This window comes from Alligator mississippiensis, chromosome 11, assembly GCF_030867095.1.
Source record: "Alligator mississippiensis isolate rAllMis1 chromosome 11, rAllMis1, whole genome shotgun sequence".
In the NCBI taxonomy this organism is placed as follows: Eukaryota; Metazoa; Chordata; order Crocodylia; family Alligatoridae; genus Alligator; species Alligator mississippiensis.
The window spans coordinates 62,181,881-62,321,432 of NC_081834.1; the positions used below are offsets into that span (position 1 = coordinate 62,181,881).

General features: G+C 52.6%; 6 protein-coding genes, 2 non-coding genes and 2 pseudogenes across 8 annotated transcripts in view; 2 read left to right on the forward strand and 8 right to left on the reverse strand.

Annotated features, from left to right (window-relative positions):
* The first annotated feature begins 16,945 nt into the window (after positions 1–16,945).
* On the forward strand, positions 16,946–27,084 carry LOC132244187 (uncharacterized). Its single transcript, XM_059715229.1, has 14 exons — positions 16,946–17,365; positions 19,160–20,132; positions 20,679–21,391; positions 21,646–21,776; positions 22,091–22,219; positions 22,616–22,695; positions 22,849–22,951; positions 23,051–23,146; positions 23,337–23,444; positions 23,870–24,005; positions 24,427–24,521; positions 24,699–24,851; positions 25,614–25,761; positions 26,423–27,084. Exons 3-14 carry the CDS (start codon positions 20,680–20,682, stop codon positions 26,554–26,556), a joined length of 2,025 nt encoding a protein of 674 aa, XP_059571212.1. The 5' UTR covers positions 16,946–17,365; positions 19,160–20,132; position 20,679; the 3' UTR covers positions 26,557–27,084.
* Positions 27,085–41,700: 14,616 nt separating this feature from the next.
* LOC132243755 (olfactory receptor 2T27-like) lies at positions 41,701–49,001 on the reverse strand (annotated as a pseudogene).
* A 5,874-nt stretch (positions 49,002–54,875) lies between these two features.
* On the reverse strand, positions 54,876–58,742 carry LOC132243756 (olfactory receptor 2K2-like; annotated as a pseudogene).
* A 15,065-nt stretch (positions 58,743–73,807) lies between these two features.
* LOC132244188 (uncharacterized) lies at positions 73,808–78,289 on the reverse strand. The gene is made up of 9 exons (XM_059715230.1): positions 78,190–78,289; positions 77,934–78,036; positions 77,739–77,834; positions 77,441–77,548; positions 76,880–77,015; positions 76,364–76,458; positions 76,034–76,186; positions 75,131–75,278; positions 73,808–74,469 (listed from the first exon to the last, which is right to left on the reverse strand). The coding sequence occupies exons 1-9, from the start codon at positions 78,261–78,263 to the stop codon at positions 74,336–74,338; spliced, it is 1,047 nt and encodes a 348-aa protein (XP_059571213.1). The 5' UTR covers positions 78,264–78,289; the 3' UTR covers positions 73,808–74,335.
* A 286-nt stretch (positions 78,290–78,575) lies between these two features.
* On the reverse strand, positions 78,576–80,577 carry LOC132243757 (osteocalcin 2-like). Its single transcript, XM_059714141.1, has 3 exons — positions 79,494–80,577; positions 79,109–79,239; positions 78,576–78,794 (listed from the first exon to the last, which is right to left on the reverse strand). The coding sequence occupies exons 1-3, from the start codon at positions 80,209–80,211 to the stop codon at positions 78,576–78,578; spliced, it is 1,068 nt and encodes a 355-aa protein (XP_059570124.1). The 5' UTR covers positions 80,212–80,577.
* Positions 80,578–106,077: 25,500 nt separating this feature from the next.
* Positions 106,078–106,150, reverse strand: TRNAR-UCU (transfer RNA arginine (anticodon UCU)). Its single transcript has one exon. It is a non-coding gene; the product is annotated as a tRNA-Arg (tRNA).
* A 3,174-nt stretch (positions 106,151–109,324) lies between these two features.
* TRNAT-UGU (transfer RNA threonine (anticodon UGU)) lies at positions 109,325–109,398 on the reverse strand. The gene has a single exon. It is a non-coding gene; the product is annotated as a tRNA-Thr (tRNA).
* Positions 109,399–110,509: 1,111 nt separating this feature from the next.
* LOC132243758 (uncharacterized) lies at positions 110,510–111,842 on the forward strand. The gene is made up of 4 exons (XM_059714142.1): positions 110,510–110,638; positions 111,057–111,136; positions 111,284–111,386; positions 111,495–111,842. The coding sequence occupies exons 1-4, from the start codon at positions 110,510–110,512 to the stop codon at positions 111,840–111,842; spliced, it is 660 nt and encodes a 219-aa protein (XP_059570125.1).
* Positions 111,843–119,811: 7,969 nt separating this feature from the next.
* Positions 119,812–131,298, reverse strand: LOC132244189 (uncharacterized). The gene is made up of 15 exons (XM_059715231.1): positions 131,095–131,298; positions 129,690–129,806; positions 129,127–129,230; positions 128,674–128,709; positions 128,384–128,451; positions 128,182–128,209; positions 127,834–127,932; positions 127,565–127,617; positions 127,130–127,375; positions 125,586–125,813; positions 125,266–125,316; positions 124,823–125,031; positions 123,440–123,590; positions 122,801–122,968; positions 119,812–122,586 (listed from the first exon to the last, which is right to left on the reverse strand). The coding sequence occupies exons 1-12, from the start codon at positions 131,162–131,164 to the stop codon at positions 124,986–124,988; spliced, it is 1,146 nt and encodes a 381-aa protein (XP_059571214.1). The 5' UTR covers positions 131,165–131,298; the 3' UTR covers positions 119,812–122,586; positions 122,801–122,968; positions 123,440–123,590; positions 124,823–124,985.
* A 3,746-nt stretch (positions 131,299–135,044) lies between these two features.
* LOC102567146 (zinc finger protein 436) overlaps positions 135,045–139,552 on the reverse strand; it is a 12,949-nt gene continuing 8,441 nt past the window's right edge. Inside the window, exon 6 of the mRNA XM_059715244.1 lies at positions 135,045–139,552. This exon is cut by the window's right edge and continues 3,353 nt beyond it. The gene's annotated coding sequence lies outside the window, so the exon portion shown is untranslated.

Sequence of the window (139,552 nt, forward strand, 5' to 3'; positions counted from 1 at the left end):
TCCCGTCCGGCCGACCCCTTCCCTGGAGCACACCCGCTCGCCTGGGGTCCCGCTGCCACCATCCACGGCTCTGGACTCACTTCTGGCTCTGCGCACCTTGGAAAACGCAGGCCTGATCGTCCAATGGGTCCTAGACCCAATACAGGCACTTGGGGCACTTCCCCAAGTCAGGGGTTTATTAGGAAAGTCTCCCTTAGTCCACAGACCTAAGGGGCCTCCTTGGCATAATTTAGACCCACCCCTCAATAAGTCTCCCACACCGGTCACAAAGGAGAACTTTATTGATTACAGGGGGTAGGGTGAAAACAGGGTAAAAGGTAGAGCAGTATCATAGAAATCTTACAGGAATATCAAAGGAATCCCATTGAGCAAACCAGGGTGGCTGAGGTAGCCGTTTAAACGCATCTGAGTTACTGAAACTAAATATCTAATCGGATCTTTAGTAGCTTACTCACTCTCATCGTCCAGAGGTGGTTGTTGTATCCTCTGGAGGCAGGGCACTCTTGGATCATGCGGTGATGAGGAGAGAGCCAGGCTCAGATTCACCTGGATGACCGCATGGCTAATGGCTGACTGCCTTCTTCTTGGACCGAGCCCTTAAATAACCTCTCTGACCTAAGCAGCCCGGTCCAGTCAAAGCTGCCAATACTGGCCACAAGCTGACCAATCTCCCCCGCATCCCTGCCTACCTGGGCCCGCGCAGGGCCGGGTCTTTCCCCCCTGCCCAGGTGACCAGAGCATCCGCCTCCCAGGCGCCAGGCTTTTGTCATGCAGACCAGGTGGGAGATACCCACCCTGAGGAATGAAACACCAGCCTCCCAGGCTGGCTGAGACAGGTCTCTGGAGAGGGGCACCCACGGTGGCATTTCTGCCACAGCCTCCTCCATCCTAATCATATGAGGCTGAAGCTTGGGCCCCCACACGGGGTTGGGTCTGCTAGGTTGAAAGCGGTGGGGTCAGGCTTGGCTGTGGAGGGCTCCTCTTCCTCCGGGTGCGTGTTGCCAGGAAGGGATCTCCCAGTCGAGCTCAGTGGTGGGATTTTGGGCTTTCCCCAGGTTTGGGGATGCAGATATTGTGGTCACGGCCCGGGGGCTCCTGGAGACAGCTGAGCTCAGGCGGGGCAGAGAACAGGAAGGTTTGAAGCTCTTTTCCCTTGGCAATGGGAGTTGTCCGAGGGCTGTTCCCAGGACACGAGCAGTTTGCCCAGTCCCTGCTGAGTGGAAGTGGGATGAATCCTGGGCCCCCTCGCGTAGGCTTACATTTTGGAAAGCAGCGGTGTCGGCCTCCACAGGGTACTTGGGGGCTTTCCCAGCTACTGCCTGGCAGCAGCTTGCCCAGGGTCTCCTGCCTGAGGTTGCTGGAGAAGCTCATGCTGGGATTGGGGTTGGGGTTGGGGCTTTGGCTGGTGACAGAGAGCAGGAAAGCATGGAGCTGTCTTTCTGCTCAGGGTGCATTGGACTCCCTCTTGGTACCATATTTCGGAGAGAGATGGGTCTCCTCATCCATTCGACAAGGCCACTGTATGGACTCGCGCCCCCTTACCCCCAGGGTTGGATTCAGGCGCTGTCTTGGCATAAGGGATCAGGCATCCAGGCCCAGCAGTGGGGTTTGGGGCTGTCCAAGCCAGGTGCTGTCGCCAGACTGCACGGGGTCTCCTGCGGAGCAGGCTGAGCCATGGGTAGGGCCACCTGCCCCAGGCTCTGCAGCCTTAAGAGGCAGAGCTAGGACTCAGCCTCCTCCTCGTGGCCAAGGTAAAAGTGGTTGCTCCTTATTCCCATTCACTTCCTTGCTGCTCTGCTTTTGTCTCTGCGCTCTGACTCCACGGTGCTCATCCACGACTCCACGCTGCCCCTACCGCCCCTCGCGCTGCTCATCCCTGCGGGCACCAGTGATGCTGCCAGGGAGACCCTGAGAGGATCACAAGTGACTCCCGGGCTCTGGGTGCAAGGCTGAAGGGTGAGGAGCTCAGGTAGTCTTGTCCTTGATCCTTGAGCTCAAGGGGAAGGGCCTTACAGGGAGTGGACGCATCTTGCAGAGCAGTGCATGGCTTCGCAGGTGGTGTCATCAGCAGGGCTTTGGCTTCTTCAGCTATGGGATGTTGTTCCAGAAGACACATTGTTGGGGAGACTTGGGATCCACCGGACGCAGGAGGGAAGGTCACGTTGCAGATAAGCTGGCTAACCTAGCGAGGAGGGCTTTAAACCTGGTTTGCCAGGAGATGGTGACCAAAGCCCTGCGGTACTTAGGGAAATGGGTGACGTGGAGGAAGCAGAATCAGGACGGGGAGAAGAGTCAAGTTAGCGGGCTGTTGCATTTCATTGTAGCCGTACTTGTCTTTTGTTCCTTTTATTCAATTATCTGTATTGTTTCTCTTTAATGTCTATAGCCAGCAGTATTAGCAGTACTAGGAATTAGTGTTAGTATTCTTTCAAATTAGTATAGTTAGTTGGTAGTTAGCACTCATATTTATTATGATTATGAGGACATAGTTGCCCATCATGTTAACAATAACCCCCTTATTTCCTAAGCATCCTGGCCACAAAGGAGCAGTTCACAGACTGTGCCGGTCCGCAGCTTGCTGGGAGTTTTCTCATGTCTGCTCCTCCTGGCTGCCAAGTCTTGCAATCTGGATCTCTCTCTCCATTGCTGGAGTATTTTCCTGACGCAGGACAAGGTCTCCAGTCCCCCACACCCTCCTCCCTGGGCCGTCCTAGCGCCTGGGCACTGAATGAGCAGAGCTCTCCCTCGGGGAGCAGTGATGCCGCTCGTCCTTGCCTGCTCCTCGGGGAAGCAGGACACGGGGACTGTGGGTAGCGCTGAGCTGGACGAGCCCCTGCGGCTTGCCCACATCCTGCTGGGGACTTGTTTCGAGCCTGGGGGAGAGGCTGGGCCCCAGGTTGGTTTCTGTGAAATATCTGCTGTGTGTGCCTGTGTTGTTTCACCGCTCCACCCAGGAGCAGCACAGGCCATCTGCACACGCGGCCTCAGCCTCACCAAGGCAGTTTGTGCCTGAAAGTCTGCAAAGAAGAATTTTCCCACCTATTTATTTGGTGCAATAAAAGAGATCACATTCACCCCAAGAGCCGTGTCTGCCCTGTCCTCGCACCAGGACACGAGCTCACACCCGCCGCCAGAAGTCAGCGGCAGAAATTCCCGTACTCCTTTCTGCGCGTGCCCCGGGCAGCCGAAGTGCGGGGCAGCACCACTTGGGGCATCTTCCCCTGGCTGCTGTCCCGAGCAGACGCTCCTATCTCGAATTCAGTCGCCTGTGTTTCACTAAAGCACGTTTACCAGAAAGACATCCCATCCTGATTTGAAGATATCAAGAGATGGAGACTCCACCTTAGGTGGAGAGCACCTACTTATCCCAAATTACAGCCATTGCAAGGTCTAAGAATTACCTGCTAATTACAGACCAAATACACAGTGCAACTTTATTGATGCAGCATCAGTCACACACACATTAGATATATTCTATATATCTGGCTTGTCCAACATATGGCCCGCGGGCCGCCAAGCCATTTTCCCTGGCCCGAGGTCCCTCGCTGGGGACAGGCGGGTGGGGGAGGGGAGGGGAGCTGCTCACCCCTCGGGGCTGGGCTCATCGCCCCCGCGGGCGGCCTGGCACCACGGTGAGCGGGGCCGTGCGGACGAGGGGCTCCAGTGCAGTGGCCACCTCGCTCCGGCCCCGGTTGGGCAGCGCCAGCTAGTGGGGCTGCTCTGCTCGAGGGATGGGGATATGAAGCCATTTATTTCTCCCCTTCGGTCTCTGGGGCAGGGGCTGGCTGGATGCAGAGTGGGTCCCTCCCCGCCTGCCCCTGCCCACCAGCAGCTACCATGAACCTGGCAGTAGGGCCGCACAGGCAGGGTCTCTCTGGCCGGCCCAGGACAGAGGGTGTAAAGGGGTCTTTGTCTTGGGTTATAATAACTGACTGGCCTGTGGGGCTAGCTGACAGCGCTGCCCATGTGGGACCCAAACCCAGTAATGGCTGGGCTGCCCCAGCCATGACACACAGACACCGGGACTGGCCCCAGGAGACAAAAGTCCTAGTCCTGCCCTGACTCCCCATCGGCATTTGAGGTGCACTTGGCATATGATGGCAGCACCTGCACGTGTCAGGCTGTGCCGTACATATTATGACTATACCTGATGGGTGGGGGTCCATGTCGACACCACAGTATCATTACATCGTAATAAAATGGTGATTTTGAATTGGTGAGTTGTTTTTAACTTCACCTGTCTCTGCCAAACTCGTTTTTCTATGACTAAAATTAAGTTTGGCTCTATTAGCCACAGGGCCTACGCTACGCTCGAAAAATGGCGAATCAGAGGAAACGAAAATTGATGCAGAATGTCGAGTTTTCAGGGATAGTTGGACCACTGATTTTTGTGTTGTTGAACAAAACGGGAACATCCTGTGTCTGATTTGCCAAGAGAAAGTGGCTGTCGGCAAGGAGTACAATGTGGAGCGCCGTTATTCTACAAAACACACAAAGAAATGTGGCAGCGCGGTGGGCGCAGTAGACTTGCTCGGGTGAAGTCTCTAACACGGAGCATGACCAGGCAGCCGTCTGCTTTCAGAGCTGCGAGGCAGAAGTCGGAGGCAGCGACCACGATCCGTCTCCTGATATCCGAGGCAATATCTAAGAGAGGGAAACCACTGTCCGATGGAGAATTTGTGAAAGATGGCCTGGGCAGATTTACTGACAAACAGTCAATCCACACGTCCAAGCCTTCATTCACAAGCTGCAGTTGTTTCAGAAACAGTTGAATAAGAAGAATGTCACCCATCTCACAATACCGTTAACGGGATGTGCTGGGACTGTGACCCATGACACGTTTTCTGCACCGATCGGCCGTCCGCTGGACGAATTCAAACAAAGACGTGCGGATTTCAGGGAACGCAGCGACGAGCTGGACCTGTTTGCAGATGCATTTGGAGCGGATGCCACCGATGCTCCTGACACGATCCAAATGGCACTAATTGACATCCCAAATAACGGTGCCTTGAGGAGAGCTTTTGCCGAACAGGACCTACTGACATGTTATAGTCAATGTGTTACGTGGCACTCTTTCCCAGATCTAGAGTCACGCACTTCGGTTCATTGCCCTGTTTGGCAGCACGTATTGCTGGGAGCAGCTGTTCTCAAGACTGAAGAACATAAAAACAAAATCAAGATCACTTTGGGCAGACGGACATTTATCTGGAGTACTCTGCATCGCCACATCGAGTGTGCCGGCAGGGACTGATAACTGCTGCAGGCAAAAACAATGCCAGGTATCACACTAAAGAAACCAGTGTTCGTTGTAGTTCTCAGAAAGTTAAGAAGAGTAGACTTGTACACGTCATTGCTTTACACTGTTTTGTACACGTGCAGTGTGGATGGGAGCTGCTCGTTTTCTTGAGACTTGACAACGGTTGTATTGCCACCTGTCTCTTTTTTTGCCTGGATAGTTCGTGTTGTAACCGAATGTCCCAGTTACGAACGCACTGGAGAGCTGTGCTGTACGCTTGTTTAAGACTGACCAATATGCTCAAGAGCAGAGCCCGAGCGATCTGGGCTCCAGCGTGAATTTGGAGCAGGTAAAATCTGTGTACAAATACTGTCCAGGGCTTGGATCGGGTTTGCTTCTGTTTCTCTTTGCGCGGGGTTGGGGGCTCTGCGTGTTCAAGATGGGTTACTAACACGCTGTTACTGCAATAAAGGAAATCTTGTTGAAGATCACTCTCAGAAATGCCCATATTTTGTTGCTTCGATTCGTTTCCGCTCTGGCGGCTGTCCTTCCCACACGTGCTCTGTCGCCTGCGCTGTGCCTCTTCTGTTCCCTGAGCAGTGCGCAGCAGCGACAGTGTTCATTGCAGTCAAGGCTTTGGTATTAGTTCATCCTGCCTTTTATCGTGTTTTTGGTTTGGATTTTACACCACATTTCCAGACCCATTTCATTGTCGCTTCCTGCAACTTCACTGGTGTCAAAGCTCATGTGACATCACTTCCTCATGTGATACCGCTTCCTGTGAGGTCTTTGAATATGGCTCGCCGGCTCTCTGGGTGATAAAAAGTTCATGATCCGGCCCCACATTCAAAAACGTTGGACACCCCTGATATAGAGATATATAAATATATAATTAGTTGGCACTTGTCCTAGTATTTTGCCCAAAATACGTCACAGGGAAATGTAGCTTTTAGGAAAGAACTAAAACGCCATTTCTGACATAGCTGTAGTATCTCGCGTGTGTTAAGTGATGCTCCCAGCTGCCTTCCAGTGAGCCCCACGACATGTCTCTCTGACAACCCAACAGCATTGCTCAGTGAAAGCTGAGCGCGCGCTGGAGGCGTCCAGCTCGTGCGGCGGTCTGCAGGCATTTCTATGCGGGGCGGAGAGAAGGATTTATTCCGTCCCTGTTCCCGCACGTGCCCTTGTGTGCGTGTCGCTGTGGTCTCCGCTGACACTTGGGGAGGAGGAGGAAAAACTAACCAGACACCCCATAGACCTGCTCTAGGCCAAGGAATAGACCCACACGATCCTACAGGGAGCCCCAGGGGAAAAGACAGACTGGCAAAGACATGAAACCTCCCGCTCTATCAGATATATTACTAGAGCCTCTCTTCTTCCTCAGCACTGCACCAAACCATGCAAAAACCCGAGCAAAAATCACCTTATGCTTCTCTCTTAGAGCAGATGATCCCAGGATGTGGGAAGTGTGTCACCCTGCAGTACGATATTCACTTAAACATATTGTTAAAAGCCCCAGCACAGTGGATTGGGAACCGCTTCTCTAACATGTCAGAAAGCAGCAGCTTGTTTTTTCCTCGTTTTGTACCTAATTAGTATGAAAAACATCAGGGACTTGGAAGACGTGAGCGTCTAGGCTGAATCAAACCAGTAATCCATCTCGTCAAGTAACCAGTCTCCAGCAGCGACCGGTATCGGGTGTTTTCGAGGGAGCAGGGAGGGAGGGGAGGTAGAAAGTGATCCTGCTTTTAGCGCCACAAGTCCAGACCCCTGCGTGGTGCAGGGACGCAGCACACGCTCTGGACATGGACCTGACGAGACATGTACAGTAAGAGCCCCAGGAGGCTGCAAGAGCCACTTTGTCTCCAATTACACCTGAAATACAGGTTTAAAATTTCTTCACAAAACACCCAATTACATTTTACTCCTTCACCTGATTTCTAATACCACTGAAAACAAAAAGCCACTTACGCACACAACCCTCCCTTAGATAACATGAATCAAAAATATGTGGAAGTGTATTTGAAGTCTTGTGGGAATATTACCGCTCTCAAGATTCATTAAAAAAAACAACACAGCGATCAAGTTTAGAAATGCCTTAATAACCCACACTTGGCGTTGTATAGTACATAATGACATCTGGAAGGGCTCGTGATGAAGCTAGGAGGGTCTTCACATGCAAACAAGATGCACGTGGAAAGGAAATACATTACCGGTAAAAACTGACAATAAAACGGAGGAGGAACAGAAATGGCACGTGCTTTGTGGGAAGAAAAATTACTGAAATATATGAACAAACCTGCTTTTCCCTTAGCTTCCCGCAGGAGCCATGACTCGGTTTTACCTGCACTGCTGCCGTGCCCCGAGGTGTCACAGGGCTGCCCTCTGCCGACACGCGGTGTTCATCCACCCAGAGCTTAAAAGAAGAATTCAAATCCATATCACGCAAAACTAGTGTCACAGGCTTACTGAGACTACCGGAGTATGTAAGTGCAGGACGGGCTTTGCAAGAATTGAATCTCAAAGGAGCATCTCGGTTAGACACCTGTAGCAGGACTACAGCCCACTGGTTCAAACTCAGCTGTTTTGGTTTTTCATTCCAGTTTATACTTGACTAACACAGAGCTTGGACGCTGGAATGACATTTAAAACGAGGAGTCCAGCCATTGACCACGAACTTGGAAAAAACTCAGTTTAAGCAGAAGTCTGGGGACAGAAGGATTAACATTTTATCTTTTGTATATTAGGAGCTCATCTGACTCCCATTACCATTGCACCCACATACCTTACAGCCTACGGTGGATGTATCTTCACAACTTCCCCGTGAGGTAGAGAAGGAGCATTCCCACTCACGGTCAGCGCACTGAGGCACAGAGGGACAAAAGGATGTGCCCAAGGTCAGCAGGGCAGGCTGTGGCAGAGGGTGCAACGAAGCTCAGCTTTCCAAAGTCCTTAGGTAACCGGTGACTGTGTTACCTCTCGGTAGAGCTTGCGTCTCCTCTCCTTTGCATGAAATGCAGGAGAAACCACAAATGCATGAAATATGCACCAGAAAGATAAGATTGAGGGCCAATGTTTCTATGATGAGGAATAGGAATGACTGTATCATTTCTTTTAAAAATTAAGGGAAAAGCTTCCATATGTTTCTCTTTCATACACCTCACTGCAGGATCACCATGCAATACAGCACAGCTTTGCTTCCCAAAGGCCAAAAAAACCCAACAATCTTTCTGCCTGCAAAACAATACAATTTAAGTCTTTTCAAAGGTTTGGCTTCATTCAAATGATTTACATGTGTTGTTTCAGTACAAGACACAAGAGGCATGCAGAGGAAATGTATGAACTCAACACAAGTCGCACCTTCGGCTAATTTAAGTTATAAAATTAAAGTAAAAAAAAAGAAAACGTTTTCTATCAATGACTAGACAGAGATCAATAGGATAATGAAGATGCTTTAAAAGCCTACAGCAATCAACAGTAATTGAATATACTTTTGCTGTCATTTCATCATCTCTCATATTTTTAAGTAGTCACCAAACTTCATCTAACCTTCAGATGGGTTCTGGGTAAAAATTAACTTCCCTGGAAACCATGACAAGGTGGCCGACTGGTTAAGGCGATGGACTGCTAATCCACGTGTGGGTTCAAATCCTCGCCTTGTCATGCGTTACTTGTATAAGTCAGGGCTGAAGCACTAATGACCTGATTGTCCCTCTGCTCACCTCCCCGGGTGTATTGCCATTGACTTTGCCAGGGGACAGATTGTCAAAGGGTGAAAGCTAGGCAATTTTGTGCACTGTGAGACCCTGGGCATATGTGTGTTTTGGGGGCTCTGGGCTCCAGGCAAGTGGGGAAATGTTAGCAGCAGGCCAGTGCAGCCACACCTGCCATGCCCACACCAGGCCAGCCCACATAACAGTCATCCTACCTCAAAAAGTAGTCACTTCACAAGAGGTTGTGGTGGAGCAGCGCAGTGGGAACACCAAGTGGGCACTGTGCTCCCCACAAACCTTGTCATCCCATTCGCAGTCTGGCCTTTCCCCTGGCGCGGCTTAGAAAGCCCCAGGAGTTTGGGGGATCTTGGGGCAGGGGGCACTTGGCAGCAAGCTGAGCAGCTGCCTGGACAGGCACCAGGAAGGAACAACCCTCCCCAGAAATGGGATTTCTCTGCCTGCGCGTGGCAGGTCTCACCCCGCAGTGTTTTATCATGCACCCGCGTTCACCCCGCTGGCCCTTTTGCTCCAGCCTGACCCTCTGATCCCTGCGCGGCTTGGGAATGTCTTCCATTTTCTGCCGCCCGGGGGGATTCCCTACCCAAGACGGCTCCCGTGAAGAGCACGATACCGCGTGGATGAGCGCCTGTTGGTGATGGACAGGAGGGGTTTCGGAGCAGGGGGGACCAAAGGGGTCACCTCGGTGCAAGTCCTCCTGTCCTTCCCACCAAGGGGCGGAGGGGACACACGCACTCAGGGCCCTCATTATCCCCCACGGGTGGTAAAAGGCTGTAAATTATTGTAGCCATTTCCCTGACATGTCCGTCACCACCCTTCCCTCCGAAACGTCACACAGAGACATTTGGGGTGCAAGAGAGACGAGCGTACATTCGAGTACGCACAAGGAAGAGTTTTCCAGTCCAGGCTCACAGGTCATTTCCAGATATTTCGTACTTTCTTAAATCAAATGGCACTTTTTTTGAACCCGAGCATCCCTGGGGAGAAGTAAAACCAGGCCAGATGGCAAGATTCAAACATCAGCCTTTCCATACAGACCACCGTAGGCAGCACGAGTTACAATCACCTCCGAGGAAACGCTGGCATTTCTGCCCAACTTGTGCAGAGCTGGAAGGGTCTTGCGCAGACTTCCCCAACAAACTCGGAAACATTGTGGGATGAGGCTTGTTGGGCTGACAGTGTTTAAATCTTTGACCTCAGGAAGTGCTCCCCAAACTTTGCCTTCATATGAAGGAAGCTTACACCAGGAAACTACAGCTGTGGCCAGATTAACGGGCGCACTGTTGGACACAGGGTGAGAAGAGGTCTTGCCCGCTACGATTCAGCCGGTCTCTTGTCCTGGTAACGTCTGTCTGCTCCTGTCACCGAGCAAGTGAAGCTGAACGCTGGCAACTTGACCCAGGGCAGCTTACCTGTGAGTGACACGGGCTAAACTTGCACTTCCAGCAAGATAGGAGGGGACAGATGACACGGGTAAATTCAGCTCAAGAGTGGTACGTTCCTGACTTCGGACTTGCAGATCTGTCCACCCCCGAATATTCTGGTTGCTTTGTTTCTTTTCTTTCTTTTTTTTTAAACGAAAGGGGAAGGAGACCAGATGAGCAGACTGGCAGCCTTGGGGTTTGAAGTCTTTCAGTCACAGATGTCCAGCCCAGTAGCATGAGGAGCTTCCCCACATCCTTTCCCAGCAAACCTCACCCTTGACAGTTTTGCCAGGCAAGCTTTTCCATTCAGGACGGACACCTGTCCAGTGGGAAGTGCACCAAGACACTCCCCAGGGCGCCACGACAAGGCCCAGACAGCCATGCCTTTGGGGTCTCATTGACCTGCATGGGACCCCAGCCCTGAGCCAGAGGTGAACGTTTTTATAGTCACATACTGAAATCCCCGGAGCCAACCACCTCGCCTGGCATGAAACAACCTCCCATCCCACAGTATACTTTTAAGAAAGAAGAAAGAGTGGCTGGCTATCAACACACACTGCATCTCCAGGAGGAGATACCTACCCCTGCGCAGTGAGCCATGCATTTAGGTGCTCCTGTTGTACCAGACGATGAAGAGGGGATGAGTAAAAGGCAGCTGTTCGAACTCCAGCTGGGGAGCCTGGTCTCCTTTCCCGCCACCAAGGAAATCTTCTAGGAATACACTGCGAAAATAAGAGGGGGAAAACATAGTGGAGCAAGACTCCATCCTTGGCAAAGTCTTTAAAAAATTATCAAGGCTCACATATACGAGAGCCCGGCAGGACAAATTCTGCTGAGGGGAAACCAGCATGAGTTCGTGGCAGGCACATCGTGCCTGACCAATCTAGTCTCTTTTTATGACCAGGTTACGAAATGCCTGGACACAGGAGGAGGGGTGGATGTCGTATACTTAGACTTCAGGAAGGCCTCGAAACGGTATCCCACCCCATACTGGTGAACAAGTTAAGAGCCTGTGACGTGGATGACTACACAGACCGGTGGGTGGCGAATTGGCTGGAGGGTTGCACCCAGAGAGTCGTGGTGGATGGGTCGGCTTCAACATGGAAGGGTGTGGGCAGTGGGGTCCCGCAGGGCTTGGTCCTTGGACCGATACTCTTTAATGTCTTCATCAGCGACTTGGACGAGGGAGTGAAATGTACTCTGTCCAAGTTTGCAGGTGACACAAAGCTATGGGGAGAAGTGGACACGCCGGAGGGCAGGGAACAGCTGCAAGCAGATCTGGACAGGTTGGAGAAGTGGGCAGAAAACAACAGGATGCAGTTCAACAAGGAGAAATGCAAAGTGCTGCACCTAGGGAGGAAAAATGTCCAGCACACCTACAGCCTAGGGAATGACCTGCTGGGTGGCACGGAAGTGGAAAGGGATCTTGGAGTCCTAGTGGACTCCAAGATGAACGTGAGCCGGCAGTGTGACGAAGCCATCAGAAAAGCCAATGGCACTTTATCGTGCATCAGCAGATGCATGAATAATAGGTCCAAGGAGGTGATACTTCCCCTCTATCGGGCACTGGTCAGACCGCAGTTGGAGTACTGCGTGCAATTTTGGGCGCCACACTTCAAGAGGGACGTGGATAACCTGCAGAGGGTCCAGAGAAGCGCCACTTGCATGGTTAAGGGCTTGCAGGCCAAGCCCTATGAGGAGAGACTGGGGCACCTGGACCTTTACAGCCTCCGCAAGAGAAGGTTGAGAGGCGACCTTGTGGCTACGTATAAGTTCATCACGGGGGCACAGAAGGGAAATGGTGAGGTTTTATTCACCAAGGCGCCCCCGGGGGTTACAAGAAATAATGGCCACAAGCTAGCAGAGAGCAGATTTAGACTGGACATTAGGAAGAACTTCTTCACAGTTCGAGTGGCCAAGGTCTGGAACGGGCTCCCAAGGGAGGTGGTGCTCTCCCCTCCCCTGGGGGTCTTCAAGAGGAGGTTAGATGAGCATCTAGCTGGGGTCATCTAGACCCAGCGCTCTTTCCTGCCTATGCAGGGGGTCGGACTCGATGATCTATTGAGGTCCCTTCCGACCCTGACATCTATGAATCTATGAATCTATGAATCTGACCCCAGCCTGCTGTGTAGGGCTCTGGGTTTGGGAATTTGGCAGCAGGGGCAGGGTGGCACCATTTATTGTCAGTAACGTGTCCTAGGGAGCAGCCACGGCCTCACTCACTGCAGTCACCTCTACTGAGACGGTGCGACTCTATGGCTTTCCTGAGACAGACTTTTAAACTGGGACAAGAGCCCCATTTTTTGAAGTCATTTTATGTGCTGAGATAATCCTGGTTTTTCAAGCCAGGAGTGTCTCAGTGGAAGCAGCGCACTTAGCTTTAGCCAAGATCTCTCCATTCCCGACACAAAAGGCCTCTGGTTTCTTTTATTCCACATGTTCCCATCACGAGGTCTGGGGTCAGACGGCCTGCTCGTATTGAAGATGGCCAGGATTTCCCTGCAGCTTTTCAATTTGGATGTGAAGCGACACCCTTGAAAAGACAGATGTCACCTCCCACCCACAAGCAAACGCCTGCCCTAAATTCTCTGTCTGAGTGAAGCAAGGCACGAGACTCCACTGAAAGACACATTTCACACGGGACCTTTTGAAAGCCACTTGGCATTCATCCCAACCGTCAGGGAATGGCCTGGAAAGAATGGTGAAAACCTCACTGATCCTGGGAAAAGGGGTAACTGGAAAGGAGTAATATAGGGGAGGGTGTCTCCTGGCCTGAGGGAGAATCTGCAGTGAAGTGGGAAGTTATTCTGCAGCTGGCCTGGGAGAGAAATGCAAGGGGAGGGGAGTGAGGGCGGGAAGGAATGGAAGGGGCTTCAGTCAAGGGCATGCCCTGATTTGACCAGATTTCTTCCCTTCCTGTGACAATCCTTGGTCACAACCTTCCCTACACACTTTGGGCCCTGCCCCGTGATGCCACGCAGCCCCTCTGCTGTTCAGCACATCTCCCACGATGAGCGGAGCACGCTGGCCTGGGGGCAGGCGGCACTGCGGTGGTTGCGCTCCTGGCAAAGCCGGGGCCCCTTGCCCGTCTCACTGCAGTGCTGCCTGCTGTCCTCCTGCTGCAGGGTGCATTATCTAAGTCAAAATCTGCCTTCTTTAGATGTCCCCCATTTGCCTTTCCAGCTTTACTCAAGCCAGGGCCGTATGGCAAGAATATGGGTGTCTTAGTATTTTCAGTCTTCCCAAAATTGTCCCTGCTGAAAACCCTTTCCTTCAGCAGTGCAGACACCAGGCAGGGGCAGGGACTGGCTTTTCCTCTCTGCTGCTCACAGGACAGTGCTTCTCCCAGGCTGGCTACAGAGCAGGGGCCTGGGCCTGGGCCAGGCTGGAGCTGGCCACTTCCCTCCCCAATGCCTGCTCCTGCTGCCCCGTCCAGCCAGGCTCTCCCTTTCCATCTCGTTCACCCCAGGCTGGGACATCTCCGCCCTTGCCCATTCCCGGGGATGTCCACTTCCTAGGACCTAGGTCAGCTCCTGCCAGGGCTACTGGGAACAAGATCCTGAGTGCACGAGTGGATCTAGGATTTTGAAGAGAGCGATGCAGACAGTGTGGCACGTCATCACACGGTACACGACACGCATTTTCCTCCAGCTAAAGCAAAACAAGAAGCTTCTCTAATACGGTAGGGCAGAGGTTCCCCAATTTAGGATTCTCCGGCTCAGGAGCCGGCGCCGGGCTGCCCTGGAGAGCTGGATCCAGCCAGTGCAGAAAGGCCCAGATGCCCTGGGCTGGGCACCGGGGGCTGCAGTGCAGGCGTCTCCCGGCATAGCCCCAGCAGCACCTGCCTGAGCACAACCCTGGACTGTGAACACCAGGGGACTTCACAGGCCCAGGCCCACCGAGGAAACTAGAAGGCCGCACGTGATGTGTTCCTGTTAGGACAGAGGTTCCTAAACTTTTTCTTACTGCGCACCCGCTTCCAGATTGACCAGCTGCCTACGTACCCTATCAGCATACATTTTAGAATTTAACCCCTTCGATGTCAAGGATTATGAGAATACGCTGCTCTGTCCCCACCCTCCTGTGCGTACACCCTAGCCCCTTTCCAAGTACCCCTGAGGGGTATGCATGCACCCAGTTGACAACCCCTATGCTAGAATATAGATCAGGTTTAAAAAACACAACAAACCAGGTTAAATTGTCAACGGTCATTGCATCAAAAGCCCTGCTATCATTAAATTTAAATGTACATCATTTATTCAGATTCATGAAACAAAATCTAGCTTTCTTGAGGATTTTGACAGGGCCTCCAATACTTCACGGTCAGTCATTTCTACACCCAAGTTAAAATAAGATGTCCACACCTGAGTTGAAGTTTTTAGCTAATGCTAAACACAGTCTGCAGGGCTGTGAAACAGAAGAGAGTGGCTATCAGGCAGTGACATTGCAGAAGAAAGGATAGTTGGAAAAGTGGATCTGCAGGACCATTAAAAAGGAGAGAGGGTCATTGACACTTGTGGAGGGGAGGAAGATTAACAAGAATTAGGAAGATGATTACAGGCCATGAGATAGGTTGAGTCTCTCTGGGCAGATCTACATATTCATCAGTGCATGTTACATACTGGGCATTTAGGTTAGTACTTGTTTCTAAAATACTAACTAAAGGCACAGGAGCTAGCGTTACTGTGCAGTCGCACTGGAGCACGGTTATTTTGTGATGCTTCCTGCGCATGAGCCTAGTAATGCTGCACAGTAGGTTATTAGTACGGTTTTTAACCATCGTGCTACTGTGCAGTTTTAATAGGCCAATGCACAATAAGCACCTTGTATAGATGCCTCCAAGTAGAAATGATGCTGCCTCTCCCAGGCAGCTGGTTTGAAAGTTTGGGTGGAACAGGAACCAAAGCAGAGCAAGTGCGCCGCCTTGGATCTGCCCGTGCCCTGTATATCAGTGAGGGCAGCAGCTCTGGGATGCGCAGCCGTGCGGGGACCAGCGATGGGTGTGGAGGGGCCGCGTGTGCAGAGCCCCTGGGCTGCCAGCCCCCAGGTCTCTCCCCATGACTTGGAGTCTCTGGCTCAGGAGCTGGTGCCGGGCTGCCCGGGGCGCTGGTCCCAGCACTGCAGAAAGTGCCCCCAGGGCTGGGCATCGGGGGCTGCAGTGCAGGCGTCTCCCAGCACAGCCCCAGCAGCACCTGCCAGAGCACAACCCTGGGCTGTGAACACCAGGGGATGTCATAAGCCCAGGCCCATGGAGGAAACTATAAGGCCCTATTACTACTGGTGGCAGAGTGACATGTTACTAATTACTTGGGACAAATTATAATGAAACCAGGCACCAGAGTGGGGGTCAAAGGTTCAAAACCAGACTGCCAACACGGTTGTGTCTTGTTGTGTTTTCCTTGCGCTGTCCCTTGAAGGCTAAAGCCTCATGCTCAGCACTGCAGGGCTCAGTTGCTTGTGGCACTTTTGCAGCACTGGGACTCCCTGTTCTCTGCCATGAGGAGCCAGAGGCATTTCTTGTTTCCTCTCCCTCCACAGGACTGGACTGAGTTGAGGCAGAGCAGGTCTCAGATCTGCATACATATACGGATGCAAATGTTAAGATCCACCCTGGATATGATTTCAGAGAGTTATAATAAAAAATGACTCTTAGTTCAACACAGCAGGGTCCACAGTGCTGTTGCAGAACCCACAACACATCAAACACAGTTAAGGAAGCAGCCGCAGCAGCCGCTGAAGGAGGCTCAGCTCCGGTCTCCTGAGCAGAGGCAAGGCAAAAGCAACCTCATCTCCTTCAGTGGCAGCCAGAGCCCCCTCCCCCACAGAGAGAGGCCAGCACTGGAAGCAGGAAGCAAGCTGGACCCCAGGGCACCCAGCTGGGCATGGGCTGGGAGAGCTGCCAGCATTGGGGTTGGCATTTTGAGTGGCATGGACCTTTTGCCCTGGGCTTTGCCTTCTGGGGTTGCTGGAGCAGCCCGAGTGAGGCTTTGGGGGCAGGGCTGGTGCACAGCCCTGTGCCTGGTCCCCTGCATCTGTTCACACAAGGGAGCGCAGAGCAAGCCCAGTGAGCCCGGCAGGGGTGCAGCTGTGAGAAGAGCCCCAGTGCCATGTGCACAGCTCCACACAGCGCACACCGTGCCTGTTTCTCGTGTTGGCACCAGTGGAAAAAAGTGGCTGTGGCAAAGTGGGCGACTGCACTGGGCATTTCCTCCCCTTGCCCTTGATTTGGGGAGTGCCCGGGCTGCCCTGAGGGACACCCATCCCCAGGTGCATGGGCAGTGGCCTCTGAAGAGCTGGGAATGTGATGGTGGTCTCCTGGGTCTGACCCCAAATAGAAGAAGTCTGTTCCCGTCCCCTCTGCCTTCACATGAACAAGGGACTGTGCCCCTGTCATGGGTGGAGCCAGGATCTGGCCAGGATTTCTTCTCATTGGTACCACTAAGGGGAGCTTGGCAGCCATAAAGAGAAAGGGATCCCAGGGCCAGAGCTTCAGGACAGATTTGGGAGCCTGAACCAAATGCAAAGAGGATTCGGAGACCGAATGTAAAAGGAGACGGCGAGTTCAGAGCTTACCATCAAGTTGGACAAGTTTAGCAGATGCCTTGTTTCTTTATTTGCTTTCTAGGGTCAAGAGCTGTCAGGGGCAAGGTTCCTACTGCTGCTGGTGCATTGCATGAGATGGGAGCTGAGCAAGGGGCCAGGCTGCAGCCAATAAGAAAGATCGGGAAGAGGAGAGCGGTGGGTGCAGATGACCGGCAGGCCTGGACGGCATATCATTCAAACTGCTGTGCTGAACTGGTCAGGAGGGTGCAGCAATGGCCAGGCTTGCAGAGATGTGCCGTGCACTTGCTGGACCACAGAGGCCACCAGCGAGGCTGAGGCATGGCGAGGCAGGCTGTGGAGATGCTGCTGGAGAGGGAAACGTAGCAGTCTCATAACAATCCTTACCCAGGAGTGCTGACCATCCTAAAGAGGTGCTTTGTATTAGCTCCCGTGCCCATACCTTCTTCCCTCTCCAGGCCCAGGCTGACTTACCCCAGGGTCAAGCTCAGGTTTCCCATGCTAGGGCTCGGCTGTAGTCAGCTTGCTCAGGGGCTCCTGCCGGAGGCTGCTGGAGCAGCCTGAACTGGGGCAGGGGCAGGGGCAGGGGCTGGGTTTTGGCTAGGGGCTGAGAACAGGCAAATGTGGAGCTGTCTGTCTGCTCGGGATGAGTAGGACTCCCTGTTAGTGCTGTATTGCAGTGGGTCGCCTCCTCCACGCTGCTAAGAAGCTGGATGGAGCCTGAGGGCCCCACCTGGAGTTGGATCCGGGAGGTGTTTTGGCAGCAAGGCAATTTGCAGCAGGACCAGTGACGGGGTTTTGGGACTTCTAGGCCAGTCACTGGAGCCAGGCTGTGCGGGGTCTCCTGCAGGAGCAGCTGAGCGCGGGTTAGGGTCAGGTTTGGGACCAGGGTTAGGAGCAGGAAAGGGATAGAGGTGTCTTCCTGCTTGGAGTTGGTTGGTCTCCCGGAGATGTATTTAGGGCACGGTGGGAGAGGGCAGCCCACATGCACAAGCTGGACCCTAGAGCACCCCAGTGGGGCATGGACTGGGAGAGCTGCCAGCATTGGGGTTGGCATTTTGAGTGGCAGGGGCCTTTTGCTGCAGGGCTATTTTGGCAACTGGGGATGTATCGGCTGGTGTCTCCCATGCCACCTGTGGGTTTCCCAGGACAGGTCCTGTCAGGAGGTGTCTCAGGCACTGCTTCCTGGGGTTGCTGAAGCAGGCTGAGCAAGGCTTTGGGGGCAGGGTTGGTGCATGGCCCTGTGCCTGGTCCCCGGTGTCTGTGCAAAGAAGGGAGCACAGAGCAAGCCCAGGGAGCCCAGCAGGGGTATAGCTGTGAGAAGGGCCCCGGTGCCGTGCACACTGCTCCATGCAGTGCGCACGGCAAGCCTGTTTCTCGTGTTGGCACCGGTGAAAAACAAAGTAGTTATGGTAAAGTGGGAAACTGGGCATTTCCTCCCCCTGCCCTCAATTTGGGGGAGCACCTGGTCTGTCCTGAGCGACACCCATCCCCAGGCACGTGGACAGTGGCCCTGGGGGACATGGCGGTGCCGCGGGGGGCTGCGGCGCTGGGTGCGGGGTGGGGGGCGATGGAGCTGGTCCCCGGGCGTTGCCGCGGCAGCGTTCGTATCATCGCGGCGCCGCGGGATTCCAGGCAGTTGCCGGCGGAGGCTGGAGCGGTGCTGCCGGGCGCCCGGGGTCTGCACAGACGGGTAAGTCGGCTGCGGAGAGCGCTGCCCCTCTTGTGCCCCCGCCTGAGGCAACGCGGGTGTCGAGAGGAGGCCTCTTGCCCCAGGGGTTGTCAGAGTCCGACGTGAAAGAGCCGCGGGGCCGGCGCCCTCCTGCTCCTGGACGAGGTGTCCCAGGGGGACGCGGCCCGACGGGGTGGGATTTGCACCAGCCCCACCAGCGATGGGACCGGGAAGGGCAGTGGGACCCGATCCTGCAGGTTGTGTTCAGCCAAGAGCGGGCACCAGGTCTGCGCCTTTCCCTCGGGGGTGGTTTGTGCCTGTGTAAAGCCCGGAGGGAGGAAACGGAGCCGAGCCCGGCCGAGCTGCCCCAGCCCAGACACCTGGAGATGGGGTTTCTCCTCCTTTTTAATGAAGGGGAGAATTGAAGAACAACCCCATACCGATTAATTTATTCCTTGAAATCACAGTCCAGGGGGAAGAGTAAGTATTTCCTCCATGTTCATGTGATTTTTATGTCCCGTCTTGTTTCTGTTAGTAATCATCAGGCGCCGTTTGGAGAGCGACAGCAGAACCGGTTTCGTGGAGGATTTCGCTCTGCGATCTCTCAGCCCGGAGTGAGCAGGTCAGGATCGGTCCTTGGGCAACGCTGCCGGAGACGCCGGCAGGGGTCGAGCTGGGAGGGGAGCGAGGGGCTCTTGTGCTTTCAGGCCTGTGGCCCGCGTCCAGAGAAAGTGCGACGCATCAAGACGGAGCCGACAGGACCCTGCCCTTGGCGTGAGGGGCTGAGTAACGCTCCCTGCAGTCATGTGTGTAGGGTGCAGGAGCTGGGCATGCTCTGGATGCCACCCCCTGCTGAGGCCATGATGAGAAATGTTTCTCCTTGAACTCTGCATGTTTTATCTCCAATCCAGAACATCATTTCTCACACCGGTGTCGTACCTCTTCCCAAAGCTACCTGGGACAGGGCTCCCCTCCCCGCCAGGATGGCTGGAGCGCGGTGCACAGCCAGTGTGGACTGGACCCCGGTTACAATCCACTTAGAGCCACCAGTCTTGATGGCGCAGAGCAGGACACTTGGTCTTTCCTGGGCACCAACACGCATGGAGTAAAGCTGCAGGCACAAGCCAGTAGCGCCTGTGATGTGGAACAAGGCCAGCGCAGGGTGGCAGGACTTTCTGTTGGGTGGCAGGAAAGGGCCAGGAAGAGAAGATCAGGGAAGAAGAGGGGTCCTGGCATGGGCAAACAGAGAGGGGACTAGGCGGGGGGGAGGAGAGGTGTAGTTTTGTTTTGGGGGAAGAGGCTGTGCACAAGGATGGCTTCCAACAGGATGGCATAGTCCCTTTCAGGGGTAGGTGTCCCCCCATCGGCGGCAGCGACTGCAGCTTGAGGCGGCGAGGGACATCCATCGGAGGAGAGGCAGGAGACCTTAGTCCAGAGCCGGAGGGAGGAGTGCGGCGTCACCAGGGCCTGTGAGCACCCGCCCAGCAGCGCTCCATCCCCCAGGGCAGGTGAGGGGCCTGCAGCGCCGGGGGGGCTTCCCGTCTCTGTGCAGGAAATGTAGAAACGGGCAGAAAATCCACCCCCTGCAATGTGGGCACTCAGCCCCTGGTGCTCCCTCACACCACTTCCAGCGGGTTGGAGACATCCCCAGGTGCTGAAGCTCCCCACCCCTCCCAGCCCAGCCAGTGCTGCCCAGACTGAGCGTGCAGGGAGCCCCAAGCCGTGGCGCTGCTGGGCTCCTGCAGGTCCCAGGCAAATGGCCCCTGTCCTCCTCTCCTTGGCATTCCCAAATGCATGGGCACTCAGCCCATGGCCAGTCACGTGGGGTGAGAGGGGAGTAGAGGAGCAGGGAGCTGTGTGTCCAAACTAGCTGCAGGTCTTGGACCCTAAGACAAGGGCTCTCCCCACCTGCCAACCCTAGTGCCAGGGAGGCTGTGGATATGGCTGTAACCCAGGGTTTGCCTGCCTGTGTCTTGGATGAGCAGAGGAGGGGGTGGATACGTGTGAAGGGGATGCTTTGAACCCCAGTGATAATTGCCCCTGTTGGGTGCCAGGATGGACAGGCTGCGGCAGGTGCTCAGGAGGAGGTCGGCCAAGGTGCTCTCCATGGGAGAGGAGAGCAGCAGGGAGCCTGGGCAGGAGGAGCGGGGCCCCACCTGCCGTGATGAGGAGGGGCCCATCAGGGCAAGGAGCTGGCTGTGCCCCATCTGCTGCCGAAGTAAACTGGCAGCTCCCAGCGGCAGGGGAAAGGAGGGAAAGAAATCAGCCACCTCCAAGTCCAGATGGAGGTGGCCATGGGTGCGCCTGGGCAGGCGGGAGCCAGCGGCATCACAGCTCCCGGCACCTGAAGAGCCGTGCAGCTCCCCTCCTGGGTCATGGGGCAGCCTGGAGCCCGGCCCTGCAGCCCCGCAGCAGGAGGCAGCCCCGTGCCGAGCCGGGGACGAGGGCCCAGCTGCCCTGGGGCAGGAGCTGAGCCAGGCCCACAGCAGCCCCTGCCTGAGCCGCAGCTCCTCCTGGGATGACTGGCACACGTCCCAGGAGTCCGGGAGCACCAGCACCAGCTCCTCCTCCTCCTCCTCCTCGGACTCTGAAAAGTCCCAAGAGGCCCAAAGCACCAGCACGAGCATGAGCAGCAGCTCCTCCTCGGAGGACAGCGATAGCTCGGAGGAGTCCAACACCACCAGTTCGACCAGCAGCTCCTCCTCGGAGGACTCCAGTAGCTCCCTGGAGTCTGGGACCAGCCCGGCCCCCGGTGCCACCTGCACAGGTGAGGGGAGCCGCTGGGGCCAGAGGTCTCAGCACCTTTCACTAAGTGAGGCCACTTGGACCCTCCATGGGGCCGGGCAGGGGGATCCTGGCCAAGGTGAGGGGGCTGAGCCGCACACCTCCCTGGCACGTCCTGGGGCAGACAGGGGACCCTAGTGCTGGTGGTGGGAGCACGACACCATCTCTTCCCCCAACACCCACTTCCCTTCCCCTCAGGGGCACACGAGTGACCTCTCCCCTTTCCTCCGTGTGCAGTGATTCCCAGCCCAGCCGGCGAGGAGCTGGAGGAAGAGGAGGAGGAAGAGGAGGAGGAGGAGGAAGATGGAAGGTCCCCGGAAGAAGCTGCCCTCCTCCTTGTGAAGAAACACCTGCAGGACCCCGGGGAGGTATGAAACTGCCCCAGCGGAGCCGGCACCCAGTCAGTCTTCCATTCCCCCATGCGGCCCATGGCAGGAGGTCACCCCCTGGGACCCACAGCCCGCAAGGGAGCCCCGGGGCTCTGCTCGAGGTGGGTGTTTGTGAAGCCCCAGCTGGGTCCCTCCCTCCACGGACACTGCCCTGCTCTTTACAACACCTGCCCCGAGGAGATGCATCTCAGCTCCGTGGGGGCAGAGGAGGCCTGAGTCCCACAGGGGGCTTGCGGAGGAGCAGGAGGCTCCTGGCTAAGAGCCTGCTTTAGCCCTGGTCTCGCTCCTGGTAGATGCTGGACGGGAAGGACAGGCAGCGCTTCCTGCTGGCCATCATCAGCCTGACCATCGCCGCGGACCAGAGCAGAGAGGTGGCTGTGGAGCTGGAGGACCTGAAAGCGGCCGTGCTGGAGAGGATCGTGGTGAGTAGCACGGGATGGTGTGGGGAGAGGGAAGGAGAGGAAATGTTGTCTCGTGACACCAGGAAGGAGGGGAGAGGTGGAGCGGGATAAGAGAGAGAATGGCAGGCGCGCCTTTTCCTGGGCATGACATGGGGGTACTAGATGAGGGAGATAGTGGTCGATTCCTGACCTGGATGTTGAGCGTTGGGCAATCCTGCATCTGGAGGGCAGGGGAGGGTGGGATCAGGAGAGGTTTGAGTGCCATGCTTGCAAGGCCGTGGGAGGCAGAGGGCCAGCCCAGCTGGGTGGGTGGGAGGGGGCTGGTTGGGATCCTGCTGCCTGCGCCTGCAGCACTGGGTGGTCTCCCGTGGGGGATGTGGCTGATCCTTACCTCCCCGTCCCCTTTGGGGCTCACAGGACCTGATGGAGACCATCTCAGTGGAGGGCGACCGAAAACACATCCTGGCGTACAGCATAGACGCCATCCGCTGCCTCAGGTACAGGGACCTCTGCCTGACTCTCCTGACTTTGCTGTGGGCCAGGGGGATCCCCACTGCTCAGGCCCAGCTTTCCAGGCTGTTTCCTGCCCACCCCAGTGCCACCGCCGCCCCACATAGCTCAATCTGACGCAGGCTCCTCTCTCCTCACAGCGACCCGAAGCTCAGCCTGGAGCCAGCGCTGGAGTCGCGCCTCCTGCGGGCCGCCGTGGAGAAGAGCTTCCTGGCCATAGGGCGTGAAACCCATCGAAACCAGGTAGGTGCCCCTGCCACTGCCAGGTCCCACAAGCCACCCCCTGGCAGGAGCGGCCCCAGGCTCCGTGGCACTGACCCTCGGGTCTGCCTCCCCTTTCAGGTCGTGCAGCGACTGTACGAGGAGTACCTGGAGGGCCTGCTGTGCTGCGTCTTGTCCAGCGCCCCCAGCCTGGGCAAGCTCTACTCCATCTGGGAGGTGAGCACCGTGCAGAGGGGCTGGGCTCGGGCCGGGACAGCTCCTGCCCTGTGCACTGCAGCAAGCCTCTCTCAAAGCATAAGGAAGATGGTCAAGCCCGAGCTTGAAACCTGGGTCCTGAGGAGGAGGACCCCAAGGCTGCTGGGTTCGGCAGGGCATGTGCCCTCATCTTAACATCTTCCTCCCACAGCACTTTACATCGTGGACTGAGGCGCCGGATGCCCAGCACCGTGCACTGGGCATGAAGATCATGACCGGCGCCATTGCCTTTGCTGTGCAGCTCCTCCCACAATTTGAGGTCAGTGAGCCCCTTCCTTCCCCAGTGTCCTGGTCCCCTGCCTTTGCCAGGGCCCTCCTGGGAGAGTGGGGTCAAAGCTGGACAAGGAGCTTCACTCCAGGGCTTTGCTTCTGCCTCAGTGGTGCCCCTGACTCTTTACGGGTCTCTTTTCCATGGCCTGCTCTGGGCATGGTCAGCCCTGGACATGGGGCCTACTAGCCCTGGAGCATGAGGCACGGGGAGTGATCCTGGGGCCCCGAGCAAGTCCCTGGGCTGCAGGTTCCCATGGGAAGAGAGGGCTGTCATGCTCTGGCACTGTGGTCTCTGCCTTCCTGCCCTGCTGCTGGGTAATGCGGAGAGGTGGAGAGAGAGAACTGTGCCTCGGGATGTATTGGGGAAGGAAGGTGGGACATGCATGAACTGCCTGATCCTCTCCCCCTGCTTAGGGCTCCTCTGACATACTGGAGGTGGGGGACATGGCAGCCCGCCTGGGTCTGTCCATCAACGACCCGGAGGAGACCATCAGCTGCAAGGCCAGGGCGTGCATGTATTTGCTGGCTCAAATCCTCCTTCATCAGAGGGGTAAGGAGACCCAGCTGGAGTACAAGGCTCCGATGCCAGCAGTTTCCCTCCAAAAGCCTGGTCCCAGGTGCTGGGCCAGACGCTTTGTCTCCATCTGTCCATTCCCAACCTGGGAACAACTCAGGGTGTCGGCGTTAATGATTTGGGCCTCTTCACCTCAGCGCCGAGCTGTGGTACTGCAGCCTGTGCTAATGCACCCATCCGGGGTGACTCATGCGGGAACCAGGGAGCCCATCCCCAGGCCCCCAGCCCAGACTGGTCCCAGGACACGTGGTGTCCATTGACTCCTGCAGAACAATGACCTTCCTGCTGGGGCCCTGCCCTTCATGGTGCCAGAAGGGCAGCCAGAGCCCCACTGGGTGGACATTGAGCACCAAAGCTAGGATGGCAGCTCAGAGCCATGTGTCTCCACTTGTCCTAGGCCAAGACATGCGAGGGGCAGAGGAGCTGCGGTGCAAGCGCCAGAACGATCAGAGCCAGGTCCAGAAGTACAGGGACCTGGCGAGAGTGGGAGAGGTGAGGCTGGTGTGTGTGATGAAGGGGTTCGGAGAAAGGCTTGGTGTTTGTCTCCAGCTGGCAGGGGTCTTCCTGCGGTGGGTTACAGCCTTGCAAGTGTCCAGGGCAATGTGGTGCCAGCGCCAGAGATGGAGCCTGTGTGTGGGTTGTAGCCAGCCTTGTGTTCTCCTGTTTCAGGGGCTGAGAAAGATCTTGCTGGAGGAGCAAAGGAGAGCTTTCCTGCAGAGGGCCCTTCATGCAGTTCGCAATGGACCGATGCACATCAGCCAAGCTGGGCTGGTTTTCCTGTATGCAATCTTGGGGGAAGCCGGCCGCTTGATGGGGCACAAGGTCAGCAGCCACGTTGGGGAGTGCGGGGAGGGAGGAGAGTGAGCTCATGGCCCCTCGGCTCTGTTCCACGTAAAGTTGCTGTCGTCCCATCACGACCTGTTGTGTGGGGACAACATGGAGCAGAGAGAGGTCACTACACACCGGAGTCTGAGCTCTAGCTCACGGTGGGGTCCATTTGTACTTCGCAGACTAACTCAATTAGTGACCTGCCCCTGTCTGTAAGATGCAAATCTCCCTTGCCTTCTGAGCAAACTGGCCTTGAGGAGAACGGGAGGCCTGCCAAGTGCCTTGGAGAAAGGAATGAATTAATCTGCCTAGGCAGGATGGCACCAGCCTGTCCTTTGCACATGTCATGCCCCTGAGGGTCAAGGTCTCTTGCCAGGCCCAAAGATACACAGCGTGTTCCCTCAGGACAAGCTTCCCATTCCCAGTCTGCAGTCAGGAGTCTTTAGGAGGTGCACAGGTCCCCGCATGGCTCCATTTCTTCTCCTGCCCACGATCCTGTGCTTGCTCTAGGGAGAACGGAGGATTCAGGCACTTGGCGCTGCTGATCTGCCCCATTGCCCAGAGCCCAGAGCTGCCACCCTCTGTCTTTACCGCGATTCTCAGAAAAATGTTGCTCAAGGAACCTGCCCCCCATTTCCCTGAGCTGTTGCCAAGACCCCTTGGTTTCAGTCCAATCCCTGCCCCATGACCCCTCCCCACATCCCCTGTCCTTTCTGGGTGTAGGACAGGCTATGACCAGCTCTTGTACCTCTGCAGGAGAAAGAAATCCCCATCAGGGTCCTGAATAAGGTCTTCATTATCACCTACCTGAAGGAGCTGCCTAAAGATCTGCAAGGGCACAGCCTGCTGGTCACCTCCTCCAGCGCCATCGCCTCTCTCCAGCCGCCCACACTTGCTCCTGCAGGTACTGTCCTGTCCCCTCTGCCGCTGGGGAGCAGGGAGCAGTGGGAAGGGAGGGGGAGGCTCTTGGCACTAACACAAACCTGCTCCCTGCCGCGTGTGGGCAATTCTCCCCTCTGCCCTACAGAGTCCTGTCCTAGTATCCGTCCTCCGCAGGTCTTTCCTTTCTTTCCTCTCAATGGCAGGAGCCTTTCCTCGTGCCCTGCTGCCCCCGGGTAAACCTGCCCTCTGCCCCGGGTGGCATGGGTGGGCCTGCAGGGTGTTGCCATCTTTCATGAAGGAGCCCCGGGACCTCTCCCAAGTGGCTGAGCCACCCCAGGACAGGGGGGACCCTCTGCCTCCTGTTAAAGGCTGCTGTCACTCCCACAGTCGGAGACCTGCTTTCCCTTGCTTGTAGCTCTCTCAGCCATGGTCTTTTTGGGGCTGGGGTTGTCCATTCAGAGCATCTACCTCATCTTGAACGTGGCTGGGCAGTGATGCCTAAAGATGTTCAGCTTCTTCCAGGCAGGAGGCTAAGCACCATCTATTTTTTTTCCCCTCATTCAAATGTTCAGGCCTTTGTGTCCTGGGAAAGCTCCCAGTCCCCACTTCCTCACATCGCAGCCTTGTATCATGGTCCCAATGCATGGATTTAATCTTCTGCTGCTTTTTCTTACGCTGCGTAGCAACACCTGCAGACCACCTCAACCCTGACAGCACCTCCATGAGAGAAGATGACCTCCCCAACCTCACCGGGAGCCCGATGGCTACAGAGAAAAGCTGCAACAGCGCTGAAGCCACCACACACGTCACCGACTGACAAGTCATCATCCAGTCTGAGCCGTCCGCCACAGCCAAGTCAGCCTCTGCAAGAGGAGCAGCCTGAGAAACCCTCGTGGTGAAGAACTTGAATATCTTCCAGACCAGCTCTGCAAAGGGCTGGGGAAAGACCAGGCACCATGAGTTTGTAGTGCCCAGGTTGCCAAGTGGAGGATGCTCTTGTTGTGTGGATGGCATTTTGTGACCCCTGCCTCAGGGCTTTGGCCGGTCGCCATTTGGGGCCAGGAAGGAATTTTTTCCCCCTTCATTTATGGAACCAACTTCGGGGGGTTTTTCGCCTTCCTCTGAGGCATCGGGACATAATCAGACCATCCCGGCGTCTGTTGTGTTAGTAGCCTGTCCTTGAATCCATCGAGAGCCATTCAGGGAGTGAAGAGAGCAAAGGCATAAACCACGTGCACTGTTGAATATAGATTTAGTGTAATGTGTCATGTTGAACATAGATGTTATAGAAACTAAGAGGAGATGTAGGATAATAAAGTTAAGCTTTAGTTTTCTTTTCTTATAAGTGTTGGTGTTCATCTCAAATTCCTGTGTGAAATACAAGCTCATGACATGCAAGGTAAGAAAGAAGACAAGATGATCCATTGCTGTAGAGAACAGGGTCTACAACACACAGGAGAAACCTGGCATGTTTAGCTCAGAAAGTCAAGGTCGAGCTGCCTGAGAAACTGCTAATACTGTTCAATGGGAAACCACCTTTATTCCTCAACAAGTCAACGTTGGGTGGTCAGGGAGGCGTTTCAAGAAAGTGGCAACGGGAAAAGTTCTCTCTGCTCCAGGTTGCCGAGGTGCTTTGGGTAGATGTGATATCTCTTAGGAGATATAGTTGGAAAAAATGTTCTTTGTAAGCTTTTGGGCACAAACACCCACTGCCACAACCAATAACTGTTCTCTAGGTTGGTCTTTGTCAAGACCAGAGGGAGAAATAGAAGAGAGATGGGGATGGGGAGTATGTTTCAGGAGCAATGGCTTTGTGGTGCTGAAGGCACTCAATGGGAAGGGAAGGACCCAGCTGTGAATCCCAGCTGGAACGCAGATTTCTCCAGAGTCTTTTCATTGGAATAAGCAGGGCCCTTTGCTACACGGTATATTTTTCTGGTGAAAGTACAATGTGTACAAATGGGCCCTTGTAACAGGCTTCTCTGAATAGCAGGGGACAACCCCCTGCCTGCCCCACTCCCCCTGCGCGATCCCTGGAGCCCATTCCAGGCTAATATTTGTACCAAGTCACTGGAGTCAAGATCTCTCAGTCATGGGGGCTGTGGGGTTTCTGGGGTTTTGAGCTGTGTTTGTTTGGTGTGGGTTGGGAAGACCCAGCTCTGTATCCATGCTGCAGCACAGGGAGCTTCCCAGTCTTTTCCACTGGAATAAACAAGGCCCTGGGGAATAAACCCACTTAGCCCCCCCCGGCACTCAGGGCTAGATCTGGCTTGCAGGGATCCGCACAGTCTGGATCCAGACCCCCGCCTGCAGTTGTGGGAGCAGTGGCACCCGTGGTCGGAGCAGATCGGCGTCAGCTCAGGGAGCCTCAGGGATTCACGCAGCCGTCAGTCACCCCCCAGCGCTGCAGCACACGTCCATGGCGGCTCCGCACCCTGCAATTCAGTGGCGGTTCCTCATCTTGTCCCACCCCAAATCCCTGGCCCCTCCAGGAGCCCTGCAGACCACAGGACATGGCTCTGGGGACTGGATCCAGCTCACCGGCCGTATTTTTGACACCCTGCTAGGAGCTGTTCTCACCAAGCTTTGAGTCACTGCTTTGGTTCTTATTGACGCCTCTCTCCTCTTCCCCCTTGTCCCACATGCGACCCCCAGACCTGGTTATGGCTCCCAGTACTACTCACACTGACACTGTACAAAAGACAGCATCCCTGCCTAACTCTGTTGCTTTTCCCTCCTTCAGCGTCCCTGGGACATTTCCTCCCAGCGTTGCACTGGGAGCTCCTGGCTGGTTGTTTGCCCCCCTGAACTCAAGCACGTGTTCACAGTCACTGCTCTCGTGTGACATGTGAGGAGCAGGGGTTCAATGCCCACCCAGCCCCCTTCAAGACCCAGGACACCCAAAAGAAGGGAACGGAAAAGCTTGCACTTGGTATCCAGGCCCGTGCAAAATCTCTGCTATGCTGCTATGTTTTCCCAGCACATTTGCACTGGTCCAGACAGATGGTGAATGAGCACAGGGAACAGTCCTCTGTGTCTGAGGCAGCTCAGCAAATGCATGGCACACCGCGCACCAGCCTCCCGCACCGACCGGAGCCTGCAAACACTTTCTCATCTCCTCAGGCCCAGCAGCCTTGCCCTGGGCTCCCCGGCACGGGGGGTGTGATCAGTGTTGGTGGGGGAGGAGGAGGACGTCGTCGCTGAGGTGCTGCAATGTCCTGACACGGGAATTATATCCCTGGGTGCACATTCACCCCAGCCCCATGGAGGGGCTCTGCCTGCCCCAGGGATGTGCTAGTGCCCAGCCTGACACCTCGGGGCCACAAGTGATGTCCAACCAGCCCAGCTCAGCTGGGACTGATAGCGGCTCTCAGCCCGGCTAACAGAGGCTGGACTCGCTGGACATGACATGTGTGTCTTGGGGTCTCAATCCCGTGTCTCCCAGCACAGGGGCACTCCCTGGCGCTGCACTGAATGGCCGTGTGTCCCAGTGTGGCACCGGCATCTGAACCTCTCAGAAAAGGCTGTGCTGAGGGGATGTGGAAGGGGAGACTGGAGCCTGAGACTCTTTTCCTCCGAGGAGCAAACAAGAAGGGCCCTGACAAAAGCTTGGCACGTGATGCACATGGGGCTGCGGCTACGTGGGCCAGCCCTGCCCTAAGGAGGGCCCTGCCTGGATGCCAACAGCCCACGGCAAGCAGCTTGTCAGGGCGAGGGGTTATGGGGTGGGGGAGATCCCCCAGGGAAACTCCAACTACCAGCTGCAGAAGTGCTTGCCCTGCTGCTCCACGTGCCATGGGGCCAGCTGCGCTGCTGGGCTTGGCCTCACCCTGTGCTGCGTGGCACTGGCTGCACTGGTTCCTCAATTGAGTCCCTGCAAAGAGGATTTCTACGGAGGAGCTGAGCCCCAGGGGTTGGGTGTAGCAAACATAGCCAACATTTGGCTGAAACTGGGCATCCAACATCATTTTGCAACACTGTACGAGATCTGCAGTATGAGACTTACGGGGTGGTCAAACACTGGAACCAGCTACCTAGAGCAATCAAAAATTGATTGCTTATTCCCAGTTCCTTATTCCCAGTTCCCTATTTCTTACTCCCAGTGCCCAGTTCCTTTTTCAAAGCTCATCGAGACCTAATAAAAGCTTGTTATTAATGAATTAAACATCTGAAACAGAGAGAATGTCATTAGCTATGCACATTTACTAATTAATATTGATAAAAATATTCTGCATCAAGTACAGAGCCCTAAATGATGGGTAGGTTTAAATGGGATTATGGGGCAAAATCCATTTTGGGACACCTCAGACTTCCTGTTGACTCCACTGAGGGACTGCCCTTGACATCTGTGACCAGAGACTTGCCTGGCTCAAAGCGTGGTTTGGCCGTCCCAGGCTGCCAATTGACAGCAGGCTAGCCACTGTGCTAAGTATATGGACCTGAAAAAGGACCTGGATTTTGGGCTGGGATTATAGCTAGATATCCTGTTTTGGGCACCCTCATGGCACATCTCTGTGCCACTGGGGAACTCTTCTGGACATCTCTGACCAGAGACTTGCCCGGGCCAAATGTGGTTCGGCCATGGCAGGCTGCCAATTTACAGCCCCCTGCATTGAAATGGGATTATTTGGGTGCACAAATTTCTCCATGTGGGTAAACTGAGAAAAGCCACTGCCCCAGGGCGCTGGGAGCTCCTTCTGCAGGGATGCACGATATGAGTGCTGCTAGATTTGCAAACACCTACGTGAGTCCAGATAAACCCAGAGATTTTCACTAGGAGTCCACAGTGTGCAAAACATTTGACTGTTTGGAGTCTTCCTGAGTTCTTTGCAACTCAAGAATTGCTCCGTTGCTTTGTTCGAGTCCAACAGTGACTGAAAGCTGACAGCTGGCGTATCATGCCATTAATTGAATGTGTGGCCAGGCATCCCTGACTCTTGGAGCCCTGTCAGGTAATCTGGGCTCTCAGCGTTGGGGGAACACCGTGCTGCAGATCACCATGGTGTGGATCAGCACTAGATCACCTGACAGGGCTCTCAGCTGTGGGAGATGGCTACTGGACACACCGGGCTTCCTCTGCATCAGCACTTTGGCATGATGGGATCTGATGCTCGATCCCACAATTATACCTTCTACTCTGCATGTGGCATGGCTAGAAGCACAGTTGTGTGGCTTGTGCAACAGATGTCCTTGTGCCTTTACTGAACATCTGGCAGGGGTCTTTTGGTCAGTTGGCAGCAGCAGTGGACTCCACATCCTGGGTTAGGAACAGAGGCTCCTTGTACAAAACCCAATGAGGGGTAGGAGATATTGAATACAATCTACAACAGGCAGCACTGACCAGAGAGCTGTTGAGGGACAGCGAAGCATTGAGTCTGCCCTCCTGAGCGCTCTCATCAGCTCCCAGGTCATTGTGCTGGCCATTGTGGAGTCCACTCCATGTCTCTCAATATAGAGAGAGCCCCTCACTCTGGTTGGCTTTTACAGGCTAGAGCCCATTGCTGCAGGTTGGTGTCTATGTGCTTTGGAAGGAAGGGAGCAGAGGTCAGTCTTGTGAGTAAAAGAGGGCCAGACGTGGTGGCCAGACATGGTTCCAGCCCTTTGCCCCTTTTGTCCAATAGTTTCCTGGTCTTGCAGCACCTACCCTGGGCGTGGGAGACCATGGTTACATTCCCTTGTCTGCCTGTTCATTGAAATAAACCAAACTAAATATTTTGAAGTCCTGTTTTTTTCCCCCAAATAAAATAAACTCAAGAAACAAAAATCTTTTTTTCCCCCATTGCATTCCTCTTCATTTAGTAAGTTTGTTTTAATTGAATGATGGTATAATAAAACCCAGGAGAGGACTAGCAAGTTGCAAGCTGCTTTTGCCTTTGACTATTAACTTTTTTTTCAATGAAATGCTATAGGGATTCAAAGCCAGTTTTGAAATAATTTTTCAGTGAAATCATAAGCTTCACAGTTTATGCAAAGATCAGTGAAACAGAGAAGAGAATGAATCTCTTTAAACCTGGGTTCTTTGCCGAGGAAAAACAAGAGAAGTATCGTAATTGCAGAGATTGACATACGGTGACTTAAACGACGATAAACCAGCTTCCCATGTGCTTTTAATCTGATCAAACTAAAAGTTAAAAATGTTACTTTATGTTCATATTCTTTTCAAACAGAATGTAGAAATGTAGTTGGTTATGTCTTGCTATTCAATTTTAATTTACTGGTGTGTCTAGTAGCATCCTGCTTAATTTCTCATTTTTAATTATTATAATTTTTTCTTGAACTGCGGAATGTGATTGGCATCCAGGCAAAGCTTTTCACAAGTAAAGAAAGCTTTAGCAATGTGTGAGGACCATTTTCTCCTTAGCCTGAAGGATTAATTTATGAAGATCTATTGTCTGGTACATCTGGATCATGAATTTTGGTAGCTGAAGGAACGATCCTGCTCTCTTAGGTGGAAAAGGAGAATGAAGGTAAGTGGCATTTGCTATGAGCTTTGTTGGCATGAAAATACCAGATTGAGGGGTGTAGACTACTGAGCATTAATGAATGTGTAGACACACCCAGAAATGCTTCCAAAAGAGGGCTTTTCCCAGCTTTGACTGAAGTTGTTCAAAGACGTTGTGTAGCCAGTCTGGTGATAAAGCCTCTTCTGTCAGTATATGCTCTGTCCTCACAAACCAACACCAGCCACTCTCAAAATGTCTCTCTTTGATATGCTTGCAGGCTGCTAAGGTGGGTGGTCTCACAGTGGCTTCACTGCTTCATTTCTGGGTTTATCGCATGAGACTTGGTGGGATGACATTATCAAGGAGAGTGCCCCTGGTAGTGCCAAGGGTCAGGTGTAGATGCACCCATTATGGCACAATATAACTGGGCAGGTACAGCTACAGGGGCCAAGGCTTTATACTGAAAGCAAACTCTGGAGAGCCTGAGTTGGTGTTGGAAGCAATATATGTCCTTCTTTGTTCCCCCAAGGCTGAAATTCACCCTTCTGCTAAGAACCCAACAAGATATATAGTCCATTGACAGGGTTCTGCCCACCCAGAACTTACCTGGTTTTATAATAGGAGGAAACTGCTGCACGGACACAAGGCATGTTCAAATTAATGCAATGGTGCCCATGTACGAAGTTAGACCGCAGTTACTAAACGTGTAACCAAAGTGGTGCAACTTTCTGTGTTTATTGGTTTTGTATTTGTTCAGACATAACTTCTCAGAACAGGAGCAGCATGGTACCTAGTCTTTTTTTTGTGCTCTTGAAGAGGGAAACACATTAATGAAGCTGAACTTCATGAAAAGAGAAATGTCCATTAATATATTGGTTCAGTTTATTCTAGTTGGTTTCTGAGACTTTTGCTAAAAATGGCACAAATATTTGGTATTTGTATGTTGCAGCCACTTGTGATGTTGCAGCCAGGTATTTGTGATGTTGCAACCATGATGATCTAGGAATTACGTGAAAGGCAAGGGTTTTGGAAGGTGATATCTTTATTTACTGCAGAGTTATTCCAGATGATTGTTATGCATATCCTTGGGCTATTAAAACAGGAAACATAATTTCATAATTGCCAGGTGAAAAAAATGTTTTCCAAATGTACTAGCTATTATAAAAGGTCAATTTTTCACCTTTTACATTTCCTCCTTTTTGCAATTCAAGGTAGTGGTAATGATGGGGAAAAATGCAAATGCAAAACTTGAAATGAAAATAAAAAGTGTTTTGTAATCTCAAAATGAACTACTTTAAGTAATGTTGCACAAGTTTGGGGCATCGTTTGAACTTCATTATTGGTGCTTGTGCATGGATGACATTTGCAATCAAGAGAGCTCAAAGTAAAGGAAAATACAAGAAAATCTCAACTGGTTAGTGAACCAAGAAATGTATATTTCAAGTTGTGTTTTCTCAGAAAGGGCACATACGCTACCCTAAGGATGCTGCAGTAGAAACACCAGTAGACTAACTCCTTCTTTTTACACAATATAAAAAAGAGACATCACAGGTAATTATTTCCTACATATATAATTCCAGTGTTGGTTACATTACATATTCAGTGCATTGGTCTTTGTTAATTTTTCATATGCCTTCTCCAACTTCATGATGTATCTGTAAAAGCCTTGTATAGGGAGGTATTAGCTTTTTAGTGGATGACACTTTAGATCAGGGATGTCAAGCATACAGCTCTTAGGCTGGATCTAGCCTACAGCACCACTCTATCCAGCCTGCCCAGGTACTGTAGACTGTAAGGTGGATAGAAAACTGGCTGGAGCATCAGGCTGAGAGGATAGTAATAATGGCTTGATGTCTAGTTGGCAGCCAGGATTAAGTGGAGTATGCCAGCGGTCGATCCTGGGGCTGGTTTTGTTCAATATGTTCATCAATGACCTGGAAGGTGGCACAGAGTACACCCTCAGCAAGTTCATAGGTGACACCAAGCTGTGGGGAATAATAGATATGCTGGAGGGTAGGTCTAGAATTCACAATAACCGAGACAAATTGGAGGACTGAGCCAAAAGAAATCTCATCTGGTTCAACAGCACCAAGTGCCACGTCCTGCACGTAGGACGGAACAGTCCCATGCACTACTACAGGCTGGGGGCCTTCTGGCTGGGCAGCAGCTCTGCAGAAAATTGCCTGGGGGTTACAGTGGACAATAAGCTGAATGTGAACAAACAGTGTGCCCTTGTTGCCAAGAACGCTAACGGCATACTGGGCTGTATTGCTAGGAGTGTTGCCAGGAGGTCAAGGGAAGTGATTATTCCCTCTATTCAGCACTGGTGAGGCCATATCTGGAATAATGTGTTACGTTTTGGTCTCTCCTCTACAGAAAGAACGTGGTCAAATTAGAGAAAGTCCAGTGGAGGGCAGCAAAAATGGTTCGGGGGCTGGGGCATATGACTTCTGAGGAGAGGCTGAGGGAACTGGGCTTATTTAGTTTAGGGAAGAGAAGACTGAGAGGGGCTTTAATAGCAATCAGTAACTACCTGCTGGGTGCTTCTAACGAGGATGGAGCTAGCCTGTTCTCAGTGGTGGCAGATAACAGAACAAGGAGCAACAGTCTCAAGTTGCAGCAAGGGAAGTTTGCTCTGACTCTTATTCACTTGCACAGTTATGACTTGCCACTAGAGGTTTGGTGAGCAGGGGCAGGACTTGGAGCAGGACCCACTCACTAGTCCTGCTGGACACGGAGCGTACCCATCACTGCATCAGTTGCAGTGAGAGAAGCTTCCCTGGGGCTCTCTGGTCTCACTGAAACCAACTCAGCAGCTCTGCACTGAGGGCAAGGCTGTCAGGACTTAAGCCTGCCGGCCCTGCTCCCATTACAGAGCCACTGGACTGTTTCAGCCAGACCGGTGTGCTCCGGGCTTGCTGCCCTGGATCGTGCTTGCTCTGAGCTTCATGTAGCCTGATGCTTTTTTCTTTGGAGCTCAGGTAGTGCTTGTCTCCCGTGCCTCCGCTTTTGGGAGGCACCACTCTGCCCAACCTCCCCAAGGGGTGAGGCGCTGTGCCCAGCTCTGCTGTGCCCCAGCATCTCTGCTTGCCGTGAGTCAGGAGCAGCCACTGCATTCTGGGATACTGGTGGACTTAAACTTGGGCGGAATAGCTGTAGGAAGCGGCTACACAGGAATGGAACAGGAACAACATTAGGCGGATTGAAGATAATCCTGCCCTGGAGTTTCATAATTGTAAATGGAACAACGAGTGCTTTAAGCCACTATAAGGTATTAACATGCGGCCAGCTCAGGGGTTCAAAGATCTAGATGGGAGAGTCCTGAAATGTAAACATCAAGTCCTGGCTAACTGACCGCAAATATGGTTCGGGGGCTGGGGCATATGACTTCTGAGAAGAGGCTGAGGGAACTGGGCTTATTTAGTTTAGGGAAGAGAAGACTGAGAGGGGCTTTAATAGCAATCAGTAACTACCTGCTGGGTGCTTCTAACGAGGATGGAGCTAGCCTGCTCTCAGTGACGCATCACAGGCAGGGACTCAAGATCCTTGCTGCATTGCCCCTCTGCAGGTGAACCAAGGTCAGTGTATCTATGAAACCTATACCACCCATACACCATACACACAATGCTCAAAACACAACCTACAGCATGCAGTATCCGGAATACCAATAAGAAGTTATTTTCCCTGGCTGGCTGGTCACCCGTTGGAAACTCATATGACCCAGTAACTTAAACATTTTTTTTTTTCAGTAATAATGATTTTGTGACTCTCTTAGGTTAATTGATATTTCTTTTAAATCAGCAGCTCACTGTACTTATCTGCATTGTCTTAGCAATTGCCTCTGGTTTGTATTCCAATATTAGAAGTGCTGTTAAGATTTCTTTGACCCTGTGTTTTGGACTGTGTGCTTTTACCGCAGCCAGCTTCTCAAACCATCCTTGGTCCCCAGAATCTCCCTGGGGCTCTGCAGTCCTCGACCTCGGTGCCTGTTTTTGTTCAGGCAGAGTCAACTAGAAACGCTAGATCTCTATAGCTACCAAACTTTGTACGTACCAGGTAGGGATAGAAAGATAATTAGGATTTAGCCCCTCACATGCAAAGCTAGAGACAAAGGAAAGTCTTGAAAGAGTGGAACCATAATTTATTTGGGAGAACACAGCCCCCAAGTCATTGTGTGATATGGAGTTGTGAAGCACTTAAAATGAACAATCCCTCGTACAGGGTGTGTTGTAAAGTCATCACAAATGGAAGTATAAGATATGGTATTATACATGTATATTATTACTCCTGCTCCTACCTTTGTCTAAGGTAATTTGCATCCTTGAAGCCTCACAGGAAAGCCGAGACTCCTTACCAGGTGAGACCTGCCTGCCCAGAGGGTTATCCCATCTATTGACTCTTCTGTGAAATCCTATGAAATATGAACTTTCATTTTTACCCAGTAGAACTTTTACAATCTTTTCTCTGATTCGTGATGAAGGATATTTGTGCCCAAAAGCTTGCAATGAAAGGGGTTTTTTTTGCAAAAATCTTGTTAGTCTAATCAAAGACATAGCATCTGTCCATGAACCCTGATTGGTATTATTAAATACTACACAACTAGTTTAGGACATGCTATCTTAGACTAAATCTCTCTTTACCTGACATTTTTAATAGCCGTAAGAGTGGCCTGGGTTAAATCCTGGACCTGCGAAGGTGAAAGAGGAATTTGGAATTGACACCAGGAGAGATGGACTTTTACCCCTTCTTTGCAAACATTTCCTCCTCCTTTGAAGTTCATCATCATACGTAGCTGCCCTGACAGGAATAATCTGTTTTCATTAATAATTTCCACCTCCCAATTCTTAATTGTATCATTTCAGTCTTTATCACATGGAAAGAAGCACATTACAGCATATTTGTAGTTATGAAATGAAGTAAAATATATTTTATTAGTAGAACTATTAGTAGAAATAATAATAAGAAGTAGTAAAATATACATGACTTTATTGAAATGTAATACCTGAGGTATATTTTGAGAAACATTTATATGCCACTTATTCTGTCATTATCACATGGGGATCTTTAAGAAGAGAAATGGTGCTGTTTGTAATACACATAAATCGGGTTTTAAGAATCTTCACCGGTATAAAATAGGACTAGAAGGAAACAGTAATCGCTTACCTTGGTCTTCTTTATCTTTTTCTCTGATGACTCCAGTAAGAAACTTAATCTTTTCTACTATATTCCTGCAATGTTTTCTTTTTCCAGCCTATTGGTACATGTACATATACAAGAAATAAAGAGTTACGAGCTCAAAAGCAAGTACACAAGAAATCAACATACATCTCTTTTCTTGCATGGCATTCCTTTCGTATGGGGCAGCGTTCGTTTTCTAAGGAAGCAAATTACCTAAAAATTCCTCAGCTATGAACTCCATTTCAGTTTCAACATAAAAAGTATATACCAATTCTTGCCCAGAGCCTGAAAACATATCTTTATAAGTTGAAAAAATGCAACATGGGCAATAGATAAAAAGGATCTGAAATTAGTCTTAAAGAAAGACACTCTACATTGAGTCGAGAGACAGCAGAGCTCTTTCAATCCTGCATCTGCCGCTAGCTGAGTAAATCAGGTAGTGGAGAGAGGGGAGCACGTATGTCATATAAACACAGTCTTCGTAAAAGCCAAGTCAAGTTTGTGACCGTTATATGGCCAAGCTTGTGGCCATCAACAATAGCTTTGAAATCTAATGGGACCAAAATACACAAACTTTCCCACACTCTGGGGGTCTTCTCCCAAGTCTCGAATTAAGATCTCCTTTCAGCTCCAGTGGGTGCTCTGGCAGACTTTCCTCCATTCAGGTATTTGAAAACTTTGCAAAATTATGCTCAGGCAAGTTATTTGGCAATCTCTGTTTGGAGGTGGGAGAGAACAAAGCATTTCAGGAAGGACGATACATTTCAGTCTTTCGTAAAGTCAATTATAGGCAGAGGGTTTGTTTGTTTTTTAAAGTGGGAAAGGTCATATTTGAATGTTTTCATTCTAATACAAAATGCTAAATCTCTCACTGCTTGATTTTCTAGTGGGATGAGACCTCTGGGTTGTGACTCACTCGACATGATGTTTCTCCATCAAGAGCATCAGTTCTCCAAACATTCAATCACAAGACATCCCTCTCACCTGGAGAGTTTGAAACAGAGGAAGAGCAAAGGAGCATAGTCTGCTCAGATATGCATAAGAGTCTCCCACCCCTGGCCTCACAGTCAGGGACCGGGGCCTGGGAGCTCCCTGCTGCCGGGGCAGGGGGACAATGTCCCTGCTCGGCATCTGGTGGCAGCCCCTGCCCCAGCAGCAGGCAGCTCGCATGGACAGCGAGCAATGGCCCAGCTGCACCAGAAGATAGCGGTCTCCTGGCCCCGTGCTCCCTGCCAGCTCCTGGGCTAGTACCAAAAGGGAGCTTTGAGCTACCCCCGGCTGCTGCAGGAGCCCAGGGAAGGGCCACCGGAAGCAGAAGCAGTCTGCTATTAGGGGAAGCAAATCTTCTCCTTCATTGCTGCATGTGTAGATGTATTCCTGGGAGAGTTTACTTTAGCGTACCTCACTCTAGAGTAAAGTGCTCCTGGATTATTTGCATGTGCAACTGAGCCCAGTCACTCACTGTCTTTCAAAGTCTCTCCAGAAATCTTAGTTTTCATTTCTTAACTTCTAGGGCTCTATAACATTTTTTTTCCCAGGAAATCTCACCTGAGAAGCCAGATATTACAGACAGCTTGTAATGATTCTGAGTGGTATCTTCTCTATTCTTAGGACCACTTAAAAATGAATTATAAACTGGGTCATAATCAAGGAACTTTAATAGTGCTGGAGTGACTAGATGGGACAGTCCAGGAAATACGTGAGAGGCACGTATTTTTATGGGTAATAAATTTTGTTTCACCGACTCCATGTTTGGGATGGGCTTTGACAAGCTTCCAAATGTAGTGCATTCTTCTTCAGGTCAGAGGGAGTTTTCAGTTCCTAATACTAGAAATTTGTTCCAAGGTGGGTACATCTACATGAGATGCTTTACTGTGAAGCAGTGTATTTTGCTGTGCAGTTAACATATGCGTCTACACATGAGCATGGTTACTGCACAGTAACCCTTCCTAATACTAAGCTTGCTACCTGCAAATGCAAGTACCAAATTTAGTTGCAGTTACTAACTGTGCAGTAGCACTTGTCTAGACACCTGACTGGGCGCAAATCTGCTCCTGGTCAGTCATCCCCCAAGGGGTGGGAGATTGCTCCCTGCCCCATGGAGCTGGCTGCTGCCAGGGAGGGCTCTTCCACTGGAGCCCAGGCGGGGACTATGTCTCCCTCCGCAACCAGCAGGGAGCTCCAAGACCCCTGCTCCAAGGTCATGATTGTGGAGCAGAGGCTAAGAGATCCTTGTCTCCCAGCCCCTGTTTCACCATCACAATTCGGGAGGAGGGGGTCGGGTGATCTTTATCTCCCAGTGCCAGCTCCAAGGTTACAGGGCTTGCATTGGGACTGGTCCCAATGTCACAGAATTGGTGCTGGGAGAGAAGGTTCAGGGCCACGGCCTCGCTACCAGCTGCCCCATTGGTGGCCAGGACAGGGGGATGGGTCCTGCCCCACCCCTGCAGCCCTTTCCAAGCCACACACCTTAATCACCAGATCAGGGCACGGGCCTGGGGCATGCCCCTGACCAGGACAGCTCCCAGTGACTGTGGGGTGGGGACTGGAGAGCCTGTTCCTCGCCCACCTCTGCGATCTAGGAGCTGGGTGGGGAACAAGCTCTCCAGTCTGTCCCCACCCAGCTCTGTGATCATGATGCTGAGCAGGGAACAGGTTCTCCAGCCCCTGCTCTCTGAACTGTCCTGTTCAAACACTTAACTCCCAAGGTCTGAAGCGCAGGGGTTGCCCAAGGACACTATGGTCCCCAGTGCCCTACTTTGGTCAGTGTGGCCTAGCTTATTGCAGGGAGGATCCTATGTCTCCCCTTGGTATTCCAAGACTGTCTGGTATTTAGTCTGGGGGCACTGTTTAACCCAAGACACATTTCAATTCAACTACCTTCCTCTTCCTCGAACTATGTTTTAGCTAGTCTCATAGCCAGCTCCACTCTCAACAGGCTCATCCGTGAGCGTGCCTGAGGACCACAGACACCAAGGCCTCTTGTTTCTCGCTCACTCTCACAGCTCAGGGAGACACACAGGTTGACATATAACACATTTCCCTCTTCAACGTCACCACTCAGAAGCAGTTCATGGGGATTTCTTTTCAGGGGCAGATGGAGGAATGCTCTGTGTGAACCTAGCACATGGGTTTGTTGGTTTTTTAGGTAAAGTTGGGAATATGAAGGGATAGCCAAGCCTTCACAAAACTCTTCCATTGTTTCTTTGAGAACTAGCACCATAATCCCAGTCTGACAGGAAAACTGTCAAATGTAAAAATATTATATATATTAACCAATTCAGTTTTCAACATCCTATTTATTTTTAAGAAAAACATCCTTCATTTGATAGATGTCTTGCATTCATTTGTCCTGTTTATTGATCAGCTCCATTTCTTCCAGGCACAAAGATGGGAACGTTGAGCACCATTTTTTTTCATTTGCTCCTGTGCCGTCTCACCCTGGATGGAAAGCTAGCGAGCTCCTTGTTTCTCCCTGTTGCCCTTTTCTGTGATGTTGTTGAAAAACAACATGAAGTAAGAGAGGAATCAGACATAATGTACAGTGCCTTGCACTTAAAAATAGTGCTTGGGAAGATCTCCTTCTAAGCACTGAGGATCATAGGCTGAAAGAAACCTCACCAGGTCCTGTGGCCCATGTCCCTGCTCCAGCCACGTTCGTCCCCAACTAAACCACCACAGCCAAATGTTGGTCTTCCCTGCTTTTGGACGTTTCCAAGCATGGAGAATCCACAGCTTCTCTCGGTAGCCTCAGCCCTGTGCGACCACTCCCAGTGGCAGATAGTTCCCCTACTCTCCATCTTCCATTTCCCCTGCTCTGGCTTGCGGCCCTTGCTCCTAGTCCTGTCCCTTAGAGCCACAAAGAAAAGCCCATCTCCATTCCCTCTATAATCACTCTGCATGTATTTGAGAAACTATTATACACCCCTCCCCACCAAGTGTATTCTTATCCATCCTAAATAACCCTCGTTCTTTCATACCTTCCTCATAAACTTTTGTCCCAAGGTGCATTTTGGTTGCCCTTCCAGTTGTCATATTTCCTGCAGGAGGGATTGGGCCTTGTGCAGGGGCAGCATCAGGGAAATACAAAGTTTCAATCCCCCATGAAGTCTTCAGTGTTTGCAAAAATTTGGTTAAATTTCCTAAAGCAGAAAAACAGTCATGAAAAAGGAGATGGGTAGGATTTCCTCACACCTTTTTCTAAGTGTTTAAGTGATACAGTCCAAAATCCCATGACTCTCAGTAGGTCAGAGGCTGTTACGTGACTGACAAATGTTAGCTTCCTTCTAAAGGATCCAGAAAACCCTGCCGACTTAGCCCATGGGAAAGTACAGCTTCTGTCAATTTTGCTGGAAGACTCTGAATATCCCAATCACCTTTTTTAGGGCTCGTAAGACTTCCCTGTTGCTCAGGCTGTAGATGAGCGGATTGAGTACTGGGGTGACAATGGTGTAAAAGAGAGCCACAATCTTGTCTTGCTCTGGGAAGTGGTAGGAGCTGGGTCTCATGTACATGAAGATGGCTGCCCCATAAAACATGACCACCACAGTGAGATGGGAGGAGCAGGTGGCCAGAGCTTTCTGCTGTCTGGTTGACTTCATCCTCAGGACCCTGGAGAGGATACAAGCGTAAGAGGCTAGTATAATGGAAGAAGGGATGAGGACCAGGACAATGATACTCACGAACACCAGAGCCTCATATCGAGAGGTGTCAGAGCAGGACAACTGGAGCAGGGCTGGGACCTCACAGAAGAAGTGATCGATCTCTTTGGAGCCACAGTAGGGGAGAGCCAGTGTAAACACTGTATGAAATCAAGGCATTTACTGATGTTCCCATCCAGACCCCAGCTGATAAAAGAAAGCAGATGTTCCTGGTCATGAGGATGGGGTACTGCAAGGGGATGCAGATCGCTATGTACCTGTCATAATTAGTGTAAGTAGTTAATAGTAAATAACAGTTCTAGCTATGGTTTTTTTAATAAATTATAAAAAAATAAAATAAAATAAAGAGAAATAAATACCCAAAAACTAACTCGTTCAGCAAAAACCTGAAATATTCTGACTAGAAATAGCGACAGTGCCACTTGAGAGCTGTAGATGGGATATCCAAGGTCATTGTTCTTCTCTATGGGTCTGGCTTCCTAAGTAAACCTCATTGTCTATGGTTTAAGACCTCTACTCACAAAGGGAAGAGGCGAGAACGTCGAGATGGATTTAGGGAGTCAGTCTGGATGACAAGGTGAGAAATGATGACATCAAGGCATGCTTGGGAGTACAAAAAACTGACCAAAGAGGTTAGAGAAGCTGACTTGACATGGTTTGGCTATATGATGAGGTAGGACAGAAAGACCACTGTATGCATCATCTATAAATTAATCCTTTCTGTCAGTAGGCTGGGAGAACCCCCAAGGCTGAAGCCAAAAGAAAATATTGGAAAAGGGATGACAGATTTGAGTGTCTCACAAGATGATGCAGTGGATCACAAGTGGAGAGCAATGGTACAAGCATCTTGTTAGAATGACTACGAGCGAGTTGCTGACATTCCCTAAAAATGTAAAAGCTGCCATAGTTGCTCGGCCTGGCAGTGCCCAGTACCCCTGCCAGAAGGTGCTCAGTTTGTTGTAATCCAAAGGAATGGTCCCGAGCCCTGTTGAATGAGCCTTGTAGCAAGTGAACAGCACTTCTTGCTTCAAGCGTTCCAGAGAGGTGGTATTAATTACTTGGGAGTTACCCAGAAGAATCCATGATCAGAACCATCTTTGTGATGGTACACAATAAAATAATCCAGGAATATGCTGGTTTGGAATGTAGGGAGAAGCATAATCCATACTCAGTGGATTAATCGTAGGAATGCAACCTCCATGCGCTTTATGCGATTGGCCCATGTTGTGAATTCAGAAAAATCAAACCTGTAAAGTATCTAATTGCTGCAAGAAACTCTGAAATTAAATTTTCTGTGCTTTTGTCCCCAAAAGCTGTCTGCCAGCTCTCTGATCAGATGCTTGACAGTAATTAAAGGTTCATGATTCGGGTAGGGCATTCTCTGCTTTACAGGCAGGAGGTTGTACTGGCTGCAGCATGAACCACAGTCATGAAGAATGGAAACTTCCTTGACTGTGCTGTGATTTTTAAGGACTACGCATTGGGACCAAAACCTAGGTGCTAATAGCTCTAACTTTTAATGCTAAAAAACCCCATAAAAATTAAGTGATGGACACATTGGTTATTTTGCTTTCAACTTGTTATGCTATGTAAGGGTTGGGGGCCTGTGGGCACAGCCCTGGCAAGAAGATGTTCTTGTCAGCCATGAATAGCAAAGTCACTGCATCTCAGTGTAATTGTAGCCCTTCTCTTTTCAAGCCTTGCCTTCTTATGGAATAAAAACTAACTTCTTCATAGCAATGACCTCTTCATAGTTATGTACAGGACAAATCATACAAATCCATTTTTATACAAGTATAAACTTTTTTAAAGCAACACATGAGAATTTGTTTCCAGTTGTAATGTGTTTGAAAGTCATGTGTGCTCAACCCGTTAATGAAAACTCTTCATCTATATTTTTTAATTAAAATATTTTAGATTAAAATATTTCCAAAATCCAAGAAAAATCTATAAAGACATTTTCCCATTTTTATCCTTTTTGGTGTTCTCATTCTTTTTGTTGTTGTTCACAATATAGGAAAATAGATGAGGAATACTCTTTAATACAAATGGTAAATTGTGAAATTAACTTTTTAAAACTTTGTCTTGTTCAAGTATCTTGAAGCTTCATTTTAACTTGAAAGGATTTTACATTGGCATTTTAACACTCTTCCAGTTAGTCATAGGGAGGAAAATAGCATTACTTTCCTCCTTTTTCATACTTTTTACATTTTCCCCAATATTTCAGCATCTCTTTCCTCGTTTCTGTACATGGCCAACATTTTTAATTGGAAAGAAGGCTCAGAAACACTAAAAATGTGAAAGGGAGGGTAGGAGGAGGGAAGAACACCAACAACTCAATAGACTATAAATGGGAAAGCGTTTTATTTCATTTTTTGATTCTTGAAAGAAACTTAGATATAATTTTCTTGAAACACCAAATATCCTTTAGAAATTAAAGGAAACTTTTCATTATTTCAGTCCTTTGTGACATACTGATGAGCACATGGACACGTTTAATAAATGATAAGATTTTCCTGTAAGCCACTTCATGTTGAACAAGACCATTTTCTAAGCAGGAACCCTTTGGTTGACAAATGATGCTCAGTTCTAATTATCATCTGTTCTTCCATCTCAGTTCAAACGCTCAACTTCAATTTTTGTCCAAGCTACAGATATTATCTCTTAGTCAAGCTGAGCAATCAACTTGTACCTTATTGTAAGCATCATAAAGGAGACAGGAATCTCATACCACAGCCAAAATCCTCTTGATAAATCCTTAGGCTCTTGTGATAGTTGATGTAGATTGGAGTACACCTGTAAACATGAGCAGTAAGACTGACACAAGGGAGCTTGGACTGCAGGCAGGAAGTCCACCACAGCTATTTTTATGAATATTCTGTAAAACTGAAAATATTTTCAGTGGGTTAATTTCCATGCGCACTCTGGCTATGGACAGATGTAACATTTGAAGTGCAAATCACTTCCCAGGAGATTGCACTAAACGCCAAGCTATAAAATGGTCTGTCTTGGTCAACCTCCTCCCATTTTGTTGCAACTCGTCAATGGTGCAACCATACAGTTCAGAACGCAACACTCGGAGCCGACCGGGGTGCCTAACTGGACCTGTACTCTCTTCCACTTCCACTGAATCCAGGAATGCAAGTACAGTCCATGCAAGCCCCAGAATGCTTTCATGGAAGAGGACTGTACACATTGACTGGTTGACAGTGAAATTAAGTGTATGGCAAGAAGTGCTGCCCACTCTTGCTCAAGATCTTGGTAGTTAGGGCATTTCTGTAGCTGACTGGAGACCTTGGTTGCAGACCTCTCACATCCTAAGGGGGATTTGAAGCCATAGCTCCTACTTCCTATGACAGTGTCTTAATAGGCAGCTTGGAAAGGATCCTTCTCACTTCCTATTAAAGCTGGGCCACTGGACAGGCAAGAGTGAGATGGCCATGGGGCCAGAAGGAGAACAAGCAGAAACTTAATGGCCCAGCGAGTTGGAGGAAGGGACTCCTGGGTTCTAGCTCCTGCTCCCAATACTGGTTATGTATTTTAGTCGATAACTATTTTAACAGCTGCTGCTGGATTTGCAGCAGGGCTCAGGATCCCTGCAAGGGCAAAGCAGGAAAGTTTACAGAAAGTTGTTGCTTGCCAGAGCATATACACGTTTTTGATTGGCTCCGGAGGCAGGAGAGGGGAGGGAACTCAGCCCCAAGGATTCAGCCAGGCTCAGAGAAGGGAAGGTGCAGGGACCACAGAGCTTGGGGAGGAGGATCCTGCAGCCTGCCTGTGAAGTGAACCAGCACTTAGTGATGGGGAGAAGATAACCAACCTGGGATCCTTTTTCTCTCCATGAGGCAGAGGGACCTGTGTGAAGGAAAAAGGGTGATCCCACAGACAGCTGGAGCAGAGGAGAGCTGCTCTTCCCCATGCAAAGAGCAGGACTTTCTGAAGCAGCAGCACCAGCCATGGTTACTGTGTTGCCAGTGTGGAGAGCTGATATCTTGTTAACCCTGTGTGCTCCTCCTGAAAGTCACTGGAGTCCGAAGGTTTAAGCTGAGGAGTTGTACTGAGGGTGTCTTGAATTCAATTTGTATAGAGCGTTTTAGTTCATTGATACCTACCTTTGACAATTAGACTCTTGATATCCTGTCCTATTAACCTCATTCACTAGTTGGCTGTTTTATAAATAATAAACTGTGTAAACAGTTAAACTGCATGTACTCCAGTGTGTGGGGAAACCACAAGAAAGCACTCCACCGAGAGGTGGCCCCAGCCTTAGGGGTTGGGAGGATGGCCGAGGCTCTTCGACACCCCAGGACCCTGAATCCAGATGTGGCCACGGGTAGCACCACGGCTAGGGTTACACTATATAATGCAAAATGCATAAACAGTGCAGGAAGAAAGCAAGAGGACCCGAGTCTGCAACCTAGTAGCTAGGGCATTCAGATGGGAGGGGGAAATCAACTGGGAGGGGTTCCTGTGCTGCTGCCAGGAATAGAAACCCCTAATCCTGCCCGACTCATGTCTCCCACTGTGCGGACAAGTGCCCACATCACAAGGGGTGAGGAAGGGGAGCATGTCTTCCTTCTCCACCATTTCTCCGTCAGGTGCTCTGGTGCCATGACTAGTGCCTTCCCTGCATGAAACCCAGTGGCGACATGTAGGGGGTGCACATGCTACCCCCCACCCTGAGAGTGCAGGTGCACCCCCTGACAGGCCGCACTCCCCACTTAGGCAACAGGCGGGAGTACCGGTGTCCCTCCTGCAAGCACTGGCTGGGGAGTGGGAGTGCCGGATGAAGCACCGTGGCCACTTCCCTGTCAGCATGCCTGGCTGCAGGGGGACCTTCCCCCTTGGGTGGCGAGAGTCATGGGGGGGGCACATGTCCCCCCCTAACTAAGGTGGCACCAGTCACCCATGATGAAACCCAATAGAGCACCTCCTCACTCAGTGAGGTGGAGCAGCTTGGTTTGTGACCTGACAGAAGTGTAATAAGCTGTCCACAGGTCTGCCTGTTGCTAGAACGTGGGAAGGCAAACTTTAAAGGGTTGTGGAGTCTAAAAATATTGAGAACCACTGGTTAGGCTATGATTAAGGCTATACCATACCTCTTACCTGATGAGGGGAGTAGAAGGACGTTACAGTCCTATATGGACTCCTATATTCATGCTGGGTAGAATGAATAGGAGTAGGGCTACTTATACATTTAATCCCTTCCTAAAGCATGAGGGTGGATCTGTTGGGGGGAGAGCTAGGAGTGGGACAATGGGTATATCTGTATTCCCCAAAACACATTTCTGTTTCCCTTCTTTTTCTCCCCACTTGTGTACCTTGCCCTCCATTTCTTTGTTTGCAACAAAGAAGGGGGAAACATGAGAGAATTTTTTTTCTAAAAATAGAAAACGGGGGGGGGGGGAAGGGAAAACTATCTATCCAATAAAAATACAATTGGAAAACTGATTTTTATTTCCAATTTCTGAAAGTCAACACAAATGCACATTTAAATCTAGTTCTCTTGAAAGGCTAAATATCCCCTCAAAAATGAAACATTTTCTCCCCTGTTGTTGCAATTATATTTTATAATTTCCCCATGAAAAAAAAAAATTAGAGAAAACATCTGTTTTCTTCTCTGAAATACTTCCTAGGTCAACAAAAACATTTTTGGTTCTATTGTTGATCATGCTGAACTGGTATCTACCAGCCCAGTTGAGAAATTTACCTGGAAATGTAAAATATATTTCATACATATCATTGTACACCTGGAAAACTCTTACTGGAAAACCAGGAAGGGCTGGGCTAAATACTTGCCACCCTGCAATTATACATAGCCTCTGGCACCTTTTATTATAAGGAAGAGGGAGCTTCCGAAGACGGAGCCCCAAGAGAGAGGGAAGTGTATCTTCACCCCACGGCATTCGGGTGTATCATGAATGATGAGCGGGTTCTGTTTAGGCCCCTCGAGACTGTGTCCCTCGCCAGAGTCAACCCGGCAGGCGCAGGAAACCCAACCCTCACCCAGGAGCGTGCCCGTTGCTCGTTACGTGCTTGGGAGAGTGAGGAACGGTGCCAATCGACCGGTTCACCCCCTTTATGATGGTGTCTAGATTGAGGGGTTGCAAGCTTGTATCCGAGCTCCGCGAAGATCTGGAGATGGAGGAACACGCCGCAGATGAGAGGGTAGCCCCAAGGTATGACAAGGGGAGAATGTTAACTGCAACTTTTCGTCCTGTAACTGATCTAATGCAGAAAAATGCAAGTTTGAGAGCCCAGCTGCGTATGGCCGTTCAAGTGGTCAAAGAAGTGGCTGCGGAAGAAAATCTTGAGACGCCACTCCAAGATGGCGCCGAGCAAGAGGGAGACCACGTGGAAGAACTGGAAGAGAAGGGTGGAGCTTCGGAAGAGCACGCGAGAGTTCGGCCGGCGACCCCGCATCCCTTCCGGCGACCACGCCTTCTTGCCGACGGGAGGCAGCATCGAGCGGAGGAGTGCATCCGCCCCTCCTGCCTGAAACAATAACAGCATCGACTCCCGCAGAAGCAGTTCGTCCCAGAACAACCACCAGTCGAGTTGCCACTGCCTATGACGCTCGCACCAGAACTGAACGACAGGAGTTGTGCAGAGAATCAAGAATCCAACCTGAAGAAACTCTAGCTGTATGGTTGGGACGTCTGGTTGTGGAACTTGGGTCCGACCTGCTGAACCGGGAAGAAGCAAGCTTCTCGTCTTCTACTCCCCGAAGCTTGTCTGACCATGTCACTGACGTCGACACGGTGACGTTTAGCGTTCACTGGCCTATTCCGCTTCTACCGCTTGTTGCAGGACTGATTGGTCAAAAAGCCCACGCATGGCATGACGGACGGCCAGAACATACCGGCGCAGAGCAACTTATGCTAGCGATTATCGGAGTCTTGTATTGTGCCTGGAATCCCAGGACGTGTGCGCTGGGACTGACACCACTTCAGCAAATAAGACCATGGCCTCACCGTCATCTACAAAACCCTGGAGCCGTTCCAGTAACCGTTCACAGCATAGATAGTTGTCTTGAGGTTTATGGGTGAAAGAACATCGTTGTCCTTTGGATTCTGCTTAACCCAATGGTTAATCAACCTGTGGGTAATCTTCTTCGTCAGTTGTCACGACTGCGTATCCTGATGGAGCCAAGAATATCCAGCGATCGGGAACATCGATACCCGATCGAGGCTCAAGGCGCAAGACATCTTGAATCCAATCTCCCACCGTTGCCACAGAGAACACCAGAGGAGCGATTCATGTTTGGATTTCTCCTACATCGTTCTGGACTCAGTAAACGGCAACTTCGGATTTTAGGGGACACAGGCCAATGGCAACTGGCGTATGAGAGAGGTTTTCATTATTTAGAAGAACTGGATGACGTACACTCAACAAGACGAAAGCGTTGAGGATTCAAGAGAGGGTTGTCCAGAGTAGAGTTGTGTCCAAACACCTGTATTATATGTTTTAGGAGTGATAGTGAGTTTAATTGACCGCCTTGTCGTGGGGTTCCATGTGAATTTTGTAAATATTAGTGAAATGACTGTTTTAAGAGAATTCTTTTCACAGATCCGGAATTCAGAGCGCGTGGCGGAGAGAAGCCCCAAGAAGGACGACATCATCGAAGAAGTGAGGGCTTGACGCACGACTTCACCATGACACCCACTGAAGCCCTGATAGTTCAATTCTTTGTTATGAACCTGATTGTGTGTGTGTGTGTGTGTGTGTGTGTGTGTGTGTGTGTGTGTGTGTGTGTGTGTGTGTGTCGGCTATTGTTTGATTCGGTCCCTGGAGGACGAACTTCTTATGTTGTCTGATTTTGTGTTTACCCATTTAGTTCAACAACCCGTTGTAAGAGCTACTGGCGACCTGAATGACGAGCATGTGGTATAATTCAGCTGTGCCTTCAGCAAGGGGGGGGGGGGGGGGATGTCATGACCCAATGATTGTGCGCGCTTCGGCACTGCAGAATTATTTCCCGCCACATGGAGCTTTCTTTGCACGGTGCAGATCTCAGTTGCATAGAGAAGACCCCGGTGCAAAGGAGTTCCCACCACACACATGCAAATTCGTACCTCATTATTGGCTGTTTCTAAATTATTCCCAAGTGGCAGCTAGCGATTGGCTTGCTAGCTGTATAAGAGGCTTGAGCAGTTTCCGCCCAAGCCGGAGATCTCCGAGACTCTCAGGAGGATCCTGAGAACCCCAATTCCGAGAATTGCGGGAGAAATCTGAGAGAATTCCGGCAAGGAGTCCACGATTACCTCGTGGACTTCTACGTAAATCTCGGACTGACTGGTGGTCTGATCGGCTACCAAGAATCACTCCCCGAGTGACTGCCTTTTCAAAATGCAAAAGAGGGACACGTGAGGCCAGTGGCCAGGTAGGGGTGTCATGTGGTGCCACCCCACTACCTGCCCTGACCCCCACAGAGGGGAGCACATCTCCCCCATCCACCCCCGTGCTGTCACTGCTGCTGCCAGCCCAGGGGAACAGGTTGCCCACAGCCCCCGTGCCACCCACCTGAGTGCACACAAAGCAATAGGGGTGGGCAGGCGGGCAGCAAGAGCCCACCTGCCGACACAGCAGAGTCAGGGGCAGTGTCCCAGCCACCAGGGACAGGTCGCACCACAGCCACCACCCCAGAGGGCACCCTCTGCACCCATCTGACCCCAGCCCCATTTACTGCTGCTTCTGCAACCTCCTGGCTGCCACCGCCACTGGCGCTGGGCTTGGCACTCGCTCCCTCCAGCACCGTCTTCCAGCTGAACTGCGTCGAGGGAAATCTGGGACAAATGCTGTTCTGCGGTCAGTTAGCCAGGACTTGATGTTTACATTTCAGGACTCTCCCATCTAGATCTTTGAACCCCTGAGCTGGCCGCATGTTAATACCTTATAGTGGCTTAAAGCACTCGTTGTTCCATTTACAATTATGAAACTCCAGGGCAGGATTATCTTCAATCCGCCTAATGTTGTTCCTGTTCCATTGCTGTGTAGCCGCTTCCTACAGCTATTCTGCCCAAGTTTAAGTCCACCAGTATCCCAGAATGCAGTGGCTGCTCCTGACTCAAGGCAAGCAGAGATGCTGGGGCACAGCAGAGCTGGGCACAGCGCCTCACCCCTTGGGGAGGTTGGGCAGAGTGGTGCCTCCCAAAAGCGGAGGCACGGGAGACAAGCACTACCTGAGCTCCAAAGAAAAAAGCATCAGGCTACATGAAGCTCAGAGCAAGCACGATCCAGGGCAGCAAGCCCGGAGCACACCGGTCTGGCTGAAACAGTCCAGTGGCTCTGTAATGGGAGCAGGGCCGGCAGGCTTAAGTCCTGACAGCCTTGCCCTCAGTGCAGAGCTGCTGAGTTGGTTTCAGTGAGACCAGAGAGCCCCAGGGAAGCTTCTCTCACTGCAACTGATGCAGTGATGGGTACGCTCCGTGTCCAGCAGGACTAGTGAGTGGGTCCTGCTCCAAGTCCTGCCCCTGCTCACCAAACCTCTAGTGGCAAGTCATAACTGTGCAAGTGAATAAGAGTCAGAGCAAACTTCCCTTGCTGCAACTTGAGACTGTTGCTCCTTGTTCTGTTATCTGCCACCACTGAGAACAGGCTAGCTCCATCCTCGTTAGAAGCACCCAGCAGGTAGTTACTGATTGCTATTAAAGCCCCTCTCAGTCTTCTCTTCCCTAAACTAAATAAGCCCAGTTCCCTCAGCCTCTCCTCAGAAGTCATATGCCCCAGCCCCCGACCCATTTTTGCTGCCCTCCACTGGACTTTCTCTAATTTGTCCACATTCTTTCTGTAGAGGAGAGACCAAAACGTAACACATTATTCCAGATATGGCCTCACCAGTGCTGAATAGAGGGAATAATCACTTCCCTTGACCTCCTGGCAACACTCCTAGCAATACAGCCCAGTATGCCGTTAGCGTTGTTGGCAACAAGGGCACACTGTTTGTTCACATTCAGCTTATTGTCCACTGTAACCCCCAGGCAATTTTCTGCAGGGCTGCTGCCCAGCCAGAAGGCCCCCAGCCTGTAGTAGTGCATGGGACTGTTCCGTCCTACGTGCAGGACGTGGCACTTGGTGCTGTTGAACCAGATGAGATTTCTTTTGGCTCAGTCCTCCAATTTGTCTCGGTTATTGTGAATTCTAGACCTACCCTCCAGCATATCTATTATTCCCCACAGCTTGGTGTCACCTATGAACTTGCTGAGGGTGTACTCTGTGCCACCTTCCAGGTCATTGACGAACATATTGAACAAAACCAGCCCCAGGATCGACCGCTGGCATACTCCACTTAATCCTGGCTGCCAACTAGACATCAAGCCATTATTACTACCCTCTCAGCCTGATGCTCCAGCCAGTTTTCTATCCACCTTCCAGTCTATAGTACCTGGGCAGGCTGGATAGAGTGGTGCTGTAGGCTAGATCCAGCCTAAGAGCTGCATGCTTGACATCCCTGATCTAAAGTGTCATCCACTAAAAAGCTAATACCTCCCTATACAAGGCTTTTACAGATACATCATGAAGTTGGAGAAGGCATATGAAAAATTAACAAAGACCAATGCACTGAATATGTAATGTAACCAACACTGGAATTATATATGTAGGAAATAATTACCTGTGATGTCTCTTTTTTATATTGTGTAAAAAGAAGGAGTTAGTCTACTGGTGTTTCTACTGCAGCATCCTTAGGGCAGCGTATGTGCCCTTTCTGAGAAAACACAACTTGAAATACACATTTCTTGGTTCACTAACCAGTTGAGATTTTCTTGTATTTTCCTTTACTTTGAGCTCTCTTGCTTGCAAATGTCATCCATGCACAAGCACCAATAATGAAGTTCAAACGATGCCCCAAACTTGTGCAACATTACTTAAAGTAGTTCATTTTGAGATTACAAAACACTTTTTATTTTCATTTCAAGTTTTGCATTTGCATTTTTCCCCATCATTACCACTACCTTGAATTGCAAAAAGGAGGAAATGTAAAAGGTGAAAAATTGACCTTTTATAATAGCTAGTACACTTGGAAAACATTTTTTTCACCTGGCAATTATGAAATTATGTTTCCTGTTTTAATAGCCCAAGGATATGCATAACAATCATCTGGAATAACTCTGCAGTAAATAAAGATATCACCCTCCAAAACCCTTGCCTTTCACGTAATTCCTAGATCATCATGGTTGCAACATCACAAATACCTGGCTGCAACATCACAAGTGGCTGCAACATGCAAATACCAAATATTTGTGCCATTTTTAGCAAAAGTCTCAGAAACCAACTAGAATAAACTGAACCAATATATTAATGGACATTTCTCTTTTCATGAAGTTCAGCTTCATTAATGTGTTTCCCTCTTCAAGAGCACAAAAAAAAGACTAGGTACCATGCTGCTCCTGTTCTGAGAAGTTATGTCTGAACAAATACAAAACCAATAAACACAGAAAGTTGCACCACTTTGGTTACACGTTTAGTAACTGCGGTCTAACTTCGTACATGGGCACCATTGCATTAATTTGAACATGCCTTGTGTCCGTGCAGCAGTTTCCTCCTATTATAAAACCAGGTAAGTTCTGGGTGGGCAGAACCCTGTCAATGGACTATATATCTTGTTGGGTTCTTAGCAGAAGGGTGAATTTCAGCCTTGGGGGAACAAAGAAGGACATATATTGCTTCCAACACCAACTCAGGCTCTCCAGAGTTTGCTTTCAGTATAAAGCATTGGCCCCAGTAGCTGTACCTGCCCAGTTATATTGTGCCATAATGGGTGCATCTACACCTGACCCTTGGCACTACCAGGGGCGCTCTCCTGGATAATGTCATCCCACCAAGTCTCATGCGATAAACCCAGAAATGAAGCAGTGAAGCCACTGTGAGACCACCCACCTTAGCAGCCTGCAAGCATATCAAAGAGAGACATTTTGAGAGTGGCTGGTGTTGGTTTGTGAGGACAGAGCATATACTGACAGAAGAGGCTTTATCACCAGACTGGCTACACAACGTCTTTGAACAACTTCAGTCAAAGCTGGGAAAAGCCCTCTTTTGGAAGCATTTCTGGGTGTGTCTACACATTCATTAATGCTCAGTAGTTACTGCACATTTAATTTAGTACTTGCTTAATGAAGTACTAGCTAAACATGCAGAAACTAGAGGAACTGTGCAGGAGTGCCAGCGAATGCCTTTTTAGTGACACTACTGCACAGTAGTGCCTAATAAGACTGCACAGGAGCGTATTAGCACTGTCCATGCTGTGATGCACTACTGCGCAGTGTTAGTAGGCTGCTGTGCACTAAGTGTCTTGTGTAGATGCACCCCCTGTGTCCTAAAGAGGGATTTTGCTTATGATCATTTCGCATCCCCAGCCAACATGGCTACACTGGCAAAAATGTGACCTTACCTAAGTCTAAAAGAGATGACTGCAGTAGTGATTTTCATATGTCCTGAGAGTTTCTCTGAAAATGTTCTACCACTTGAATAACGATTCAAATCATTTAACCTGAGTGGATCAAGCCTGAGGATCAGTGTGGTTCACAGGCATAACCAGTCAGGACTCCTGGGTTTTGAAGGTAGACTTTTATCTTTCTGAAAGTTTTATTGTCAGTCTGGCCCAGATCTAGGTGATCTGATTTGCAGTCCCCGTGACTCTAGCCTGTAAGATACAATTTCTCTCTCATTTTGAAGAAGACAATCCAACAGTACTGACTCCCATCCCCACCCTGCCCTCATTCATGAGACCTTTGTACTTTCCAGGAACGGAGAAATAGCCAGACGTCCTGACTTTTTTCTCCACTGGCTATAAGTCACTAAACCCCACTCCCCTCCCAGACCAGGATCCAGAACCGAGGAGCTGGGAGCCACAGGACCATTCCTCCTCCACTGTAACTCAGTGGTCCGTCTTGCCCGTCATTTTGAGTACGGCTCCTTTGACCTCCTTGTTCCTCAGGCTGTAGATAAGAGGATTCAGGAGGGCAGACACAACATTGTACAAGAGGGAAAACGTTTTGTCCCGCTCGGGTGAGTAGCTGGAGGCTGGGCGCACGTACATGAACATGGCAGCACCGTAGAAGAGAGTCAGAACCGTGATGTGTGAGGTGCAGGTGGAGAAGGCTTTGATCTTCCCCTCAGCTGAGCTGATCCTCAGGATGGCTTCCAGGATGAATACATAGGAGATTAGGATCAAAGACAGTGGGGTGAGGAGCAGTATACCTGCCATCACAAAAATCACCAGCTCAGTGAGGTGTGTGTCTGCACAAGCCAGCTTCAAGATGGCTGGCACCTTGCAAAAGAAGTGATTGATTTCATTGAAGCTGCAATAGGGCAACCTCATGGTGAAGCCTGTGTGAATCGTTGCAGAGAGGAAGCCAGATACCCAGGAGCTGATGGCCATCTTGACACAAACTGACCTGTTCATGATGACCGTGTATCGCAGAGGGTGACAAATGGCCACATACCGGTCATAGGCCATTACAGCATAGAGTATACATTCAATTATCCCCAGACAAAGGAAGATGTACATCTGCGCAACACAGGCAGATAGGAAATACTTTTCTTTGTGGAGAAGAGGTGGACCAGCATCTGGGGTACAGTGGTGGTGGTGTAGCCGATGTCTACAAAGGAAAGGTTGGCCAGAAAGAAGTACATGGGTGTGTGAAGACGGGAGTCATTAATGACAAGTGTGATGAGGAGGCTGTTCCCAAAGAGGGTCGCCAGGTAGATAGTTAGGAAGAGCACAAACAGCAGCAGCTGCGTCTTGGGCTGGCTGGAGAACCCCAGCAGGATGAACTCCGACACCGAGGTGCTGTTCCCCCAGAGAGATTCCTCATCATGTCCGACCTAGGAACAAAAGGGAGCAATAAGAAAAGCAATTACTTAGAAGGATACAGTAGAAAAAGGCTAGATTCTGTTGTTCTTTGCACCCCTGATAGCAGACAGCTGCATGACTACGGATTTGGGCACTTATGCACAGTTTGAAATTCACCTCTGGGCTTGCAATTATGCAAATGTCCATTAAGCATACTGACTACTCACAAAGGGCTCTTTCATGGTTTAACTGCACAGCTGAAGCACTCACTCAGTGATCAGGAGTCTTTGGTGCTCAGCCTGCCCTTAAGCTGGGGATTGGAATCTGCATTTCCCACTGGTACTAGCCCATAGCCTGATGCGGCTCTAGCCACCAAGCTACCAGATAGTACAATGCAGACACGTGTCCAGCCTCTCCAATCCTGCTGGCCCACGAAGCAGCCAAGAGACCTAGGAAACCAGAAGAAAGCCAGCTAGCTAAAAAATGCAGTGGTCAGTGAGGTGGCTGCTTTCCTGGATGGGAAGAAAGCAGCCGGTGAAGAAATTTTCCCAGTGCTATTTATCAGCTCAAGGGTAGATGGAAAATACTCTAGACTGTGCTGAGAGGCACTGGGTAGGAAGTTTAAACTGGGGTCTCCTGCTTCTTGGGTTAATAGCCTAATAACTAGGTTTGGGGGTTAAAAAAGGAAGGAACTTCCTTCAGGACAGTACACATGGAGGGCAATTCCAACCCCCATTTCTGTAGGAAACAGAATTGCAAACTCTGCACAAGTTCCCAAAGCTGCAGTTACACAGCGGCATACATGCCATTTAGCCATGCAAAGCAAAGCAGGAATAAGCCCAAGCAGACTACAGCCTCTATCCAAGTAACTAACTCCAACTTAGCAATGGGTCCCAGCTTCCCAGCAGCCCATTTCAGTTCTGAGGTACTGAGGTATCAGGTGGATGAAGTGCCAGACATGCCATAGTTAAGGCAATTTTTCCTTTGCCAACAAAGTTCAAACCCTTGCCACAGCAGATGCTGGACATAGATAGGCAGCTCCTATTCCAAAGAGCTCACTCTCTCAACTGACAGGAGTCAAAGGATGAGAGAGGAAAGAAACACACAAAGTCACTAGTACAGCTGCAAGCAGCGTCCTAGTCTCCAATGTCCCATTCCAGTGCCACTCCTCTCAGTCATTTCCCTGAGGCAAATTTAGCTGGTGGGGACAGATGCTGCATTAATGTTTTCTACTATTCTTGGATTTTTTTTCACATCTGGACCTTGGCTGAAGCCTCATGAGGCACTCAGATACCATGATGATGGTGCCTGGGCAAATGGGCACACAATCTGATAGAAAGGCAGAATGTCAGACACAAAAGTCTATCAGGTCATTTAGAGCTGTCTTTTCAGAAAAATGTACACATACATTGAATAGCTACAAAAGAATGAATGCAACCTTGTCCCGCATCATCCTGAAAAAGTTCTTCTTCCTAGATTCAAGGGCTTGTCCGGTGATCTCTTTTATTGGACCAACGGCATATCTGGAAGAAATGTCAGAGAAACTTGATTTTGTGCCCAAAGGCTTGTCTAACAGCTCTTTCAACTATACAGTAGTTGGTCCAGTAAAAGAGATTACCAAAAAAGACTTTGCTTTTCACATATCCTGGACTACTGTAGCCACAACAGCACGCCAGGTCTTCCTAGAGCTATTTGAGAAAGCATATATGCCTTGAAAAAATTGTGGCTATTGCTTCATTTAAATGATTCATTAATTTGTTCGTGAATTCCTCCAAAAATCATGCTATTTACTGCTGAAGGAAAAAAACCCAGACTACCTGGGAGTGACTACATGAGACACTACATCATTGTTGTGACGAGTTATGGCAATGCAGCTTTGGCAGGCACAAACCGTGATGCCAATGCTACATGGCCATAGTGGTCAGCTACACCACCGTAGCTCATTGCTACAGCAACATAGCATCTAAAAGTAACCGTGCACTGCCAGAACTGTGCAGTACCAAATGCGCAGTCCCAGGAACATGCAGATGCGCCAACTGCTACTGGAGTATTTCGGACCTGCTATAGTCTTGCAGTCTTTCCATGCTTTTAAGCAGATCATTCCCTAAAGACAGCTCCACTTTGACAGTCTTAACTCCATTGCTGGGATGGTCAACAGCAAACCAAAGTGGAGCCACTTCCCTGTTCTCCTCAGGGGTCCCTACATTTCTCCACTGACCCAAAGCAGCTGCAAACCTGTCTCAGAAACAGCTAGGTCATGGCTCCCTTGGCACAGTGATGTGAATCAATGCACTCATCACTTCTCACTGACTCTGACCCACGATGTAGGATTGCAGTTGGGCAGAAACACACCTAAGTACACGAAACTGTTAACAGGATGCTGAGTAGAGCAGAGAGGCACCGCAGTGGTCACAAGGAACAGCAACATAAATCAGACTAGCTGGCCGCTCAATGGCAGACCCGCTAATGAAGGACATACACTCCATTGGATTCAGTACTGAAACTCACTCCAGTGCTTATTCACTCCAGCACTATCCATCTCCCCTTGCCCTTTCTTTCTGGATTAGACCAGTCATCCGCCCGTTCCAGCTCCTCACTACTTATTTGCAGGAGCACAGGGATTCCCAAATTGTACCAAGCTACTGATCTACCTTATCTGATTGCCTGCCTCCAACTGTAGCCAGTACCAGCTGCAGGAGAGGAAGGAGGACAATTATGGATGTGGACGAGGGGACAGTTATGGAGCAAGAGGGTCACAAAGAAAACCTATACTAAATACCAATACTTGGAGATAGGCTTGTATTCTGTCCCTCATCTTCACTAATGCCAACAATTTGTTTCTTCTTTAACCTTACTGTTCAATGTCTACACCCCTCAATCTGGTATTTTCATGCCAACAAAGCTCATAGGAAATGCCACTTACCTTCATTCTCCTTTTCCACCTAAGAGAGCAGGATCGTTCCTTCAGCTACCAAAATTCATGATCCAGATGTACCAGACAATAGATCTTCATAAATTAATCCTTCAGGCTAAGGAGAAAATGGTCCTCACACATTGCTAAAGCTTTCTTTACTTGCGAAAAGCTTTGCCTGGATGCCAATCACATTCCGCAGTTCAAGAAATAATTATAATAATTAAAAATGAGAAATTAAGCAGGATGCTACTAGACACACCAGTAAATTAAAATTAAATAGCAAGACATAACCAACTACATTTCTACATTCTGTTTGAAAAGAATATGAACATAAAGTAACATTTTTAACTTTTAGTTTGATCAGATTAAAAGCACATGGGAAGCTGGTTTAACGTCGTTTAAGTCACCGTATGTCAATCTCTGCAATTACGATACTTCTCTTGTTTTTCCTCGGCAAAGAACCCAGGTTTAAAGAGATTCATTCTCTTCTCTGTTTCACTGCTCTTTGCATAAACTGTGAAGCTTATGATTTCACTGAAAAATTATTTCAAAGCTGGCTTTGAATCCCTAGAGCATTTCATTGAAAAAAAAGTTAATAGTCAAAGGCAAAAGCAGCTTGCAACTTGCTAGCCCTCTCCTGGGTTTTATTATACCATCATTCAATTAAAACAAACTTACTAAATGAAGAGGAATGCAATGGGGAAAAAAAAGTTTTTTGTTTCCTGAGTTTATTTTATTTGGGGAAAAAATCAGGACTTCAAAATATTTAGTTTGGTTTATTTCAATGAACAGGCAGACAAGGGAATGTAACCATGGTCTCCCACACCCAGGGTAGGTGCTGCAAGACCAGGAAACTATTGGACAAAAGGGGCAAAGGGCTGGAACCATGTCTGGCCACCACGTCTGGCCCTCTTTTACTCACAAGACTGACCTCTGCTCCCTTCCTTCCAAAGCACATAGACACCAACCTGCAGCAATGGGCTCTAGCCTGTAAAAGCCAACCAGAGTGAGGGGCTCTCTCTATACTGAGAGACATGGAGTGGACTCCACAATGGCCAGCACAATGACCTGGGAGCTGATGAGAGCGCTCAGGAGGGCAGACTCAATGCTTCGCTGTCCCTCAACAGCTCTCTGGTCAGTGCTGCCTGTTGTAGATTGTATTCAATATCTCCTACCCCTCATTGGGTTTTGTACAAGGAGCCTCTGTTCCTAACCCAGTATGTGGAGTCCACTGCTGCTGCCACTGACCAAAAGACCCCTGCCAGATGTTCAGTAAAGGCACAAGGACATCTGTTGCACAAGCCACACAACTGTGCGTCTAGCCATGCCACATGCAGAGTAGAAGGTATAATTGTGGGATCGAGCATCAGATCCCATCATGCCAAAGTGCTGATGCAGAGGAAGCCCGGTGTGTCCAGTAGCCATCTCCCACAGCTGAGAGCCCTGTCAGGTGATCTAGTGCTGATCCACACCATGGTGATGTCGTGGAAACACACACAGAGTACTTTTGGGTCAGGTCAGCAGAAGCTTTTATTCAAAAGAAACTACAGCTGTAGGGGGAGTTCCAAAGTGACATGGATTTCCCAAGCACTTGGAAGGGGTCCCCCCCCAAAAGCAAAATGAGGAGGCTTATATACTTTTTAACAGTCGCTTACAACTCACGTGATCATATAGTGAAATTAGCATGAAAAGCGGCTATAATATTATTTCATTATTTCTTTGCTGTTATCAGGATGGGAATTATGGGGGAGATAGGGTTAGTTCACAAACCTCCTTCTTGCACCTGGAAATCTACTTTGTACATACTTTTTTTTTTTCTACCTTCAAGGCCGCGGTGAGCGAAGCATTTGCAGAAGAGTTACAAAGAACAAACACTTGCCCTTATCTGTTCTACTGTACCGAGCCAGCAATTCTACACAAAGCGGTTATGTCATCTTATAACTAAAATAATCAAAGTTTAAGGCATATATTTTTTCTGATTCCACAGCCCCCCCCCTTTGAGACTATTTAGTCTCACTTTAGCCTTAAATTTCTATTCTCATGAGCCCCTCTATTTCATCATGCAGCCTTTCATGTTTTCTTTCAATCTGCTCACACTTTTGTAACACCATTATTCTCGACTCTGTTGTGGGTTTTCTTGCCTTGCTAAAGCTTCCTCTGCTGGCTTTCACGCAGCAGAGGATCAGTTGCATTAAGACATAGAACATTATCAGAATTATCAAGACAAACAATATTTCATACAGGATTTTCTTGCCAAGGGCCCCGAAATCTGGGAGCCAGGAGGTTAGCCAAGACCACATTTCTTCTAGACCCCAGTCAGTATTTTCTGAGGCCACTTGATGTAGGACCCTTAACTGATTTCGGATTTTGCGAATGTCAGTTTCGATTCGCATGTCCTGATTGACATAGACACAACAGGTGGAGTTTACTAAGGCACATACTCCTCCCTGGGATACCAATAGGTAATCTAGGGCTATGCGGTGTTGTATAGTTACTTGTGAGATCTGGGAGATCTCTTTTTGCAGAGCCTGAATTGCATCCGCAGTGGCATTTTCCATAGCTTTCATTGTGGCTGAAATGTTAATTATGGCTAGTTCCAATTCTCTTATTCCAAGCCACGGTATGAAGGTGTGGCAGAAATGCCACCGTGGGTGCCCCTCTCCAGAGACCTGTCTCAGCCAGCCTGGGAGGCTGGAGTTTCATTCCTCAGGGTGGGGATCTCCCACCTGGTCTACATGACAAAAGCCTGGCGCCTGGGAGGTGGATGCTCTGGTCACCTGGGCAGGGGGGAAAGACCCAGCCCTGCGCGGGCCCAGGTAGCCAGGGATGCGGGGGAGATTGGTCGGCTTGTGGCCAGTATTGGCAGCTTCAATTGGACCGGGCTGCTGAGGTCAGAGAGGTTATTTAAGGGCTCGGTCCAAGAAGAAGGGAGGCAGCCATTAGCCATGCGGTCATCCAGGTGAATCTGAGCCTGGCTCTCTCCTCATCACCGCATGCTCCAAGAGTGCCCTGCCTCCAGAGGATACAACAACTACCTCTGGACGATGAGAGTGAGTAAGCTACTAAACATCCGATTAGATATTTAGTTTCAGTAACTCAGATGCGTTTAAACGGCTACCTCAGCCACCCTGGTTTGCTCAATGGGATTCCTTTGATATTCCTGTAAGATTTCTATGATACTGCTCTACCTTTTACCCTGTTTTCACCCTAACCCCTGTAATCAATAAAGTTCTCCTTTGTGACCGGTGTGGGAGACTTATTGAGGGGTGGGTCTAAATTATGCCAAGGAGGCCCCTTAGGTCTGTGGACTAAGGGAGACTTTCCTAATAAGCCCCTGACTTGGGGAAGTGCCCCAAGTGCTTGTATTGGATCTAGTACCCATTGGACGATCAGGCCTGCGTTTTCCAAGGCGCGCAGAGCCAGAAGTCAGTCCAGAGCCTTGGATGGTGGCAGCGGGACCCCAGGCTAGCGGGTGTGCTCCAGGGAAGGGGTCGGCCGGATGGGAGGCACCCTAAGGGAGGCACTCGGAGCCTGGAAGGTGGTCGGGCGCAGGGAGGTGGGCGGCTCAACGCAGGAGCGCCCCCTACTGGCCCGCCACAGAAGGTTCTCACAAATCGATGGAACCCTGTGTTTCTGGTAGCTAAGGGGTTAACCGCCCTTTTCATGTGATGGTTGAAATTTTTTATTTGTTCCAGATATATTGCACTATGCATTTCGAAACCAGGGATAACACGTCCAAGAGTGCATGCCCCCACCCAATTCCAGGGCAAGATTTTATGAGCCCTGTTTTCGCAGAGCCAGTAAAGGCCTGGGGCAGAAAGGGTATTTAAATCTCGACAGTTGTTGTGCCCTATCCGGCACTTTCGATTGATATGCATCGTATAGGACGGTCCACGTTCAGCTGTTATCCTGCTGGACCGAGATATATTACAAGAAGTAAAATTGGAGTGAATGTAAAATTCTGATCTGTTTGTAATGAGAGCAACATGAGGTTCCTTGGAAAAGTTGTAGACCATGAATCCTGTACAATTGAGAGAGGGTACGTTACCCAACAGGATTCCACTGGTGCTACTAGGGCTATAATCTAGAGTAGTTAGGCAATGAGGGTAGTGTCCTACAGGTGTGGCTTTATTATAAGCTCCGGTGTTGTTGGATCTGTAACAGAAAGGCGCCTCTACTCTTGGGGAGGTTATTCAGTTAGCAGGGGCAGCCCTCCATTTTTTAGGAGCGGACTGATGGGCAGCTAACGAGTAGTGTCTAACGAAGCCGCCGTTTATTGTTCCCCATTGCTGGAGGGATATTGGTACTCTGATCATTGGGATTCCTTGGTGTAGGTGTGCTGGGCTGTGAGAGCATATCCAGCAGTCACTTTTATTTCCAGCTTGAGCCACCGCATGGGAGATCTGCAAATACAAATTTTTCTCCCACCCCCCTTGGGTGATACTGAGATACCCAAGTGTGATATATAAGGATATCAGTGCCATTTTTAGATACAGGAGGGACAAAGAATCTTAACAACAAACATAACCAGCACCAGTAAGAAAAAGAACACTACCAGCCAAACCCAGGATGGCAGCCAAAGTCTTTTTTCATCCTCTGGGCTCAGGTTACCTAAAGGACTGATAATGTCGGCTCTTGGTCTTGATCGAGGTGGTGATCTTCCGAATGGGAGCATTCACTTTCTTCGAGGCCGAAGATGATATCTTCGTTCTTTAACTGATGAATCCGGCTGGGCTGAGGTGTTGGGTGCAGGGGAGAGGTTACTAGCACTTGCACCCTGATGCTCCTCACTTGCCTGAGTGAGGTCCTGAGGGTCTTTGTCCGTGGTCTCAGGGAAAGGTCCCAACCTTGGTTGGAATACAGCTGCTTCGGGGTCCAATGGAGGTGATACCTTCTTGCAGTGCGAGGCGTGAGTCCACGTTTGGTGACCTTGGCAACGAACAGCAGAATTAGTGGTCAGAAGTACCTGGAAAGGTTCTTTCCATCTGGGTTGAAGTGCGTTTTTCCGTTGATAGACCTTTATGTAGATCCAATCCCCTGGTTCGAGGTTGTGGCAGGGAACATCCGGTGGTTGAGGTAAGGCTTCTTGGACCTGTGAATGAACAGACCTGGCATACTTCATTAATGCCTTGCAATAATTTAGTACAGTTTCATCAGTTAATTGTAGGTCTGTTTGGTGAGGGGCAACAGGTGGTGTAGCTGGCATCCTCATGGGTCGTGCCATGAGTATTTTATAAGGGGTTAGGCCATGTTTTCTGTTAACAGTGTTTCTAATGTGCATAAGAGCAATGGGCAGTGCATCAGGCCATTTGAGGCCTGTTTCAGCACAAATCTTTGAAATGCGCGTTTTTAAATCAGAGTTTTTACGTTCTACGGCACCACTTGACTGTGGATGATAACTACAGTGTAGGTGTTGCTGTATGTTGAGTGCTTGGCAGATGTTTTTTATTATCTGTCCTGTGAAATGGGTGCCACGGTCACTATCTATTGTGAGGGGCAATCCAAATCTAGGGATGAATTCTTTGAGCAATTTTTTTGCTACAGTGATGGAATCAGCACGTACGCATGGGTAGGCTTCCACCCATCCAGAGAGCACATCAATAATAACAAGAATGTATTCATAAGAACAGCACTTAGGTAGCTGCACAAAATTAATTTGTAGATTTACAAACGGTCCCCATGGAGGGGGATGGGCTGCGGGTGTCGTTTTTACCCGTTGCCCAATGTTGTGAGCTAAGCAGATGGGACAGGAGCTACAGTACTGTTGTGCCATGGAAGGAAAATTTGGGGCAAACCAATTTCTTTGTACTGTAGCAATCATTCCTCCTTTGCTCGTATGGGCCACAGAGTGGGTTAAACGAGCAAGATGTGGCAAAAGCGCTCTAGGCGCCACCAGGCGGCCGTCCGGGGAGCGCCAGAGAGAGTCGGGGTGCAGTGAACATCCTGCACGCAGCCAGTCATTTATTTCCTTTTTTGGGGCCTGATTTTGAAGAAGGGCCAGACTTGAAAGGCTAGCCAAAGGAGACTGGTCTGCTGAAAAACAAACAAGAACAGAGTTAGGAGCCTGTGGGCCAGAAAGGGCCGCATTTCTGGCAGAACGGTCTGCCAGATCATTTCCTCGTGTGACATCATCAAAGGGTTTTTCATGAGCTTTATATTTGACAATAGCAATAGCAAGAGGCAATTGAACAGCTTCTAAGAGCGCTTTTACATAACAACCATGACTGATTTGGGTCCCTGATGAAGTGAGGAACCCTCTTTGTTTCCAGATTTGTCCAAAATCATGAACAACACCAAAAGCATACTTAGAGTCAGTATAAATGGTTGTGGTTTGATTTTTTGCAAGAATGCAAGCACGTGTTAAAGCAATGAGTTCAGCAACTTGAGCAGAACGAGCTTGGGGTAAAGAATAGGCTTCCAAAACAGCATACTGAGTGCATACTGCATATCCCGCAACTAATTTGCCTGCATCATTTCTAAGACAGGAACCATCAACAAACAAAACAAGGTCAGAGTTCGGGATAGGAATGTCCTTGAGGTCAGTTCGAGGGGTTAACAATTGAGTTGTGATAGACAGGCAATCATGAGGCTCACCATCAGAGGCAATAGGCAGAAGTGACGCAGGATTCAGAATTGAACAGCGATTTAAGGTTACATTTGCAGCTGACAGTAGAAGTTTCTCATATTTAGTAAGACGGGAATTGGAAATGTGCTGAGTTTTGCCCTTGAGCAGAAGGGCCATCACAGCATGTGGAACTGCAACGGTTAAAGAGTGTCCCAAAACTAGAGAATCTGCCTTTTTAACCAACAAGGCAGCAGCTGCAACTGAACGGAGGCAAGGAGGAAGTCCCGCAGCTACGGGATCAAGGGCAGAGCTGTAATACGCAATTGGGCGATGCTTTTCACCATGCAGCTGAGTGAGTACTCCTAAAGCGATTCCTTCCCGTTCATGACAAAGCAAGGTAAAGGGTTTTTTATAATTAGGAAGTCCAAGAGCAGGAGCAAGAGTGAGGGCTTGCTTAAGGGCCACAAATGCTTGTTCGGCTTCAGGAGTCCAAGGGAGGGGTTCTGGGGTGGTATCATGAGTGAATGCTTGCAAGCGTTTTGCAAAAGCAGCATAACCCAGGATCCACTGTCTACAATAACCCGTTGCACCTAAGAATCCCCTCATCTGTTTTCTAGTTATAGGTTTGGGAATGTTGAGGATAGCTTCAACTCTACTAGGGGAAAGGTGTCGTTCTCCTGCTGAGATATCATGCCCTAAATAATGTATCTTAGACTTGCGGAGCTGCAATTTAGATTTTGAGGCCTTGTGGCCTTTTTGAGCTAAAGCTGTGAGGAGTGTCAAAGTATCTTGCTCACAGGCCTCTAAAGTGGGTGAGGCTAACAATAGATCATCAACGTACTGAACAAGGGTGGACCCCCCTTTGAACGTGATAGGATCCAAATCTTTTTTTAGGATCTGGGAAAACAGGGTTGGGGACTCTGTATATCCCTGAGGGAGTCTTGTCCAGGTATATTGAAATCCCTGATAAGTAAATGCAAACAGATACTGGCTATCCTTATGAACGGGGATAGAGAAAAAAGCAGAACAAAGATCCACTACTGTGAAATATGTAGCATCTGAAGGGATACAGGAAAGAATAGTGGCAGGGTTAGGGACCACGGGGAAAGCGGGTAACACAGCGGCATTTACAGCTCGAAGATCTTGCACAAAGCGATACGTATCTTTACCAGGTTTTTTGACAGGTAGGATAGGTGTGTTGCAAGGGGAGCGTATTGGGACAATAATCCCTTGCTCAAGGAGTGAGGAAACGACAGGCTTGATCCCTTCCTCAGCTTCCTTTGAGATGGGGTACTGTGGGACACGAGGAAGTGGCTTGGCAGGGTTCAGGATGATACGCACTGGTTCAGCACTCAGCATGTGCCCCACTTCATTCGCATGGGTGGACCACAGCTGTGGAGGTACTCGTGCCAACAGTTCCTCTTGCAAGTAGGAAGTGTCAGGATCAGAGTACTCCTGGGTTAGCAAAGCCACAAGCTCGGTTTCCCTATGTTCCGGTACCTCAAGGTAAACACCATCTGGGCTACAATAAATCACGCATCCCAGTTTACACAGCAAATCCTTACCAAGAAGGTTGACAGGTGCACAGGGGCTAAGAAGAAAGGCATGATTTTCAGACAAAGGGCCAATAGAGATGGAGACAGGTTCAGAGACGGGATGTGGGATAGGTTGTCCGCCTATACTGACAGCATTTACAGTTTCAGGAGAATAAGGTAGAAAAGGAAACTCAGCAGCCTTTAGCGTGGAGCGGGACGCTCCGGTGTTGACAAGACAGGAGACAGGTTTACCAGAAATAAGGCATTCAACAAACAGACCAGATTGGTCAGTAGCAAGCAAAGGAGCAATGATGTCACTGTCCCTCAGGCTGTCCTATTCAACACTGGGAAAATCGACAGGAAGTGGAGGTGGGGGCTGGGGTCTGGGTCCTTGGCCGGGGCGGTTGGGGCATTCTGATTTCCAATGTCCTTCTTGCTTGCAATAATGACATTGGTTCCCATAGCCTGGGTTTTGTGGGCTCAAGGATCTATCTCTTCCCCTGAATCTACCCGGGCCTCCCCTTCCCCGACCTCGTCCCCTTCCTCTACCTGGACCCTGCAACTGAGAAATCTGTAAGGCCATTAACTTAAACTCGGCACTGTCTTTAGACCGTTCCAATTTGTTATGAAAATGGTTAGCCGCAGCAAGGACTTCAGTCAAATCTTTAGTTTCCCAGCCAATAATTATTGTTTGAATTTTCTCAGCAATTTTAGGGTTAATTCCCTGGACGAATGCTGCCACTATTGCTTGTTTAGCATTTCCGACTGGGTTATCCATTCCTGAGTATCGTTCAAATGCCTGTTTGAGGCGTTCTAAATAGTCACTGGGGTGTTCATTTTTGTTTTGTTTACAGGTATTTATTTTGGTCCAGTCTGCCTTTTTTGGGCAAATTGTGAGAACTGCCTGAACCAAAGCATTTCTCTTGTCAATAAAGTCTTGGCCAATCCCTGGGTTTTGATCTGGCCAAGTACAGGCAGCGTACAGACGTAGCATAGTCTCCTTGGGCAAAATGGATCGCATGAGCTGATTAATGTCAGCCCATGTTGGATTATAACAATTTATAACAGTCTGCAATTCTTCCTGAAATTTTTCTGGGTCTTCCCTGATTTTTGGGAACTTTTGAGTTAAATTGTAGAGATCACCTGGAGTCCAGGGTGCATGCACAGTTACTATATTTTGTCCATCGGTGCCAATGCCTGGCATTTGTCTTAGGGGGTAAACTTGTGCAGTTCGGGATCTCAGATTGATGGGAGATCTTTCCATGCCTATTCCCATTCTTCTAAATACACCTGTGGTGGGTTGTGACCCAGGAGTAAATTGTCACACTGGTGATGATTGAGTGGCAGATATGGTGGATGAGTCCGTACTATTAAGCTCCGTGGATGGATTTACTGAAGGAGCTTCAGCTAATGGGTCACTAGCCTGGGCTGCAGCCTGATGTTGAACCGGTTGTTGCTGATGTGGGAGTCCCAGGAGAGCAGGGTTCGAACAAAGGTCAAGGATATCCTCTGCTGGCTCCGGTGGTGGGGGCGCCCTGGGCAATGCTGGATACATCGGAGCGGTGGCCAGCGTGTAATTTGGGGGAGCAGCCAATTTCTCCCGAACAGCTTTTAACTGCTGTTTTAATTTTTCTTGAGAGTCTTTTAGGCTCCTAGTTTGAGATTCTGTCTACCTTTTGGACATTTCATCATACCAATAAAAGAACGCGTCCCACTGGTTTTGTGGTGTTTTGGATCCACGGGACTCTAACGCCCCTCTCAAGTGCACTATTTTATCCTGATCAAATGTTCCTTCCTGTGGAAAATGTTTCACAGGATCATCCCTAGTATACCAGTTTCACTTATCCAGGTACTTGCAAGTCTCGGGAGAATAGTGTATGTACATAAAGTATGCCGGAGTCCCCTTAGGGGGGACAGGAACCTGTTTAGACTGACTTGTTCCCATTTTCAGTCACACAGGGAGACATAAGAGAGGCTTATTTAGGATGTCCGGGCCGCTCAGTGCCTTGCCCCGCAGTTTTTCACTGCCCAGACAAAAGGCTTCTGACCAGACACCGGCTCATAAAATGGAAATGGGGAGGGAAACACTAGAGGGATCCTTTCACTCCTGCTTTCGGCAGAAGCTACTGGGACGAGGGGTTTGGAAAAGACAAAATCACTCAGACGCCCTGTCCACTGGGTCACGAGGTTTCAGTTGGGTCCCCTTGCTTTCAAAACTGCCCTGTCAGGCAGAATTGGGGCGGCTGAACCCAACCGTAGTCTCAGTCCTGGTCAGTGGCTCATATTTCTAAATATACACACACATTCATTCAATAAGCCCTGTCCACTGGGTCACGAGGTTCCAGTTGGGCCCCCTTGCTTTCAAAACTCCCCTGTTAGGCAGAATTGGGGCGGCTGAGCCCAACCGTAGTCTCAGTCCTGGTCAGTGGCTCATATTTTTAAATACACACACACATGCACATTTATTCAGTCAGCCAGACCTCCTACCCCACACCGCCTTAGTTAATTAACTACAAGCCCGATGTGCTGTTGGATGAAGGTGCCTCAAACAGTTTCTCCCTAAAAAGTACGTTACCAGACACAAAATGGGATCCTTTACCAGACAGAAAATTTTAGCCGGCACTAAGGTTCAGACTGACCTGTTTTAACAAGGTTCAGATCCAGTTACCACGGCCAAGTTGGGAGCCTACAGGCAGTCCTCCTCCGAAACCCCAATAGAGATTTTGAATTAGGTCTCTTACCTCTCAAGTTTGGCGCCTCAGGGTTTGGGGGGGGGGTAGCCTGCAGTCCTCCTTCCTCAGCCTGTGTTCTGGATCCGAGTCACGGCACCAGGAATTGTCGTGGAAACACACACAGAGTACTTTTGGGTCAGGTCAGCAGAAGCTTTTATTCAAAAGAAACTACAGCTGTAGGGGGGATTCCAAAGTAACATGGATTTCCCAAGCACTTGGAAGGGGTCCCCCCCCAAGAGCAAAATCAGGAGGCTTATATACTTTTTAACAGTCGCTTACAACTCACGTGATCATATAGTGAAATTAGCATGAAAAGCGGCTATAATATTATTTCATTATTTCTTTGCTGTTATCAGGATGGGAATTATGGGGGAGATAGGGTTAGTTCACAAACCTCCTTCTTGCACCTGGAAATCTACTTTGTACATACTTTTTTTTTTCTACCTTCAAGGCTGCGGTGAGCGAAGCATTTGCAGAAGAGTTACAAAGAACAAACACTTGCCCTTATCTGTTCTACTGTACCGAGCCAGCAATTCTACACAAAGCGGTTATGTCATCTTATAACTAAAATAATCAAAGTTTAAGGCATATATTTTTTCTGATTCCACAGTGATCTGCAGCACGGTGTTCCTCCAACGCTGAGAGCCCAGATTACCTGACAGGGCTCCAAGAGTCAGGGATGCCTGGCCACACATTCAATTAATGGCATGATACGCCAGCTCTCAGCTTTCCGTCACTGTTGGACTCGAACAAAGCAACGGAGCAATTCTTGAGTTGCAAAGAACTCAGGAAGACTCCAAACAGTCAAATGTTTTGCACACTGTGGACTCCTAGTGAAAATCTCTGGGTTTATCTGGACTCACGTAGGTGTTTGCAAATCTAGCAGCACTCATATCGTGCATCCCTGCAGAAGGAGCTCCCAGCGCCCTGGGGCAGTGGCTTTTCTCAGTTTACCCACATGGAGAAATTTGTGCACCCAAATAATCCCATTTCAATGCAGGGGGCTGTAAATTGGCAGCCTGCCATGGCCGAACCACATTTGGCCCGGGCAAGTCTCTGGTCAGAGATGTCCAGAAGAGTTCCCCAGTGGCACAGAGATGTGCCATGAAGTTGCCCAAAACAGGATATCTAGCTATAATCCCAGCCCCAAATCCAGGTCCTTTTTCAGGTCCATCTACTTAGCACAGTGGCTAGCCTGCTGTCAATTGGCAGGCTGGGACGGCCAAACCACGCTTTGAGCCAGGCAAGTCTCTGGTCACAGATGTCAAGGGCAGTCCCTCAGTGGAGTCAACAGGAAGTCTGAGGTGTCCCAAAATGGATTTTGCCCCATAATCCCATTTAAACCTACCCATCATTTAGGGCTCTGTACTTGATGCAGAATATTTTTATCAATATTAATTAGTAAATGTGCATAGCTAATGACATTCTCTCTGTTTCAGATGTTTAATTCATTAAGAACAAGCTTTTGTTAGGTCTCGATGAGCTTTGAAAAAGGAACTGGGCACTGGGAGTAAGAAATAGGGAACTGGGAATAAGCAATCAATTTTTGATTGCTCTAGGTAGCTGGTTCCAGTGTTTGACCACCCCGTAAGTCTCATACTGCAGATCTCATACAGTGTTGCAAAATGATGTTGGATGCCCAGTTTCAGCCAAATGTTGGCTATGTTTGCTACACCCAACCCCTGGGGCTCAGCTCCTCCGTAGAAATCCTCTTTGCAGGGACTCAATTGAGGAACCAGTGCAGCCAGTGCCACGCAGCACAGGGTGAGGCCAAGCCCAGCAGCGCAGCTGGCCCCATGGCACGTGGAGCAGCAGGGCAAGCACTTCTGCAGCTGCTAGTTGGAGTTTCCCTGGGGGATCTCCCCCACCCCACAACCCCTCGCCCTGACAAGCTGCTTGCCGTGGGCTGTTGGCATCCAGGCAGGGCCCTCCTTAGGGCAGGGCTGGGCCACGTAGCCGCAGCCCCATGTGCATCACGTGCCAAGCTTTTGTCAGGGCCCTTCTTGTTTGCTCCTCGGAGGAAAAGAGTCTCAGGCTCCAGTCTCCCCTTCCACATCCCCTCAGCACAGCCTGTTATGAGAGGTTCAGATGCCGGTGCCACACTGGGACACACGGCCATTCAGTGCAGCGCCAGGGAGTGCCCCTGTGCTGGGAGACACGGGATTGAGACCCCAAGACACACATGTCATGTCCAGCGAGTCCAGCCTCTGTTAGCCGGGCTGAGAGCCACTATAAGTCCCAGCTGAGCTGGGCTGGTTGGACATCACTTGTGGCCCCGAGGTGTCAGGCTGGGCACTAGCACATCCCTGGGGCAGGCAGAGCCCCTCCATGGGGCTGGGGTGAATGTGCACCCAGGGATATAATTCCCGTGTCAGGACATTGCAGCACCTCAGCGACGACGTCCTCCTCCTCCCCCACCAACACTGATCACACCCACCGTGCCGGGGAGCCCAGGGCAAGGCTGCTGGGCCTGAGGAGATGAGAAAGTGTTTGCAGGCTCCGGTCAGTGCGGGAGGCTGGTGCGCGGTGTGCCATGCATTTGCTGAGCTGCCTCAGACACAGAGGACTGTTCCCTGTGCTCATTCACCATCTGTCTGGACCAGTGCAAATGTGCTGGGAAAACATAGCAGCATAGCAGAGATTTTGCACGGGCCTGGATACCAACTGCAAGCTTTTCCGTTCCCTTCTTTTGGGTGTCCTGGGTCTTGAAGGGGGCTGGGTGGGCATTGAACCCCTGCTCCTCACATGTCACACGAGAGCAGTGACTGTGAACACGTGCTTGAGGTCAGGGGGGCAAACAACCAGCCAGGAGCTCCCAGTGCAACGCTGGGAGGAAATGTCCCAGGGATGCTGAACGAGGGAAAAGCAACAGAGTTAGGCAGGGATGCTGTCTTTTGTACAGTGTCAGTGTGAGTAGTACTGGGAGCCATAACCAGGTCTGGGGGTCGCATGTGGGACAAGGGGGAAGAGGAGAGAGGCGTCAATAAGAACCAAAGCAGTGACTCAAAGCTTGGTGAGAACAGCTCCTAGCAGGGTGTCAAAAATACGGCCGGTGAGCTGGATCCAGTCCCCAGAGCCATGTCCTGTGGTCTGCAGGGCTCCTGGAGGGGCCAGGGATTTGGGGTGGGACAAGATGAGGAACCGCCACTGAATTGCAGGGTGCGGAGCCGCCATGGACGTGTGCTGCAGCGCTGGGGGGTGACTGACGGCTGCGTGAATCCCTGAGGCTCCCTGAGCTGACGCCGATCTGCTCCGACCACGGGTGCCACTGCTCCCACAACTGCAGGCGGGGGTCTGGATCCAGACTGCGCGGATCCCTGCAAGCCAGATCTAGCCCTGAGTGCCGGGGGGGGCTAAGTGGGTTTATTCCCAAGGGCCTTGTTTATTCCAGTGGAAAAGACTGGGAAGCTCCCTGTGCTGCAGCATGGATACAGAGCTGGGTCTTCCCAACCCACACCAAACAAACACAGCTCAAACCCCCAGAAACCCCACAGCCCCCATGACTGAGAGATCTTGACTCCAGTGACTTGGTACAAATATTAGCCTGGAATGGGCTCCATGGATCGCGCAGGGGGAGTGGGGCAGGCAGGGGGTTGTCCCCTGCTATTCAGAGAAGCCTGTTACAAGGGCCCATTTGTACACATTGTACTTTCACCAGAAAAATATACTGCGTAGCGAAGGGCCCTGCTTATTCCAATGAAAAGACTCTGGAGAAATCTGCGTTCCAGCTGGGATTCACAGCTGGGTCCTTCCCTTCCCATTGAGTGCCTTCAGCACCACAAAGCCATTGCTCCTGAAACATACTCCCCATCCCCATCTCTCTTCTATTTCTCCCTCTGGTCTTGACAAACTCCAACCTAGAGAACAGCTATTGGTTGTGGCAGTGGGTGTTTGTGCCCAAAAGCTTACAAAGAACATTTTTTCCAACTATATCTCCTAAGAGATATCACATCTACCCAAAGCACCTCGGCAACCTGGAGCAGAGAGAACTTTTCCCGTTGCCACTTTCTTGAAACACCTCCCTGACCACCCAACGTTGACTTGTTGAGGAATAAAGGTGGTTTCCCATTGAACAGTATTAGCAGTTTCTCAGGCAGCTCGACCTTGACTTTCTGAGCTAAACATGCCAGGTTTCTCCTGTGTGTTGTAGACCCTGTTCTCTACAGCAATGGATCATCTTGTCTTCTTTCTTACCTTGCATGTCATGAGCTTGTATTTCACACAGGAATTTGAGATGAACACCAACACTTATAAGAAAAGAAAACTAAAGCTTAACTTTATTATCCTACATCTCCTCTTAGTTTCTATAGCATCTATGTTCAACATGACACATTACACTAAATCTATGTTCAACAGTGCACGTGGTTTATGCCTTTGCTCTCTTCACTCCCTGAATGGCTCTCGATGGATTCAAGGACAGGCTACTAACACAACAGACGCCGGGATGGTCTGATTATGTCCCGATGCCTCAGAGGAAGGCGAAAAACCCCCCGAAGTTGGTTCCATAAATGAAGGGGGAAAAAATTCCTTCCTGGCCCCAAATGGCGACCGGCCAAAGCCCTGAGGCAGGGGTCACAAAATGCCATCCACACAACAAGAGCATCCTCCACTTGGCAACCTGGGCACTACAAACTCATGGTGCCTGGTCTTTCCCCAGCCCTTTGCAGAGCTGGTCTGGAAGATATTCAAGTTCTTCACCACGAGGGTTTCTCAGGCTGCTCCTCTTGCAGAGGCTGACTTGGCTGTGGCGGACGGCTCAGACTGGATGATGACTTGTCAGTCGGTGACGTGTGTGGTGGCTTCAGCGCTGTTGCAGCTTTTCTCTGTAGCCATCGGGCTCCCGGTGAGGTTGGGGAGGTCATCTTCTCTCATGGAGGTGCTGTCAGGGTTGAGGTGGTCTGCAGGTGTTGCTACGCAGCGTAAGAAAAAGCAGCAGAAGATTAAATCCATGCATTGGGACCATGATACAAGGCTGCGATGTGAGGAAGTGGGGACTGGGAGCTTTCCCAGGACACAAAGGCCTGAACATTTGAATGAGGGGAAAAAAAATAGATGGTGCTTAGCCTCCTGCCTGGAAGAAGCTGAACATCTTTAGGCATCACTGCCCAGCCACGTTCAAGATGAGGTAGATGCTCTGAATGGACAACCCCAGCCCCAAAAAGACCATGGTTGAGAGAGCTACAAGCAAGGGAAAGCAGGTCTCCGACTGTGGGAGTGACAGCAGCCTTTAACAGGAGGCAGAGGGTCCCCCCTGTACTGGGGTGGCTCAGCCACTTGGGAGAGGTCCCGGGGCTCCTTCATGAAAGATGGCAACACCCTGCAGGCCCACCCATGCCACCCGGGGCAGAGGGCAGGTTTACCCGGGGGCAGCAGGGCACGAGGAAAGGCTCCTGCCATTGAGAGGAAAGAAAGGAAAGAACTGCGGAGGACGGATCCTAGGACAGGACTCTGTAGGGCAGAGGGGAGAATTGCCCACACGCGGCAGGGAGCAGGTTTGTGTTAGTGCCAAGAGCCTCCCCCTCCCTTCCCACTGCTCCCTGCTCCCCAGCGGCAGAGGGGACAGGACAGTACCTGCAGGAGCAAGTGTGGGCGGCTGGAGAGAGGCGATGGCGCTGGAGGAGGTGACCAGCAGGCTGTGCCCTTGCAGATCTTTAGGCAGCTCCTTCAGGTAGGTGATAATGAAGAGCTTATTCAGGACCCTGATGGGGATTTCTTTCTCCTGCAGAGGTACAAGAGCTGGTCATAGCCTATCCTACACCCAGAAAGGACAGGGGATGTGGGGAGGGGTCATGGGGCAGGGATTGGACTGAAACCAAGGGGTCTTGGCAACAGCTCAGGGAAATGGGGGGCAGGTTCCTTGAGCAACATTTTTCTGAGAATCGCGGTAAAGACAGAGGGTGGCAGCTCTGGGCAATGGGGCAGATCAGCAGCGCCAAGTGCCTGAATCCTCCGTTCTCCCTAGAGCAAGCACAGGATCGTGGGCAGGAGAAGAAATGGAGCCATGCAGGGACCTGTGCACCTCCTAAAGACTCCTGACTGCAGACTGGGAATGGGAAGCTTGTCCTGAGGGAACATGCTGTGTATCTTTGGGCCTGGCAAGAGACCTTGACCCTCAGGGGCATGACATGTGCAAAGGACAGGCTGGTGCCATCCTGCCTAGGCAGATTAATTCATTCCTTTCTCCAAGGCACTTGGCAGGCCTCCCGTTCTCCTCAAGGCCAGTTTGCTCAGAAGGCAAGGGAGATTTGCACCTTACAGACAGGGGCAGGTCACTAATTGAGTTAGTCTGCGAAGTACAAATGGATCCCACCGTGAGCTAGAGCTCAGACTCCGGTGTGTAGTGACCTCTCTTTGCTCCACGTTGTCCCCACACAACAGGTCGTGATGGGACGACAGCAACTTTACGTGGAACAGAGCCGAGGGGCCGTGAGCTCACTCTCCTCCCTCCCCGCACTCCCCAACGTGGCTGCTGACCTTGTGCCCCATCAAGCGGCCGGCTTCCCCCAAGATTGCATACAGGAAAACCAGCCCAGCTTGGCTGATGTGCATCGGTCCATTGCGAACTGCATGAAGGGCCCTCTGCAGGAAAGCTCTTCTTTGCTCCTCCAGCAAGATCTTTCTCAGCCCCTGAAACAGGAGAACACAAGGCTGGCTACAACCCACACACAGGCTCCATCTCTGGGGCTGGCACCACATTGCCCTGGACACTTGCAAGGCTGTAACCCACCGCAGGAAGACCCGTGCCAGCTGGAGACAAGCACCAAGCCTTTCTCCGAACCCCTTCATCACACACACCATCTTCACCTCTCCCACTCTCGCCAGGTCCCTGTACTTCTGGACCTGGCTCTGATCGTTCTGGCGCTTGAACCGCAGCTCCTCTGCCCCTCGCATGTCTTGGCCTAGGACAAGTGGAGACACATGGCTCTGAGCTGCCATGCTAGCTTTGGTGCTCAATGTCCACCCAGTGGGGCTCTGGCTGCCCTTCTGGCACCATGAAGGGCAGGGCCCCAGCAGGAAGGTCATTGTTCTGCAGGAGTCAATGGACACCACGTGTCCTGGGACCAGTCTGGGCTGGGGGCCTGGGGATGGGCTCCCTGGTTCCCGCATGAGACACCCAGGATGGGTGCATTAGCACAGGCTGCAGTACCACAGCTCGGCGCTGAGGTGAAGAGGCCCAAATCATTAACGCCGACACCCTGAGTTGTTCCCAGGTTGGGAATGGACAGATGGAGACAAAGCGTCTGGCCCAGCACCTGGGACCAGGCTTTTGGAGGGAAACTGCTGGCATCGGAGCCTTGTACTCCAGCTGGGTCTCCTTACCCCTCTGATGAAGGAGGATTTGAGCGAGCAAATACATGCACGCCCTGGCCTTGCAGCTGATGGTCTCCTCCGGGTCGTTGATGGACAGACCCAGGCGGGCTGCCATGTCCCCCACCTCCAGTATGTCAGGGGAGCCCTAAGCAGGGGGAGAGGATCAGGCAGTTCATGCCTGTCCCACCTTCCTTCCCCAATACATCCCCAGGCACAGTTCTCTTTCTCCACCTCTCCGCATTACCCAGCAGGAGGGCAGGAAGGCAGAGACCACAGTGCCAGAGCATGACAGCCCTCTCTTCCCATGGGAACCTGCAGCCCAGGGACTTGCCCGGGGCCCCAGGATCACTCCCCGTGCCTCATGCTCCAGGGCTAGTAGGCCCCATGTCCAGGGCTGACCATGCCCAGAGCAGGCCATGGAAAAGAGACCCGTAAAGAGTCAGGGGCACCACTGAGGCAGAAGCAAAGCCCTGGAGTGAAGCTCCTTGTCCAGCTTTGACCCCACTCTCCCAGGAGGGCCCTGGCAAAGGCAGGGGACCAGGACACTGGGGAAGGAAGGGGCTCACTGACCTCAAATTGTGGGAGGAGCTGCACAGCAAAGGCAATGGCGCCGGTCATGATCTTCATGCCCAGTGCACGGTGCTGGGCATCCGGCGCCTCAGTCCACGATGTAAAGTGCTGTGGGAGGAAGATGTTAAGATGAGGGCACATGCCCTGCTGAACCCAGCAGCCTTGGGGTCCTCCTCCTCAGGACCCAGGTTTCAAGCTCGGGCTTGACCATCTTCCTTCTGCTTTGAGAGAGGCTTGCTGCAGTGCACAGGGCAGGAGCTGTCCCGGCCCGAGCCCAGCCCCTCTGCACGGTGCTCACCTCCCAGATGGAGTAGAGCTTGCCCAGGCTGGGAGCGCTGGACAAGACGCAGCACAGCAGGCCCTCCAGGTACTCCTCGTACAGTCGCTGCACGACCTGAAAGGGGAGGCAGACCCGAGGGTCAGTGCCACGGAGCCTGGGGCCACTCCTGCCAGGGGGTGGCTTGTGGGACCTGGCAGTGGCAGGGGCACCTACCTGGTTTCGATGGGTTTCACGCCCTATGGCCAGGAAGCTCTTCTCCACGGCGGCCCGCAGGAGGCGCGACTCCAGCGCTGGCTCCAGGCTGAGCTTCGGGTCGCTGTGAGGAGAGAGGAGCCTGCGTCAGATTGAGCTATGTGGGGCGGCGGTGGCACTGGGGTGGGCAGGAAACAGCCTGGAAAGCTGGGCCTGAGCAGTGGGGATCCCCCTGGCCCACAGCAAAGTCAGGAGAGTCAGGCAGAGGTCCCTGTACCTGAGGCAGCGGATGGCGTCTATGCTGTACGCCAGGATGTGTTTTCGGTCGCCCTCCACTGAGATGGTCTCCATCAGGTCCTGTGAGCCCCAAAGGGGACGGGGAGGTAAGGATCAGCCACATCCCCCACGGGAGACCACCCAGTGCTGCAGGCGCAGGCAGCAGGATCCCAACCAGCCCCCTCCCACCCACCCAGCTGGGCTGGCCCTCTGCCTCCCACGGCCTTGCAAGCATGGCACTCAAACCTCTCCTGATCCCACCCTCCCCTGCCCTCCAGATGCAGGATTGCCCAACGCTCAACATCCAGGTCAGGAATCGACCACTATCTCCCTCATCTAGTACCCCCATGTCATGCCCAGGAAAAGGCGCGCCTGCCATTCTCTCTCTTATCCCGCTCCACCTCTCCCCTCCTTCCTGGTGTCACGAGACAACATTTCCTCTCCTTCCCTCTCCCCACACCATCCCGTGCTACTCACCATGATCCTCTCCAGCACGGCCGCTTTCAGGTCCTCCAGCTCCACAGCCACCTCTCTGCTCTGGTCCGCGGCGATGGTCAGGCTGATGATGGCCAGCAGGAAGCGCTGCCTGTCCTTCCCGTCCAGCATCTACCAGGAGCGAGACCAGGGCTAAAGCAGGCTCTTAGCCAGGAGCCTCCTGCTCCTCCGCAAGCCCCCTGTGGGACTCAGGCCTCCTCTGCCCCCACGGAGCTGAGATGCATCTCCTCGGGGCAGGTGTTGTAAAGAGCAGGGCAGTGTCCGTGGAGGGAGGGACCCAGCTGGGGCTTCACAAACACCCACCTCGAGCAGCGCCCCGGGGCTCCCTTGCGGGCTCTGGGTCCCAGGGGGTGACCCCCTGCCATGGGCCGCATGGGGGAATGGAAGACTGACTGGGTGCCGGCTCCGCTGGGGCAGTTTCATACCTCCCCGGGGTCCTGCAGGTGTTTCTTCACAAGGAGGAGGGCAGCTTCTTCCGGGGACCTTCCATCTTCCTCCTCCTCCTCCTCTTCATCCTCCTCTTCCTCCAGCTCTTCGCCGGCTGGGCTGGGAATCACTGCACACGGAGGAAAGGGGAGAGGTCACTCGTGTGCCCCTGAGGGGAAGGGAAGTGGGTGTCGGGGGAAGAGATGGTGTCGTGCTCCCACCACCAGCACTAGGGTCCCCTGTCTGCCCCAGGACGTGCCAGGGAGGTGTGCGGCTCAGCCCCCTCACCTTGGCCAGGATCCCCCTGCCCGGCCCCATGGAGGGTCCAAGTGGCCTCGCTTAGTGAAAGGTGCTGAGACCTCTGGCCCCAGCGGCTCCCCTCACCTGTGCAGGTGGCACCGGGGGCCGGGCTGGTCCCAGACTCCAGGGAGCTACTGGAGTCCTCCAAGGAGGAGCTGCTGGTCGAACTGGTGGTGTTGGACTCCTCCGAGCTATCGCTGTCCTCCGAGGAGGAGCTGCTGCTCGTGCTCGTGCTGGTGCTTTGGGCCTCTTGGGACTTTTCAGAGTCCGAGGAGGAGGAGGAGGAGGAGCTGGTGCTGGGGCTGGTGCTCCCGGACTCCTGGGACGTGTGCCAGTCATCCCAGGAGGAGCTGCGGCTCAGGCAGGGGCTGCTGTGGGCCTGGCTCAGCTCCTGCCCCAGGGCAGCTGGGCCCTCGTCCCCGGCTTGGCACGGGGCTGCCTCCTGCTGCGGGGCTGCAGGGCCGGGCTCCAGGCTGCCCCATGACCCAGGAGGGGAGCTGCACGGCTCTTCAGGTGCCGGGAGCTGTGATGCCGCTGGCTCCCGCCTGCCCAGGCGCACCCATGGCCACCTCCATCTGGACTTGGAGGTGGCTGATTTCTTTCCCTCCTTTCCCCTGCCGCTGGGAGCTGCCAGTTTACTTCGGCAGCAGATGGGGCACAGCCAGCTCCTTGCCCTGATGGGCCCCTCCTCATCACGGCAGGTGGGGCCCCGCTCCTCCTGCCCAGGCTCCCTGCTGCTCTCCTCTCCCATGGAGAGCACCTTGGCCGACCTCCTCCTGAGCACCTGCCGCAGCCTGTCCATCCTGGCACCCAACAGGGGCAATTATCACTGGGGTTCAAAGCATCCCCTTCACACGTATCCACCCCCTCCTCTGCTCATCCAAGACACAGGCAGGTGAACCCTGGGTTACAGCCATATCCACAGCCTCCCTGGCACTAGGGTTGGCAGGTGGGGAGAGCCCTTGTCGTAGGGTCCAAGACCTGCAGCTGGTTTGGACACACAGCTCCCTGCTCCTCTACTCCCCTCTCACCCCACGTGACTGGCCATGGGCTGAGTGCCCATGCATTTGGGAATGCCAAGGAGAGGAGGACAGGGGCCATTTGCCTGGGACCTGCAGGAGCCCAGCAGCGCCACGGCTTGGGGCTCCCTGCACGCTCAGTCTGGGCAGCACTGGCTGGGCTGGGACGGGTGGGGAGCTTCAGCACCTGGGGATGTCTCCAACCCGCTGGAAGTGGTGTGAGGGAGCACCAGGGGCTGAGTGCCCACATTGCAGGGGGTGGATTTTCTGCCCGTTTCTACAGTTCCTGCACAGAGACGGGAAGCCCCCCCGGCGCTGCAGGCCCCTCACCTGCCCTGGGGGATGGAGCACTGCTGGGCGGGTGCTCACAGGCCCTGGTGACACCGCACTCCTCCCTCCGGCTCTGGACTAAGGTCTCCTGCCTCTCCTCCGATGGATGTCCCTCGCCGCCTCAAGCTGCAGTCGCTGCCGCCGATGGGGGGACGCCTACCCCTGAAAGGGACTATGCCATCCTGTTGGAAGCCATCCTTGTGCACAGCCTCTTCCCCCAAAACAAAACTACACCTCTCCTCCCCACCGCCCATTCCCCTCTCTGTTTGCCCATGCCAGGACCCCTCTTCTTCCCTGATCTTCTCTTCCTGGCCCTTTCCTGCCACCCAACAGCTTTGGGAAGAGGTACGACACCAGTGTGAGAAATGATGTTCTGGATTGGAGATAAAACATGCAGAGTTCAAGGAGAAACATTTCTCATCATGGCCTCAGCAGGGGGTGGCATCCAGAGCATGCCCAGCTCCTGCACCCTACACACATGACTGCAGGGAGCGTTACTCAGCCCCTTACGCCAAGGGCAGGGTCCTGTCGGCTCCGTCTTGATGCTTCACAGTTTCTCTGGACGCGGGCCACAGGCCTGAAAGCACAAGAGCCCCTCGCTCCCCTCCCAGCTCGACCCCTGCCGGCGTCTCCGGCAGCGTTGCCCAAGGACCGATCCTGACCTGCTCACTCCGGGCTGAGAGATCGCAGAGCGAAATCCTCCATGAAACCGGTTCTGCTGTCGCTCTCCAAACGGCGCCTGATGATTACTAACAGAAACAAGACGGGACATAAAAATCACATGAACATGGAGGAAATACTTACTCTTCCCCCTGGACTGTGATTTCAAGGAATAAATTAATCGGTATGGGTTTGTTCTTCAATTCTCCCCTTCATTAAAAAGGAGGAGAAACCCCATCTCCAGGTGTCTGGGCTGGGGCAGCTCGGCCGGGCTCGGCTCCGTTTCCTCCCTCCGGGCTTTACACAGGCACAAACCACCCCCGAGGGAAAGGCGCAGACCTGGTGCCCGCTCTTGGCTGAACACAACCTGCAGGATGGGGTCCCACTGCCCTTCCCGGTCCCATCGCTGGTGGGGCTGGTGCAAATCCCACCCCGTCGGGCCGCATCCCCCTGGGACACCTCGTCCAGGAGCAGGAGGGCGCCGGCCCCGCGGCTCTTTCACGTCTGACTCTGACAACCCCTGGGGCAAGAGGCCTCCTCTCGACACCCGCGTTGCCTCAGGCGGGGGCACAAGAGGGGCAGCGCTCTCCGCAGCCGACTTACCCGTCTGTGCAGACCCCGGGCGCCCGGCAGCACCGCTCCAGCCTCCGCCGGCAACTGCCTGGAATCCCGCGGCGCCGCGATGATACGAACGCTGCCGCGGCAACGCCCGGGGACCAGCTCCATCGCCCCCCACCCCGCACCCAGCGCCGCAGCCCCCCGCGGCACCGCCATGTCCCCCAGGGCCACTGTCCACGTGCCTGGGGATGGGTGTCGCTCAGGACAGACCAGGTGCTCCCCCAAATTGAGGGCAGGGGGAGGAAATGCCCAGTTTCCCACTTTACCATAACTACTTTGTTTTTCACCGGTGCCAACACGAGAAACAGGCTTGCCGTGCGCACTGCATGGAGCAGTGTGCACGGCACCGGGGCCCTTCTCACAGCTATACCCCTGCTGGGCTCCCTGGGCTTGCTCTGTGCTCCCTTCTTTGCACAGACACCGGGGACCAGGCACAGGGCCATGCACCAACCCTGCCCCCAAAGCCTTGCTCAGGCTGCTTCAGCAACCCCAGGAAGCAGCGCCTGAGACACCTCCTGACAGGACCTGTCCTGGGAAACCTACAGGTGGCATGGGAGACACCAGCCGATACATCTCCAGTTGCCAAAATAGCCCTGCAGCAAAAGGCCCCTGCCACTCAAAATGCCAACCCCAATGCTGGCAGCTCTCCCAGTCCATGCCCCACTGGGGTGCTCTAGGGTCCAGCTTGTGCATGTGGGCTGCCCTCTCCCACCGTGCCCTAAATACATCTCCGGGAGACCAACCAACTCCAAGCAGGAAGACACCTCTATCCCTTTCCTGCTCCTAACCCTGGTCCCAAACCTGACCCTAACCCGCGCTCAGCTGCTCCTGCAGGAGACCCCGCACAGCCTGGCTCCAGTGACTGGCCTAGAAGTCCCAAAACCCCGTCACTGGTCCTGCTGCAAATTGCCTTGCTGCCAAAACACCTCCCGGATCCAACTCCAGGTGGGGCCCTCAGGCTCCATCCAGCTTCTTAGCAGCGTGGAGGAGGCGACCCACTGCAATACAGCACTAACAGGGAGTCCTACTCATCCCGAGCAGACAGACAGCTCCACATTTGCCTGTTCTCAGCCCCTAGCCAAAACCCAGCCCCTGCCCCAGCCCCTGCCCCAGTTCAGGCTGCTCCAGCAGCCTCCGGCAGGAGCCCCTGAGCAAGCTGACTACAGCCGAGCCCTAGCATGGGAAACCTGAGCTTGACCCTGGGGTAAGTCAGCCTGGGCCTGGAGAGGGAAGAAGGTATGGGCACGGGAGCTAATACAAAGCACCTCTTTAGGATGGTCAGCACTCCTGGGTAAGGATTGTTATGAGACTGCTACGTTTCCCTCTCCAGCAGCATCTCCACAGCCTGCCTCGCCATGCCTCAGCCTCGCTGGTGGCCTCTGTGGTCCAGCAAGTGCACGGCACATCTCTGCAAGCCTGGCCATTGCTGCACCCTCCTGACCAGTTCAGCACAGCAGTTTGAATGATATGCCGTCCAGGCCTGCCAGTCATCTGCACCCACCGCTCTCCTCTTCCCGGTCTTTCTTATTGGCTGCAGCCTGGCCCCTTGCTCAGCTCCCATCTCATGCAATGCACCAGCAGCAGTAGGAACCTTGCCCCTGACAGCTCTTGACCCTAGAAAGCAAATAAAGAAACAAGGCATCTGCTAAACTTGTCCAACTTGATGGTAAGCTCTGAACTCGCCGTCTCCTTTTACATTGGGTCTCCGAATCCTCTTTGCATTTGGTTCAGGCTCCCAAATCTGTCCTGAGGCTCTGGCCCTGGGATCCCTTTCTCTTTATGGCTGCCAAGCTCCCCTTAGTGGTACCAATGAGAAGAAATCCTGGCCAGATCCTGGCTCCACCCATGACAGGGGCACAGTCCCTTGTTCATGTGAAGGCAGAGGGGACGGGAACAGACTTCTTCTATTTGGGGTCAGACCCAGGAGACCACCATCACATTCCCAGCTCTTCAGAGGCCACTGCCCATGCACCTGGGGTTGGGTGTCCCTCAGGGCAGCCCGGGCACTCCCCAAATCAAGGGCAAGGGGAGGAAATGCCCAGTGCAGTTGCCCACTTTGCCACAGCCATTTTTTTCCACTGGTGCCAACACGAGAAACAGGCACGGTGTGTGCTGTGTGGAGCTGTGCACATGGCACTGGGGCTCTTCTCACAGCTGCACCCCTGCCGGGCTCACTGGGCTTGCTCTGCGCTCCCTTGTGTGAACAGATGCAGGGGACCAGGCACAGGGCTGTGCACCAACCCTGCCCCCAAAGCCTCACTCGGGCTGCTCCAGCAACCCCAGAAGGCAAAGCCCAGGGCAAAAGGTCCATGCCACTCAAAATGCCAACCCCAATGCTGGCAGCTCTCCCAGCCCATGCCCAGCTGGGTGCCCTGGGGTCCAGCTTGCTTCCTGCTTCCAGTGCTGGCCTCTCTCTGTGGGGGAGGGGGCTCTGGCTGCCACTGAAGGAGATGAGGTTGCTTTTGCCTTGCCTCTGCTCAGGAGACCGGAGCTGAGCCTCCTTCAGCGGCTGCTGCGGCTGCTTCCTTAACTGTGTTTGATGTGTTGTGGGTTCTGCAACAGCACTGTGGACCCTGCTGTGTTGAACTAAGAGTCATTTATTATTATAACGCTCTGAAATCATATCCAGGGTGGATCTTAACATTTGCATCCGTATATGTATGCAGATCTGAGACCTGCTCTGCCTCAACTCAGTCCAGTCCTGTGGAGGGAGAGGAAACAAGAAATGCCTCTGGCTCCTCATGGCAGAGAACAGGGAGTCCCAGTGCTGCAAAAGTGCCACAAGCAACTGAGCCCTGCAGTGCTGAGCATGAGGCTTTAGCCTTCAAGGGACAGCGCAAGGAAAACACAACCAGACACAACCGTGTTGGCAGTCTGGTTTTGAACCTTTGACCCCCACTCTGGTGCCTGGTTTCATTATAATTTGTCCCAAGTAATTAGTAACATGTCACTCTGCCACCAGTAGTAATAGGGCCTTATAGTTTCCTCCATGGGCCTGGGCTTATGACATCCCCTGGTGTTCACAGCCCAGGGTTGTGCTCTGGCAGGTGCTGCTGGGGCTGTGCTGGGAGACGCCTGCACTGCAGCCCCCGATGCCCAGCCCTGGGGGCACTTTCTGCAGTGCTGGGACCAGCGCCCCGGGCAGCCCGGCACCAGCTCCTGAGCCAGAGACTCCAAGTCATGGGGAGAGACCTGGGGGCTGGCAGCCCAGGGGCTCTGCACACGCGGCCCCTCCACACCCATCACTGGTCCCCGCACGGCTGCGCATCCCAGAGCTGCTGCCCTCACTGATATACAGGGCACGGGCAGATCCAAGGCGGCGCACTTGCTCTGCTTTGGTTCCTGTTCCACCCAAACTTTCAAACCAGCTGCCTGGGAGAGGCAGCATCATTTCTACTTGGAGGGTGCATCTATACAAGGTGCTTATTGTGCATTCGCCTATTAAAACTGCACAGTAGCACGATGGTTAAAAACCGTACTAATAACCTACTGTGCAGCATTACTAGGCTCATGCGCAGGAAGCATCACAAAATAACTGTGCTCCAGTGCGACTGCACAGTAACGCTAGCTCCTGTGCCTTTAGTTAGTATTTTAGAAACAAGTACTAACCTAAATGCCCACTATGTAACATGCACTGATGAATATGTAGATCTGCCCAGAGAGACTCAACCTATCTCATGGCCTGTAATCATCTTCCTAATTCTTGTTAATCTTCCTCCCCTCCACAAGTGTCAATGACCCTCTCTCCTTTTTAATGGTCCTGAAGATCCACTTTTCCAACTATCCTTTCTTCTGCAATGTCACTGCCTGATAGCCACTCTCTTCTGTTTCACAGCCCTGCAGACTGTGTTTAGCATTAGCTAAAAACTTCAACTCAGGTGTGGACATCTTATTTTAACTTGGGTGTAGAAATGACTGACCGTGAAGTATTGGAGGCCCTGTCAAAATCCTCAAGAAAGCTAGATTTTGTTTCATGAATCTGAATAAATGATGTACATTTAAATTTAATGATAGCAGGGCTTTTGATGCAATGACCGTTGACAATTTAACCTAGTTTGTTGTGTTTTTTAAACCTGATATATATTCTAGCATAGGGGTTGTCAACTGGGTGCATGCATACCCCTCAGGGGTACTTGGAAAGGGGCTAGGGTGTATGCACAGGAGGGTGGGGACAGAGCAGCGTATTCTCATAATCCTTGACATCGAAGGGGTTAAATTATAAAATGTATGCTGATAGGGTACGTAGGCAGCTGGTCAATCTGGAAGCGGGTGCGCAATAAGAAAAAGTTTAGGAACCTCTGTCCTAACAGGAACACATCACGTGCGGCCTTCTAGTTTCCTCGGTGGGCCTGGGCCTGTGAAGTCCCCTGGTGTTCACAGTCCAGGGTTGTGCTCAGGCAGGTGCTGCTGGGGCTATGCCGGGAGACGCCTGCACTGCAGCCCCCGGTGCCCAGCCCAGGGCATCTGGGCCTTTCTGCACTGGCTGGATCCAGCTCTCCAGGGCAGCCCGGCGCCGGCTCCTGAGCCGGAGAATCCTAAATTGGGGAACCTCTGCCCTACCGTATTAGAGAAGCTTCTTGTTTTGCTTTAGCTGGAGGAAAATGCGTGTCGTGTACCGTGTGATGACGTGCCACACTGTCTGCATCGCTCTCTTCAAAATCCTAGATCCACTCGTGCACTCAGGATCTTGTTCTCAGTAGCCCTGGCAGGAGCTGACCTAGGTCCTAGGAAGTGGACATCCCCGGGAATGGGCAAGGGCGGAGATGTCCCAGCCTGGGGTGAAGGAGATGGGAAGGGAGAGCCTGGCTGGACGGGGCAGCAGGAGCAGGCATTGGGGAGGGAAGTGGCCAGCTCCAGCCTGGCCCAGGCCCAGGCCCCTGCTCTGTAGCCAGCCTGGGAGAAGCACTGTCCTGTGAGCAGCAGAGAGGAAAAGCCAGTCCCTGCCCCTGCCTGGTGTCTGCACTGCTGAAGGAAAGGGTTTTCAGGAGGGACAATTTTGGGAAGACTGAAAATACTAAGACACCCATATTCTTGCCATACGGCCCTGGCTCGAGTAAAGCTGGAAAGGCAAATGGGGGACAACTAAAGAAAGCAGATTTTGACTTAGATAATGCACCCTGCAGCAGGAGGACAGCAGGCAGCACTGCAGTGAGACGGGCTGTCTGGGCAAGGGGCCCCGGCTTTGCCAGGAGCGCAACCACCGCAGTGCCGCCTGCCCCCAGGCCAGCGCGCTCCGCTCATCGTGGGAGATGTGCTGAACAGCAGAGGGGCTGCGTGGCATCACGGGGCAGGGCCCAAAGTGTGTAGGGAAGGTTGTGACCAAGGATTGTCACAGGAAGGGAAGAAATCTGGTCAAATCAGGGCATGCCCTTGACTGAAGCCCCTTCCATTCCTTCCCGCCCCCACTCCCCTCCCCTTGCATTTCTCTCCCAGGCCAGCTGCAGAATAACTTCCCACTTCACTGCAGATTCTCCCTCAGGCCAGGAGACACCCTCCCCTATATTACTCCTTTCCAGTTACCCCTTTTCCCAGGATCAGTGAGGTTTTCACCATTCTTTCCAGGCCATTCCCTGATGGTTGGGATGAATGCCAAGTGGCTTTCAAAAGGTCCCGTGTGAAATGTGTCTTTCAGTGGAGTCTCGTGCCTTGCTTCACTCAGACAGAGAATTTAGGGCAGGCGTTTGCTTGTGGGTGGGAGGTGACATCTGTCTTTTCAAGGGTGTCGCTTCACATCCAAATTGAAAAGCTGCAGGGAAATCCTGGCCATCTTCAATACGAGCAGGCCGTCTGACCCCAGACCTCGTGATGGGAACATGTGGAATAGAGGAAACCAGAGGCCTTTTGTGTCGGGAATGGAGAGATCTTGGCTCAAGCTAAGTGCGCTGCTTCCACTGAGACACTCCTGGCTTGAAAAACCAGGATTATCTCAGCACATAAAATGACTTCAAAAAATGGGGCTCTTGTCCCAGTTTAAAAGTCTGTCTCAGGAAAGCCATAGAGTCGCACCGTCTCATTAGAGGTGACTGCAGTGAGTGAGGCCGTGGCTGCTCCCTAGGACACGTTACTGACAATAAATGGTGCCACCCTGCCCCTGCTGCCAAATTCCCAAACCCAGAGCCCTACACAGCAGGCTGGGGTCAGATTCATAGATTCACAGATGTTAGGGTCAGAAGGGACCTCAATAGATCACTGAGTCCGACCCCCTGCATAGGCAGGAAAGAGCGCTGGGTCTAGATGACCCCAGGTAGATACTCATCTAACCTCCTCTTGAAGACCCCCAGGGTAGGGGAGAGCACCACCTCCCTTGGGAGCCCGTTCCAGACCCTGGCCACTCGAACTGTGAAGAAGTTCTTCCAAATGTCCAGTCTAAATCTGCTCTCTGCTAGCTTGTGGCCATTATTTCTTGTAACCCCCGGGGGCGCCTTGGTGAATAAAACCTCACCATTTCCCTTCTATGCCCCCGTGATGAACTTATAGGCAGCCACAAGGTCGCCTCTCAACCTTCTCTTGCGGAGGCTGAAGAGGTCCAGGTGCCCCAGTCTCTCCTCGTAGGGCTTGGTCTGCAGGCCCTTGACCATACGAGTTGCCCTTCTCTGGACCCTCTCCAGGTTATCTGCATCCTTCTTGAAGTGCGGCGCCCAGAATTGCACGCAGTACTCCAACTGCGGTCTGACCAGCGCCCGATAGAGGGGAAGTATCACCTCCCTGGACCTATTCGTCATGCATCTGCTGATGCACGATAAAGTGCCATTGGCTTTTCTGATGGCTTCGTCACACTGCCGACTCACGTTCATTTTGGAGTCCACTAGGACTCCAAGACCCCTTTCCACTTCCGTGCCACCCAGCAGGTCATTCCCTAGGCTGTAGGTGTGCTGGACATTTTTCCTCCCTAGGTGCAGCACTTTGCATTTCCCCTTGTTGAACTGCATCCTGTTGTTTTCTGCCCACTTGTCGAACCTGTCCAGATCTGCTTGCAGCTGTTCCCTGCCCTCCGGCGTGTCCACTTCTCCCCATAGCTTTGTGTCATCCGCAAACTTGGACAGAGTACATTTCACTCCCTCGTCCAAGTCACTGATGAAGACATTAAAGAGTATCGGTCCAAGGACCGAGCCCTGCAGGACCCCACTGCCCACACCCTTCCAGGTTGAAGCCGACCCATCTACCACGACTCTTTGGGTGCGACCCTCCAGCCAATTCGCCACCCACCGGACTGTGTAGTCATCCACGTCACAGGCTCTTAACTTGTTCACCAGTATGGGGTGGGATACCGTATCGAAGGCCTTCCTGAAGTCTAAGTATACGACATCCACCCCTCCTTCTGTGTCCAGGCGTTTCGTAACCTGGTCATAAAAAGAGACTAGATTGGTGAGGCACGATCTGCCTGCCACGAACCCGTGCTGGTTTCTCCTCAGCATAATTTGTCCTGCCGGGCTCTCGTATATGTGAGCCTTGATAATTTTTTAAAGACTTTGCCAAGGATGGAGTCTTGCTCCACTATGTTTTCCCCCTCTTATTTTCACAGTGTATTCCTAGAAGATTTCCTTGGTGGCGGGAAAGGAGACCAGGCTCCCCAGCTGGAGTTCGAACAGCTGCCTTTTACTCATCCCCTCTTCATCGTCTGGTACAACAGGAGCACCTAAATGCATGGCTTACTGCGCAGGGGTAGGTATCTCCTCCTGGAGATGCAGTGTGTGTTGATAGCCAGCCACTCTTTCTTCTTTCTTAAAAGTATACTGTGGGATGGGAGGTTGTTTCATGCCAGGCGAGGTGGTTGGCTCCGGGGATTTCAGTACGTGGCTATAAAAACGTTCACCTCTGGCTCAGGGCTGGGGTCCCATGCAGGTCAATGAGACCCCAAAGGCATGGCTGTCTGGGCCTTGTCGTGGCGCCCTGGGGAGCGTCTTGGTGCACTTCCCACTGGACAGGTGTCCGTCCTGAATGGAAAAGCTTGCCTGGCAAAACTGTCAAGGGTGAGGTTTGCTGGGAAAGGATGTGGGGAAGCTCCTCATGCTACTGGGCTGGACATCTGTGACTGAAAGACTTCAAACCCCAAGGCTGCCAATCTGCTCATCTGGTCTCCTTCCCCTTTCTTTTAAAAAAAAAGAAAGAAAAGAAACAAAGCAACCAGAATATTTGGGGGTGGACAGATCTGCAAGTCCAAAGTCAGGAATGTACCACTCTTGAGCTGAATTTACCCGTGTCATCTGTCCCCTCCTATCTTTTTTCCTGCTTATGCAGGGGGTCGGACTTGATGATCTATTGAGGTCCCTTCTGACCCTAACATCTATGAATCTATGAATCTATGAATCTTGCTAGAAGTGCAAGTTTAGCCCGTGTCACTCACAGGTAAGCTGCCCTGGGTCAAGTTTCCAGCGTTCAGCTTCGCTTGCTCGGTGACAGGAGCAGACAGACATTACCAGGACAAGAGACCGGCTGAATCGTAGCGGGCAAGACCTCTTCTCACCCTGTGTCCAACAGTGCGCCCGTTAATCTGGCCACAACTGTAGTTTCCTGGTGTAAGCGTCCTTCATATGGAGGCAAAGTTTGGGGAGCACTTTCTGAGGTCAAAGATTTAAACAGTCAGCCGAACAAGCCTCATCCCACAATGTCCTCTCCTCCCCTTGGTGGGAAGGACAGGAGGACTTGCACCGAGGTGACCCCTTTGGTGCCCCCTGCTTCGAAACCCCTTCTGTCCATCACCAACAGGCGCTCATCCACGCGGTATCGTGCTCTTCACGGGAGTCGTCTTGGGAAGGGAATCCCCCCGGGCGGCAGAAAATGGAAGACATTCCCAAGCCGCGCAGGGATCAGAGGGTCAGGCTGGAGCAAAAGGGCCAGCGGGGTGAACGCGGGTGCATGATAAAACACTGCGGGGTGAGACCTGCCGCGCGCAGGGCAGAGAAATCCCATTACTGGGGAGGGTTGTTCCTTCCTGGTGCCTGTCCAGGCAGCTGCTCAGCTTGCTGCCAAGTGCCCCCCGCCCCAAGATCCCCCAAACTCCTGGGGCTTTCTCCTGGCTTTCGCGCCAGGGGAAAGGCCAGACTGCAAATGGGATGACAAGGTGTGTGGGGAGCACAGTGCCCACTTGGTGTTCCCACTGCGCTGCTCCACCACAACCTCTTGTGAAGTGACTACTTTTTGAGGTAGGATGTGTGTTATGTGGGCTGGCCTGGTGTGGGCATGGCAGGTGTGGCTGCACTGGCCTGCTGCTAACATTTCCCCACTTGCCTGGAGCCCAAAGCCCCCAAAACACACACACGCCCAGGGTCTCACAGTGCACAAAATTGCCCAGCTTTCACTGTTTGACAATCTGCCCCCTGGCGAAGTCAATAGCAATACACCCGGAGAGGTGAGCAGTGGGACAATCAGGTCACTAGTGCTTCAGCCCTGACTTATACAAGTAACGCATGACAAGGCGAGGATTTGAACCCACACGTGGATTAGCAGTCCATCGTCTTAACCAGTCAGCCACCTTGTCATGGTTTCCAGGGAAGTTAATTTTTACCCAGAACCCAGCTGAAGGTTAGTTGATGTTTGGTGACTAATTAAAAATATGAGAGATGACGAAATGACAGCAAAAGTATATTCAATTACTGTTGATTGCTGTAGGCTTTTAAAGCAGCTTGATTATCCTATTGATCTCTGTCTAGTCATTGATAGAAAACATTTTCTTTTTTTTTACTTTAACTTTATAACTTAAATTAGCCGAAGGTGCGACTTGTGTTGAGTTCATACATTTCCTCTGCATGCCTCTTGTGTCTTGTACTGAAACAACACATGTAAATCATTTGAATGAAGCCAAACCTTTGAAAAGACTTAAATTGTATTGTTTTGCAGGCAGAAAGATTGTTGGGTTTTTTTGGCCTTTGGGGAGGAAAGCTGTGCTGTATTGCATGGTGATCCTGCAGTGAGGTGTATGAAAGAGAAACATATGGAGGCTTTTCCCTTAATTTTTAAAATAAATGATCCAGTCATTCCTATTCCTCATCATAGAAACATTGGCCCTCAATCTTATCTTTCTGGTGTGTATTTCATGCGTTTGTGGTTACTCCTACATTTTATGCAAAGGAGAGGAGACGCAAGCTTTACCGAGAGGTAACACGGTCACCGGTTACCTAAGGACTTTGGAAAGCTGAGCTTCGTTCCACCCTCTGCCACAGCCTGCCCTGCTGACCTTGGGCACATCCTTTTGTCCCTCTGTGCCTCAGTGCGCTGACCGTGAGTGGGAATGATCCTTCTCTACCTCACGGGGAAGTTGTGAAGATACATCCACTGTAGGCTGTAAGGCACGTGGGTTCAATGGTAATGGGAGTCAGATGAGCTCCTAACATACAAAAGATAAAATGTTAATCCTTCTGTCCCCAGACTTCTGCTTAAACTGAGTTTTTTCCAAGTTCGTGGTCAATGGCTGGACTTCTCATTTAAAATGTCATTCCAGCATCCAAGCTCTGTGTTAGTCAAGTATAAACTGGAATGAAAAACCAAAACAGCTGAGTTTGAACCAGTGGGCTGTAGTCCTACTACAGGTGTCTAACCGAGATGCTCCTTTGAGATTCAATTCTTGCAAAGCCCGTCCTGCACTTACATACTCCGGTAGTCTCAGTAAGCCTGTGACACTAGTTTTGCATGATGTGGATTTGAATTCTTCTTTTAAGCTCCGGGTGGATGAACACCGCGTGTCGGTAGAGGGCAGCCCTGTGACACCTCGGGGCACGGCAGCAGTGCAGGTAAAACCGAGTCATGGCTCCTGCGGGAAGCTAAGGGAAAAGCAGGTTTGTTCATGTATTTCAGTAATTTTTCTTCCCACAAAGCACCTGCCATTTCTGTCCCTCCTCCGTTTTATTGTCAGTTTTTACCGGTAATGTATTTCCTTTCCACGTGCATCTTGTTTGCATGTGAAGACCCTCCTAGCTTCATCACGAGCCCTTCCAGATGTCATTATGTACTATACAACGCCAAGTGTGGGTTATTAAGGCATTTATAAACTTGATCGCTGTGTTGTTTTTTTTAATGAATCTTGAGAGCAGTAATATTCCCACAAGACTTCAAATACACTTCCATATATTTTTGATTCGTGTTATCTAAGGGAGGGTTGTGTGCGTAAGTGGCTTTTTGTTTTCAGTGGTATTAGAAATCAGGTGAAGGAGTAAAATGTAATTGGGTGTTTTGTGAAGAAATTTTAAACCTGTATTTCGGGTGTAATTGGAGACAAAGCGGCTCTTGCAGCCTCCTGGGGCTCTTACTGTACATGTCTCGTCAGGTCCATGTCCAGAGCGTGTGCTGCGTCCCTGCACCACGCAGGGGTCTGGACTTGTGGCGCTAAAAGCAGGATCACTTTCTACCTCCCCTCCCTCCCTGCTCCCTCGAAAACACCCGATACCGGTCGCTGCTGGAGACTGGTTACTTGACGAGATGGATTACTGGTTTGATTCAGACTAGACGCTCTAGTGCTGGGGCTTTTAACAATATGTTTAAGTGAATATCGTACTGCAGGGTGACACACTCCCCACATCCTGGGATCATCTGCTCTAAGAGAGAAGCATAAGGTGATTTTTGCTCGGGTTTTTGCATGGTTTGGTGCAGTGCTGAGGAAGAAGAGAGGCTCTAGGAATATATCTGATAGAGCGGGAGGTTTCATGTCTTTGCCAGTCTGTCTTTTCCCCTGGGGCTCCCTGTAGGATCGTGTGGGTCTATTCCTTGGCCTAGAGCAGGTCTATGGGGTGTCTGGTTAGTTTTACCTCCTCCTCCCCAAGTGTCAGTGGAGACCACAGCGACACGCACACAAGGGCACGTGCGGGAACAGGGACGGAATAAATCCTTCTCTCCGCCCCGCATAGAAATGCCTGCAGACCGCCGCACGAGCTGGACGCCTCCAGCGCGCGCTCAACTTTCACTGAGCAATGCTGTCGGGTTGTCAGAGAGACATGTCATGGGGCTCACTGGAAGGCAGCTGGGAGCATCACTTAACACACGCGAGATACTACAGCTAAGTCAGAAATGGCGTTTTAGTTCTTTCCTAAAAACTACATTTCCCTGTGACGTATTTTGGGTGAAATACTAGGACAAGTGCCAACTAATTATATATCTATATATCTCTATATCGGGGGTGTCCAACGTTTTTGAATGTGGGGCCAGATCATGAACTTTTTATTACCCAGAGAGCCGGCGAGCCATATTCAAAGACCTCACAGGAAGCGGTATCACATGAGGAAGTGATGTCACATGAGCTTTGACACGAGTGACGTTGCAGGAAGCGACAATGAAATGTTCTTCAGTCTTGAGAACAGCTGCTCCCATTAATACGTGCTGCCAAACAGGGCAATAAACCGAAGTGCGTGACTCTAGATCTGGGAAAGAGTGCCACGTAACACATTCACTATAACATGTCAGTGGGTCCTGTTCGGCAAAAGCTCTCCTCAAGGCACCGTTATTTGGGATGTCAATTAGTGCCATTTGGATCGTGCCAGGAGCATCGGTGGCATCCGCTCCAAATGCATCTGCAAACAGGTCCAGCTCATCGCTGCGTTCCCTGAAATCCGCACGTCTGTGTTTGAATTCGTCCAGCGGACGGCCGATCGGTGCAGAAAACTTGTCATGGGTCACAGTCCCAGCGCATCCCGTTAACGGTATTGTGAGATGGGTGACATTCTTCTTATTCAACTGTTTCTGAAACAACTGCAGCTTGTGAATGAAGGCTTGGACGTGTGGATTGACTGTTTATCAGTAAATCTGCCCAGGCCATCTTTCACAAATTCTCCATCAGACAGTGGTTTCCCTCTCTTCGCTATTGCCTCGGATATCAGGAGACGGATCGTGGTCGCTGCCTCCGACTTCTGCCTCGCAGCTCTGAAAGCAGACGGCTGCCCGGTCATGCTCCGTGTTAGAGACTTCACCCGAGCAAGTCTACTGCGCCCCACCGCGCTGCCACATTTCTTTGTGTGTTTTGTAGAATAACGGCGCTCCACGTTGTACTCCTTGCCGACAGCCACTTTCTCTTGGCAAATCAGACACAGGATGTTCCCGTTTTGTTCAACAACACAAAAATCAGCGGTCCAACTATCCCTGAAAACTCGACATTCAGCATCAATTTTCGTTTCCTCTGATTTGCCATTTTTTGAGCGTAGCGTAGGCCCTGTGGCTAATAGAGCCAAACTTAATTTTAGTCATAGAAAAACGAGTTTGGCAGAGACAGGTGAAGTTAAAAACAACTCACCAATTAAAGATCACCATTTTATTACGATGTAGTGATACTGTGGTGTTGACATGGACCCCCACCCATCAGGTATAGTCATAATATGTACGGCACAGCCTGACACGTGCAGGTGCTGCCATCATATGCCAAGTGCACCTCAAATGCCGATGGGGAGTCAGGGCAGGACTAGGACTTTTGTCTCCTGGGGCCAGTCCCGGTGTCTGTGTGTCATGGCTGGGGCAGCCCAGCCATTACTGGGTTTGGGTCCCACATGGGCAGCGCTGTCAGCTAGCCCCACAGGCCAGTCAGTTATTATAACCCAAGACAAAGACCCCTTTACACCCTCTGTCCTGGGCCGGCCAGAGAGACCCTGCCTGTGCGGCCCTACTGCCAGGTTCATGGTAGCTGCTGGTGGGCAGGGGCGGGCAGGGAGGGACCCACTCTGCATCCAGCCAGCCCCTGCCCCAGAGACCGAAAGGGAGAAATAAATGGCTTCATATCCCCATCCCTCGAGCAGAGCAGCCCCACGAGCCGGCGCTGCCCAAGGGGGGCCGGAGCGAGGCGGCCGCTGCACTGGAGCCCCTTGCCCGCATGGCCCCACTCACCATGGTGCCCGGCCGCCCGCGGGGGTGATAAGCCCGGCCCTGAGGGGTGAGCAGCTCCCCTCCCCTCCCGCACCCGCCTGTCCCCAGCGAGGGACCTCAGGCCAGGGAAAATGGCTTGGCGGCCCGCGCGCCGTGTGTTGGACAAGCCAGATATATAGAATATATCTAACGTGTGTGTGCATGATGCTGCATCAATAAAGTTGCACTGTGTATTTGGTCTGTAATTAGCAGGTAATTCGTATACCTTGCAAGGCTGTAATTTGGGATAAGTAGGTGCTCTCCATCTCTTGACACCTTCAAATCAGGACAGGATGTCCTTCTGGTAAACGTGCTTTAGTGAAACACAGGCGACTGAATTCAAGGAAGGAGTGTCTGCTCGGGACAGCAGCCAAGGGAAGATGCCCCAAGTGGCGCTGCCCCGCACTTTGGCTGCCCGGGGCACACGCAGAAAAAACGCGTGAATTTCTGCCGCTGACTTTTGGCAGCGGGTGTGAGCTCGTGTCCTGGTGCGAGGACAGGGCAGACAGAGGTTTTTGGGGTGAATGTAATCTCTTTTATTGCACAGAAGAAATATGTGGGAAAATTCTTCTGTGCAGACTTTCAGGCACAAACTGCCTTGGTGAGGCTGAGGCCGCGTGTGCGGATGGTCTGTGCTGCTCCTGGGTGGAGCGGTGAGCCAACACAGGCACACACGAACGCGCACACGCGCTCTCGCTCTCTGGGGATCGCTGGTGCTGCTCTGGAAGTCCATGCTTCAAGGATGCGAAACCCCTAATTCCTCCTCGTGTCTATGGAAGAGGTACGGGTTTCACAGTCCCGAAGCGCAGACCCCAGAGCAGCGCCAGAGATCCCGCGAGTGGGCAGCACTGGCGCACACACGGGCAGGGGTGAGGCAGGGCTCGTCTCCGTCTAACTCCAGCATGTGTCTACCAGAGGGAGCGAAGCGCTGTCCCAGTCCCGGCGCTGCCCAGGGCCCCTCCCATGACCCCAAACCACAGCCCGCACAAGCCCCAGGGCTGCCCCACTCCGCGCCGCACACGCAGGCTGCATGCGCTGCCCCCCAAGACCCACCTCATCCCCATGCCCAGGCTCGGGGCGGGGTGGGGGGCAGCTTCAGTCTCCTCCCTTGGGCCTGGGCAGCAATCCCCAGAGGTCGTGGGGGCCGCTGTGTCTATCTATGGACATGCGCTCCTCACATGTGCTGCTCACTGTGTCCCAGCTGCTCATCCATTTTCTCCATTTCACCTTCCTGGCAAACCCATCTGCTTAGCCAGCATTGTGGGCACCCCCGTGCATTGATAGCTACTCACTGGTCATCAGGGATCTTGGCTTTCTGATTTTAAAAAATCCCCAATTTTTTAATTAAAAAAGTAAACAGTAATCCACTTCTTTCCATGATTTTTTAAAAATGAAACACTACTCTATATCTGTATGCATATCTGCATCTTAGTGCTGTTTCGTTTTAATCATGGAGAAATGTGGATGTAGGGTGGTAAGAAGTCCTGTGCTCTCTTTCTCCATCTCGTGGCCTGAGACAGCCTCAGCCCAGCCCCCTCCACGTATTTACTCCAGTTGCGTGATTTAAGTCCACCTGGGCCACGTGGCCTGACTCGGAGAAATACCTGCGGGAGGGCGGCCTGGCTCTTCCTTTGTCCTGGGAGAGGCACGCTGGGGAGAGGACAGGCAGTCATCGTGGATCTCACTCGCACCGAAGGATGCTCCTGCCGAGCTCTTCTACCCTCGGGATGTAGAAGGGAGCACCTCCCCTGACATTCAGCCAGTGTATTAGGGATATGGATTTTAGTCGCGTATTCAAAGGGTCCTCAAACCTGGCACGAAGCTCTCGGTTGAGACCTGTGTGAAAACGGGGCTGAGCAAGCCGCAGACACACTCCCAGAAGGCAATAGGAGAGGGTGGTGAAGAGATGGCAAAGATCACGCAGCAGAGGGTCCACTGGCACAGACTGTTTAAGGACACCACCCGCACAGCCTCTCGCCTGGGGAAGAAAGCAGGGACTGTGAGGAAGAAGTTGAGGACAGTGAAGAGGAAAGCGGCTTGGGCGATGAAGACAGTGCCAGTGATGATGGACACAATGACAGCGCCATCAAGTAACAAATCAAGGCTAGAGACTAAGGAAAGGAAGAGAGGAACAGAGGAAGCGAAATGGTGATGGGCGGTGGGTGTGCAAGAGCACGATTTCTAACTGCTGTGTGGGTGCGAGATGCTGATCTGCCCCTAGAGCAGCCCATCTAAAGGAGATGCTTTGTAGTGCCCGTTGTGCTCAGCCCCTTCAGCACCAACTCTTTGAGCCCTGGAAACTCCCCCATTGCCCTTAATCTTTGGTAACTCCCCCATTGCCCTACTCCCCCAGCAAGAACAAGGAGCCTCCCCTACTGCCCCGTCCTGCTTGTGCTTCCTCCATGTCACCCATTTCCCTAAGTACCACAGGGCTTTGGTCACCATCGCCCGGCAAACCAGGTTTAAAGCCCTCCTCACTAGGTTACCCAGCTTATCTGCCAACATGACCTTCCCTCCTGCGCCCGGTGGATCCCAAGTCTCCCTACCAATGCATCTTCTGGAACAACATCCCATAGCTGAAAAAGCCAAAGCCCTGCTGGTGACACCACCTGCGAAGCCATGCACTGCTCTGCAAGATGCGTCCACTCCCTCTAAGGCCCTTCCCCACTGAGCTCCTTACCCTTCAGCCTTGCACCCAGAGCCCGGGAGTCACTTGTGATCCTCTCAGGGTCTCCCTGGCAGCATCACTGGTGCCCGCAGGGATGAGCAGCGCCAGGGGTGGTAGGGGCAGCTTGGAGTCGTGGATGAGTACCATGCAGTCAGAGCCCAGAGACAAAAGCAGAGCAGGAAGGAAGTGAACGGGCAATAAGGAGCAACCACTTTCACCTTGGCCAAGAGAAGGAGGCTGAGGCCTGAGGCTAAAAAGAAAGGCCTACAAAGGATGGAGGATGGGAGTCACCTCCAAGGAGGATTATTCTGCATTGGTCCGGTCCTGTAGGGAGCAGACCAGGAAAGCCAAGGCTGCAACTGAACTCCAGCTAGCTTTGAGCATCAAGGACAATAAAAAGTCCTTTTTCAGATATGTGGGGAGCCAGAGAAAAAGCAGGGGCAACGTTGGACCCCTGCTGAACCAGATGGGGCAACTGACAACTGACGCCCAGGAAAAAGCCAACCTATTAAATAGGTACTTTGCGTCGGTCTTTCATCAGCCCCATGGGACGCCCGTGCCTGCTACAGGGCCGGGAAGTCCGGGTGAGGGTGATCCCCTGCCCTCCATTAATGCTGACTTTGTGAAGGAACATCTTGAGAAGCTGGATACCTTCAAGTCAGCCGGCCCTGACAATCTTCACCCCAGGGTACTCAAGGAGCTGGCGAGCATCATAGCCCAGCCTCTAGCGCGGATCTTTGAAAACTCTTGGCGCTCTAGTGTAGTGCCCGAAGACTGGAAGAAGGCCAACGTGGTGCCTATCTTCAAGAAAGGGAGGAAAGTGGATCCGGCTAACTATAGGCCCATCAGCCTGACTTCTATCCCGGGGAAGATCTTAGAAAAGTTTATTAAGGAGGCCATCCTTAATGGACTGGCCGATGCCAACATCTTAAGGGATAGCCAGCACGGGTTTGTTGCGGGTAGGTCTTGCTTGACCAATCTCATTTCCTTCTACGACCAGGTGACCTATCACCTGGACAAGGGAGATGAGATTGATGTCATATATCTTGACTTCAAAAAAGCCTTCGATCTGGTGTCCCATGATCATCTCTTGGAGAAACTGGCCAATTGTCGCCTTGGGTCCTCCACGATCCACTGGCTGGAAAATTGGCTCCGGGGTCGGACCCAGAGGGTAGTAATTGATGGAAGTCACTCATCGTGGTGTCCTGTGACCAGTGGGGTCCCCCAGGGCTCTGTCCTTGGACCCATACTGTTCAACATCTTCATTAACAATGTGGACACTGGAGTCAGAAGCGGACTGGCCAAGTTCGCCGATGACACCAAACTTTGGGGCAAAGCATCCACACCAGAAGACAGGCGGGTGATCCAGGCTGACCTGGACAGGCTCAGCAAGTGGGCGGATGAGAATCTGATGGTGTTCAACGCCGATAAATGCAAGGTTCTCCACCTTGGGAAAAAAAACCCGCAGCATCTTTATAGGCTCGGCAGTGCTATGTTGGTTAGCACTATGGAAGAAAGAGACTTGGGGGTCATCATTGACCACAAGATGAACATGAGCCTGCAATGCGATGCTGCGGCTAGTAAAGCGACCAAAATGCTGGCTTGCATCCATAGATGCTTCTCAAGCAAATCCCGGGACGTCATTCTCCACCTGTACTCGGCCTTAGTGAGGCCGCAGCTGGAGTACTGCGTCCAGTTTTGGGCTCCACAATTCAAAAAGGATGTGGAGAAGCTTGAGAGAGTCCAGAGAAGAGCCACGCGCATGATCAGGGGTCAGGGAAGCAGACCCTACTATGACAGGCTGAGAGCCCTGGGGCTCTTTAGCCTGGAAAAGCGCAGGCTCAGGGGTGATCTGATGGCCACCTACAAGTTTATCAGGGGTGACCACCAGTATCTGGGGGAACGTTTGTTCACCAGAGCGCCCCAAGGGATGACGAGGACAAATGGTCACAAACTACTACAAGATCGTTTCAGGCTGGACATAAGGAAAAATTTCTTTACTGTCCGAGCCCCCAAGGTCTGGAACAGCCTGCCACCGGAGGTTGTTCAAGCGCCTACATTGAACACCTTCAAGATGAAACTGGATGCTTATCTTGCTGGGATCCTATGACCCCAGCTGACGTCCTGCCCTTTGGGCGGGGGGCTGGACTCGATGATCTTCCGAGGTCCCTTCCAGCCCTAATGTCTATGAATCTATGAATCTATGAATCTATGAGTCCTAGCTCTGCCTCTTAAGGCTGCAGAGCCTGGGGCAGGTGGCCCTACCCATGGCTCAGCCTGCTGCGCAGGAGACCCCGTGCAGTCTGGCGACAGCAACTGGCTTGGACAGCCCCAAACCCCACTGCTGGGCCCGGCTGCCTGATCCCTTATGCCAAGACAGCGCCTGAATCCAACCCTGGGGGCAAGGGGGCGCAAGTCTATCCAGCGGCCTTGTCGAATGGATGAGGAGACCCATCTGTTTCCAAAATACGGTACCAAGAGGGAGTCCTACGAACCCTGAGCAGAAAGACAGCTCCATGCTTTCCTGCTCTCTGTCACCAGCCAAAGCCCCAACCCCAACCCCAATCGCAGCATGAGCTTCTGCAGCAACCTCAGGCAGGAGACCCTGGGCAAGCTGCTGCCAGACAGTAGCTGGGAAAGCCCCCCAAGTACCCTGCGGAGGCCGACACTGCTGCTTTCCAAAATGTAAGCCTACGCGAGGGGGCCCAGGATTCATCCCACTTCCACTCAGCAGGGACTGGGCAAACTGCTCGTGTCCTGGGAACAGCCCTCGGACAACTCCCATTGCCAAGGGAAAAGAGCTTCAAACCTTCCTGTTCTCTGCCCAGCCTGAGCTCAGCTGTCTCCAGGAGCCCCCGGGCCGTGACCACAATATCTGCATCCCCAAACCTGGGGAAAGCCCAAAAGCCCACCACTGAGCTCGACTGGGAGATCCCTCCCTGGCAACACGCACCGGGAGGAAGAGGAGCCCTCCACAGCCAAGCCTGACCCCACCGCTTTCAACCTACCAGACCCAACCCCATGTGGGGCCCAAGCTTCAGCCTCGTATGATTAGGATGGAGGAGGCTACCTACAGACGTCCTAAATAGCCCTCCAGGCATCCCACCAAGGCAGCTCTGAACTATCCCATTCCCTAACCCTAGCTCAGGCTACTCCAGCAGCCCCGTGCAGCACACTGCCAACTACCTGACTGAAGGGACCTGCTTGCAAAGGCCTCAAACCCCGGGGCAGAGCCCCACCAGGAGGTCCGGAGATCCCCAAAGTGCCCTGGAGCAAGAGGATCCCTCCAATACCCAAGCCTCAGCCCGCTGCGAGGAGCGCTCCCAAACCCAGCCAAGGTGGGGGCCCAGGGACCCTCCCACATGAATTACCTGAGCCAAACCTACCTACCTGTGTCCAAAATACGACTCCAGGCAGCTGACCCATCCCCAGCACAAACACAGCTCAACGCTTCCCACTGTCTACCCCTGCCCATCGCTCCTGCTGCTCCAACAGTTCCCGGCACACGTGTGTGAGAAGCGTGAGCAGAGGAAGAGCTCGGCACTGCGGCATGGGGGGTGTAGCCCAGGAGTTAGTTGCCCAAAGCACAGGAGTAGTCCAGATCGGCTCCCCAAGGCTCTGGTTTCGGAGGGGCCGGGGTGGGACTGGGGTTGGAAGCCGTAGGCAAGTCAGGACAACCTGGGCTCAGACTGTGACCCAGACACAACGGCAGCCAAGGGCGAACCGGGAGCAGAAATGCAAACCCAGAGGCAAAGGGCAAACCAGCCTGAGGAGCAGGGAACGCCCCGGGTCTGCCTGGAGTCAGGGCCAGGAGGCAAAACCCGAGCAGGAGGGACATGAAGGAGCCATGAGGAGCACGAACTCGCCTTGGCCTGGACGAGGAGACCGAGGCCTGGCTCTGGCTTTTACGGGCTGCAGAGGAGAGGCCGGGGCTGCTGCCTGTGGCTCCAGGGGACGGTGCCCACACTGCCTCCCTGAGCCCAGCTGGCACCGCGGCCCTGCTGTGGACTGGCTGCAGGCGCCCCTTGTTCTGGGGATGCCGTGACCCCGTCTCTTCATGGCGAATGGCTGGGCCCAGGGTTTTGGCTTAGCCCCATGTCATGAAGTGTCTTCGACAGCCCCAAAACAACATCATTGACCCCAGCGGGGGGATTTCTACCTGCCAAAATATCCCAGCAGAAAGAAAAGTCTTTCTGCACTGCCAATGACAAGGAGAAAGGCTCCTCTAACCCTTTCCCTTTCTCTGCCCCTCACACCCACACCCCAGGCTGGAGACCTCGCCCCTGGGAGGGCATCAACCGTAACCCATGCCAGGCACCGGGCCCTGGCTCTTTCATGACAGGGGGTGCTGTAGACCTAGCCTCCAGCATGCCCCACCCCACAAGCCCCTGCATCTCAGCACTTGGTGAGGGGCCCTTTCATAATCAACTCCCGATACAGCCTTCTTGAATCGTGTGGCCCAAACCAGGACATAGTTCCCCAGGGGAGGCCTCAGCAATGCTGAACAGAGCAGGAGAATCACTCCCCATGATTTGCAGGTGACATTCCTGTTAATGCAACCCAGGAGGCTGCTGGCTCTTTTTGCAACAAGAGCACAGAGCTGGCTGACGCTCCGCTCAGGGTCCACTGTAACCCTTAGGTCCTCTGCAGCACTGCCGCCCAGCCAGTCACTCCCCAGTCTGTATTTGTGCATGTGGTTCCTCCCTCCCAAGCGCAGGGCTTGCACTTGATTTTGCTGAACGTCACTGCAGAAGAGGTTCTGTCTCCGGGGCATGCAGCATTCATGAGTGGTGCCTACTGCTCTCATGCCCAGGCCCATATTCCCTCCCTTAAAGGATAATCATTTCTTTGCTAATACTTGGGATTTCTTGGTTTCCTTTCCTGGAGCAGGGCTCTGGGGGCCACACTAGTGAGGGAATGGCAGGATCAAAAGCTCACATGTGACAGAACCAGAACACATTGTCATGCTTGGCCCTGTTGTGCCCCCCGTCCTACACCAGGCAAGAACAGCCCCTCACCCAGCTCTCATCCAGCCCCGAGAAGCAGCAGTTCTTGTGTTCTTGTGGAGGAGACGTCCGAGGAGGAGCAGACATTAGGTTTGGATGCTCTTTAATTAGGAAAACTGCAATCAAGCCTGCACAGCTGCGTCCACACAAGAACTGATGAAGGTGCCAGGCCAGAACAGTGCATGGGACAAGGGGGCGTTGAGGCGGCAGCCTGTACCCACCACAGAGCAGGCGCAGGCAGGCTCCTGGGGGCCAGGACTGGAGCACAGACCTGCAAGCAATGAGGGCCCCTTCCAGGGGCATCGGGAACAGCTGCTGCTCCCTCTGCACCTGGAGGCTGCAGCCAAAGCCGTGGGGCAGACCAGCTCCTCGGTCTGTGGGCTGAGTGTGCGAGTCTGTCAGTCCAGTGGTGTGACCAGTGGGAGGCAAGTGCGAGCGAGCTCCAGGTGCAGGTTTAGAGGAGGCACCACAGTGGCAGCTCCTGGGGAGCCCACACTGCCACAGCAGCAGCCACGGCAAAAGGACACCGAGTGGTGGCGGCAGCAGGAGCAAGGGCCTTTGAATCTCTAGAGAAGGCAAGTAATGCACACACGTGCATGCATGCATGTGCTCTCTCACACACACACGCACACACACACACATGCAGACTCTCTCTGGCATCTCTGCCCAGGGTAGAAAAGTTTTCAGTTTTGCCTCAGTGACACTCCAACGCCGTGAGGGGTTTGGGGAAAGGTCAGGATGGGATGGCACTCCCTCTACCCATCCCCCTCTCTTCTCCTCTCCATCACTCACATTGATGCTTCCTCCTGGTGACCACATGCAGAACGATGATCCCAGGGACCAGGACTGCCAGCACCCGCAGCAGGACAAGCCCCTTGGTGCGGCAGTAGGACAGCGATGGGGCACCTGGATAGCTCAATACACGTGTAGGAGTTAGGTCAGCTTGGAAACAAAAACCATGGAGGCAGCTGGAGCTCAGGCTCCAAAGCACTTGGCTCAGGCCGGGCCAGGGGCAGCATGGGGACTCCCAGGTGCTCAGTCACCAAATCCCTGCGTAAGCTGCTGCTGTGTTCGGGGTCTGTAGGGCACACCCAGTGCGCGTGCGGCTGACACGAGCAGCACTGAGGTCAGGACGGAGCACAGCACCCAGCACCCGCTAGGCAGCCACAAGTGCAGGACGCGTGGGAACAGCAGGCTGGCAAGCAAAGAGTGTCCTTCTGCGGCCCAGCGATGTGGGCGCTCTGGGGGCTCCCTGCTAAGAGCAGCATTTCCACACTGTGTAATGGAAACAGTCCTGGCCTGACAGCCCGCGTGAGCCAGAAAGAGGCCCTGGCAGGCCTTCAGCATGACGACACTGGGCTGAAATCTCTACAGGTGCAGAGGGATGGCCACGGAGGTGGTGGAGGCGGTCAATGCTGGTCATGAGGAGGATGGAGAGAGAACTGGAGGGCAGCAAGCAGCAAAGGGGAGATTAAGATTATTTTGAAAAACACATTAATTTTGTCACAATCTTTTCATGATTCATTTTTGCTTGCTTGCTTGAACCCTGGCTGCCTGGCACCTTGAATGGTGCATATCCTGGTGCAGGGCAGGGCCACTCAGCTCGGCTGTGTCTGATGCAGCTCCCAAACTCAGACGCTCCAAACAAGCTAAGGGTGCAGCAGAGGATTGTAGCCAGGACAAGCAGGGTCTGTAATGCCTCCTGACAAGTGCCCTGCCAAACACACCCACCTGAGGCTTGTACAAAAAGCATGTGGCCAAGTTGGAGAGAGTAAACGGCTGTGGGACTGGGGGGCAGGATTTGTAAGGAGAGGCTAAGGGAACTGGGTGTATTGAGTTTGGAAAAGAGAAGACTGAGAAGGGATTTGATAGCAGCCTTTACCTACCTGGTACGGTTAAGGGCTTGCAGACCAAGCCCTACGAGAAGAGACTAGGGCACCTAGACCTTTTCAGCCTCCGCAAGAGAAGGTTGAGAGGCGACCTTGTGGCTGCCTATAAGTTCATCACGGGGGCACAGAAGGGAATTGGTGAGGCTTTACTCACCAAGGCGCCCCCGGGGGTTACAAGAAATAATGGCCACAAGCTAGCAGAGAGCAGATTTAGACTGGACATTAGGAAGAACTTCTTCACAGTTCGAGTGGCCAAGGTCTGGAACGGGCTCCCAAGGGAGGTGGTGCTCTCCCCTACCCTGGGGGTCTTCAAGAGGAGGATGGATAAGCATCTAGCTGGGGTCATCTAGACCCAGCACTCTTTCCTGCCTATGCAGGGGGTCGGACTCGATGATCTTTTGAGGTGTCTTCCAACCCTAACATCTATGAATCTATACCTGCAGGGTGGTTTCAAGGAGCACAAAGCTGGACTGTTCTCAGTGGCCACAGATGAAAGAAGGCACACTAGGCTCAAAAGTCCAGCAAGGGAGGGTGAAGTTGGATGTTAGTAAAACCTCCCTCCTTATGAGGGTGGTAAAGCACTGGAACTGGTTACTTAGAAGAAGCCTGTGAGCATGTCTTCAATGCCTTCTCACCTGCACCTTGGTTAAAGATTAACAAGACCACCCCAGGAGGGACTTGAACCCACAATCCCTGGCTTAGAAGGCCAGTGCCTTATCCATTGGGCCACTGGGGTTTCTTGGTGCCCTTTTTCCCCAAGGATGGGCTTCCCTGCCTGCGCCCGTGTGTTCTCAAAACAATGGTGGACAATGAATGCTTTTCTTCTGGCACTGCATAAGGACTGCCATTTACTGGGTGAGACCACAGATCCCGCATCCAGCCTCCCGTGGCACACGGTGCTAGACAGCGGATGCTGAAAGGCAGAGCAAACGGGGTCAGACCAGGGTATTTTGCACGGTTCCTCTTCCACTTGCAGCCTCCAGTGTTTAGGGTCTAGGACGCTGTGATTCAGAGGCTGTCTGCTCTAGAAGCAGCTCCTGGGTGGCACCATGCTGTGCTGGACAGCAACGCGCTTCTCTTCACCCCCAGAAGCCAGGTTCCTCTCCTGCTCGCTGGCCACCTGCTCCTGCTCGCCCACCTCTGCTGCTCACATGCCTCCCTCTCCTGCTCTCCTGCTCCTGCCACCGGGTGCCAAGCCGGCAGGTTGGCCAGCCACTCCTCCATGACGGTGCCCAGCTGCCCAGCAGGAGGGTGCTGTCCTACGCCTGGTGCTGGTGGAGACGGTGCATTCAGAGGGTCTGGTCATCGGGGCACCATTCCTCAAGCTGCATCCCCGGTGGCAGCTGGTGCCTCTCCCCCACGCACAGCTGCTGGACCTGCAGAGCAAGCACACTGTGGACACTTGTACATGTGTCACTATGGCAGTGTTGTTCTTGCACCATGATGTAGTACTTCCTTCTGCAAGTGTTACATCATGGCGCAGTAACAGCCCATAGTATGCCGTTATGTGTGGCACACTGTTATTTTTAGCAGAGTGCTATACCAGGGGAGCACGTCACTGTGGTGACATGTTGTTGGTTATGTGCAGACACCTGCAGACGCTACATCACTGTAGTGTGTTGCTACGGCAACCTAGCGCCACATGTAGACATGCCCTGTAACAGGGGACTGTAAGGGGTTGCAGTGGAAAGGACTGTGACGTGAAGGACAAGACGATTTGTGGGCAAAGGGGAAAGGGGCCAGAGGGAAGAGCTGCTTCCCGAGGGTCCCGGGCTGAGGAGGGTCAGGCCTCTCCTTGTGGGACTGCTCCAGGGAAAGGAGAGGCCAGGTTCAAAGCTTGGCCAGTTAGAGGAAGGGCATCCCTCATTGCCTGAGAAGGCAGGGAGGAGGAGAAGACAGAGCCTCTTTTTGAGAGACTGCAACCTCTCGGAGGTAACGGGCACTAGACCCAGGGACTGTGCACCACCCAGCCTTAGATCGGGGTCGTGCGTGTATAGGTGCCCAGGGACCATGGGAAGTTAGCCAGGCAGCCCCTGTCATGGGTGGCCACTGCACAAGCCCTCCATCCCCACTCCCTCCACGGGGCAGGTGGCCCGCTTGGCTCTTGTTGCAGGCAGCCTGCCTTCCTGATCCCCTCCCCAGGCCAGGCCAGGGCTGGCCCTTGGTACCACCTGCCAGGCTTGCCCTCGACCAACTCCTTCCCTTCTCCTCTGCACGCCAAGCACTTTGGTCCCATGGAGGCAGGCTCATGCCGCCCGGGGTGACAGGCACTAGGGCTCCCACTCATCTGGGACACCGAGCCGGTGATGCCCCTGTTCTCTCCCCGGTATGTCTCATCAGAAAGCTGGGATGGGGCATTACCCCCGCTGTGCCCCAAGCGTGCCCCTACTGAGACTTCCCAGGTCATGCCACATGGAGCTGTTTGAGCACACAGAGGGGTGCCCAACCCCTATGCCCTCCCGCAATGGTGCCCCGGGCGCACATGAGAACCTGTTGCAGGGCTCTGCACTTCAGTGGTGCCCCGGGCCAAGGACTGAGCATCTCAGGGGCAGGGAAGCTGTCATGTCCACAGGGTTCCTCTGCCAGGGACTTCAGGCAGATGCCCCACGAGGTCCACAGAGCAAGGCCAGGGGCTGGCTCCCGTGCTGGAGCCAGAACGTACCCGCACCACAGGGGCGCAATGCCCAGGGGCCAGGGAGCAAGCAGCAGAGCCTCCTTGCTCCAGCCGGGCCTGTGCAGCACTGCTGCTGCCCAGACAGGCCCACCAAGGAAACCCCCACGAGCTGGAGGCAGGCAGAAGCTGGCCCCAGGGAGCTACAGCCAGGCAGGGGTGGCAGAGAAGCCGTCCTTGCCCCCCGTTTGGAGGGAGTCTCAGCCAGGGTGCTCTCGCGAGCATTAAATCTAGTACCTGCTGGTGACTGTACATGAGCCAGGAGGCTGCTCACACGCGCTGTGATTACAGCCAGCCGCCGCGTCTCATGTAGCAGTGTCCCCGTGCTTCAAAATGGTGGCAGGGGCACTACAACTAAAGCTTGTTTGACATATTAAAGTGTGGGGATGCTGATATATGAGACACTCCAGGTGCTTCAATTTGGGTGGCTTTTGGATCCACTTTAATTAAAGCACCTTCCCCCGCACCCTAGAGCATGTGTAAAAACTCTCTGTATCTTCAGGTATTAGAAAAATGCACATTTCACTAATCGAACGTGCATTAGCCTAGTGCATGGTTTTACGGCCGTGCTTTAATGCACATCAGATGAATGTAATGCTCATTAAAGCATCTCATGTAGAAGTACCAAGAGGGTCCAAAGGAGTTGCCCAGGCACCAGCAAGACTCAGCCTCTCGTACAGTTTCTCTCTCTCTCTCGGCCCATTTCTAGATGACTTTTCTCCTCAGTGGTTTCCTACCCATCCTTGATCTGTGACCCATTAAATGCATTTGGAAAGTCCAAATCAAAAACCCTATTTCAGAAAGGATGCCCCTGGGATCTGGATTGTGGTGCTCGGCGCGGCTCCTGAGATCCAGTTTCCTTTCACTTGGGCCTGGCCCAGACAACCAAAGAGGACCTTTAAAACACGAGATGGTCTCTTGACCAGAAGAACAGCATTCAGAAACATGCATTTCCTATGATGAATAGGGGTTTACATTGCACAGGCCTGCAGTTGCACATAGAAACAGGGAAGAGATGCCCTTGTTTCTGATCTTGCCCCACTGTAAACACTGCACGTATCCTGCAGGAGAACCCATTTCTTGTTCATTAGAGACAGGTTTAGATGCTGGAGCAAGAAGGAGGGTCTACCAAAGTCCCATAAGGCAGGAAGAAGGAGCCAGGAAGCTATGTATTGACAACAGGACTCATCCTGCTCCAAAGGTAGGAAACTGGGGCATTGCAGTGAGCTATGAAGAGGCAGGCACTGCTGGGATTTGAACCCAGGATCCCCTGTTTACAAGACAGGTGCTTTAACCAACTAAGCCACAGCGCCCATAGGAATAAAGGCTGCACCCCCCTCCCCATCTCACCCCAGTGAAGAGCACTTGTTCACTTTGGGAATTAAGGCAGAAGTGTTTTGCGTGGGCTAAAGAAGTTGGTGGTGTGGGCAGGCTGGCAGGGGAGGAAGCAAATGCTTCACAAAAATGACCAGAACCCGGGGTTCACGTTTCTGTCTCCCAGCCCCAGGGAGCCAGCACGACTCCATGAGCCCAACCTGGCAGCTGCACACCCGCTCCCAGCAGGTCCCAGCCGTCTCCTTTGTATCAGCGGTTCCCTCCGCACAGACCGCTGCCCAAGATGCACGTTCCTGAATCCAATGTCCAAGGCCCGGGCAGAGTCCGCAAGAGTCCACGCGTGCTCCTGGTGTCATCCTCATGTCTGGCACAAATGCCAGGGTGGGACTTTCCTGTGACTTGATGAGAGACCAAGCGCTGGCTCCAACTTCACAGTAGCTCCAACTTCACAGGAGTGTGTCATCATCACAAAAGGCACCAGGAGCGTCCGCGCATGATTTGATAGTTTGATAAAATGATATGCCTGGTTCAGCAACAAAGGTTCAATCTGGTCATTGAGGCAGGTGCGTGGGTTAATCCTCACTCAAGCAAGCCACTGCAGGCAGCATGGAGGCTGCAGGAGGCAGTGGCTGCAGCAAAGCAGAGCCCGGCTCCCCCCACAACTGCTGCCTACATGCTGGGGGCTCGGCTGGGGGTGAAGCCAGCTCCCTGCCGCTGGGCATATTCCCGGGGGGCAAGAGGGACCCACACCTGCTGCGCTCAGTGTCACCCAGCTCCTCCCGGACTGCGAGAAGGTAGGAAACCTGCTCAGTCCTGTTCCCTCCCCAGGGGAGCCCATCCTGCTGACCCGGAGCTGCTAAGGGGAGACGCTCGCCCGCGGGCAGTGCTAGGGGAGGGTGTGTTTGTGAAGCCCCACCTGGGTCCCCTCCCGCCACAGACACTGCCCTGCTCCTCCCTGCGCCTGCCCAGGAGGAGACTCATGGCAGCACCCTGGGGGTCCCAAGAGGCCTGAGTCCCACAGCAGGCTTGGGGGGGACAGGGAGGTCCCTGGCTCAGAGCCTCCCTTTACCCCGGTCCCTCTCCTGGTAGATGCAGCGCAGGAGGGACGGGCAGCGCCTGCTGCGGGAGCTCCTCACCCTGCAGGCAGCCGTGCAACAGAGGGGACACGAGGCTGTGGAGCTGCAGGGGTGGAAAGTGTCCGTGCCAGAGAAGATCGTGGTGAGTAGGAGGAAGCACGGGACGGTGCGGGGAGAGAAGAGAGAGGAAACGGTTTCTTGAGTCCAGGGTGGAGGGGAGAGATGGAGCTGGACTGGGGAGAGAAGGGCAGGCGCACCGGGGCCTGGGCGTTGGGCTGGGGCAGCAGAGACGGGAAATCCTGGTAGAGGCCGGGGGGAATCGAGTGTCTGGAGGGCAGATGAGGGCGCGATCAGGGAGCAAGGGGGTGGGCCTGGTGACATGTTTGAGTGGCCATGGGAGTGGGGGCCAGCCCAGTGGGGTGGGGGCAGAGGGACGTGTGGGGCACCCCGATGGGGTGAGTAGATCCTGGTGCCTGCACCTGGAGCGCTGGGTGGTCTCCCATGAGGGACAGGGCTGTGGCTGTGCTGCCCTAACCTTGCCTTCTCTTTGGGTCTCACAGGAGCTGATGGAGGATGTCTCCAGGGAGGAAGATCTAGCAAATGCCACCCCAGACATCATAGCTGCCATCTGGTGCCTCAGGTACCAGGACCTCTGCTCGACTGGCCTAGCTCTGCCATGGGCCAGGCCTGCTGCTCAGACCAAGGTTTCCTGGCTCTTTCCTGCCAAACCCAGTGCCACCCCTGCCCTGCACAGCTCAGTGTCACACAGGCTCCTCTCTCCTGACAGCGACTGGGAGACGTGCCTGGACCCCTTCCTGCAGTCGCGCCTCCTCCGAGCTGCAGCTTGCAAAACTTTTGGGGCCGTAGAGCACAACAACATCAGCAACCTGGTAGGTCCCCCTGGCACCGCCCTGTGCCTCAAGCCAGCCCCTGGCAGGTGCGGGCACAAGCTGCCTGGCGCTGACCCTGGGCTCTCCCTCCCCTTCCTGGCCATGCAGAGGATGCACATGGGCAACCTGGAGGGCCTGCTGTGGTGCCTGCTGTCCAGCGCCCCCAGTCTGGACAGGCTGAATTTCTTGTGGGAGGTGAGCAGGATGCAGAGGGGTTGGGCTCAGGGACGGCCGGCCTCCATCCCCGTGATCTGCACGAGCCTCTCGCAACACCAGCTGTGGACGGTGCACGGGAGGTCCTGTCCACCCTCCAGTGGGGACCTGGGCCCTTCCTTGGCTCTCCCGAGGGCTGTTTGGCACCTGCGTCCTGCCCTGGCAGTGGTGGAACAGCGCCAGTGCCCCCTCCACCTGCACTGCCTGTGGCAACTGATAGCAGGTCCGAGGTCTCAGGCGTGAGACGCCTGGTCCTTGTGCCTGAGCGCTGTTCTCGAGGCGAGGGGGATGAGCTGGGACAAACACGTGTCGGCTTTCTTGAGATGGGCACGATCCTGCCCTGAGCAGGAGGCTCTACGAGATGACCTGCTGGGGTCCCTTTAGCCCAGCTCTTCTAGGAGTCTGTGGCGCTGGTGCCCATGTAGTGACCTGGGCCCTGTGGCAGAAATGCCACCGTCTGTGCCCCCTCCAGAGATCTGTGTCTGCCAGCGTCAGAGGCTGGTGTTGAATCCCTCAGGGCGGGGATCTCCCTCCATGCCGACATGACAAAAGCGATGTGGATGCTCTGGTCCCCTGGGGAGGGGGACGGAAAAGCCCCGCTCACCAGCCCAGGTAGCCAGTGATGCTTTTTAGATCAGTTGTCTTGTGGCCAGCACTGGCAGCTTCGATTGGACCGGGCTGCTGAGGTCAGAGAAGTTATTTAAAGGCCCGGGGCAGGAAGAAAGCTGCCATTATCCATGTGGTCATCGAGGTGAATCTGAACCTGGGAGAGGAGCTTCACCATCTGAAACAGGCTCCCTCCTTATAACTGTATGCTCCAAAAGTGCCCTGCCTCCAGAGGAAACTCCAACCACCTCTGGACGATGCGTGTGAGTAAACTACTCAAGATCCGACTAGATATTTATCTGACAGTAACTCAGATGGGAGATCAAAAGGCCATGCTGGTTTGCTCTATGGGATTTCTCTGATATTTCCATGACACTGCTCTACCTTTACCCTGTTTCCGCCCTACCCCCCGTGATCAATACAGTTCTCCTTGTGACCGGTGTGGGAGACTTATTGAGGGGTGGGTCTGAATTATGCCAAGGAGGCCCCTTAGGTCTGTGGACTAAGGAGACTTTCCTAATAAGCCCCTGACTTGGGGAAGTGCCCCAGGTGCCTGTATTGGGTCTAGGACCCATTGGACGATCAGGCCTGTGTTCTCCAAGGTGCGCAGATCCAGAATTGGGTCCAGAGCCGTGGATGGTGGGAGGGGGAACCCAGGCTAGCGGGTGTGCTCCAGGGAAGGGGTCGGCCGGACGGGAGGCACCCCCGGGAGGCACTCGGAGCCGGGAAGGTGGTCGGGTGCAGGGAGGTGGGCGGCTCAACGCAGGAGCGCCCCCTACTGGCCCGCCACTCGGCACACACGCCCACCTCTTCTCCCTGCTCCCCAACCCCCCTCCCCTGCTGGGGCCAAACATGCACACGCACAGACAGGCATGCACTCTACTCTCACTCACTCTCTGCACATGGATACACTGGCAGAAACACACGCTCCCTGCCATGAACACAGACACGTGGACACTCAGATGCACATGCACACACACACAGATGCACGTAGACAAACGCAGACAGACCTGCACACACACACAGAGACGCACACATGCACAGAAGCGCACGAATGCACAGACACACCCACAAACTGAGGCATACAGATGAACAGGCGTGCACATGCAGACACACACAGGAGCAGATGCACACACACAGATGTACACACAGACACGCACACAGCCTCATGCAGACATGCACATACACAGAGATGTACTTGCACAGATGTGCACACACACAGACAGTCATGAAGAGAGATGCATGCACACACACAGACATGCCCACAGATGTGCATGCACACACACACACATACACACATTCACACAGACCCGCACACAGAGACAGAGAGACTGAGACACACGCACACCCAAGCATACACTCTCCCCTTACAGGACCTCCCCCTCCCCACTCTGGATCACTCTAAGGCAGCCCCTCACCTTCCCCCAACCACTTCTCACTCCCACCTGGTCCCTGTTGCACTGACAGGTGGGCGTCTGCACGTGTGTGCACATGTGTGTGAGCATGTGCATGCACGTGCATGGGTGTGTGTGAGCGCATGTGTGTGAGGGCATGCATGTGCATTTATTGGTGTGAAAGAGTGTATGCATCTGTGTGCGTGCACACGCATGCACCTTTAGAGCCCTAGCAGGGCTGTAAACACTGGTGCCCACTGTGGGTTAAACCCCCAGGCACCATAGGTGGATTAATGGACAGCCCAGGGGCCACTGCCATCAGATGGGAAGCAAAAGTGCACACACACACACACTTTTGCACTGATAAATACACATGCATGCCCTCACACATGTGCTCACACACACCCATGCATGTGCATGCAGATTCTCACATGTGCACACCAGTGCAATTGCACAGACATGCTCATGCACACACATACATGTGGGGAGTTGCATAGACTTACACACGTGTGCACAGACATGTGTGGACAAATGTGCATGTACATACACTAACACACTATCATGCGTGCACATGCACAGACACACACACACACACACACACACACACACATGCACAAACACCGTCACACACACCTGCCAGGGGGGAACCGCTCTCTTTCCCTGTCTCAGACACCGGAAGTGAGAAAAGGCAGCGTTCAGGTCACAAGGATGCGGCAGAGCGGACTCCCCGGACGAACCTCGTTGTTGAGGAGCCGTGGACACAGGCGGTGAGTCCCTGTGAGGCCTGGCACTCAGCTGGGCCTGGCAAGGGGGCACGTACACTGGGCGGGAAGCGGGGCGCGGGTATTTGATTTTTGACACACACACACAAGTACAGAACCCAAGTATCCTGGATGCACAACACACACACACACACAACACAGGCATCTGTGGGTCCAGCGTGGTATTTAATTTTTCTCTGTCCTGGGGGAGGGGTGGGTATATTTGGTTTCTCTCTCTCTCTCTCTCACAAACACACACACACACACACACACACACACACACACACAGAAGCCAGGTGTCCTGGATGCACAACACACACACAAACCAGGTGTCCTGGACACAGAATTCACACACGCACTCACACACGCACAAAACCTAGTTGTTCTGGATGCACAGCATGCACGTGCACACACACAAACGCACAACCCAGGTTTCTGGTACACACAGCACACACATACTCTCACCTACACGCACACACAACCCAGGTGCCCTGGAAGCACAACATACACACCGAAACCAGGTGTCATAGTTTCATAGATGTTAGGGTCAGAAGGGACCTCTTAGATCAGCGAGTCCGACCCCCGGCCCTGGGCAGGAATGAGTGCTGGGGTCAGAGGAGCCCAGCCAGGTGTGTGTCCAGTCTCCTTTTAAACATCTCCAAGGAAGGGGACAGCACCACCTCCCTTGTGTCCTGGAAACACAACACACACACTCACAACCTAGGTGTCCTAGATACACAACAGACACAGACACACACCATCTGCACTCGGAGGGCGTGCAGGTCAGGGTATATTTCATTTTTCTCTGGCAGGAGGCAGGGGGGAGAGTGTATCTGATTTTTCATGCGCGCGCACGCGCGCACACACACACACACACACACACAGAGCTTGCTGTGGGATATAGCATTGTTTTGTTGAAACAAGCATAAAGAAAGCTCTTTTCCCTTTGCCTGTGATCTAACAGTCCCCAGAAATCATTCTTTCCTTCTCCGCGTGGCCCCGCTCCCAGACAAGTTTCCTGGCTGGGCTCACTTGATTGCTCACACCCTGGTTTCCACCGGCGATGGCAGTGCTGGTGCCCTCCAGGGCACTGCATGTCCGGCTGTTGGGTGATGGACACGGCCGTCGGAGGAAACCTCTGGGAGGGATGGAAGCGTGAGGTGCAGGGCAGAGGCTGGCGGACGGTGCCAGGCCCTGGCATGCACGTCTGCCGTGCAGGGGGCGAGCGCCTGCGTGGGGCTTGCAGGAGCCGAGGGGCTGCTGAAGGTCTGCGCTGGCGGGAAGGGGCTGGGCTTGATCCGCAGCAGCCCAGCGCCTGGGGAGCTCTTGGCAGCAGAGCCGCAGGGCTCCTGCGCAGGGAGTGAGGCTGGGTCAGAAATGCTGCTGCCCTGGGAACAGGGGAAGTTTCCTGGGCCAGGGAGAGGCTTTTGATGCAGGCAAGTGGCCTTATTTTGGGGGTGACTGTGGGAGAGTTTAGGGGGTTTGCCAGAGGGCTGCGATTCTTTTTGTTTCAATTGCGCCAGGGGCTTAGCCTTGAGCTGTACTGAGGGGCACTCACAGCACACCCCAAGGGTCCGGGGTCAGGGAGGAGCTGCGTGGAGACCCTGGGGATGTCTTGAAGCCCAGGAGAGGCTCAAGCTGCAGGACAGACCATAGCTGGGGGTTGCCAGAGCCAGGCACTGCCAGGGACTGCCAGAGCCAGCGCGTCGGGTGATCTTCCTTGGCCCAGGAGTGGGGCCAGGGCCCAGGAGCGGGCACCGGTGCAGGGGTCCACTGCTGGGACCCGCAGCCAAGGAGGCTGAGCCTACAAGTCGGGTGCTGCAGCAAAGCCCAGGCCCGCACCGTGTCCTGCACACCGCTGACGGCACGGAGGTCCAGCAGGGGTCCAGCTGCTCACAGCTGTCACAGGGGGGCGCTGGCATGTCACTCGATGCCACCAGTACTAACAGGGGTTATAGTTTCCTCTGCAGTCGTGGGCCTGTGAGATCTCCTGGTGTTCGCAGTCCAGGGCTGTGCTCTGGCACCTGCTCCGGGGGCTGTGCTGGGAGCCGCCTGCGCTGCAGCCCCCGGTGCCCAGCTCAGGGCATCTGGGCCTTTCTGCAGCGCTGTATCCAGCCCCCCGGGCAGCCCGGCACCAGCTCCTGAGCCGGAGAATCCTAAATAGGGAACCTCTGGCCTAGCGTATTTGTACAGCTTCTTGTTTTGCTCTACCTGGAGGAAAAGGCATGTTGTGGACTGTGTGATGATGTGCCACAGTATCTGCATCTCTCTCTGCAAAACCCTGGAGCCACCCGTGCACTCGGGCTCTTGCTCCCAGCAAGACCAGAGGTCTTTTGAGTCGGGAATGGAGAGATCTTGGCTTAAGCTAAGTGTGCTGCTTTCACTGAGACACTCCTGGCTTGAAAAACCTGGACTGTCTCAGCACATAACATGACTTAAATATTGGGATCTTGTCCCAGCTTCAAGGTTTGTCTCAGGAAAAGACATACAGTCATACTGTGGCTGCCCCATAGGACATGTCACTGGGGCTGCACTGTCCTACTTGAGGTTGCCATTATTTCAGTGACTCCTGGGCCCTTCCCAGGGTCTCCTTGGAGTCCACTCTTTTCTTCCACATGGTCAAAGGAAGGGGCAAGCCATAGGGATGTTAAAAGTGTCTGAAGGGAAGAAGGACAAGTTCTGTGCTAGGGACTGCGACCGCGTGAGACGTCCCAGTCCCTCAGCTGAACAGTGTGCTACTCCAGGTAAAATCGCCCTGCTCGGAAGCTCTGACTGGTGGGACTGTAATATGCTGGGAGTTCAGCATCAACCCTTTTGACACTCCTGCATTGAACTATGTCTCTAATGAGTTGTGGGGTAGAGAAAATCCCACCCAACTTACTGATTCGTTTGATGCACTGACTGGGGAAATTTTTAGCTACTTACACGATTTCACAATGATTACACACTTAATTCATATAACACAATTTTCTTTTAAAATTCTTTGCTACGCATATAACACTGCTTAGCTTTAAGAAACACCACAAACATTAAGAACACAATAATTACATATATCAGAAACAATGCTCCGAATTTACTTCCTTCCCAAACAATGCTATAAGAATTAGTATTACAAAAACAACTACAATTACAACTAAAAGTTAAGTTTGAATCAATACTCTTATTTTTCATATTATACTTACAATCCTAGAATTCCGAGAAGCCAAACACCTAAATATGGTTTCATTCCTCAGTAGTACAATTTAATGGGTTGGCCTCAGTAGTACGGTTCAATGGGCTCGCCTCAATACTGATAGGACTAAGTCCCCTTCCTTCAGTCCCTTTCGGGTGCTCTGCAGCTTCAGCATGAACTAAGAGATTCGTGTTCACAGAGAGGTTGGTTCAGGTGATGAGTCTGATCCGGCCTACACTTGCGATTCTTCCTTCCTTGTTCTGCAAGTGAGGTTACCTCCAAATTGGAACAGTAAGTTACAGTTTTTATTGAGTGAGCTGCCGTCTTGGGCCACTCCTACCCAAACCTGTCATTGCTCCCAAATTTGGGCTCAGATCTTTCTTAACAGATTCTTTTGCTTGGTAATTAGTTTCTTTTCTTGACTATTCTAATTACTTTGGGGAATTTCCATATCACTGAATTGATTTTTTATTTCCAATCTTGTCAAAAGGCCCTAGGGTTTGATCTCTCGGAATTTCGGGTATTTGCTTAAGGGTCATTTTTAGGTGAACTTTGTTAAAAGCCTCTAAAGGTAAAATTCAAGAGTTAAGACTTTGAGCAAGGTCAGGAGCTTCCGCACATAGACCAAAACAATGGCCTAGATAAGAAGATGAATCTTGTCTTCTTCCTAAACTGGCTAATGGGCAACTATTACAAACATTCAAACTATTTCATTCAATATGACAAACTACACGTATTTATTATTATAACCCTCTGAAATCACATCCATGTGGATCTTAACCACTGCCCTCGGTACATGTGTGCAGAGTTTATACTTGCTCTGCTCTGACCTGACCCCGTCCAGCCCTGCGGGGGGAGAAGAACCAAGAAAGCCTCTGGCTCCACATGGCAGAAAGAGGGAGTCCCCAGTGCTGCAAAACTGCCACCAGCAACGGGCCCCTGCAGTGGAGGACAGGAGGGCTTTGGCCTGAAAGGGGCAGTGCACGGAAAACACGCTTGGCTGGGATGGGTTACTCAGGGATGAGAGCGCCTGGATCAGGGGGCTGGATGAGAGGACCTTGTGAGGCCCCTTCCAGTCCTCCTGTTCAATGATCCCATGTCCCTGGAGACACATCTGCTCACATGGGCCCCATCAGGTCTCCCTAGTGAAGAATTTCCTATTTAACAGGGATGGAAATCTCTTCCCACATGGTTTGTGCTTTTTTAATTATTGATTGAAGTTAGAGTTTCATGAACATTAAATCAAATGCCAAATCCAGCCCCAGCCCCTTCCATGTATCCACCCTGCGACCTGCTGTTAAGAAAGCTCCTGATGGACTCTCCTGCCTCTCCTGTTTAATCAGCATCTCCCCTCATGCTGCTCTCCTCGTGTCACCTCCACCCATCACAAGGCAGCTCCTGCCTTCTCTAGAGATGCTCCTGTCCTGGGCTGCAGACTGTCCCACCTGCTTGCTGGTCCCCAGTAAGGAGGCAGTCAGGCCCTCCCCTAGCCCTCTGCCATGTGCAGACAACACAGCCCTTCAGCAATGGCAGGTGTAGCATGGTGTCAGCTCCCCTTGTGCTCTCTGGCCTGCTCTGTCTTCCTGGACCTGGTCCTGGGGAAGACTCCAAGCAAGGTATCCTAGAGGGGACCCTGCCGCAGTGGTCAGGTGGGATGAATGGGGACCCTGATTTCTTGCCGTGACCCCAGTGACTCCAGTGCAAGAAGGAAAAGATGGAGGGATACAGCAGTGCCCTGCAGAACAGGGCCTGTGACCAGCCATGGCCTCTCCAGGGGAGTTCAAGCCCTGGCACCTCATGTGGACGTGCTCTGGTGAGACACTCATGGCAGGACTGGTCCTGAGCACCCAGAGAGCAAGGGCAGGATGACCTGGACATTTCCCAGGTCACCTTTATATCCCGTGGTGACAAAAGGTGAGAAGAGGGTAGGCTTGGATCCCACAAGCTGCCACAGCACTGAGGGACCCCATGTCCTCACATTTACTGGGATCTCTGCATGTGTCAGGCCAGGGAGCTGGACCCCAGAGGTGAAAGCCCCCACATGGACGGTACCTGCATAGAAATCCTGATGTGATCTGCCACCTGAAACCTGGCCTGACCCGGCCTGAGGAAGGGATCAGACTCCTCTGGGAAGTGGAGGGGGAGAAAACCCTCAAGGCAAATGGGAAGCAATGGCTAGGGGAACGTGCAGGATGACGTGCTGAACCAAACCCAAGCACCTTCTCTTCAGTGAAGCCCTTATGTGAGCCCAGGGAAGGTTTCATAAGGATCTGCAGCACTGGCATAATAAACTATCCCATTTTTTATTACATGTTACAGATTAATCACTTATTCAGTGGAGTCTTTTTCTACCACACACAAAAGGGGAAATCCATTCTTCACCTTTGTGTGCAAAACTGTCCATGTGGTAGGGGCCAGTGAGGGAATTATGTATACTGAAGATCGCTGATGCAGTACTTCTATTTAAAGTTGATGTTGTTGTGTCTTCTGTCACTTTGAAAGGCACGAATTTGAAAGCTGTCATTGACCAGTCCCGATGTTTCTGGGTGGAGAAGCCTTGAGACTTTTGGCATGCCTCCGGGATGCTTTTCTTGAAGCTTTCGCTCTTTCTGGAGTGATCAGTGGTGTCAAGCGCATCAGGGCACTTGGTGCGTTTCTCCCTCCGGTACTGCTGGAGGTGGTGATGCCCTTTAGCCAGGGTTTTGAAGCACTTGACAGTGAACCTCTTTGGTTGCTTCTTTTGGGTACATCAATTTGTGGCCATACAGATGGGCATGGTGGAACATCTCAAACATCTATCCAGAAGCCTTTGGGGCTGGTTGCCCTCTCCTCCTCTTCTCGTGTCCTGCCTGAGACAGTCGATGACAGGGATTCAGCAGAACCTGCAGAGGAAGGGATCAGGCAAGTGGAGGGGGAGAAAACCCTCAGGGCAGATGGGAAGCAATGACTAGGGGAACGTGCAGGATGACGTGCTGAACCAAACCCAAGCACCTTCTCTTCAGTGAAACCCTTATGTGAGCCCAGGGAAGGTTTCATCAGGATTCGCAGCACTGGTATAATAAATTATCCCATTTTTTATAACATGTTACAGATTACACTCCTATTTAGTGGAGTCCTTTTCTAACACACTGATGCAGATACTTCTATTTAAAGTTCATATTGTTCTCTCAGTTTTGAATGGTTGAGTAATATGAAGACTTTCATTCTCATCAAATGAGTTGTGATGTTTCTTTCTGGAGAAGCCTTGAGATTTTTAGCACGTCTCATGGACACCTTTCTTGAAGCTCTCGCTCTTTGTTGAGTGATCAGTGGTGTCAGGAGCGTCAGGGCAGTTGGCGTGTTTGTCCGTGAAGAACTGGTGGAGATGATGTCTTTTAGCAGGGTTTCTCCAGCACTTGACATTGAACCCCTTCTTTGGTTGCTTCTTTTGCTGACATCAGTTTGTGGCCGTGCGGACGGGCATGGTGGAGCATATCGAATGCGGATCCATCCAGCAGCCTTTTGTACTGCTCGTCCTCTCCTCCTCATCTCGTGTCCTGCCTGAGACGGTCGAGGACAGGGATTCAGCAGCAGTGCAGATTGTCAGGATCTGCCCGGGCCACGACGTGAGCGCTTCTGCTACGGCCGCTGTAGCTGTTGGGGTCCTGCACTGCGCTGGTTGTAGCTGTGCCGAGGGGGACTTTGCAATGCACTAGGATACAGTCAGTTAGGAGCCAGGGTTTTGAGCGGGGGTCTTGCACAATGGCTCCCATTTATTGCTTAGCGATTTATTTGTATGAAATACAGCATCTGAATAACAGAACAAGTTCTAAGCATCCTATCAGCAATGGTACTGAGGGATAAGGCGAGAGTGACCGTATCAGGTATGATACCTATGGCGAGGCATCAGCAGCAGCCTGATGCAGGTCTTCAGTGCAATCATTTCAAAGATAAACAGGACAGTCCTCGGTGATATGTGCTACAGTCTGGATTTTGCCACACTCCCACTTGGGCACTTTAATACAATTCCAGTACCGAAGTAGGTAGTTGTCCACTCTGAACCTTGTTCAACATAGTCAAACTCTGCCTTAGTAAAAGAAAACCAGGAAGTTTAGACGCGGGGTCCATGATAATGTAGCCTCTTTATCTTAAACTTGAGCAGAAGGGGTATGAAACGAAGAGACAGCCAAGGAGCATGAGTGTATCTGCAAGTACCTGTCATACGTTTCACTGTGTCATTCAGTTGCTTTAGGATGATTTAAATGATCTCATTTTCTGAACACTTGTTCAGGAAAAGAAATCCATGCAGCTCTGGACACAAGTGCTGGCCTTCAGGCCAGTCGGTCGCTGTTAGTGCCGTGCACCAGGGTGTGGATAGTCCAGGTTGCAGACCTCAGTACTTGACCTGGGCAGATTCAGGCAGGTGACATGACACAGGCTGTTTCAGGTGCCTTTTCTAGTGTCCCCTGCACACAGATGAGCAGAGGTGATCTGAAATAGGCCTGCTCAGTCATAATTGCAGCTGCCTCATTGCACACCAGTCTCAGTTCAAAGTACAAATCATCATCATCCAGTCACTGGCTCCGTACGTGCAGGTCTGTGACTGGGGAAGGTCTGTGACCAGGGGCTTCTGGTAATTACACATGTCTGCCCCAACGCCATCCACCCATCACTGTGGGAATTGCTATTAAAGCAAGAGGCCTCTGCATGTCTTTTTTTAACGTGGAGATTGCATTGTGCATCAGCAACCACACAGTACTTCACAGGAAGGAAACCTGAATCCCATGGCCAGAAAAACCAGAAGGACTGAAGATTTCTGTTCTGCTGCAACCTACTTCTGCCCCTGCCACAATCGTGACATATTCTGCTTCATCTGCTCACTCCACAATCAATAACTTTTCTCCATATTTTTGGAGCACTATTGGTCTGGCAGCTTGCTCTCAACTTCACCAACGTGTGTGACCCTAGCAGAAGTCCATGGCCACAGACGACATCACTCTTGATGTCAAGGATAGCAGACAAGCCTCTCAGCATCATGTCACAGTTGTGATCCTTGTGAGGATGCCTTGAGAAGACTGCCTACAAGAGAAAAAGAAAGGAGCTTGACCTAGTATCAGAAAGGGGAGAGGACAAATTGATGAAAGAGACTTTTATTGCAGGGGGAAGGGTTTGTGACAGGCTCATGACACAGTGGCCGATGGGCTGCAGGCAGGTCCCACCCCCCTGGGTCACGCCAGCCCATGCCATGCCACACCACACCTTTGTTGTTTCCACTGGGTAAACCTTCACTTGCCTGGAGGTGATCAGTGGTTCCCTGAGGGTCCAGGTGTGACAGCATGTTCATGACTTGTCTGGGGCACTTCCTTCCCTGCAGCTCACCCCTTTCCACTCGGTCTTGTAATTAGCCCTGGTGACTTCTCGGTGTGGTGACATTGTCTTTTGTTCTCTGCGAGGTGTCTGGCAGGAATGGAAATCACAAGGAGTTTGCATCTGCCTTTTATGTCCAAATCACAACTAAACAGGTCATGTATGTTAAATGACCCATACTAGGCCACCAAGTAGGGCAACGATGACTTGGCACTGAGCGATCCCTTTCCTGGGCATGGGTTGGATTGGTGCCTGGTGCACCCCTCACTCACCCACCGTCCCTCCCTGGTGCTAGGTCAGCTATGGCACCATCTCGTCTTGACCTCCTCTTCCCCTGAGTGAACCCCAATTTCCCACCAGCCTCCTCCCGGGGTATCCCAAACTCACAGGCGTACCAGCTGGGTACATGGTGTTGGGAAGCCTCCTCACTGGAGTTCTTCACCTGTTTCCCCTTCACATCTCCCTGGGCAGCCCTTTCCCAGGCCCACCCGAGCTACATGCTTCGGCACAGGCTTCCGTGTGCCTTTAGGGAACCTGCTGCTCCTTAGCTCAGGTGCTCACCAACTCCATTGGGAGGAAGAGCATCTGCCTGGGTCCCCGATGCTGCGGCAGTCGAGAGAGCGTGCAGTGCTTTCCTGGCTGCTTTGTCCTCCAGGGGAACTTGCTGGATTCCTCTGCGTGGCAAGTTGAGCGTCCAGGTTTTTCTCAGCTGCTACAGAAGAAATAAGTGTCCAATGCTTCCCCAGCCGTGCTGATCTTGGGGAAAATTCCTGATCCCTTCTGACAGCTGGGAGAGCATCCCATCCTGTTTAAAGTGTCCTGGTTGAAGCCCCTGGGGCCTCTGTCTCCAGGCCCACTCTTATGTCATTGCACCCGGTCTGTGGGGTAATCGGCAAGGCTCCTCTGTTCAGCGTGGCACTGCCTGCCTCAATTGCAGCCGGGTCACCGGAGCCGCAGTGCCGAGGTGCAGCGGGCAGGGGCCTGTTACAAGGTTACATGAGGGTGAAGGCGGCAATCTCAAGATTTCCTAGGGCTTTGAATGCTACAAGCAAATGAGGCATGATGGGCCAGGGGTCACAGGAGTGGTAAGGTATGGGATCAGCCAGCATCTAGCCTAATTATATCACCTTGTCCAGGGCTGTCTCACTGATGGCTTGTGAACACGAGCATTTTCTTATCGCATAAAAGCTGGAGACATTCCTAAAAATTATAAGGCCCCTAATCACATCTGTGCTCTGAGGACAAGGGCCGTTTTCCCAGGGAATGTGTAGTTCCCAGCTGGACACTTTGGGGGATATACATCACACAGCAATGCCATAGGTAACACAGGTGCACTGTGAATCAGTTCAAAAAGTTTCCTGCCTTTCCATATGGCTTGTGACCCTTTCCATATGGCTTTAAAGGGACTCCAGAGGATTTGAAGGGAACGGAAGGCAGGAAACAAGGTTAAGATTTAAAAAAAAATTAAATTCAAACTACAAATTCTGAATGAAGAGTCATTCCAACAAGAGCATTGAAATGCTTCACTCAGAAGGATCCAAGCAGGACATACCAAGCTCATCATTGCTCAAGCCCTTTTAATAATCATGCCATGAGTCTGATGGCAGTGGGTTGGACTGTCCAGTCCAGACCTGATGGTCCAGATCTAGGCCAAGACCACTCCATTAAAGACCAGGAAGCTGAACAGGTGTCAAACTGGAGCAATGCAGCAGTGGTTCATACCATGCCCCTTGCTTCACTGGTCACACTTGTGCATCCTCCTTGCCTTATAGCTCAGGTGTACTTGCAGCCTGCCTGGCTCATGGCCATGTTCAAAGGACATGGCTCCTGATAGCCCTAAGAAGCCCTAAGGTCATGATGGCCCCTTGGTTGGAGTGTGCAGCCCAAGAGAAAGGGACAAAAGAAGAGTCTGTGGAAACCTCGAAGGAGTGGGAAACCACTTACATGCTCACAGAGGCAAAAGCACCAACACTGGCATCCTGTGGGTCCATCCCGGATCAGGCAGGGGAGGATGGAGGGACACCTGGGTGCAGGTGTCTATCATGCGCTGGCAGATGCATCACGAACAGGGAGGACAGAGACATGGGGAGGGGAGGAGTTCAGCTGTTCATCTGGGGGCAAAACAGCATGGGACCATCCAGGCCAGGTGAAACCTGTGGGAGAAGGGCAGAGTTAGGGCACGCGCAGGGTGGGGTGCAGGCCAGGTGAGAAGAAACTAGTGTGAGTGGGATGGGGTTGGATCTCGGCCCCTCTCCTCACACCCAGGAACAACCACGGGGTAAAGGAGAGTCTCCCCAGCCGGGAGCAGTACGTGGTTCTCACACTTGGCTTAGGGGGGATTTCTGTCCCAGCAGGCCTGACCTAAGCCAGGAGCCCTGGCAACTCACCTGCTCAGTGCTCCCCACCTTCGCCTCCTCCCCTCTGCCGCCGTGTCAGCACTGGGGGTGGGAGGCAGAGACGATGGTCACCTCGCAGACACCCCAAGCCCCCAGGCCCTGCCACTTCCACCAGCCCATGCCTCGGCCTCCCCTCTCTCCACCACTGCCTCTGTCCCAGCGACTGGCACAGGGGTCCCAGCCCTCAACCCGTCTTGCTCCCAACCCGCAAGACCTTCCCAGGACCAGGAACATAGTCCTGGCTCCAGCCCTCCCTCCACTCCTCACACAGATCCCACGCTCACGTGGTAACACTTGGGAAAACATCATACCTTTCCCCCTGTCGTGTCCATTTTAGACAATGATGCCGCTTGGTCTGGGTGCTCGCCTCCAATGTTGGCCCCCAGCCAGCCTGGCACCCCACCTCAGCCAGGCAGAGGGCCCCAGTCTGGGTGCAGATGTCTGCATGGTGGGGGCCCTCTGCCTGGGTGCTGGCCTCTCTGGTCAGGGGCAGGCTGGCCTGAGTACCTGCGTCCATCCCCTGGGAGGGACATCTGCTCCTGATTGCAGAAGGGTAACTGGTTAGAGATGGATCATGGACAGCATAGGATGCAGTTTAATACAGTTAAGTGCTAAGTGCTGCACCTAGGGAGAAAGAATCACCGTCACACTCACAAACTGGGAAATGACTTTCAAAGCAGCACAGCAGCAGAACAGGATCTCAGAGTCATAGTCGACTCCAGGATGAACTTGAGCCGTCAGTGCGACAAAGTGAGAAGTAAAGCTAACCGCACTCTGTCATGCATTAGCAGGTGCATCCGAAACGGGTATAGGGAAGTGATACTTCCCCTCTATGTGGCATTGGTAAGGGCGCAGCTGGAGAACTGCGTCCAGTTTTGGGCACCGCACTTCAAGAGGGACGTGGATAACCTTGAGAGGGTCCAGAGGAGGGCCACTCATATGGTTAGAGGCCTGCAGGCAAGGTCCTATGAAGAGAGATTGAGGGACTTGTATGTCTTCAGGCTCCGCTGAGAGGTGGCTGTCTACAAATTTATCACGGGGTGAGGTGGGCAACAGGGAATAGGAGGTAGCCTGTTGACCAGGGTGCCCCTTGGGATAACGAGAAACAAGGACCACAAACCGACAGAGCAGATTTAGATTAGACATCAGGAGGAACTTCTTTATGGTAAGGGTAAGAAGCCCTCCCACCTGCCTCTCAGGGCTTACACAGCCCGGGGGCAATCCTCTCCCACGACGTGGCCCCCACGCTGCCTGAGCACAGGATCTGGAGGCCCAGGGATGATGTGGGACTGACACAGGGGACAGCTGCTTGGTTCAGGGCACTGGCACCCTGAGGGGTGGGCATCAGGGGTCATCCTGACCTGCCTGGAGGCAGAAGGTCCTGATCAGCACCTAGTTTCATAGTTTCATAGTTGGTCGGGTCGGAAGGGACCTGAGCAGATCATCAAGTCTGACCCCCTGCTGTGGGCAGGAAAGACTGCTGGGTCATTATCTAGCCTCCTTTTGAAGACCCCCAGGGTAGGAGCGAGCACCACTTCCCCTGGAAGTTGGTTCCAGATCCCAGCTGCCCTGACTGTGAAGTGGCATCTCCTGATGCCTAGTCTGAATCTACCCTCCATCAGCTTGTGGCCGTTATTCCTTGTTACTCCCGGTATTGCTCGGGTGAACAGGGACTCACCCAGTGCCTTCTGGTCCCCCTTGGCAAGTTTGTAGATGGTCACCAGATCCCCTCTCAGCCTTCTCTTGTGGAGGCTGAACAGGTTCAGATCCTGTAGCCTTCCCTCATAGGGCCTGCCTAGTTCCCATCCCGCTCTGATCCCAGGCTCACAAACAAAGAGTACAAAAAGCACCATACCGTTCCCCGTGTCCTCGCTGATTTTGACAGAGCCGAGCCTTTGTTTGAGTGCTCGCCTCCATGACGGGCAGGGGTTCAGTCTCGCACCCCACTTCAGCCCGGCAGAGGGGCCCAGTCTGGGTGCTGGCGTGTTCATGCCCAGGGCCCTCTGCCTGGGTGCTGGCTTCTGCAGTGAGGGGCAGGTTGGTCTGGGTCCCCTTGACCTCATGGGACCCTGCCTCCATTTCCTGGCGGGGGCTAATGCAACTGGTTGAACAAAAAGTAGCTGGTCAGAAATGGGTCCTGGACTGAATCCATCCCCACCAGCACCGGAGAAGGAAGGACTCCCCTACCTGCAAACAGCACCACTTGCAACACCCCATAACCTGGCCCAGAGCCCACCAACTACCCAGGAAAGCCCCACACCTCACCCTGCCCTCCCTGTCCCCCACTTACCCCCTCCAGGGTGGCCAGCACTCCTCCGCCATCCCCTCCATATCCATGGGAGTCTGGTGCAAATGAAAAAGGAAAATGCCAGTGAAGAGAAGATCCAGGCTGCACACAAGCCCTCACTGCACACACAAGCCCTCCACGCACGCAGCCAGGGCAACCCCCCGTCCCCTCCACTGCGGGGCTGGCACAGCAGGGGCCAGCCTTGCCCTGTGCACACACGGGCACACGCACACTCCCCCTCCCCTGGGGCAGGGGCATGCAGAAGGACTCACCTCCGTGGGGCTGTTGTGCTGTTCGCAGCCCTGCTCCCTCTGCGCCTTGAGGGCCAGCACCAGGAAGAGGTTCTGGCTCCTCAGCGCCTCCACTTGGGCCTGCACGAGAATCCCCCCAGCCCGTCAGAGCCTGCCCATGCCTGTGCCCAGCGTATCGGGCCCCGCACCCACCAGCGTTACCTCCCTGCGCACCCATCAGGTCCCTCCTCTCCCCGCACGCCATGTGTCGGGACTCTGCTCCCAGCTTCAGCAGCCTCTGGGATGTCCCCCAGCCTGGCCAAGCTTGGCCTCAGCCTCTTCCCTCCCCTGCCCCACAGCCCTGAGGACCCCTGCCCCATGCAAACTCACCCGGAGCCGTTCCTCCCTTTGCCGTGCGCTGTGGAGACAAAAAACCATTTCTGGGCTCAGAGAGATGGATGGTGCCGTCCCAGAAAACACCCCTTCCCCAGGCAGAAACACGCACAGAAGGTGGGATGGGCCCTGGGCTTGTGGCCCGAGCCCTGTGCCGCACAACGGGAACAGCCAGCTCCCTCCCCAGCCCCACACCTACCAGGACAGCACAGTTTCCATGTCCTGCTCCGCCTGTGCCAGCCGGGCCCGAAGCGCCTCCAGCTCCAGCTGCAGCAAACGAGACGGTGCGGGTTAGAGAGACGTCACGCCACGGCCTGTCTGTCTGCACACGTAGCCACCTCTTGCCCCCATCTGTCCCTCTGCCCACACGTTCGCCCGCCAACCCCCAGCCCTGCCCGAGCCTTGTCCCTCTGGCCCACCCCTCCATGCAGCCATGCCCAGCCCACTCGGTCTCCCTCACAGCCCCCAGCCCGCCTGGGTCCCGCTCACCTGCTGACGGCGCTGCCTGCCACGGGGTTTCTCCGCCTGGGGAAGGAAAGAGCTGCTGGGGCGATGGACTCCCCTGGGCAGCGAGTTCCCCATCTCCCCAGGGTGCAGGGATGGCAGCCCCCAGAGCCCTGGGGCCAGGCAGGGCTCACAGGCCTGGGTCCCGGGGGTGCCAGGGGTTGGCTGTTACCACCCATCTCAGGTGAGCCCCCACCTCCCACTCAGGGTCCCAGGTGCCCTCCGACACTGGTTTGGGAAGGACTGTCCCTGGGATCGGGGGATGAGCCCACGACCCCCTCCCTTATTCTTCCAGGGCCCGTGGAGTCGGCAGAGAGCGAGACTCTCCCCTGGGGTCTTGTGTGCAGCATGGGGGTGGGAGGGGCATGGGGCCCCTGCTGACAGATCCCAGACTACCAGATCAGCCCCCTCCCAGCCCTGGTCAGGGCAGAGACTCACGGCAGCGGGAGGGTCCGGCCACATCTCGGCCCTGGCAGAGCTGCCCCGCACAGCTGGGAGGGTCTCCCCCACCCCTCCACTTCCCCCCGGCACTGCTCCTGGTCCTGGGGAGACAAGGGGCACCGCGTCAGCTGCACCCACTCTGCTGCCAGGGCGCAGGGCAACCAGCCCCTCTGGGACACAGCGCGTGGGGGCACCTGCCACGAGTCCTGCATGCCACAAAGGCAGGATCTTCCTGCACAGGGGTCGGGTTTGAGTCCCTCCAGGGAGCAGGTCTGGGAGAGACCCCAGGGATGTGTCTGGTCGCCTGAAAGGCAAATGCCCCTGGCAGGGGCTGGGTCCCAGGGGGTAAAGGGATGAGGGGCAGTAAGACTGGGGAGGGGTCTCCTGGCCCAAACAGGCATCTGGAGGGTGGAAGAAAGTGCTGTGGGGCTGGAGGGGCTGGATCAGCTCGACCCCTGGGAATGGAGACCGAGGAGGGAGAGGGGGTGCCCCCATGCAGAGACCTTGCCCCCTCCCCACGCAACTGCACAAGTCCCCCAGCTCAGGCGACCCAAACTCACCGGGTGCAGGCTCCCTCCGCTCCTGGCCTGCCCCCAGGGGAGGTAAAACCGCAGCGCACTTAATGGTGGGGAGCCTGTCTGCTGCCCGCCTGCCTGCGCCCAGGGTGGCATCTGGTGCTGAGGGGAGACGAGGGCTGAGCATCAGGCTGGGGGGACTGAGCACCGCTGTGAGGACGGGGGTCCCAGAGCCCGTGTGGCCCCCCCTGCAAGGGAGTAGAGGGCAGCAGGGCCATTGCCACGGGCAAGACTCGGGCAGGGGCAGGGCCAGGACCTGGGCAGAGTGAGGAGCCCGTGGGGGCCAGTCCTGCTCCCCCTCCCCAGGACCTGGCTGGTGCAGAGCAGGGGGCACAGCTGGGGGCACGGAGCCGGGTCTGTCCAGGTTGGACCTGGCACAGCGGGGCTTGGCCTGCCAGGCAAACCCTGGTGGGCCTGAAGCCTCCCGTGCCCCCCACCCCCATTGGTGCCATGGGGGCCGTGCCCAGCCCTCACCCGGGGTGCTGGAGCGCAGGCGCATCCAGCCTGTCAAGGTGTTCCTTCACAAGGTCAGCATTGATAGAGGGCAGGGGATCTCTTTCACTCGGACCTCCCTGTCCCATAGCAGGGGCAGTTTTGCAGGGTTGTGCCCCTCACTGCAGCCACAAGGACAAGGGACATGTCACCAGGGCAGTGTGGAGCTTGCAGCAGCAATGACCTTCCCTGAATGGCCCCGCTCTGCCCTGCAGCACTAGGTTGCATCCTCTGGGCTGCAGAGGCCCCAGGGGAGGCAGCAGGGCAGCAAACTTGAGCCCACCACAGACAATCTGCACCTGCCCCATGCACAGATCTAGGGGCACGGGTCCCCCTTGTAGCCCCAGCAGTGCATGCCGTGGTGGGAAGCCACCCCCTGTCCTGCCCCCCCAGCAGCAGGCAGGCAGCAGGCAGACAGGGGCTGTGTTGCACCAGCAGCAGCCTCCAGCAGGCAGCACCAGGGGCTCGGGCACTGCTGTGGGGGGCAGTGGGTTGCAGACCTGAGTTGTGGCCCAGTAGGCCTGGCAGCTGGGGACCCTCCAGCAGGGCTGTGGGGGAGGGGATTTTGGGTGGGGGGCAAGGGACACCAGAAGGGCTGTGGGGCTGTGAAGGGAGACTGAGGGGCAACAGCATGGCACAGAAGGGATGTGCCTCGCCATGCTCATAAATCTGGGGGAACACCCCCCCCCATGCCTCCACTGGGGTATGTGCAGTGGCAGGGAGCTGCCCACCCTCCCTGTGCCCCCTGAATGAGCCGCCCGCAGCTCCATCCTGCTCCGGGCTCCAGGGTCCCATTCCCTGCCCTGGCTGGGCAATGCCTGCCCTTGCCCTAGTGCCAGTCCCTGCCCCCCTTCCTCCCTCGCCATAGGGGCCTTGATCTGCACCCCCACAGACCTACCTGCCGAACAGGGCTCTCCAAACTGCCCGGCTGCGTTCCTGGACGCTGCGTGGTGGCTGCACACATGCATGCTGCTTTTATCAGTAACATTATTGGCTACACCAGTAAAAAAGCCTTTGTCTGATGATGTTAAGTTTCCTTTTAACCGGTGCTGATCAGTGCACCTCCAGAGCCAGGCAAGAGCCCAGGCATCAGGGCTCCAGGCCCCGCCTGCTCCAGCAACCCCCCAGACCAGGCCCCTCCCTGCTCTAACCCTCCAGTCCCCTTCCAGACTGGGGAGACAGCCCAGGCGTCCAGGTCCCAGCCCCCCTCTTCTAACCCCACCACCCTCCCGCAAGGGAGAGACAACCCAGGTGTCCAGCCCCCTGCCCCAACCAGCCCCCAGACCAGGGAAGGAGCCCAGGGCTCCAGCACCCCTGCTCCCAAAGCAGGGAGGGAGCCCAGGAGTCCCGGCTCCCACCCTTCCCCTGCTCTAACTAACCCTGCCCCAAAACCCCCGTCCTCCTTCAGACCCGGGAGAGGAGCCAGGAGTCTGAAGCAGGAGGGGCCTGAAGCCAACACCCTGCTCAGATCGGGAAGGAAATAATGCTGTCCAACACTAAAGTGTAGTGTAAGTGAAGGGCTAAAAGTATTCAGGAAAGAGCCACTAAAGTCATGATAAAAACTGTCTAAAGTTCTAGATACAGAAATATGTAAAAAAATCGAAAAAAAGCAGGCAACTATCGCTTAGACTATGGGTGGGCAGAATCTGGCCCACAGAGTGATTTTGCCCTGCCCACTGTGGGTCCTGAGGATCTGCTGGATGGGGCTGGGGCATCCCTGTCCCAAGACACCCCAGCTGTTTATACCCATTGCTGGGCTGCGCACAACGGGCTACGTCCTGCCCACCACTTAGACCAGCTTGAATCAGGAGTGACGCAGATGAACTCAGCCCGAGCAGAAGCTGGCCTGCAATGGCTAAGCGCAGCACACACACACCAAAGGCCTCATATTTCAAGACAAGCTGCAGTGCATTAAAGCAGGCAGACATTTCTGACTCAGGAAAAACTCAGGCCTTTTGCAGCTGCCTCATCCCAAAAATTACAAGACTACAGCCCTGGAGCAAGCTCTAAACACACCGACACACATTCACCAGCAACACGAGGGCGGGTTTCTTCCATCCACCAGCAGCACGAGTTTGAAACCAGCCCCCTGCTCCAGGAGGAGCGATGCCGGCATGTCTCTTGTTATACAGACACCCTGCCTGGGAGATCCCACGCGGGGAGATGTGGGCTTCCCCCAGCATTGGCCCCAGCCGCGCGCTGCAGCTCAGGACATGAGCAGTCTCTTACATGAACATGGACCAGAGAGACCCTGAGTGCAGGCTGCAGAAAGCCAGGGAAGCGAAGAGAAAGAAGGGGAAAAATATCCAAACTGAACAACCTGTCTTTGTGGGGTGGAGGAGAGAGAGAAAGAGAAATCACTCGAATGTTTTCTAACCTGTCACATTCTCAGCTGCAATTTGTAGGCAGGGAAGAGTGTCCCAAAAGAGTTTCCCCAACCCAACCTTGTACTGACACCTGTCCCCCATTAAAAATGGGAGAAAAAAATCCATAAGAAGTAGTCAGCTAGAAAGCAGCAAGAAAACCACCTATGGAGGTTGCTGGGAGTCTCCAGGGCTGGCAGGGGTGCCAGCCTCAGCCCCAGCTCCAGTGCTGGAAGAGTGGCGGTGGCATGGGCTACACCGCTGGAGCAGATATGGGGGGAATTGTTACCTCTCAGCTCCGTGCTCTTGGGGAACCCTGGCACAGGACGCAGCCTGTCTGACCCCCAAGCAGCTCTCCCCCTCCCCACCTCTGCCTGAGCAAGAGCTGATTAGAGGAAGAACTTACAAAAGACAATGAAGATGCAGTGGGAGATGCACCTAAAGCCCTCCAGATAAGGGTGACAAGAGTAAAACAACTCCCCTGGTCTCATTTGTGTCCGAGATGGAACCAGATGACAACTCATTTACCTGGGAGATGGGACAGGAAAGCACCTTCATTAGCATTCAGGATGGAGAACAGGGAGTCCAAAGCAAAGACCGCAGTGAATTCTGGGATCAGAGAAGCAGGGGAGCGACGGGGAATCCGTGCTCCCACATGTACATACACCCAGCTCAGCACTTATCAGACCATTTCTAGTAATGACTACCCACCAACAGGAGGAATTGTTACCTGTCAGCTCTGTCTTCCTGAGGGAGGCCTGGCACACAGCTTGCTGGATTTAGAAAGGACTTCTCCCCCAAAACACACACCTCATCTAAGCAGAACTAAGCAGAAGTCAAGTTTACTAGGCATCTTGGGCCGTACATTCCCCTGTCCCACTATGGGAGGTCTATTTAAACTTGATTGACTAAAACTCGGTTGCCAGGTTAGGGAATGCTGAGGCAAGAGACCGAGTCCGAGGGGGTATGGGCAACATCTGAACAATGGTAAAGGGTTCATCACAGCGTCCAGCCCGTTGGAGCCCTGACCACAAATGCTGTCATACTTTTCCCAAAATGGCTAATGAAAGTCCTCCCCACAAAGTTTACGAACACTCCAATAATCCCCTGAAGTCTGTTAAAAGACTACAGCAAGGTCTGGAAAAGTCATGCTAACCGAGGCTTATTCACAACAGGTAAAAATACAAAACCCTGATGGTGCAAGCATATCTAAGCTATCTGAGAAGAAACAATGAGGTATCCCATCAGTATATCTGCTATCCATAAGAATTTCAAGCTGGCTCCTGAGTGTCTGGTTACTCCATACAAACTTATGTTTTTCCTGGTTATTGATCAGTTTCTTGAGCTGTTCCAAACCAGATAAGACAAGAGAAAAGACAATTATTTGCACAATTAAAAGAATGCTTTGAAGAAGCTGAGGGTATAAAAAAAACACATGTGCTTCAAGAGAGAAATCTCTCTGACACCATCCGCTGTTGTTCTCCAGATGCTGGAAGAAACAGATTGTCTCCCTTCAAGAACTGTGCTGACAACTTTACTGTCAGCAAACAACCCAAGTGCCTTGGACTGGTGAGACCCCAGCTCTTGCTCTCTCTTTCTCTTCTTCTCTCTAGGCATTGATTTCTGAACATGAATTGTATTAGCGAAGCACGAGTTAAGTTTCCCCAAATACTTAGTGAAACCAGGGTAGTATTGGAATTGTTTTATTTGTTTTCCCTTGCATGTCTATTACTACTAGTACCATTATATATTTCATATACTTAGCAATAAATAGCTTTTCTAGTCAAACTAGTAGTAACCGGGTGTATGTTTCCTTCTCTACTTTCCTTCCCCACTTGCTCTGCAGCAACACTTCTTTTACCTAAGCCAAAGATCCCTGTGAAGTCCAGAAATACTGTGGGGTCTGCTCATCAAGAGACTACCCCTACTAGGACAGTTAGGACAAAAGATTGGGATGTGCTGAGTTTAAAACACATAAGGGATCAGCTTGTAGAGGCAGGTTGACCCAGTTTGACTCAGACGTGCCCTTATGAACTGAATGCTGGCCCATGAGGGTGTCAGCTGGACACCCAGCTGGATTCAGAGGGATTCTGTTCACCCGTGTGCTTGTGTCAGACTGCAGTGTAGTGTTGCTCTGATGAAATGACTCTTGGCACATGAGGGTGTTAGCCTGTCCATGCTGATCAACCCGGCCAGGTCAGGCATGTCATGTTAATCTGTGTGTGTTTGTGTGTATGACTGATTTGGTGACCGGAGGAACCCAGCCCCATTGAACCTGAGTCCTGCAAGATAGCTCCATTGGGAGTGAGGACTTGCAGAAGGGAGAGATACAAATGCAAATGCAAGGCTTCCCTTGCGGGCTCTGCATCACCGCCCGCAATGCACTTGTGGGGTGGGGAGATTGGTTCCCCATTTCCCCCTTTTGCACTCTCTTTTCCCCTCCCAGTGGCAGGTTTTGAATAAATAAAAAAATAAAACCTAGGCAGACAAAGATGCTTATTTTTATTTTGGGGTTTTATTGTTTCAGTTCCACAGAGGACAAGGACTTGAACTGATACGGGGTTGCTGGCTGTACAGCTCGCTAGCTACGCCTGGGGGGAGCAATTAGACATCACCACTTAGAAAGCCCCGGCTCAGTACACGCAATTAAGGCAAGTGTGGGTTTTTGACATGCACTATCACATTTTATCTTAATTAAAGATTGGATGCGTTTTAAATGTAAGGTGATTTCCGTCTCTTTAAAAGCACCCTCCAGCCTGGCTCATGTGTTGACAACTTCAGTCTACTTTAAATACTGACAAAATGCCCCCTCAGGGCCCCTGGCCTGGCCACCTGGGGCGGGGGTCTGCAGCCCAGCCCCATGGCTCCCTCCATGCCCCTGCCCCTGAGACAAGGGCACTCTGCTGGCTCCTATTCACTTCTTGCCCACTTCAGAGCTGCTGCTTGGCCAGTCATAGCTTTCATGGATGTCTAGGGTTGGAAGGGATCTCAGTAGATCACCGAGTCCGAACCCCAGCTCTGGGCAGGAAAGAGCGCTGGGGTCAGATGAGCCCAGCCAGGTGCTTGTCTAATCTCTTCTTAAAGACCTCCAAGGTAGGGGAAAACACCACCTCCCTTGGAGCCCATTCCAGATTTTGGCAACCCTCACCGTAAAGAATTTCTTCCTGATGTCCAATCTAAATCTGCTCTCTGCCTGCTTATGGTTGTTGTTCCTAGTAACCCCAAGAGGTGCCCTGGTAAACAGAGTATCCCCTATTCCTTGCTGTCCCCACCTAATGAATTTGTAGACAGCCACAAGATCACCTCAGCCTTCTCTTGTGGAGGCTAAAGAGATTCAGGTCCCTCAATCTGTCCTCGTAGGGTCTTACCTTCAGGCCTTTAACCATAGTAGCGGCCCTCCTCTGGACCCCCTCAAGGTTATCCACAACCCTCTTGAGGTGCAGCACCCAAAACTGGACACAGCACTCCAGCTGTGGCCCCACCAATGCCGCATAGAGGGAAAACATCACCTCCCTAGACCTGTTTGTGATATGCCTGCTAATGCATGAAAGAGTGAGGTTCATTTACATATCACTTCATCACACTGACGACTCATGTTCATTTTGGACTCGATTGTGACTCTGGGATTCCTTCCTGCTGCTGTGCTGCTTAGAAGGTCACCCCCAGTCTACAGGTGTGTTGATTCTTTGTCCCCAGGTGCAGTGCTTTGCACGTATCTTTGTTAAACTGCATCCTATTCTGTTCTGCCCACTTCCCCAATCTGTCCAAATCTGCCAGAATCTGCTCCCTGCCCTCCAGTGCATTTGCAATGCCCCATAATTTGGTGTAATCTGTGAATTTGGACAGAGTGCTTTCTCTGCCCTCATCTAAGTCACTAATGAAGATGTTGAACAGTGCTGGTCCAAGGAAGGAGTCTTGGGGGACACCACTGCCCACACTTCTCCAGGTAGAAACCAACCCGCCCACCACCACTTTCTGGGCGCATCCCATAAGCCAATTCTCCACCCACCTGACCGTGTAATAATCTACGTCACACCTGCTTAGTTTATTTCCAAGAATGGGATGAGACACTGTATCAAAGGACTTTTTAAAATTCAAATAATCTACCTCCAGCCTGTACCAGTGCAGGACAAACTGGGGACCGATCATCCCCTTCCCTCATTCCCAGAAAAAAAAAGACACCATGAAAATCAGTAAAAAAACAAAAACAAACAAACCCCAAATGCCCCAAACCTTCCCTTTTAATTTTTTTTCATCTCTCCATTGCTCTTGGCTGGATTCATGCGTTTTTTTTCACCCCTCTGCAAATCTCCACCCACTGCCACTGACCAGGGCTGGTATGTGCAGCTTGTGTCATAATGGATTTTGGGGGAAATCCAGACAAATATATACATTCAGGGAATTATATAGGTATAAAGTGTGTCCTCGTTGTGCAGAAGGCTAACAGCATCCTGGGCTGCTTTAGTAGGAGCGTTGCCAGATCGAGGGAAGTGATTCCTGCCCTGTATTTGGCACTGGTGAGATCACATCTGGAGTCGTGTCCAGTTGTGGACTCCCACTACAGAAAGGATGTGGACACATTGGAGTGGGGGGCAATGAAGATGGTTCAGGGGCTGGGAGACATGATGTGTGAGGACAGGCTGAGGGAACTGGGCTTATTTAGCCTGGAGAAGAGAAGACTGAGGGAGGATAGAATAGCAGTCTTTAACTCCCTGCACGGTGGTCCATAAGAGGATGAAGCTGGACTGTTCACAGTGGTGACAGATCAAGGAGCAGTGGGCTCAAGTTGCAGCAAGGGGAATTGAGTTTGGATAATAGGAAAAACTCTCACTAAGAGGGTGGTGAAGCACTGGAACAGGTTAAGCAGAGAGGTAGTGGAAGCTCCATCCTTAGAGGTTTTCAGAACCCAGATAGACAAAGCCTTGGCTGGGATGATCTAGTTGGGGATGGTCTTGCTTTGAGCAGGGGATTGGACTAGATGTGGCCTCCTGAGGCCCCTTTCAACACTAATTTGCTGTAAGTCAATAATAAATGCACTCACATAAAGAGCCATACATGGACACTGTGGCTTCTTGCATGGTATAACTTCAGGCCTGTCCCATGAAACAAGTAGCTCTTTGTTACCAACTGGAAGGTAGATACAGCTCATTGCAGTAGAGATAGCAGTTCTGCTGCTGCCTGTGTGAGGCGCTTGGGGCTGCCGGCGGCTCCTGTGACCGACTTCAGTGCTATCAGGATGTAGAGTCATAGGAGTCAGGCAGTAGCTATAGTCTTTCTGAACTTCAGGAAGGCCTTCGACATGGGTCTCTCACCCCATTCTCAGTAAGAAGCTAGGAGACAGTGGTGTTGATGCCTCCACGGTCAGATGGGTCATAACTGGCTGGAGGGCCACACCCAGAGGGAGGTGGTGGATGGGACTTATTCGACTTGGAGGGATGTGGGCAGTGGGGTTCCCCAGAGCTTGGTTCTCGGGCCCGCACTGTTCAACATCTTCATCAGTGACTTGGGCGAGGGGGTAGAAAGCACCCTGTTCAAGTTTGCAGATGACACTAAGATGTGGGGGGAAGTGGGTACGCTAGTAGGAACAGGCTACAAGCGGATCTAGACAGGTTACAGGGGTGGGCTGATGAGAACAGGATGGGGTTCAACACTGACAAGCGCAGGGTAATGCACCTGGGGAGGAAGAACCAGCGGCATACCTACAGGCTGGGGAACTCCCTTCTCGCCAGTGCTGACACAGAAGAGGATCTTGGAATCATCATTGATGCCAAAATGAACATGGGCCGACAGTGCGGGGACGCGGTCAGGAAGGCCAGCCACACCTTGTCATGCATCCACAGATGCATCTCAAGCAGGTCCAAGGAGGTGATCCTCCCCCTCTGCGTGACACTGGTCAGGCCGCAGCTGGAGTACTGCATCCAGTACTAGGCACCACACTTCAGGAGGGATGTGGCCAATATGGACAGGGTCCAAAGGAGGGCCACCCGCATGATCAGGGGGCAGCAGGGCAGGCCCTACGAGGAGAGGCTGAGGGACCTGAACCTGTTCAGCCTTCAAAAGAGAAGGCTGAGAGGGGATCTAGTGGCAGTCTACAACCTAGTCAAGGGGGACCAGCAGGCATTGGGAGAGTCCCTCTTCCGCCCAGCAATCCCAGGAGTTACAAGAAACAACAGACACAAGCTAGCAGAGGGTAGTTTCAGGCTAGACATTAGGAAGCGCTATTTCACTGTCAGGGCAGCTAGGACCTGGAACCAACTTCCAAAAGAAGTGGTGCTGGCTCCTACCCTGGGGGTCCTTAAAAGGAGGCTGGACAAACATCTGGCCAGGGTCGTTTGACCCCAGTGCTCTTTCCTGCCACGGTAGGAGGTCGGACTAGATGATCTCCTCAGGTCCCTTCCAACCATACCAACTATGAAACTATGAAACCTTCAACACAGCAACACCTCCTGAGTTATAAGATACATCAAGGCATGGCAGGTGAGGACGAGACTGTGATTATTGGTTAATTTCATAGATTTCATAGACATTAGGGCTGGAAGGGACCTCGGAAGATCATCGAGTCCAGCCCCCCGCCCAAAGGGCAGGAAGTCAGCTGGGGTCATAGGACCCCAGCAAGATAAGCATCCAGTTTGCTCTTGAAGGTGTTCAGTGTAGGCGCTTGAACCACCTCCGGTGGCAGGCTGTTCCAGACCTTGGGGGCTCGGACAGTAAAGAAATTCTTCCCTATGTCCAGCCTGAAACGGTCTTGTAGTAGTTTATGACCGTCTGACCTAGTCGTCATAATTATTCAAGACAAAGAGGCTCTGGCTCACAACAGAGACCCACAAGACACCTGGACATCAAGGGCTTCATCCTACATCATGCCCCTCTGACAAAGACCCGCAATACATACACAGACAGAATCCAGGTGTTTGGGACACACACACACAGACATGGCAGGTGGGGTCTGAACAGCACTGGTAGGGAAGACATGGTCCAGCCTACACCCGCCTT

What these genes read in the sequence shown, in the direction of transcription:
- LOC132243758 (XM_059714142.1), top strand. Translation starts at nt 110,510, where the DNA reads ATGCAGCGCAGGAGGGACGGGCAGCGCCTGCTGCGGGAGCTCCTCACC. An exon ending in CCGTGCCAGAGAAGATCGTG is followed by an intron (nt 110,639 to 111,056) that starts GTGAGTAGGAGG and finishes TGGGTCTCACAG; the next exon opens with GAGCTGATGGAGGATGTCTC. An exon ending in GCTGCCATCTGGTGCCTCAG is followed by an intron (nt 111,137 to 111,283) that starts GTACCAGGACCT and finishes CTCTCCTGACAG; the next exon opens with CGACTGGGAGACGTGCCTGG.
- LOC132244187 (XM_059715229.1), top strand. Translation starts at nt 20,680, where the DNA reads ATGGACAGGCTGCGGCAGGTGCTCAGGAGGAGGTCGGCCAAGGTGCTC. An exon ending in GCCGCTTGATGGGGCACAAG is followed by an intron (nt 24,852 to 25,613) that starts GTCAGCAGCCAC and finishes GTACCTCTGCAG; the next exon opens with GAGAAAGAAATCCCCATCAG. An exon ending in GCCCACACTTGCTCCTGCAG is followed by an intron (nt 25,762 to 26,422) that starts GTACTGTCCTGT and finishes TACGCTGCGTAG; the next exon opens with CAACACCTGCAGACCACCTC.
- LOC132243757 (XM_059714141.1), bottom strand. Translation starts at nt 80,211, where the DNA reads ATGGACAGGCTGCGGCAGGTGCTCAGGAGGAGGTCGGCCAAGGTGCTC. An exon ending in CCCCGGTGCCACCTGCACAG is followed by an intron (nt 79,240 to 79,493) that starts GTGAGGGGAGCC and finishes CTCCGTGTGCAG; the next exon opens with TGATTCCCAGCCCAGCCGGC. An exon ending in ACCTGCAGGACCCCGGGGAG is followed by an intron (nt 78,795 to 79,108) that starts GTATGAAACTGC and finishes CGCTCCTGGTAG; the next exon opens with ATGCTGGACGGGAAGGACAG.
- LOC132244188 (XM_059715230.1), bottom strand. Translation starts at nt 78,263, where the DNA reads ATGGAGACCATCTCAGTGGAGGGCGACCGAAAACACATCCTGGCGTAC. An exon ending in ACCTGGCGAGAGTGGGAGAG is followed by an intron (nt 76,187 to 76,363) that starts GTGAAGATGGTG and finishes CTCCTGTTTCAG; the next exon opens with GGGCTGAGAAAGATCTTGCT. An exon ending in GCCCACACTTGCTCCTGCAG is followed by an intron (nt 74,470 to 75,130) that starts GTACTGTCCTGT and finishes TACGCTGCGTAG; the next exon opens with CAACACCTGCAGACCACCTC.
- LOC132244189 (XM_059715231.1), bottom strand. Translation starts at nt 131,164, where the DNA reads ATGCATGTGTGCAGCCACCACGCAGCGTCCAGGAACGCAGCCGGGCAG. An exon ending in TGCTGGCCACCCTGGAGGGG is followed by an intron (nt 127,376 to 127,564) that starts GTAAGTGGGGGA and finishes TTGTTCAACCAG; the next exon opens with TTGCATTAGCCCCCGCCAGG. An exon ending in CAGCGAGGACACGGGGAACG is followed by an intron (nt 125,814 to 127,129) that starts GTATGGTGCTTT and finishes TTCTGCAATCAG; the next exon opens with GAGCAGATGTCCCTCCCAGG.